Source organism: Elaeis guineensis, chromosome 14, assembly GCF_000442705.2.
Source record: "Elaeis guineensis isolate ETL-2024a chromosome 14, EG11, whole genome shotgun sequence".
Lineage (NCBI taxonomy): Eukaryota > Viridiplantae > Streptophyta > Magnoliopsida > Arecales > Arecaceae > Elaeis > Elaeis guineensis.
This window is the reverse complement of record NC_026006.2, coordinates 63,310,853-63,438,541: the sequence shown is the minus strand read 5'-3', so window position 1 is coordinate 63,438,541 and position 127,689 is coordinate 63,310,853. Positions and strand designations below refer to the sequence as shown.

The window sequence follows — 127,689 nt, the reverse complement described above, 5'->3', positions numbered from 1 at the left end:
AGAAGATTCCAAGTCATCAGTCAAACGGGAGATCTCCTGCTGAAGCTTGGCCTCCCACTCAGCTGCCGACTTAAGCTGTTTAAGGGCAGCTGCCTTCTCAGCATTGGCGACCATCACTTTATTCATCCACAATTGATGGAAGTCGTCAAATTTCTCATAGCCGACTTCCAGAGCAAACATATCATAGATCAACTGCAAACAGAAGATGAGTCAGATCATATATATATATATATATATATATATATATATATATAAAGGGAGAAGAAGTAAAACAACTTACCCTGACTATCATCGGGTAAAAAGATGAGAACATTCGACCACTGTCCTTTTTTTTTATTTTTTCGATCAGTCGAAAGAATTATGGTGTGGAGAAGCCGCTTGGCCAATGTCGAATTGACCAAGGTCGACTCATCTCCAGGCACTACAAGATTAAAATGGACCGTGTGGCCCTCTGATGCTGCATCATCCATCAAAGTCATCAGAGCTTTTCCCCGATCTCCTATCGACGATCCCACATTTGAAAGCATGGGAAAACTTGAACTGGATTGCATCAGAGAAACCCCTGCCAAAGGAGCAACTGGTACAGCTGCTGATTGCTTGGGTTCGACCGCAACTTCCACCTCACCCCAAATCTCCTCACTTGATGGAGCTACTGACTCTGCTACGGCAGTCCTTCTCTCACCACCCCATCTATGGATGGCGCAGTGAGAAGTGCTGTCAGGGCTGACAATGCCAGGACCAGCTTAGAAACAGACGGTACCTCGAGTTTCTCAGTCGGTATTGAAACAGCAGCTCGAGCTTGCATTGGAGTAGTAGCTGGAGCTTGCGTTGAAGCAGCAACTGGACCCGACGTTGAAGCAGTAGCTAGAGCTTGCATTGAAGTAGCAACTGGAGCCTGCACCGAAACTGCAACTCAACTCTTCTTCGATGGTCGGAAAGATCTAGCCTTAGACGCCACCCTCTTCCTAGCGACATGCTGACGAATGTCGATAAGCGACACTCATGCCCTCAACTGCATGGCTGCAATCAAAATAAAAGTCCACACAATCCAGAAACAAAGGAAGAATAAAGTTAAAAATTACCAACTATATTATACCTAAGTTGGCGACCGAACTAAGATCGGTGTCATAGAGAGACTGTTCGGTCATAAGCTCCCTCTATGGTGGGACCGCAATATCCTTCAGCTGATGGAAGTCCTTCCGATTGTCGACCTCCACCTGACTGTTATCGTTGGGATCGATTTTTGAATCACCCTGGCGAGAAGGAAAGCCCCAAGGAATAGAGGAAGAAGCAAAGAAGAACTGGTTCTTCCACCCATAGATGGATGATGGAAGATCGGTGATAAAAGAAAGGCCTTTTCGAGGGTTGAAGAACCACCAACCCTTGGCCTTGGGATGAGGTTGAAGAACAAAGAAAGTATGAAAAAAGAAAGGATGAGGTACGGTTGGCAGTAACCGACACAACAGAGCAAAACTAATAATTAGTCGAATCGAATTCGGTGCCAGCTGAGATGGACAGAGACCGTAGTAATCCAAAATATTTTGGACGAACTTTAGAATCGAAAATCGAAGACCCATCCAAATATCTTCGACATAGAAGGCCATCTGGCCCAAAGGAGGACCATTCACCCGACCATCGGGACCAGGGGCAAAAAGCTGATACTGCTCTGGGATGCGATATTGCTCTCGGAGCCGTTCGACGTTTGGTTTCGAAAGTGAAAAAGCCTCCACTTTCAGGCCCGATAGAGAGTCATCAGTCGGATTCTCCAACCGACCATCCCGAGAAGAGGAACCCTTAGCCATTAAAAAGAAAGAGACTAAAGGAGATGAAGGATGATTCGAAAAAGACAGAGGACTTAACCTGAAACTTAAAAGGGAAGACAAGGAAGGAAGAATCTTCAGGTGCTAAAATGGTCCTCTAGCAGAGCTTTCGCAGCAAAAGAGACAAATGAAAAGTAAAAGTTGGCTGAAAGCGACCCTATATATATAGGATTCTTCAACGGTCAGGATCAAAGCACTCAAACCAAAATCTCGTCAGATGTTAATATGTGGTGACAACTGGGCCAACCATTGATCGAACGGTTTGATGCACCTACTACAGATTGAGCCACGTCACTGTTATCCATGTGAACAGCTCCGATCCATTGACATTCCAACACATGGCAAAGATCTACTAGCCAGAATCATATCATCCGACATCAATTCACCTTTTCGAAACAACACCTGACACTGACATCCAATATTGAATCATCCTGTCAGTGTGACAGTCTAATGATGATTCTGTACTCACCAAAATGACAAAGCAGCCGATACTCATATCCCAAAAAAGTTAGCAACCAAATCGAAGTTTGATATCGTATAAAAAGACTCCCTTCGTTCAACGTGACAAATCGTGTGGTGGCACACGTCAGATCATCTTAGACTTGAGAGTGGGGGGCAACTGTTGGGACAAATCAATCGACCCCCGATTTAAGTCAACTAACCCCCGACATCCGACTCAACAACGATCGACCGACTGAATATACAATTTCGATTATGCATTAACGGACACCGACTTATGGTTGGCAAATTGATTGACTCTCGGTTACTACCAACTAACAGCAGAACAATCTCCGACTTGAGACCGTCAGCATATCAAAACTACTAGCCGATGGTCATTCGGACGTTCTATTGACGTACCAAGATAACCGATATATAGTCAGCCAATCTGCTCAACATGCTGTAACCGTTATGAACGGTTATCGACTACGTGTCATGATAATTACTAAAAATTAACAACCCACTAACTCCATAATTATGGTTCGATAATTTAGCGCCATAAAAAGCGGGACTACGTGCTCGACGGTTACATCAGATTCATCTATAAAATGAGAGTAAAGGAACAGTACTGATAAGACACTTCTGGTCAGAACTCTGTTATACTCGATATTCAAATCTACTACTGTTCATCAATTTTCACTCTGACTTAAACATCGGAGGGTCTCCATCGAATACAACTTCTATCTCTGAGAATGCTGTTTTGTAGGTGCTCATCACCGACGATAGACGATAGAGAGTTGGCTACAATATTTTGAATTTTTATAATGGAGTAATCTTTTTCTTCCTGTGTATTCTTTTGGCTTTATCTTTTGTACTTTTTTTTTTTTTTCGTCACGATGAAATTACGGGTTGGAAGCATGGTTTTGATGGGACTGCAATGTCGCCACCGTTTCTCATTGGGCTCACTTTTTTTAAAAATCTTTTTCGAGCTTTCGCACTGGCCACTTTAATTGTCCTCCTCAAGAATTAAAACTAGCCCTAAATAATCTTTGAAATTCCAATGCAGCCATTTAAATTTCTATTGCACTGTTTGGTCCGATACGAGTCTGATGCATGGTCCTGTTATCTAGGCACAAGTGGATGGTAGACTTAGAGAAAGCCCTATGTAGGGTTGATACAGGGTGACTATGCCACAGGATCAGATTGCATCTCTCATGTGAAAGAATGATTTTTTTTTTTTTTTTTTGTGACATCCATTGTTGGATCATATTTTATATACTATTATTTTCAAAGCATGATGCTAGCTTTATGATCTATACTGTAGGTAGAAGAAAAATATTTATCATATTTTAAAATAAATATAAAATATGATTCAATGATTGATGTTGTAAAAGAAGATCGTTCTTTTGTGTAAAAAGTACAATACAAATCCATATGGTGCAAGGTTCGTCTCATGGAATTGACTCATGCAGCATGGGGCCTGACATTTGTTTGTTTTCCGCTGTTCTAATTGGACTATTCAACGAGGAAAGTTAGATATGCTTGAACCAGACCCGTCTTATTGACATCCAAGCAGCCAACTTTGATGGCTAACCCAAGTTGGGCCTGAGCTTGCCCGTGTTTACTCAGCGAACACTAGAAAGGATAAAAAATCCTCAGAGGGATTTAAGGCGATAATTAACCAATTAATCAATAAGGACTATGAAGGCAGAAGATTGATCAAATGGTTTTTATCTTAATTACATGACTGCTGCGTGCACACTTTAATATGGGGAACCAGTATGGGTGAAATCACTGCTAGTTCACGTAATGTTAGTCTCCATTTCTGTTGATAAACGCTTGTTTGAGATTGTGATAACCCCCAAGGCTATAAACTAAAATATTTTTGTAGAAGTGCACCGAAAGAATTTTAGGGTACTAGCTAGAGCAAGGTCATCACCACTATTATAATTTGTCATCACGATCATCAAAATCGATCTAATTATTACATTAACCCAAATGGAGAACCATGATGCATATCATATATAACAAAAACACTAGCATAAAATCATAAGAAGCATGCTTCAATAAAATTGAAAACAAATATCATTTTCAAAAGCTCCAACATCATATCTCCTGCTAAGCTTCCCCCACGTCCCTACTTGTAATTACTCATGTCCATCGCATCTTAGCGTAGTTTAAAGAATGATTGGTGTGATACAAAAGTCTAAGGAGAATGATTAGCTTATATGCTTTCACTGAAAAGGAATTTAATACGGTTAGCATCATCAAGATAGTAATTAAACAATCTTCCATGAGTCCAAACCACGAATAGCAATAAAATGAATCACAATTTGAGTTTCAACTACAAACCTAACTCCTCCATGAATGAATACTATCATCATTCACCTCACATTCACTGCCTGAGAACAAGTCCTTGCATAGCTCTCCATAAAACCTACTGACCAGTTCAACAAACACAGGAGACTTCAAACTATTCCAACAATAGAGGAGCTCCTCCACATCCATCAAATCCCTCACCTTCTTCTCCTCCACAATCATCTCCATCAAATAATTCTCGAAGCTCTGACAAGCCTCCTCTACTTCATCATCAGGTCCCTTCTCGACGGTGGCCCTCCGGAGCCTCGCCATCTTAATATAAGCTGGTGATATTGGAATCCTCTCGGTCATGCTCCTTACCTAACTTTGCAATAACTTCCGACCGACTCGATGGCCAGAGAACCCACCGAAGCAATCGAAATCTCGGTCTCCGATGGCTCTTCTTCTCGCCAACCTTGCAAAGGCACCGGGACCTAAAGGCCCTTATGGAGACCGGCCTTTTGTATGGGAGCATGCATGAGAAGCCTTAGGAGCCTTTTTGCATGGCTTTGGAGAGCTTTGCATTGAAGGAAACTAAGGTTGGCATCTTGGAATGATGGAGGAGTGGGATGGAAGCAAGCGAAAAGGGATGGTTGCTTTGAAACTTTTTGTTTCTTGTCTCTGCTTTCTTTTTGGACAGCGGCTTTGAATCGGATGCAATGGTTGGTTGGGATTTAGGTTCTTATGGAGAAATTAACAAAAGAGGGAAAAAGTATCGTTGTTGACGGTTGGTGGCCTTCACGTCCCTTCCAGAGGGAAAGTGGGTGGCCATGAATGATTAATTTTTCTTAGCAAAAGAACGATTTTTAGTTTTTAGAAAGCTAGATATGTAGGCCTAATTAAATTGGTATAAGGAAAGATAACGTGGGTGGAACGCGATTCTTGCGACGCTTTTGTCTACCGCACTTACGGAGGAAATAAAGCTTCAGCTAGCACTGTAGGCCTAATTACATTGTTCGTATTTTAGGTAGATACATGTGACAGCTGAATTGTTTGATATGAAGATACCAATGTAAGAAAACATGAGAAAATTAATTTCAACACAAAAATTATTAATTTTTTTTTCTTTTTTGACCATAAAGGAGGCATCTAGTAGATACCCCAGTTTTATTGGAAACGAAGGAAAGAATTTATAGAGTTGCATGGCAAATAACAAAAGAGAAGAGAACAAAGTATAGGATCAAAGCTTGATACAAAAATTATAAGATTTTGGATTACGACCCGTGACAAGTGGTATCAAAGTAATGTCTATTATATATTATAATCTTTATCAGTCATGTAGACTCTTCGCTAGAGGATATCAGAATTGAGGAGAATCCGATAAGATAGAGTAGGATTCAGATCATAAGTGAGCCCCTTCTCTCGAGCAGCAACCAACCGTGATAAGAGCATCATGAGATTAAGTGACGGAGATTGTCATAGTCCCACTATATTGGTGCCATATACGATTGTTTCTTCTCCTAATTAATAGTTTAAGCATTTGGTCTATGAGTCCATGTATCATATTACAATGTGGCAATCCATGAACTATTTGGGACGTAATCAAGGTTTCATAGTTGAGATGATGGATGAAGTTTATGTAACTCCAATTCATCATGTCTTTTTTTCACATCATTTACTGATCCAAACTTAAAATTTTGATGGAGCCACACTCATGAATCCCCCCATGGATTGAGTTACCATTTTCGTTGCGGTATTATTGGTCAAGATGCCCGAATGATACAAAGAGTAGATATTCAAATGTTCAGACTGACATGAGCCGCACTCAAACTCACGATGGAGCAATTATTTCCATTCTTGTGCGATATAACTTGCATTCTTTGTCAAGATACCAGATTGATATAAAACCAACTGTTTAGTTTGACACAGTCCACACTTCGTATCACAATGGAGCAACCATTTTCATTTCAGTGCTGATGTTAATTCCACCCTTGGTCAAGAACTTGAGATGCTAAATGATACAAATAGTGAGTATCAACCATTAAAACTTGCACGTGAAACTAGGTATGCAAATGGGATGGGCAAATTGGCATCCAATTTTATCCCTAGCCCCATCTTAAGTCAAATCAAGTTTTTCCAACAACAATTTGATCAATTGGTTGACATCTCTTAAAGCTTCGTCCTTGAAGACGGGTGGGAGTTCAAAATCTTACGTATTGTTTTAAAATAAAAAAAAAAAAAAGGGAGAAGAAGACTCAAACCTCGACAAAAATTAATCTAAATGTGACTAAGGATGCAAATTATGGGCCGGACAAGCTTAATAGACCGCATGGCTTTGTCTTGATTATAAATCTGTCTCAAACAAGTTATCAAGTTAGGCTTGGAAAATCAAATGATTGACCATTTAAATCTATTATTCCCATCTCAAGCCCAATGTCAAGATTTTGAACCTTGAGATGAGTTTTGAAAGTAGCTACTCCGGTCTAATTAAGTGAGATTCAAACTGAGTGGACCTCCTCATTTTTATATTTAAAAACTTTGCCAAAGTATGTTCTCAATCTCACAGTCTTGGCAACTGATCTGTATCATGTTGTCATGATAAATATGTTATCGATTGTGGTTGTTCCAATCTGAAAGAGACATTATAGATGGGATGGGGAGCGAATCCTCTGCAGTGCAAATTTGGCACCGCACCGTGCTGTACATGGGTAAATTCCAATCCATGTGGAATCCAGTAGATCCAATGGTAAACATTATAATCTGATTCATGATGCTCCTACTGTCATTCTTCTTATTAAAAAAATAAAATTATACTGTACCCCTTAAACTTAGGTTGGATCTTTTAGGTTTCTAAACCATTCCGAATCAATCCCACCATTCATATCCGTTGACAAAATGATACGATGTAACCATCACATGGTAATATAAAATTATATGTAGCATAGCTCTTAAAAATATTTAGTATATAATCTATAGTTAATGATTATCTGTTGCATTGATCTTAAAGCACTTCTAATCCCTTCATTAATCTATCTATATAGGTATTAAAGCATTTTTAATATATATATAGCCCACACTTATGTTTTGGCTAGAAGTTTGGGGAAGAAAAAAAAAATAATATATATATATATATATATATTTCTTTTTGATTGAAAATTTAAAAAAATAATAATAATATTTTTTTTGATTGAAAATAAAGAAGAAAGGAAAAAAAAATATTACAATATTTTTTTATTATTATATTTTTGAAAGGAACTCAATAAGTTTAAGAAAGAAATCAAGAAAAGATCTTTATCTTTTAATTTTTTTTATTTTTTTTTGTTTTCGTTGACTTTTACTATCCATAGGAGTTTCGGATGGGACATTTAAATGGGAGACTTGAAATAAGTCTTAAAATTGAAATGTAATATTAATTTTATCCTTCATTATTAAAAAAGTAAGATGAAAATTATAAAAGATTTAATTCTTTTCTCTTCAAATCTACTTGATTTGGAGAAAAAAAAAATTACAAATTTGAGAGAATTTATATGTCCTCTGTTCCTCTTCTTTTCTTTCCATTTTTTTTATAAAAAAAATTCTCAACCAAAAAAAATATTAACTTTCTTTCTCATTCTTTTCTTTTCTTCTCTATTCTTCTCTCCCAACCAAGGCATTAAGGATCATCCACTGTGTAAATATTTGAGCATTTTAAATATTATTTACCTACATTTTGAAAAGGCCGAGAATATTTTGGTCATATGTAATGTCAGGCAAATACTATTTTCTGATTGAAGAGCCAAAGGATCAATTTTGAAAGTTGAAGGAACCATCATGGAGTTTTCTTTAAGGGGGTGTTTGGTTCGCAATCGAAATCAGAATGGGAATGGAAATCGGAATGGTCTGAAATCGGAATCGAAATGGTCAAATCCTTCGAAGTGTTTGATTCGTGATCGAAATCGAAATCGGAATTGGAATGAAAATTTGAAATCATAGAAGAGAGTAGGAATTGAGTTCTATATATATTGAGCCATTTCTATTTCACCTTCGAATCAGAATCGAAATAGAATTTTTTCTAACCAAATATTTAGAATAAAAAATATTTATTCTAATTTCGATTTCAGACTACCATTCTTGCCGTCAAATATCTCCTAAGATGAGCTGAGAGGTGTCATATAATTTTCAAAAGCAAAGGAACGGTCCTGCGAACTTGCCCGAAAACGCTTCTTGCCTGATGTGCCTCCTAGCACAATTGGCCACACATTTGCCATTCACCATTTGTACGCATCGAGTCATCATGTGAACACGAGTTTGGAGTTGACGCTTATTCCCATCACCAGTCACCACATTGACCACAAGCGGTAGATAGCATTAAAAACAATTCAGCAAGCGTATCTACCATGTCGAATAAAAATCCAACTTGAACGAAGGAAATTGGAAGGCTGGACGAGCTTGGAGTTGACGCTTATTTCCGTCCCCAGCAACTACAAACGGCAGATAGCATTAAAAACAATTCAGAAACCGTATCTACCATGTCGAATAAAAATCCGACTTGAATAAAGAAAATTGGAAGGTTGGTCTAGTGGGTGCAGTCCAAAAGCATCCATTTACCAATTGACTAGATTCTTTTGGACTTTGAAACAAGACCCAGCTGTGGCTCGACCTAGAACAACTCATACTTTTAAAACAAGACCAGATCCAAGGGGTAGACCTGTTGACCCAGATTGCGAGGAGAGTAAACTAGGAGCTAATCCGTCCTTCGTGCCGGTATTGGGAGCCATTTGTAGAAAAAGTTCATGCCTTGTGGGGACAATAACGATCAACCCAAGTAAACGAGAGGCATGTCTACATACCCTTTATGAGATTCACTCCAGCATACTATCTTTGACCATGCTATTTATTATCTACTTACTGTTTAATTAGTGCCATTGTATATAAATAAACATGGGTATATATAGCATTCGATGCACCATGACATGATACATATTTTACCGTCCTTTCTTCCCAAATTCCTTCATTCTGGGTTAGAATTGGACTTGTCACGAGGAATGACTTGGACATGGGGCATGGCTAGAGATACTAACTTGTTACATCCGATTATGTAATATAGCTAGCTGTATGGCCTGCACTAACTTTAATCGTTGGAAAACCAACGAGCTCACTGGTTGATGATAATGATGTTAATATTTGAATAGGATGTAAACGGTGTTCTTTGTTCAAGGTTAACGTAAATCATATGAAGACTGATGTCATGCAATTATTATTAAAAGTCTAAACAAAAATTCATATAGAAAAATAATCATGAATTTTTTTAATTATTAATATAATACTGGACTCTTACTCATAAAGTAAAACTTGCTCACTAAGATATGCGTGGTGGATCCCAAACTAAGGCCAAATCCTATTCGGCTATTCCTCTCCATTGCGTGTCAAAGGGGCAAAATGGCCAACGCGTCCTTTGATTCGAGGGATCAGCGAGGCAACGACATCCCCTCCCGGCGTCATCGGGAGAGAAAAATAAACGCAAGTCGAAACAACGCTAACGCCAGCTGCAGCGTTGGATGATGGGAATTGGTTGTTTCTCGCCACCAAGTAGAAAGGAAACACTTCTTTTATTGACCAATTCCCAGGTCTCACGGACCTCGGAGTACAGAAAACGCCACTTGGAGTGTCCCCAGAAAGGCTTATGATAGACTTAGAAAACTAATATAGTTAGATCCTGCGATGTTAGTCTCAGTCTCCCACTTCTTGGACGGCCCACAGAAACTAATGAACGACCTCAGTGATGACTTGCACACCGGCCTATCATGTACTTATTTTTTTCTTTGAATGTGAGCTGTAGGATGATCTAAGTCATCCACATCACTGGTGGAACGCCACAGCGAAGCACCAAGTCAAGAGGCGAACGTTCCGCGTCTCTTCTTTTAATGATGTTTCGAAGTTTCAACGTACACCACCTCCTCTCCCACCTTATAAAAGCCACAACCATCCCTCTTCTTCTTCATCGTATTCTCTCTGTTTTCCCTTCATTCTACGTATACCCATAAACCTTCGAGCAACGTTCTCAGTTTTTGAACACCCCTCTAGATCTCCAACAATGGCTGTCCAACACCAAGTTCGCTATATGATCACCTTTGTCTTGTTCCTTCTAATTATATTCCAACAATCCGCTGCAAGGCCTATAGGTGGTTTCCAGGCTCCGAAAGAAAGCATCCTTGCTTTGCCACTGGGGAGGCCTTTTGGGTATAATCCTCCCCGAGCCCGGCCATGTGACATGGCATCAAAGGTGACGACCAAGAGCTCAGGATCGAAGCAGAAGCTTGTGGAGAGGTACGGTCCGCTGTTGTTCCATGCTCTTCCTAAAGGAAGTCCCGTACCACCCTCTGGTCCGAATAAGGGAGGCCATTAACGAGAACAAGAATTAAGTGGAGGACTATTGGCGGCTTTTGGATAGTATTTGCATACACAGTCATATACACCTCATTTTCCTTTTTCTTAATTTGTTTTCCTTTCAAAAACATGGAAATATTAGGATTACAAGAAGATTGGATGCGTTAATATATTCTCTCTCTTTTTTTCTTTTTTCTTTTTGTTTTCAGAATGTATGTTTTCGAATTATTCAAGGAGAATATAATAAAGCACTAGTTGTCATAAATTTTGAGACTTGTGGATTAATTTTCTATTGCCAATAGTTAAGTTTAACACCTTTCGCTCTCTTTTTTTTTCCCCTCGATGTTGAGTAGTATAATTAAAGTTATTAGTAGGTGAAGAAAATATTAGAGATGGTTTAGAATAATGGAGCAAACTCTAGTGCTAACTCGCAGGGTCATTCTGGGAATGATAGGCGGTAATAAGAACAGATACTTGGTTGGGAAGAAGCGATTCCGACCCAAATTCTTCCATAAAAAGCTGAGAACCCACACCTACGTGGGGTGGTTGGAATCGGCAGTCAAACCTAGCTGACTGGACTCTCGTATAGAGATTTCCATGCGGTTGCCATTTTCACGTGGAACCGTTTGATTCGTTTCAGAAAACGTGGAACCATGCATTGATCAAACACATGATCTAGACTTGATACTTCAAGTTCATACATGTTCATACTAAAGTTAGGTACGTGATGGCACTGAGATACATGAGATTGATTGGAAATACGGTAGCAACAGTGAAGTTGAATTGTTCTTCCCGACTCTTAATTATGTGATTTAATGCTCACTCCCTGCTTACGCGTTGGGCCATCAAGTTTTGGTTACTTGGTCAAGTCAAGCTAGTTCATGTGGCTCAGCTTGCCTGTTGGGGGTGAGATCTGAGCTATGCTGATAGGCTGGGTAGCATGGGTGTCGCACAACGCCAATTTGCAACTCCTAGCAGGGATTTTTATGCTAAAATTTGAAATAATTGCTGAAGTCCCCAACATGAACAGAACTCTGGACAGCTCAAGCGAGGCTGCGAGAGGAAGTAACAAATTTCTGATGTAATTTTCCCTTAGGAAAGTGAGTGGCCCGACTACAACCAAGCTTCGGCTCGCTTGCGTCCAAGTTAAGACCAATAGAAATTCTTTGTACACCATATATGGCTTAGAAAATTCAACACGCAGCATATTGCCTTGTTCGATTGATCCAAATAGTCATTATTTTTTAATATATATTTAATATCAATAAATTAATTTTTTTATTTAAAAATTTTGTATGACAAAAATATCTTTCTTAAAAATTACGATACCCCTTCTAATACTTCTTCAACAAAATTATGATACCCCTACAGAAAATACTAAACTAAAGTGAAGTGTCATAATTTTTGTAAAGGAATGTCATAATTTTTAAGAAGGAGTGTTATAATACTGCACGGAGGAAAAAATAATGAATATATACGGAAATAGTATTATGATACTCCTTAAAAATTATGACATTTCTTTACAAAAATTATAACATCTCGCTTTAGCTTAGCATTTTCTGCAGGGGGTATCATAATTTTTGTGAAGAATTGTCATAATTTTTAAGAAGAAATATCATAATTTTTAAGAAAGATATTTTCATCATACAAAATTTTTAAATAAAAAAATCGATCTGCTGGCATTAAATGTATGTTGAAAAACGGTGGCTATGTGGATTAATCGGATAAGACAGTATGCTCTACGTTGAATTTTCTACACTATATGTGGTGCACAAATAATTTCTCACCTAAGACCAAAGCCCACTCATGGACTTGACCTTCATCAACTGTGACAAGATCGTGAGTCGTTGCTGGGCCAAATAGTTTCAGAAGGCCGATACAGGGTAACAGCCCTTTTCAGCCGGCCCATTAGCTGAAGCGGCTCCGGCCCTTTCTACCCAGCCCAGTCTCAACCAAAGTTTGTCATCCGCACCCACACACGTAGGAATCTTGAAGCTTTGTTGAACCTTAGATTGGATTGGAATTATGTTATGGGTGGTCAACATACAAGCCATTGATGATCGAGTTGCAATATGTGGATCCTGATTTTATCCAGTCATTTATCTTGGCATAATCAGTTTTGGTTGACTTTATGGTTGCAATTTTTCTCTTAATATGGGATCAAGATAGTTTCACACAATTTTTGTTACTTATATATATATTGTGGAACCTTGTAACAAGCATTAGTTTTGCCATGCCTCTACTAGGTACTGACAAGCGTTTTTGATAATTTGGCCCCATCCTAGCCTTGTAAGCATTAAAACACTTTAAGATCTAAAAATCTTGATTCACTTGGCTTCCTAATGAATAGAGCGGGTCACTAACATGAAGAACAAACTATTACAATGATGACAATTAATAAACCCAATGATATAAATTAATGCAAAATATAAAATAATATTAAAAAAAAAAGAGAACAACCTCTGAGTTTCTCAAAAAATGATTGAGTTAAAAAAACTTTGTTGAATGGAGACTGACCTAAAAGGATTGATAAACAAGTGCCATGCAAATTGACATGCTCCGAGAGAGTAATTATACATACATGACATTGTTGGATTTTGCTTGAAACTTTGATCCACTCAAACTAACACCCACGACATGGTTGGTTGGGGTCAGTTAGGCTTTAGAATAGAAATTGAAATGAGCGACTCTCATTTTAGTCACTTGGTTGGGGGGGGTTACATTTTGATTCTAATTCTAAGAGAGAATAGGATGTCCTAATTCCTCCAAAATCGAATCCTGACTCATCTCCAAGGATTTAATCTCATTTCAATTCTGATTTCTATTTCATACATGAATTAAACCTATCGAAAGATATAGCTATTTCAATTCCTATTCCAATCCATTATGCTTTGGGTCGCAAACCAAATGCACTCCCAATCTTGACCATCGACTCGGAGATCGGCGATCCAACATGAATTTTATCGGATCCAATCCATACGTCCAAGGCTAACCTCGAGTTGCATGACATTTGAAAGTGTCTGCCTGCCAGACTGAGCGTGTGCTGGTTTCATCATTGGTCGCAATGCGTGGCAAAAGTGGAGCAATGAAAGAAGGCGTGTTCGTGGTCCCCTGCCAACATGCAAAGTGTTTCAGTTTTTTTTCTTTGGTCCAGCGTCGGTGGTCACAGAGTAGCGAGGGCGCAAAGGAGAGCCCGGACAGAGGTCTAATCTGCACGTTTCTGGCTGTAAAGGTGCAAGGCCTCGATAAAAAAAAAGAGTGTGTGGGGGGGGGGGGGTGCCGCGGCGTAGGGCGCGCAACAACAAGAACCCAGCTCTCTCAAAAAGAGGTACACTAGCTTCAAATTTTATTGGCAGTGGAAAGAGTACGTAGTGGAGGCCACACTATTTCAGTTGTCATATATACTCTCCCCTAGGGTCGGTGCAGGTTCTGAAAGCCTGCGAGGTTAGAAGGCCCATATATCTGCGAAAAGTACCCTACGGCTTCTCGTATTAGTAAAAGCCTTGGTGTAGGATGGGCCTTCATATTCTCATATTCAACACTTCTTCTGATCACTTGTTACGGTGTAAAGCCTAAGTGCTCTTAGAGACTGGGGACCATCAAGTTGGTTTTGGAGCTTGAAAATATTCATTCAAAATAATGTTTGCTGCACAGAATTTATAATACCGTTAGGAAGCTTGTTCTGTAGGTTTGATGCTGGTAAGAACTGAATAGGGATGCAAAGTGGGTTGGATGGACCTTGGGAAGATCAAAACCAGACCTAACTTAGATGCCACAGATACCTAAAAACCATAGGGCAAGCATCAGTTCCAATTTAGAGCGCAGCTTTCAAACGAGAATCTTATAAAATTGTACTAACTCAGCCAAACTCTATCCAATCTGATATGACCTGCAGAAGGATTGGATAAAAAATTATAGTCCAGCCTTACAGGTTTAGACTGATATAGACTCAGACCTTGTCCCCTTGCAGCCCTATATTCAAGGATTATTGGAACCTATAGTAACTTCTTGCATCATTGGACTACCATTTGAATTCAATTTGAGTTGATGAATTCATCCTTTTTTTACTCCAAACATGCGCTTCGTTTGGAGAGAGAGAGCCCCGGAGGTTGTGTATCCAGAAGGAAGAACACTCAGAATCTTTCAAGTTGTGAGAGACATTGCATGGTATCTGTCTCAAATCTTTCTTTTTTTTTTCTTCCTGATTGCAAGGGAGAAAAAGTCCACCTAGAATTTATTAAAGGAACTAAAAGACAAAGTTTACAAGATCTGTCTCAAATCTCTCTCTCTCTCTTTCTGATGTAAAACATCTGTCTCAAGTCTTAATCACTCATGCATCAAACATAAGCACGTGCATATGCTTTGGTTGGCTGGTATAAAAAATTGAAGCAACTTTTGTCATATATATCTTTTAACAGTAGCATGGGATTTGAGCTACCTTATCAAAACTCCTTGTTTTTTTAACAATAATAAAATATTTAATTACAAATATCATCAGAAGGTCCGTAGTCAAAATAAAAGTAATAGAAACATCAGAAAGCCTTATTAGATAAGTCTAGTTACTCCTCTAGATCTTACCTCAAAATTGGATCCCATTTAAGAGGCTTAAGCAGATAATTTCTCAGTACTTTCATCCTTTTTATCATTTTCCAATTTGCATATAATTTCCTGGATGTAGAAAAGTATTCCCTCTCAAGGGAAGCCAGTGTGGAAACCATTGTCTAGGGTCCATGTTGACTAAGTGATTAATTTGTGCAATAAATTACATATTTTTTGTCTATTGTATACCCAGCCATAAGACTGCTAAGAAAACAGTAGTAAGTACCTCCATGTCACATCACCAAGAAATGTGTTAGGAGAAATAGAAGTCTATCTAAGCTTTGTCTAATCTATGAGATGCAAGCATGTAGACTTACTGAGATTGGTGAGCTTGCAGAATACTTGAAATGGTCATGGGTATTGCTCATTGGAAAGCTGAAGTCCAATCGAGCATTTTTTTTTTTTCAAAAACAAACTTAATGTTAAATTATGGCACATCCTTGTGTTGAATCAAGTGTATGGTAGCATCTCAGTCAGATTTCAGACTATAGGTGGGATTATGGTATCCTTGTATCATCAGTTTAAACTTTAACGTTCTGATGCAAGTAATATAGAAACAACAATGACTCTTGGTATCCAGTTTCGAATTCGATTCAATAGTCATATTGCCACCCCCTCCATTGGACCACTCTAAAAGTACCTGTCTGCGCTTGAGCTATTCAACAGATACAATAGTTGGGTATGGAAGCAGCCTCTAATTGTCTATGGCTCACATGAATAACTAAAGGTTTCCAAGGGAAAGGGTGATTGGTCCTAGTGAAGTTAGATTTGTTAGTTAAGATTAAATATTTGCCAAGATAGAATTATGGTATTAATGTTCGGTAGCAAACAAGACTTTGGTTATTTAATTGGCAGCCCTGTCTTCGGCAGTTACACTAGAAAAATGTTACAAGTTCGATCTGAAAAGGAAGCTCTTCCACTGTTATTCTCAAAACAATTGAAGCTCAAACTTTTAGCAGATTGTGGTTCATTTCCCTCCCCAAGATCTTCCGTGGTTAAGACCAAGTGCTCCTCTTTAGTGACAATATGTCCTTAAAGTAATAAAAGGAACTGCTTTTCTTTTCTTTTTTTTTTTTTTTTAAAAAGACATTAAAGCATGTTTCTTAGTCTAAGAAACCTATAATTAATGGTTAACATAATTATACTTTCATTATGCTCATGGTATGCAGGGCTATGGAAGTGTATTACAATATCCCTCCCCCGACAGCACTTTCAATTCAATGATATATTTTGGGCTACCACCTGTCCTTTCCTTTAGCATGTCTGCAGGCCTAGGTGCTTAATAATGAAGCTCTTATATTAACAAGATACTGGCCAAGGTTTAACATTGCAGAAAAGTGGAACTGGAATTACTGAACCCTCTTTTACTGCAAAAAAAGAAATTACTGAACCTTGTGCTCCGTTTGCTCTGTGCATCTACATTTGAACCCTCCATTCTATCTTCTTTTTTTTGACACACCATCAACTTAAAGACGTAACCCCAACATCTCTTTCCCCTCACTGCATCCCTCTCTATTGTTCTACTTATCCCCCACCTTCATCCTACCCTCCTTCTACAAAGCCTTCATACACTAAACAATATAAAGTGCCTCAAAGAGAGAGAACTCTGAGAGTTTTATTCTTCATATGTGTGTCCTAGTGTACTAGAATTCACATCCTTCATGTGGCTCTGCAACTACTTTCCATACAAAAATAGGTGGGTGATGTTACAGCTTCTTTCTTATGAGTGTAGTCCCTTAGTGTGTGAGAGAGAGAGAGAAGTTGCCTTCTTCTTCTTCTTCTAGAGAAATTGGTTCTCTAAGATGGGCAAACATAGGTTTAGACTCTCTGACATGTTGCCAAACTTCTGGTTCTACAAGCTCAAGGACATGGGAAGAGCTAGTAGAAGCCAAAGGATCACACAGTCCATTAAGAGAAACCCTCCAACAACCAGCACCATACCTTCCATTACACCAAGACCACTCCCACCACCCAACCAAGCCTACCTTCCCAACAGAGCATCCTACTACTTTTCCAGCAAAGAGAGATTCCCTCTCTCCCCCATCCACCAGAAGGCCTCGGTCACCCATTTCCCCGTAGACCCTCCAAGGAAATCCAAGCGAAGAACCAGGAGAAGAAGGCCCACTGAACCTTCTTCCGAGCTGGTCGCAACCTCTGTTTCCAGGTGCAACTGCCGCGCCACCTTCCCCTCTGCTTGCAAACCCGAGACCATTCGCGAGGCCCTTCTGAATCGCCTTGACGACGACGACGATGATCTCTGTAAGCCCATCATTGCTGAGAAATTGGAATTCAACAGCCGCCAGGTCGCCGCCTCTGCCACCGATTTCATAATCGACGTCGAAACCAAGGACTGTTTCGATCCGTTCAAAAGTTTTCAAGACATGGAATCAGTTCCAGAGCTCAAATTACTCCCACCGATTGCTACAAAGCCCATGAAGAAAGAGGTCGACGAGACCGAAGAGGATGCAAGGATTGCGACCGGAAAGCAGGGGAGATACCACCATACTAGTCATACGAAGGAGACCAGCAAAAGCCCCGCAAGGCGATCAGTTCCACGGATTAAGGTGCGCGTAGGCTCTCCAAGGCTTGGTACCAAGAGACTGCAGGCTTGTCGGAGCCAGAAGACGACGATAGGTTTGAAGAAGGCAATTCAGCGGAGGAAGGGACTAATGGAGAGCTCTGTGGTGGTGAAGTCGTCGTTGGACCCCCGAAGGGACTTCAGGGAGTCTATGGTCGAAATGATCATCGAGAATAACCTCCGGGCATCGAAGGACTTGGAGGAGCTACTGGCTTGCTACCTGTCCCTGAATTCAAAGGAGCATCACGATATTATCATCCAGGTGTTCGAGCAAATCTGGTTTGAACTCTCTGACATTAGATTGTAAACAAGTGTGTACTAGAATTGAGGTTTGCAAGGATATATATATATCTTGTATTGAATTATATATAACATTGATGATATAAAGCTGTCTATGGAACTTGGTTCATCATCTCTTCAGTTCTCCTACTTTCTTTTCCAGGTTTCTTCTTCTCTTCAGTATCACCTTTGGAAGCAATTTCCAAGCACCTTGGCCTCAAGTTTATTCTTCTTTGAGGTAGACATTAAGACCCACACCCTACTCCCTTTGGTAAAAGAGCACAAACCAAAGATGGAGGGTCATTGGCGCACTCATTTCTTCAGGTTGAAGTGTGGGACTACTGTATCATTTCTGAGTTAGTTGTGCATCTCAAAATTTTGTACAGAAAAACCCCCGATGGAGTTTGCTTTCAACTTGCTGGGGTCTTAATTGCTTGCAAATAAGGGTTCATAATTAATGCTCATTGCATGCACATCCCTACAACTTGAAGTGGTCCAGTACTATGCCAAGTGGCCTTTATCCATGTGCAGAAAATTTTATAAAGTTCTGCAAGAGGACTTTTTTTCCACTCTTCATATTTAAGAACATGATGCTTCTTTTATCTTTAGAGTGCCCATACCATGATGTTGAGTCTTCTTTTGTTTTGAAATAAGTAAAAATACAGCAAAAGGAACAAGGGTGGTCTGGACTCTGGAGTTGTGAAAAATGCCCTTTGGATTAGGTTGTAATCAAAACACATCCTATATTCTCATAATAAAAAGCCTAGATTAATATTTCAAGGCATATAATACAATACTCAGTATGGTGGATACCATGCGAACACCTAACATGATTCACTCTAGAATTTTTTTGAAAAAAATGACAACTCTTGGAGGTTTCCGGCTAATCTGTATTTCTTTTGTTTAATAAGAAAAAGTTTTTGATGATACTAGAAAAAATTATTAATAAGAAAATGTTAAGAAAAGTTCTGTGCACTTCTACTGCACCAGAATTCAACAGCTGTACAAAGTTTGACAAAATGGTTCATTTGGTTCCAAAACGCCTTTGTTATAAAAATAAAAAAAGAAATAGCATCACATCTCTCAAATCAAGATTGTCAATGTTCCAAAATAGCACAACAAAGAAACAGGTAGCGGTCCATTCCAATTATTTCAAACTCGGCTCCCCAAGGTCAAAAATATCAGTAACGTACCTTTCACCTCTGCTCCCGAGATTTTTTTTGTTTTTGACGAAATTGTTTCAAGGTAATGTGGGATGCTGTTTAGTCCCACCGTTTGTAGTGCCCTAAGGATTCCAAATAAGACACCCCATCCTCGATAGATGCCATCATATTCTTGTCGTCTTTCTTACAAAAATACAAATTGAAGAAAAAAAACATCCAGATACTATTCGAGGAACATCCCTGACATACAGATGGGGGCACAGTTTCACGTACAAATCTAACAGCATTTACAAGGCGGATTGAACAATAAAAAACTGGATGCTTTCGGAAGACTTACGAGCTAAAGTCCAAAGACCAAAGGGCTTTTCCTGGAAGGCCCCGCGCGCCCGCACCGTCCCCCTTCGAAATTTATCAAGATGATCTTTGATAACTCTATCAGAAATGAGAGGGATGGTATTAGATTTATCATCCGAAGCTCGGATGTCAGGTTATTGATAGCTGAAAATTCTTGTCTCCAGGGCCGATCCTGATATTTTTTAGGCCTGGAGCCAAATAAAAAAAAAATTTATTAAAAATTAATATATTTTAAATATTAATTATTCATAGCAGATTGAAAGAGGAGGATTGAAGAGATTTACTTGACTTTTTGACGGATTTTGATCTGATTTTTGACGTCCAAAATAAGGAAGAATCACCGATGGACAGCAGAATAGGATGAAAAGATCGGAAACGGAGGAGGAGGCGGGGGAGAGGAGCTACAGGTTGTGAGAGGGAGAAGACGTTTGGTTTATCCAAAAAAAGTCGTTGGGGTGCTGGGACTCGGGAGAGGAAGAAGGTGTTTGGTTTACCCAGACAAAAAAAAAAAAAAATAGGGCCTGGGGCGGTCGCCCGCTTTGACCCGCCCCAGGGCCGGCCGTGCTTGTCTCTTCGAATCTTCAATTTTGAGAGTTGAACTTCATACTATCTAGACAGACATCATCTTTATCAAACAAAAGCTACAAGCGAAGAGAATCTTCATCGAGAGTGATTCTGTCATTGTCATCGGATGGATCTATGATAACAAGAGGTAGCTAGAAGCCCATCCTCTTCTCTTTGACATCCGAACTACACTTCGTCTCTCAATGGTGGTGGAGTATATCTATTGGAAGACGAACAATATTGGATGGATGTCTGATCAAGACACCATCTCTCAAGATCTTTTCGGTACTGCGCGATGCAGAAGGAAGAAAGAAAAAATAAACAGAAAATAATCAAAATACGTGAATCAGCCACAAAAAGACTCGTCTCCATGGGGCATGCCAACTTTACTATTAAAAAAAAAATTACAAGAGGAGATCTCACCCTCAACCCTCGTACATCCAATTTCTTCCTCACAGAAAGTTCTCCTTCACAAAAGCTCGCTCTCTAGGAAGACCCTTTGAACCCCTGAAGCGACCGTTGTCTGCTGTCCAAAAGTCTTCTGCTCCTTCTCGTTCAGCATACGGCATTCCTCTCTCTTCACGGGCTCTCGGTCTCTCATTTCCGCACGATCTCATGACCTGCGCACCGCACAAAACCACAGCCTTCTGCAAAACCGAGCCACCACCACATCCCTTTCACTATTTATGGCCTTTTAAAGGCTTAAACCCCTAATTAGATCCATATTAGGACTCCTAAACCAAGCCATAAAACCACAGATCAAGCCCCAAGCCGTTGGATCAAGATCGAAAGCTCCTTGAGCCGTCCGATCACGATCGGTCCACGAAATAGTATTGTGAACCGCACGAAATGTGTGGGAAACGGCAATGCGGTCCACATGCCTAGCCGTGGACCACCCGATCTACGATAGACCACTAAATCGGGCTCCCAGGGGAGCGCTGGGCCTGGGCTGGCCCACGCGCCCCCCACACCCGCACCTGGGCCGGGCCCACCCGCTGGACTGTTCCCTGAGCACGCCCAGCCCGCACACTGCCACCCGCTGGGCCGCGTCCCGTTGCCTGTGGCCGCGCTGCCGCCGCTCCGTCGGCCATCGATGGTCCTCCGCCGTCTTGAGTTTCATGCCGACTTCATCCGAGCTCTGTTTGGGATGATCTTGGTCTCGTTGGACTCCATTTTTTTTTGCGAACCTCGCTGTAGACTCAATATGGATCGAATCTTGAGGCATCAAATCCTAACAATCTTCACTTCGACTCGATATTCGGCCTCCTTCTAACTCCGAGAGCTTTTGAATCTCCTCGCCCCCATGCCTTGGGGCAATTGCCCACTGATCATGGATGAACAAACATGGGAGTCGAGCTAGATCGCTCGATCCCATCTCCATCATATGCTGTGCTCCTCCTGATCTGAGACCTACTCGAGGCATCATCCTGCGGCAATAAGAATTTCACCTTACGATGTCGCCTCTCATCCTCCGAGTCTTCTGTTTCGTGCCCTATCCACCTCCATCTGGAGCTTCACCTCATTCTGGACTCCATCTGGCTCCCAAAGCTCCACCTAGCACTGGGCTTCCTGTCAGATAATAATGTTTTCTCTTCCCCTTCTTTCCCTCCAGCACAATCCTATTGCCGCATAGCACCCTCAAAATTCTTCTATCAACTATAATCCTGTAGCCTCTCGAATCCAGTCTGCTCAGTGAGATAAGATTCTGCTTGAAATCAGATATGTATCGGACCTCCCCCAATCTCCTCACTGCACCATCATGTGTCCTCTAACGACCGTCCCAATGCCTCTGATCGCACAGCTTGATCCATCCGGCAGATATACAGTACCCTCACTGTTCTTCAAGAAGTCAAACTGTTCCTCTCTGCAATATACATGATGGATGTATGCAGAATCTAATATCTACTGTTGGAAAGAAGTAGATACCTCATAAGATATCTCCAGGACATCTCCATTTGAATCGCTACCGATCGTCGCTACAGCAGCCACCGTCCGATTTTTGAGTTGAGGATAATCTCTGGCTAGATGCCCCAACTCCTCACACTGGTAACATCTGATTTTGCTCAAGTCCCTCTTGAACTTGGACCGCCCTCATCACGATCTCCTGTCGCTCCATCTATCACCTCCTGCTCCTCCAGAAGCCACCAAAGCTGAACTATCGCCATCTGAGCTCGAAGCCGGGTTCTTCTTCCCGAGAACCTCATTCTGGAGTATCGTCGCGGTGACCTCGTCCATCTTGATGGTGCTCTTCCCCATTAGAAGAGCAGTCACCAAGGACTCATACGAAGGTGGAAGTGATGCCAGCAAAACCAGCATCCTGATCTTCTCCTCAATATTTTCACCAATGCTGAGGAGGTCGGTGAGGATCTTTTGAAAGTGACTGAGATGCTCTTGCACGCTCTATCCCTCGGCCATCCGTAACTGGTAGAACTGCCTCTAGAGGAAAAGAGTGTTGGTGAGAGACTTCGCCATGTATAACTCCTCGAGCTTCGACCACAGCACCATCGGAGAAGTCTCACTCAGCACATAGATCACCATCTCATCCGTAAGGTACATGCGGATGGTACTCACCGCTTGCATCTGTTGCTGTCTCCACTCCTGCACCTCCATAGTGGTCGGCTTCTCATCGCACAAGAGAGCATCGATCAATTCTTGTTGGATGAGCACGTCCTTCACCCTTGCCGGCCACAAGGAAAAATTGCTCTTACCATCAAATTTATTGATCTCTATCTTGATTGTTCCTATTTTCTCCATCCTCAATCTTGCTCACCATCACTATAATCTGCGTTCTTATACCGTCTTGCTCTGATACTACTTGTTGGATGGACGTCTGGCCAGGACACTACCTCCCAAGATCTTTTCGGTGCTGCGCGATGCAGTAGGAAGAAAGAAAAAATAAACAGAAAATAATCAAAATACGTGGATCAGCCATAAAAAAGCTCGCCTCCACGGGACATGCAAACTTCACTATGAAAAAGAATACAAGAGGAGATCTCATCCTCAACCCTCGTATACCTAATTTCTTCCTCACAGAAAGTTCTTTCTCACAAAAACTCTCTCTCTCTAGGAAAACCCCCTGAACCCCTGAAACGATCGCTATCCATTGTCCAAGAGCCTCCTGCTCCTTCTCTCTCAGCATACGGCATCCCTCTCTTTTCACGGGCTCCCGGTCTCTCATTTTCGCACGACCTCACAACCTGCGCGCCGCACAAAATCACAGCCTCCTGCAAAATCGAGCCACCACCACACCCCTTTCACTGCTCATGGCCTTTTAAAGGCTTAAACCCCTAATTAGATCCGTATTAGGACTCCTAAACCAAGCCATAAAACCCCAAATCAAACCCTAAGCCGTTGGATCAAGATCGGAAGCTCCCTGGGCCATCTGATTATGATCAGTCTATGAAATAGTATTGTGGACCACACGAAACACGTGGAAAACACCTGGTCCACGCGCCTAGCCGTGGACCACCCAGTCCACGGTAGACTGCGAAATTGGACTCCCAGCGGTGCGCTAGGCCTGGGCCGCGCGCCCGACGCACCCACACCTGGGCCAAGCCCACCCGCTGGGCCGCTCCGTGTGCACGCCCAGCCCGTGCGTTGCCGTGCACTGGGCCGCATCCCGCCGCCTGTGGTCGCACTGCCGCCGGCGGTCCTCCGCCATCTCGGATTTCATACCGACTTCAAAAGTATATATCTTCTCCGTCCGAGTTCCGTTTGGGATGATCTTGATCTCGTTGGACTCTATTTTTTTTCGCAAACATCGCTGTGGGCTCAATTTAGATCGAATCTCGAGATATCAAATCCTAACAAATAATATGGTAGATTGGATCGTATCATTTGTTGTTGAGCACTGTGGAGACTGGTTTGGTGACAGGATGATAGTTTTTTATCAATCCTACGAAAATTTTTATATTTTGACCTTCTGAGTTGCTCTCACACCAAAGTGGTGTGACCTGACTGCCCGCATGTACCAAAACAAAAAGGGGTTTTCCCCCTTCCTTCTCAACCTATAATGATCATAAACCAAAGAAGCTTTGAAGGAACCTCCCATATAAAAAAAAATATAAAGATCCGCATGAATATATATTTAATCTCATATCGATTATTAATTATAAAAAATTAAATTATTTATATAAGATTAAAAAATTTAAATAATCTCTTTTGGATAATCATTTTAAATAAAATTTTTGATTGTTACAAATTGGTTGTAAAGCCAACTCAATCCATAACTCATATAAATTAGAGGACACTATAATATGCATTTATTCGGACTGACCATGAGCCAACAATATTGTTTATGAATAGATTTGTATGGATTTAGATATTTAATCTGATGGAGATATGAGGGCTTAAATATCAAAAAGGTTTTTAGTTCGCTGAGAAGCTCTTGAGTATAAATGCAAGGTTCAAGAATTCAAACAATACCTTTTGGTTATCGAGGCCATGGTCATGCAAAGAAACCATGCACAAAATCTAATCCTTTCATAAATCTGTGTTTAGTAAAGAGATACGAGTTTTAGAACCTAAGTTGAAGACTAATTAAAAACTGTCTGAAGCTCTGAGCACCGTGGAAGTAGAAAAAATATCAATAATGGAACAAAGCTACCAACCAAAACAACATTGTTGCAAGAAGACCTGAACTTTGCCTGGAATCTGATTCAATGTACGAAGTCCTCACTTTTCATCCAGTGACACAGGCATATGTTTTGAATTCTTAATTGAAAATGTTGGCTCTAAAATTAGATATGGACCACATGTTCTTGAGCCACCAAATCATAACTCTGGATATCAAAAAAGTTATGGAATTGTTAAGTTGGATATTTGTGGCTAAAAGTTTTTATCTTCGTTACCTATAACAAGAAGTTTACATACACTTCATATAAGATTAATGTCCCTGCATCAAAGGGATTGGATGCTTTCAGAAGACTTAGGAGCTAAAGTCCAAAGACCAAAAGAGTTTTGCCCGTGTTCATATCTTGGGAGTCCTCTCCTCCGGTGTACTTAAAAATCAACTTTGATAGGAATGTCAGAGGTAGATATGGTGGAACTGATTTTGTCATTCGAGGGCTTAACTCTGTTTTTGTGGCGGCTGGGGGACACCATCTCTGGGAACCCTCAGTTCCTAAGACGAAGCTTCGTGCTGCTTGGACAGAGATCATCTATGCTAGGTGATTTTTGAGGACGACCTAGCCATGGTGGACAGTGACTCAGCCATGGTAGTTGCTTGATTGTAGAGATGTATTCCTATCGGAAGCTCCCACCTCCTTTTGCATGATGCTGCAAATTGCTAGGAGAGTGCAATGTGCTAATTATCAAATATGTCTTCCTTAAGATGATTCGATGGCTGATTGAGTGGCGGTTTTTGTAGCAGAGCACACGAAAGAAACCCTCTGGACTGCAATATCGGTTATCCCAGGATAGATTTGAGATATTTTATTTTCTGATTCTCTTGATTGTAGTCATACAAGATTTATTTGAATGAACCGTCTTACCAATAAAAAAAAAAAAAATTTCCTCCTTCCGTCTCAACCCATAATGATCATAAACCAAAGGAGCTTTGAAAGGACCTCCCATTTGAAGAATACGAGGATTCTTATGTATTTACTCCTATATCGATTATTTATTAAAAAAATCTTGGTTATTTATACAAGATCAAAAAATTTAAATAATACTTTCTAGTTAGTATTTTTGGATGAAATTCTTGATCATTACAAATGATATTAGAGTCAACTCAACCTATAGCCATATAGATTAAAGGACACTGCAACATGGGTTTATTAGAATTGACTATGGATCAACCATGGTATTTATGAATGGATTTGCATTAATTTAGACCTTTAACCTGATGAAGATATCAGGGCTTAAACATCAGGAGAGTATTTAGTTCCTTGGAAAGATCTTAAGTATATATATAAGATCAAAGAATTCAAATAATACCTTTCAACTAGTCTTGTTAGATGAGGTCATAGTCGTTACAAAAAAAATCATGCACAAAATCTAGTCATTTCATGAATATGTGTTAGTAGAGAGACATGAATTTTAGAACCTAAATAGTGATTTCAAGACAAAAAAAAAACTATCTGAAGCTCTGACCACCATAGAAGTAGAAAATATATCAATAATTGACCAAAGCTGCCAACCAAAACAACATTGGTGTAAGAAGGCCTGAACTTTGCCTGGAATCTGATTCACTGTGCAAAGTCCTCACTTTTCATCCTTTTAACACAGGCATATGTTTTGAATTCTTAATTGAAAATGTTGGCTCTAAAATTAGATATGGACCACATCTTCTTGAGTCACCAAATCATAACTCTGGGTATCAAAAAAGTTATGGAACTATCAAGGTGGATATTTGCATCTAAAAGGTTTCATCATCACTAGCTCTAACAACAAGTCTACAGACACTTGATATAAGATTAATGTCCCTGCATCAAAGGGATTAGATAAGATTTGCTTAATGAAATGATCCATATAAAAGAAATCTATATATCTATGTATAATCTTGACATGAAGCATGTGATAAAATTTGATTAAGGAATGAAATGTGTTTTGATTGCAAAATTGTCCATATCATAGTAGGGAATGTCTGCCAAATCTGGTTGGATGATTTACAGAGAGAATTAAGGAGTGATTTTTATCATAAAGGATTACATACCTGGTCATATTTGCCGAATTTAGTTTGCATGATTTGCCAAGAGAATCAAAGAGAAATTTTGATCACATGAGATTGCATAATTTTCATCGGAGATTACTGACTTGTTGTAGTATAGAACTGACATGGTACAACCAACTAGGACCTGAAAAATTAAGGAGCTGTTGGAGAATACCGACCGACCCCGCTCGGGCCAACTTATGACCGACCGACCGACCGACTGACGGAGGGACCGACCGACCGACTGGCGGAGGAACCGTCCGACTGACTGACTGGCGGAGGGACCGACCGACCGACCGCCGGAGGGACCGACCGACCGCCGGAGGGACCGACCGACCGGCCGATCGATTAACAGCCCTCTTCCGTCCGTGGATATGTCGGTCGGGTTTTCACTCTCCGGGCCGACTGAACCAGGGAGTCTGATGGCCGACTCTCGCAACATGCCCGGCTGACCGTCAAAGGGGCTCGAATCTCCACCCGACGCCACATAGATGGCCACCGACCTAGGGTCGGTCGACTCCTCCGATCGCCGTACAGCCACCAGAGCCTGTCAGTCCTGACAGCAATATGCGGCACTGCCACCTAAGGGCATTATCCCGCCTAGGACATTGTCAACCCTAGTGATTTGACAGCCCCGCGGCGATATGACGCTTTCACGGCGACTCTGACAGTCTACAGTGAGTTGACAATTCTTCAATTGTCCGCGCCATTAATGACGGTGCCATACCACGCCCCACTATAAATATCGGAGAAGGCAACAGTGCAGAGGGACTTGAAAAATCACAGGCTTGCTTCCCCTCTCTCTCTCTTTCTCTCTCTCGTTTGAGCTCTCTGTCTTCATTTCACTGTTGCCCAGTCACCTCTCTGACTTGACCGTCGGAGGGTCCCCGCCGGAGCCGCCTCCGGTCAGTGTGGACTTCCTTTTTTGCAGGCGCTCGTTCCCGGCGATCAAGCGACGAGGGGATTGGCCGCAACAGATTAGCGCGCCAGGAAGGGGGGGCACGGCACCAGGCCTTCTCAAGCAGAAGATACTGATGACAAAGACAAGAGCCCAACGATCGAGGGTCACCGGGTCGGCGAGGCGCTCTTCCCGTCGGGAAGAGGCCTCCCCGTCACCCTCAGCGGGGGAGCCCAGCTCTCCGCACCCGGCGGCGACCACGGAGGCGCAGATCGCGGCCATCGTACGACAGATGACCGTGCTGACGGACGCGGTCAAGAACCTCTAGCAACAACCGACGGCCCGTCCGATGCCCTCAAGGAGCAGCCACCGATGACCGCGCCGATCCCCGTCGCCTCCACGCGAGCGCCTGCAACAGCGCTCCCACGAAGAGGAGGAGGGACGGCCACGACGCGATGCCCGACAGTCCCAGCAGCTCTCTCCCTCTCTGCTGGAACGGGCGAGGAAGGAGAAGCGACCGCGAACGCCGTCCGCCTCCCTCTCGGAATCTTCCGAAGACTCCACTCCTGGGGTCTCCCAGCACCGACGGGCGGACGACTACGAGTGCAGGTTCGAGGAGATCGACCGTCGGCTTACGCAGTTGCAGGTCGACGGGCAGAAGTCCTCGAACGACGTCGACTTCCAAACCGCCCAACCTCTCTCCCGACTCATTCTCGACGAATCGATCCCCAGTCGGTTCAAGATGCCGCATGTGGAGCCATACGACGGCTCCACCGACCCAATCGACCACCTCGAGAGCTATAAAGCTCTCATGACGATTCAGGGGGCTACCGACGCTCTCTTTTGCATCGGCTTCCCCGCCACACTCCGCAAGGCTGCTAGGGCCTGGTACTCCGATCTCCGATCGGGAAGTATCCACTCCTTCAGGCAGCTCGAGCACTCTTTCGTGGCTCACTTCAGCACCAACCGGAAGCCGCCGCGAACGTCGAACAGCCTTTTTTCTCTCAAACAGGGAGAAAATGAGACGCTCCAACACTTCATGGCGCGATTCAATACGGCCACGCTTGAGGTCCGGGATCTCAACGAGGACATGGCTATCTCAGCCATGAAACGGGGGCTGAGGGCGTCCCGATTCACCTACTTCCTGGACAAGACCCTCCCCCGTACATATGCCGAGTTGCTGGAGCGCGCATACAAGTATATGCGCACGGACGAAGGGGCCTCCGATCAGCGCTCGATCGAGTTCAAGGGTCCGAAGGAGAAACGAAGGAAGGGTCGGGACCCCGCCGAACCCAACAGGCCCCCGACCGATGGTCGGGTCTTACCACCGCGACGGAACCAAAAGTCCCCTCGACGGCAGACTCCAAGGCCGACACGCCCCAGGTATGATTCCTACACTCCTCTCTCCGCTCCCCGTGCGCAGATTCTGATGGAGATCGAGGGGAAGGAATACCTGCGACGGCCTCCGCCCCTGAAGGCAAAAGGCCTCGACCGACGGAAGTACTGCCGATTCCACCAGGGCCACGGCCACAATACCGAGCAATGCATCCAGCTTAAGGATGAGATCAAAGCTCTCATCCATCGGGGGTATCTCGGTAAATTTTGGAGAAACCCGCCGACTCAACCTGTGGCCGACCGACGACCCCAGCCGACTGAAGAAGCGATGACTAATCAGCCGACGGTCGGGGTCATCAATATGATTTCTAAGTGACTGGGCCCGAGGACATCTGTGGGAGGGGAGTCGATGAAAAAACTGCGCCCGGACGACGTAATCACTTTTACAGAAGAGGACGTTCGGGGCATCCAAACTCCCCACGACGATGCTGTTGTTGTTTCGGCAACAATAGCAAACTATGATGTAAAAAGAATTTTTATAGATAATGGAAGTTCGACAAATATTTTGTTTTACTCGATCTTCTCCCGGATGCAACTATCAACCGATCGACTTAAGAGGGTCTCCACGCCCTTGATAAGCTTTGCCGGGGACGCCGTCGCGACGGAAGGAGAAATTACCCTGCCTCTGACGGCCGGCACCGAACCACGACAAAGCACGGTCCACTTAACTTTCGCGGTTGTCCAAGTACCTTCGGCCTACAACGCCATACTTGGACGACCCGGACTTAACGCCCTCTAGGCGATCGTGTCGACGTACCATCTTCTAGTTCGGTTTCCAACCAGGAACGGAGTCGGAGAGATGCGCGGAGACCAACAGCTCGCTCGTCGATGCTTCCAGATCTCCGCTCAAAGCGACGAGTTGAGGGGCTCCCTGACAATCGACAAACTGGACCAACGGGAGGAGGAGGAACGGGGCTCGCCGGCCGAACAGCTCGTGTCGATCCCGATAGCGGAAGACCCCGACCGAAAGGTATGGATCGGGTCTCAACTGCCCGACCCCAAACGACGATGATTGACGGAGCTGCTGACGGCCAATGCCGACATATTTGCTTGGTCGACAGCGGATATGTCGGGCATCCCCACAGAGACAATAACCCACCGATTCAACATCGATCCGACGATGAGGCCGGTGAGGCAGAAGAAAAGATCCTTCGCTCCAGAGAGACAGAGGGCCATTAACGAAGAAGTGGACAAGCTGCTCGAGGCGGGCTTCATCAGGGAATCTACGTATCCCGATTGGCTCGTCAATGTTGTCATGGTCAAAAAAGCCAACGGAAAGTGGAGGATTTGCATCGACTATACCGACCTGAACCGATCCTGCCCAAAAGATAACTTTCCACTTCCAAAGATCGACCAGCTGGTGGACGCGACGTCCGGATTTCGACTGCTCAGCTTCATGGACGCCTTCGTCGGATACAACCAGATCCGGATGGCGCCTAAAGACGAGGAGCACACTGCCTTCGTGACCCCCAAGGGCCTCTACTGTTATTGGGTGATGCCCTTCGGGCTGAAGAACGCCGGCGCCACCTACCAGCGACTTGTCAATAAGGTCTTTAAAGACCAGATCAGGCGCAACATGGAGGTATACATGGACGACATGCTGGTAAAAAGTGCACAGATCCCGGATCATGCTCGGGATCTCGAGGAGACCTTCTGCACTCTACGGCGACATCGGATGAAGCTGAATCCGACTAAGTGCGCTTTTGGGGTGACCTCGGGAAAGTTTCTCAGATTCTTCGTTTCTCAGAGAGGGATCGAGGCCAACCCTGAGAAAATAAAGGCGATCATCGACATGCATCATCCGAACACCAAGAAGGAGGTCCAACGGCTGAACGAAAAAATCGTTGCGCTCAGCTGGTTCATTTCCCGATCAGCCGAAAGGTGCCTCCCGTTTTTCAAAACTCTGAGGCAGGGGAATGATTTTTCTTGGTCGGATGAGTGCCGATGGGCCTTCGAAGATCTGAAGAAGTACTTGGCTTCCCCGCCGCTGCTCGTGAAGCCGCAGGTCGGAGAGACCTTGTATCTCTATTTGGCCACATCCTCTGAGGCGGTCAGTTCAGTGCTCGTCCGAGAAAACGAGAGCCGAACCCATCAGGCTATCTACTATACCAGTAAAGTGCTCCGCGGCGCCAAAGCCCAATATTCGGAGACGGAAAAGATGATTTTTGCCTTGACCGTCTCCGCACAACGACTCCGCCCATACTTCCAGGCTCATGCCATAGTGGTTCTCACCAACCAGCCCCTGAGGGTAATATTACGCCGACCGGACACATCGGGACGACTCGCAAAGTGGGCGATGAAGCTCAGCGAGTTCGACATACAGTACCGACCGCGGCCTGCCTTGAAAGCTCAGGTCCTGACCGACTTCATCGTCGAGTGCCCGACCACCGACCAAGGGTCGGGAGCTGCAGACCCTAGACGAGATGCGGTCTCCGAGCCAGACCCGGTCTCCACCTGGGTATTGCACATCGACGGAGCTTCAAACGCTCAAGGGAGCGGGGCTGGGTTCCTGCTCACGAATTCGGATGGGGTAGTCACCGAGTACGCCCTCCGATTCGACTTCAAGGCCTCCAATAACCAAGCCGAGTACGAAGCGCTCCTCGCCGGCTTGAGGATGGCAAGGGAACTAGACGTCGATAGTCTCCGGGCCTTCTCCGATTCTCAGCTGATCGTGGGACAGGTCAAGGGTGAATTCGAGGCACGAGATCCGACCATGGCTAAATACCTTCAGAAAGTGAAGGACCTCGTAGCGTGCCTCAGGTATTTTGAAATTTCCCACATCCTTAGGTCGGATAACGCCCGTGCCGATGCACTCTCCAGACTGACGACTTCGGCTTTCGACTCTTTGGGTCGGACGTTCGTGGAGAACCTCGAGCAGTTGAGTATTGACCGGGTCGAAGAAATACTACAACTGACTGCTGAACCAAGCTGGATGGATCCGATTGTTCGGTTCCTGACTGACGAAATCAGTCCTGAAGATCCCACGGAGGCCAAGCGGCTCCGATGGTCGGCCTCCCAATATGTGATCATGGATGGCCGACTATACAAAAGGTCGTTCTCCCTTCCCTTGCTTAGGTGCTTGGGACCGACCGATGCAGACTATGCTCTCCGAGAAGTGCACGAAGGGATCTGCAGGAATCACTTGGGAGGCAAGTTTCTAGCCTATAAGGTCCTGCGACAGGGTTACTACTGGCCCACCATGAGGAAGGACGCGGCTGATTTGGTCCGGAGGTGCGAACCCTGCCAGAAGTACGCTAATGTGCAGCACCGACCAGCCAGCCAAATCGCTCCTATTGTCGCTCCATGGCCCTTCACTCAGTGGGGGGTCGACATTCTCGGTCCTTTCCCTCCAGCGTCGGGTCAGAGAAAGTTCATAGTTGTCGCCATCGACTACTTCACCAAGTGGGTGGAGGCCGAACCCTTGGCGCAGATTACCGAGCGAAAGATGGAGGACTTTGTCCAAAAATCCATCATCTTCAGTTTCGGGTTGCCGCATACTATCATCACCGACAATGGACGGCAATTCGACAACCAAGACTTCAGAGATTTCTGCGCAAGATTTCACATCACGCACCGACTGACTTCGGTCGGGCATCCACAGTCCAACGGCGAAGTCGAGGTGACCAACCGGACCTTACTCCATGGACTCAAAACCCGACTAAATGAAGCCAAAGGCCTCTGGGTCGACGAGCTAGGCTCCGTTCTGTGGGCTTACCGAACGACCCCCCGCATTCCGATCGGAGAGTCGCCTTTCAGTTTGGCCTATGGAATGGAGGCAATGATTCCACTCGAGATTGGACTGCCGTCTACAAGGGTCGAGCGGTATCAAGAGCCGGACAACTCTGATTGTCGGAGGGCCGACCTAGACCTCCTCCCTGAACTGCGAAATGAGGCTCAACTTCGCATGGCTTCATACCGACAGAAGGTGGCCCGGTATTACAACGCCAGAGTCAGACCAAAGCTCTTCAGGCCTGGTGACTTGGTCCTGAGAAAGGCAGAGGTCTCGAAGCCCCTGGACCAAGGGAAGCTGGCTCCGAACTGGGAAGGGCCCTACACGATAGCAGACACCTATGGTCCGAGAGCCTACCGACTGGAGACTCTGGAAGAGAAACCCATTCCCCGAACATGAAACGCCGACAACCTGAAGTTGTATTATCAATGAACTCTGTACTTGTCCAGTCGGAATATAAATTCAGTTTGAAATCTCGGAGTTTAACTCTTCGACTGACGATCGGCGCTCACCAAGGTCGAGCCCCGACGTGCCAACTCGGACTTGGTATCTGTGCGAAACCGACGGCTCCATAGTCGACGACATACCGGACTCTGACAAGGACCGATATACCTATATGGGCGGGAGCCACACTCTTTCGACCTTCGACGACATATCGGACTCTTACGAGGACCAATATATTTGTATTAGCGGGAGTTGACACTCCTTCTACGGTCAGACTTTCGGGTCAGTCTATCGGCTAACATACCGATTGAGCCCCGACTAGAGAAAGGCGGAATGCCTACGCAACCGCCATCGCGACTTCCGACCGAGCTACGGCCGGTCGAAGGAAATTCGGCTTGCCACTGTCTATCGAACGATGCGACCTCAGTCGCATTCATGATTCACCGATCGAGCTACGGTCGGTCGGAAGATATTCGACTTACCACCGTATATCATGAGGTGAAGTATGGATACCCGACACGAGGGTATCGGGATCCGACTTATCGACGTTCCGCCGACTAAATGCGCCGGACGACATTCGACTGAACGCGTCGGAAGAGACCCGACAGCCGAACCTTTATCCAGCGGTCTATCGGCTTCCGACTCGACGAACGCGCCGACTCACGGCCGGAGGAAGGACTCCCGACTTACTACTTCGACCGTCAAAGGCCGATCCTAAGTCGGGACTTGGTCTACTTTCGTGGCGGCGTGAGTTGCCGAACGTCCTAACCGACCTATATAAGTTAACAACTCATGTGTTCGGATGCATTCTACAACTCATGAAAGAAAGAAAAACAGACAGAGGGAAAAAGTTTAAGCCTAAGACTGATTTCATTCAAGGTCAAAAGGAGCTTACAAAATCGGGCCGAAGCCCCAGTTACAATTGTTCTAAGAAGAAAAACGAAAAAGATAAAAGCCAACGAGGCCGCGGTCATCCCTCCGAGTCGATCTCCTCGACCGACGGAAGATCGAGGATGACCGGCGTATCCACCATGATCGACGTTGGGTCGACAGCCGAAGCAAGATCGTCGGTCGATGAGGGGCTGACAGTCGGCATCGGGACAGGAGTCGCAGCCGTCTCTTTTTCGGCCACTTGTCCCTGGATGGCCTCCCCCGCCACAGCGATGCCACCCGATGACGGGTCGGCCATCTCTTCAGTGACTTGGTCGCCGGCCCCCGACGGGACGATACTGCTGAAGTCCAGCTCCGGGTACAAGGCTTGGACCGCGTCCCGATCATCCTCGTACCCCACCCGGTACGACGTGAAGCCAGACTCCAACATCTCCTCCCGGTACTGGTCGATGGCGCGGAAGTCGTCCACCGCCCGACTTACCGACTCCTTCGCCGACCTTACTTCCTCTTCCGCCCGGCCGAGAGAGTCCCTTGCTGACTCTGCCTCTGCCTTCGATATGTCGGCGTCGGCCTGGGCGATTGACAGATCCTCCTCAGCCTTGGTAAGTTTTTTCAGGCTGACTCGGAGCTGCTCGCGCTCACCCTCGAGTTCGACGGCAACACCGTCACGCTCGTGCCGCAGACGGTGCACGGTTCGATCCTTGCGTTTGGCTTCTTTCCTGACCGACCTTAGCTCGGACCCGAGGCGGGAGACTTCGTCCACCAACTTTGCCTCCCAGTCGGTCGACTGCTTCAGGTGGTCGACAAGCATTGCCCGGTCGGCTTCGGCCGCCGCCGCCCTTTCTTTCCAAGCCGCCCGGACGTTCCCGAACCTCCGGTATCCGGCTTCGAATTCCGACATGGTATAGATCAGCTGCCGACGCAAGCGTTTCGTCAGAAAAATAAAGTAACTAAAATATTAAGAAAAAAAGAGGCGAAACGGAACTTACCTCGACCATGGTCGGGTAGAATGAAGATAACATCTCGGTTACCTGCCGAGACCTTAGCGCCTCCACGTCGGCTGGAAGGAGGATCCCCTGGCACAACCTCCTGGCCAGGTTGTGGTCGGCCAACGCCGACGCCCCTTCGGGGAACTGTGCGTTGGGCGGCACGGTGCGACTCCACGACCTCGTGTCGTCCGCGGGGTCCATCGGGGCTTTCCCCCGATCGGCCGCCCCGACCGACGGAACTGGCAGGGAGGGGATGCTCGAGTTTGAACCGGCGCCCCCCGTTGCGGCCGCAGACGCCGTCGGATGGTGTTTGGTTTCCCGAACGTCATCCGGCACCACAACTGCCGGCGAGGCCGCCGATGTCCCTTCGGCCGCTTCCTCCGCCGGCCTCTCCTCCGGTTGCGCTGCCGGAGCCGTGAGCGCTATTACCGGCTCCGACTGGTCGGTCGCCGACGCTTCGACGGTCGGCGCCGCTGGGGTGGGCTTCTTCGGTGGACGCGAAGGTCCTGCCCCCGATGCCGGCCTCTTCCTCGCTGCGTACTGCCGGATCTCGACGTCGGTCGGCCGCATCCTCGGAGGTATCCCTGCGATACCGACAGAAATGTTAATCTAAGAACCGGAATAAGGGCCAAATGAAAAGAGGACCGGGGGATCGGGCGATACCTAGTCGGGGGACCAAGCTCAGGCCAGCGTCATAGAGAGCTTGTTCGGTAACAAGCTCCCTCTGCTTCGGAACCGACATGTCTTTGAGTCGGTGGAAGTCCTCCCGATCGTCCGCCTCCACCCGGCTGTTGTCGTTTGCTTCGGTTCGGGGCACGCCCCAGTGGGAAGGGAAGCCCCAGGGAGAAGAAGATGAGACGAAGAAAAACTGGTTCTTCCACCCGTGGATGGACGAGGGAAGACCAGTAATGAAGGAAAGACCCTTCCGGGGGTTGAAGAGCCACCACCCTCGGGCCTTAGGGTGGGGTCGGAGCACGAAAAATGTCCGGAAGAGCGAGATGCGAGGGTTGGTCGGCAGAAGCTGACACAACAGAGCGAAGCTGATTATTAGTCGGACGGAGTTCGGCGCCAGTTGCGCCGGACAAAGTCCGTAATAATCCAGCAGATTTCGGACGAACTCCAGAATCGGAAGCCGAAGACCCGCGCGGAGATCTTCGACGTACAGCGCCAATTGGCCCGGCGGAGGGTTGTTAACCCGACTGCCGACCCCTGGGGCGGAAAGTTGAAACTGCTCCGGGATGCAATACTGATCTCGAAGCCGATCAACGTTCGGCCCCGAAAGCGAGGAAACCTCAACTTTCGGAGTCGACCGAAGGTCATCGGTCGGATTTCCCGATCGAGCCCCCCGAGATGGATTTCCGGCCATCGCACCAGAACCGAAGGAGAGGCGAGGCCGAGGAAAAAGAAGAGGAAAAAGAAGAAGGAGAAGGAGAAGAAGAAGAGGAAGAAGAAGAAGGAAGGAGAGAAATATCACGAACCCGAAACTGACCCTTTAGAAAGTGAAAGGGGAGACGACTGCCGGCGACGATGGAGGGAGTACTCGGGCAGAGTCTCTGCAGCAAATTGATTCAGGGTGGGGCTCCGAGCGCAGATGGTCCTATATATATATAGGGCCGTTCGACGGCCAAGATGCCCCCGCGCCAACCAACGTCTCCCGGATGTGCGACACGTGGCGGCCTCCGGGCCCTCCCTTTGGCCCTACGATTCAGCGCGCGCATCCCGGGGACAGTCGCACCGCCTTCATTTAATGCGAGAGGTGCCGGCCCAACCACCTCCGACACGTGGCGGAAGGGGCCACGGTCCTGAATTAAATCGCCCCCGACGATTCGCGTTCCTGATGGGACGCCTGACAGCGCCCCGCGCTCCCAGAATCGGCGTTGGGCGGCGATTTGCGTTCCCCAAGAGGCGCCGGACACCCGATCGCCTGATACCAAATCGTTCGGGACGTCTGACACAGACATAACATCTAACGACGACAAGACGGGACGTCTGACACCAATATAACATCTGATGTCAGTGAATCACTCGGCATTCATGAGACGCCTGACATCGTATCAACTCGCGGTACGATCGGAATGTGGCATACGACAAATCCACTCCTTTTCGCCCGACGTTGCTGCCCAAACTGAGGCATCGGTCAGCGCACCGTCCGATTCAGGAGTGGAGGGGGGCAACTGTTGGGGAATACCGATCGACCCCGCTCGGGCAAACTTATGACCAACCGACCGACCGACCGACTGGCGGAGGGACCGACCGACCGACTGGCGGAGGGACCGTCCGACCGACCGACTGGCGGAGGGACCGACCGACCGACCGACTGCCGGAGGGACCGACCGACCGGCCGATCGATTAACGGCCCTCTTCCGTCCGTGGATATGTCGGTCGGGTTTCCACTCTCCGGGCCGACTGAACCAGAGAGTCTGATGGCCGACTCTCGCAACATGCCCGGCTGACCGTCAAAGGGGCCCGAATCTCCACCCGATGCCACACAGATGGCCACCGACCTAGGATCGGTCGACTCCTCCGATCGCCGTACAGCCACCAGAGCCTGTCAGTCCTGACAGCAATATGCGGCACTGCCACCTAAGGGCATTATCCCGCCTGGGGCATTATCAACCCTAGTGATTTGACAGCCCCGCGACGATATGACGCTTTCACGGCGACTCTGACAGTCTACAATGAGTTGACAATTTCTCAATTGTCCGCGCCATTAATGACGGCGCCATACCGTGCCCCACTATAAATATCGGGGAAGGCAACAGTGCAGAGGGACTTGAAAAATCACAGATTTGCTCCCCCTCTCTCTCTCTTTCTCTCTCTCGTTTGAGCTCTCTGTCTTCATTTCGCTGTTGCCCAGTCACCTCTCTGACTTGACCGTCGGAGGGTCCCCGTCGGAGCCGCCTCCAGTCAGTGTGGACTTCCTTTTTTGCAGACGCTCGTTCCCGATGATCAGGCGACGAGGGGATTGGCCGCAACAGGAGCCACAATCCCATTTCTCAAGAGAATCCTTCCAAAGAATTACTAGTGGATCTGCAGTTCCAGCACCTTCCTTTCTTTCTTTTGTTGAAGTTTGCATTTCCAGACTCATAAGTTTGCTGCCATACGATCTGTAAATATTACAACCGACCATTGACAAATCACAACCGCATAACAAAGATTCCGGACTCACTAAATCATGCACTACTTAACATGCACGGAACACCCTGTTTTGAACTGATTGTCTCCAAGAAGCACAGAAAAAACACTATAAGATAACATTGCTTGGCTCCTAGCCATTGGATGGTTGGCTCACCTTTGTGTGGTACAACACTGTAGGAGGGCAATAAGTTTACTTTCTTAGAGCATGAAGCCCCAGCAACTCGTTACTATTGGAAGGTGCAGCTCGGATAATCCAAAAGAAGGCAGCAGACTGCCCTTCCGACAAAGCAAGACCAGCCGTACACTACTAAGTTATCCTCAGGGCCTGCCTGCCTCGCTTGAACATCCATTGTAACTTCCAAATTTTTTCAAAAGCTTTGATCTTATCTATGAATCTTTCATTCGTCCAATGCTTTTCTAAACTGTGGCTAAATAGTCCAGCCAATTAAAACTTGTCCCAAGATTCTTAGTTTTTTGAATAGCACATAGAATAACTCCTGTTTGTTTCTAAATAGTGCTTGTCACTTTTTTTTTTTTTTTATGTTATAATTTTTTGCCATGTTTTTCATTTTTCTGGACTTAATTTTTTAGGCAATTGTTGAGCTTCTAATTATTTATCATTTCTCCACCTCCAAACTCTTCCTCGAGTATTTTTTTTTCCCTCTTTAAATCCTCATATAACCATGGGCTAAATTTAATTATGTGTCGTCAAATTCAAGGCCTCCCTGTTTGCGTGGTTGCGTTTCAATCAAGCAACAGTTTGTTTGTTTCATCCAATAAAATGGATGCCATCAAGCATAATTATGATGGTATGTATCAGCCAACGGCCGGTGGTTGCAATTCCCTGAACGAGAACAGGAATGAATTGGAATAATATTTCCAAACAAAACAGTATGATGCCATAGTATCCATCATCTACCGTTATAAATGACATACAGTGACATATGACAATGATAGAACAGAAGCCAAAACTTGAATATTTTGTACGGTATGTGTTTCTACAGGAATAAGATTAACTAAATAAGACATCAAGCTAGTGCGGTAATCTTTTCCACAAGGTAGCAATACCAGTCATGAAGAAAAACAATACATTAGGATGACATTGATTCATGATTGGAATCATAATTGTTGGGTATAAAATACCCCCCAGTCGAAGTTTATGTCGGAAGTGATCCTCCCGGGATTCTACCGACGTTTGACCTTCGACGACATCTTTTCGAACCTCTCCGACGGCCGAGCCTCCGCAGCGTTCCCAAGTCCTGCCGACGGATAAACCCCCACTAGTGTCGACCGGATTCTCCACGATGGATGGACTCCATCTAAGTTTCTACGGTGGTCGACCACCTTCTAGACTTCGTCCGAGCTCCTACGGGTGCCGGACTTCTTCTCCGAACTCCGACTGCAGGTAGACTTCGTCCGAGCTCCTACGGGAGCCGGACTTCTTCCCCGAACTCCGACTGCAGGTAGACTTCGTCCGAGCTCCTACGGGAGTCGGACTTCTTCCCCGAACTCCGACTGCAGGTAGACTTCGTCCGAGCTCCTACGGGAGCCGAACTTCCGCCCCAAGCTCCTATCGCAGGTGGGCCTCATCCGAATTCTGGCAAGGGCCGGACTCCGGACCCCCCCACCACAAGCGGTCTACTCTGAATTTCTACCACAAGCGGTCTGCTCCGAGCTACCACTACAAGCGGTCTGCTCCGAATTTCTACTACGAACGGTCTACGTCGGATTTCTACTGTAACCTCCACCTGAGCTTCTATTGTGAATGAATTCCTTCCGAACTTCTATTGCAGGCAGGCTTCGACCGAGCTTCCTCGACAAATGATCCCCATCCGGACTTCTACGGAGACCGGACTCCGATCGAACTTCTGTAGCGGACAGATTCCGGACGAACTCCTACGACACACGGACTCCAGCAGCCGGACCCCTCCAGCGGATGAACCTCTCCAGCGCCATCCGACATCCACTGCCGGTCGACCTTCTACCGAATTCTGCGTGAAACCAAACTTCGTCTACGGAAAGCCTCTGACCGAGCTTCTACAGCAAATGACCCTCGCCTGTAGTACTAACGCCCAAGGTATCCAACGGTGGAGGGCTCACCAGCAACATCCGAGCTCCTCTCAGATGGAGAGCTACCTCTCTTTGCCGGACACCTCAACCGAGCTTCGGCCGACAGGCCTGGACTCCCTGGCAGGCCACAGTAATGGCCACAACTCTGCTCCACTTTCTGTGATGGATTCCGCACGGCTCCACCACTCTCTGGCAAGTTGCGACAACATATACTACTCCACTCCCCGCGACAAGCTCCACGTGGCTCTGAACAGCCCCTGACGCCACTACTCTCCGCAACAAACTCCTTATGGCCTGGAACGATCCACTACTAAGCGGTTACAAACGTCGCTATCAGTCTGTTGCATCCTCCGCCTATAAAAAGGAGACCCCAGATACGTTATTCTCTAAGCTCTAATCTCTATCTAAAAACTCTGCAAAAATTTTCGTTCGAGCACTCCATTCTTGTTGAAGCAGAGAACTGACTTGAGCGTCGGAAGATCTTGCCGGAGTACCCCCAACTCCGATTTAGACTTTCTTTGCAGGTCCCGGCGGCGACCGCGACTCCTTCGACTCCAGCTTCTCCGACGCCGGTGGATTTTTGTACCAACAATAATTAAAATTAGAATATGAATGTTATAACTCTCGATGCTTTTAGTTCGTGAATGAAATTGGAATCGGATTAAATTTTGAATATTTAGAGAGAGTATTAGATTTCAAAAGATTGTGATATTCTCATTTTCTTCAAAAATTGAAATAAGAATGAAATCCCTCCCATTAAAAACATGAAAGTTACTAATATTTATCACACCTAACTCCCTCTAATCAAACATGTCCAAATAAAAAATTGACTGATGACCTTATAATTTGACATGCCTTAATGAATCAAACAATTTAAAAAAAAAAATTATATAATTAATTTTTTCTCTGTTATGTCTAAAATACCTTTATTTTGCTATTAGAGCAATTGCATTTATTATAAATTAATAAGATATTTTTTTCAATCACACATTAAATTTTCCAACCAAATCATAGTATACAAAATGGTCCCATCTTGTAACCGACCCCCAACGGTTTCACAATCCCAGGGTCTTCCAAGTAGTATCCCAGTGCCATGCGTCCAAATGCTGTCCCATGTGTCATGAAACATCCACAGACATGCTTCATCGATGACAGACAACACCCCAGAAGCCCATCTTTTCCAGACCTCGAGCTGCTCATGGTCGTTTTTATTCTAACACGTTACATGAAATGCCTGAAGCCCAAAGCTGCAATGTTGGGCCATCAACGAGCAATCCTTCTACGTAGGTACTGAAGCGAACACCAAAAGCCTGCACATCTAGCGCTAGCATACATAGTAGCATTCTGATAGGATAGACTGGTGGTCCCCATCATAACATGTCGCCATCTGATAGGTGGGCCAATTTTGGAAAGGTGATTGATGTCTTGCTATTTCACATGGAATTCCCTTGATTTGTGGCACAGGACTTCCAAGAACCAGCTAATCCGGTGCAAATCTTCTTGCCATGCAATTCTACATGTCATTTGCCACATGGCCCCTTGAGACTTGCTTGCTTCCATCGAAGCGCATGTGTCGATGATCGAGCGACCTCAATCACCGATGTTTCTAATTGAAGTGACATTTGTACATGTAATTGCACCAAATATGTCCAAATTAGTCTGCTTTACTTGATAAGTGTCTTCATGGCTATAATGAGAATTCCATCGCCATCCATACCACGACACCGAAGGATGGAGGAAGAATACTATGCCTATCTTTGCAATTGCAAGCCCTGGGAGCAAGAGAGAGTAACAATCACTTGGCCTACTTATTTTACCATTTTTTAGCCAAATTCCTCATTGGAGCACCTGGACCGATTCATTTTTAAGAAAAGCACTACAGGTATTTTTGAAAAGTTGATGCACAATTCTTGGCTTCGAAACATTTTTACTCCACCTAACTCAGAAGTTAATTGCTTGACTATATAAAGTGAAGTAGTTTATTATAAAATAATTAAGAGGAGGAATGGCTATGTGTACATCTCTACGTCGGCGCCATTTTAGGTACGGGACAAAATAGTTGGTTGTCCTGTATCGATCATGGCGTCCTGGTTTAGTATGTCCAAACATTTGAAAGCTTGGGCCTCAACCAATGTCGAAGGCTCTTAAAAAAAAAAAAACAAAGTAGAAGACAAAACGTTTTATCAATACAGTGGGGCCTTTTGGTTGTCCTCAACATGGTGGGTCGTTTGTGGGAAGAGGAGGGAAAATAGGGCCTTATATTTAGTTGAGACTTAAAAAAAAATAATAATAATAAAAAATAATTTTTTTATGAAGATAAAATTTTTATATTTTAAAAAAATATATATATGTGGCATGAGGAAGTTCAATTTTTACCATCTGAGATAAATATTTTCAAAAACGCTCTTAAATTTTTTTAAAAAATAAAATAAATTTTTTTATCAAAAATATAATAAATATTTTATATAATTTTTTTTGAAAATAAATATTTAATTAAATATAGATTATGTTGAGATGTATTATTTTTTTATGATCAATTAAATATATAAAAATTATTTTTTTATATTATATATCTAAATATTTGTTTTTGAAAAAAATATTTTAATAACAAAAATATCTTGGATCGAGGATGAATGCCGCCTTATAGGTCTTAAATATATCTCACGGCTCATATACTTCCAAGTTCTCAAAAACCATATCGAGTCCACTTCGTCATCTTCCGCGACTCTTCTCTTGTCAAGTCTAGCTCGCTCTCCACCAACCCAACACTACTTTTCCCACGTTCCATCACAACAAACTTGGTGGCGGAATTTTCTGCCACAAGAATCTCTCTGCCTAGAACACTGGTACCAGCTAGCTAGTTTGTGTTCCAGACCTTTCTCATCATGGCCATCATCAAAACTGCTTCAATCTTTTCGGTATATGAGTACATGCCAATGAAAGGCGTGGGAAGAGGATGGGTGTTTGCATTGGGATACCAAAAAATATATATTATTATAGGATTAGAAAAAGAAGAATAAGAAGATCCCTGTGGGACCTCGCCTTCATTTAAAACCGAGTATTGTCTTTTGAACCGACTCTTCCCGATCCAAACACTGTAGACGGATGGACGTGCCATCAGATAAGGAGAGGAGAAAGGAGAATTGAGAAAGAGAATAATACTACAGTGTCCATAACCAGGGCCAAGAAGAATGAAGCCCATAACATGCTCATTCTAATTTTTCTTATCATTAATATTAATATAGTTTAATGGGTAGCAGGATCGATTGGTATTTGCACAAGTGTCCCTTTAAAAGTTGGGATGCTGTAAGTTTTTATTATAAATATTAGACCGTTAATTGGTAATTATCATAGATATTTTGAGACTTGCACATTGTTTCATGGGGTCATTTCGTGTATGTCACCAACCCACGCAACGAGAGACAGCCTATTTTGAGTTGAATCTAATTTTATCTTGAGAAGAAAGTACTTCTTTCTTACTCTTTCCTCTGTGGGTATCTTTCTTAATGATACTTTGTGTTGCCTTCTTTTGTCCAGTATCAAAAATACTATTTATCATGTGGGTACTAAAAGATGAGAAAGAGCTATTTGGCATGGGGTTTTGGAAAAAAAAAAAAAACAGAGCAAATTCATCTTTTTAGGATTTTGAGGGCATAATGAGAGTTGTGGAATCCAAGATTTATAATGCCGCGGCAATTTTTTTTTTTTTTTGGAATTTTTTTTGAGGTTAAAATTAAAGACTCACACCACAGCAGATTTAAGCTCAAAGAGAACTAGCAAAAAAACTTGTACATGAGTATCACAGTCGACCGATCATAACTTCAATGATATAAATTTAAAACAAAATGTTTCAGAACAATTCAATTTGAATTTTAGCAATCAAAATATTATGGTGGTGTTCATTGGCTACACTCATCCTTTCACTACCACAAAACAACATAATACCTACCCTTAAATTCCATTAACGCCAATCTAGTGTTTTTTTTTTTCTTTTTAGCAAAATGGTGGGGCAAGGCCACCTCACATTTCATGAAAGCATGAATTGAGTAAGGAAGGCTCGAAGACCGAAGAGGGATCGGAAGATCCTAATCCATCAGGAATATTTTTCCAATGATGACTTACATAGACCTTTCTGGATTGGATCTAGTGTATAATGTTCGGTGATCAAAAAGGTAGAGCACTGACGTAATCTTACTTCTTTCACCAGGAAGAACTTGGGTCCTCTCCCTCCAATTTGTGCGGTTCAAAAACTCACTCCTTGGGTGCGACAATTCTTGTTAGATTTAAAGAGGCCCAGCAATCCAGCATTTGATGTGAGTCCTACCAGAATAATAATGGCTAATTGGACTGGAGAGTATTAACCGGAGGGAATTCGAAATCCTAAAGGATCCCGGCTGGAAAAGTAAGACTTATGGACTGTTGCACGCCTACATACCACATAGCTATGTTTTTTTGAATCAAGTTTAAATGCAATAAGCGTTGACGGTCACTTACGGAAGAAACCATTTGAAATCCGTTACTTATTTACCATGATATTTAATTGCGGATCTTCCGCAGTAAACACGTACCTTTGTCACCGTGCTTGATGGTAGACTGTGATGACTAGTGAAGAAAAATACTTTGTGCACCATATGTGGTGAAATAAAAATGACATGGAGTGCACTGTGCCATCTCATTGGATCACATAGTTTCAGCTTTCTATGTTTTTTAAATATTTATAGTTTTATTTTTTGATTTAAAATTTTGAATGATAAAAATATTTTTCTATTTTAAAAAAATTATGACATTTCATGATCTGTTACGACATCCTGAAGATATATTATGACTTCCTCCCTTATAACTTTTTATTTTTAAAAAGTCATAATATATCTTTCGGATGTTATAATAGGTCACGGGATGTCATAATTTTTTCAAAACAGAAGAATATTTTTATCATTTAAAATTTTAAATCAAAAAATAAAACTAATATATTTAATTTGCATAGCTGACGTATTTAATTTGTATTAAAAAATATGATTATTTGATCCAATGAGATACTGTACTATTATTGCACCGCATGTGGTGCATAAAGAATTACTTGACTAGTGAAATAAATAGGCCTTGAGTCACACCGTTATAACTATTCCACTAGCTAAAGTAATGAAATGGGCCGGTCCAATCTGCAGGATGTCCAAGCTGGGAGTCTTGTGGCAAGCCTTAATACATGTAACGGCCTATGGGCTGAGGTCGTATCCTTTGTCCGATGTGAGAAGTAGACACAGATTCTTGTGGATCGAATCCAAATGTGGTTTATGTCGCTAAAGAGTGGGTTGTAAAGCCTGGACATGTAGCAAAACCTGAAAACCAACTTGCCGTAAGTTTTCTCTCTCTCTCTCTCCTCTTTTTTTTTTTTGGTACAAATTTGGAGGCATTGCTTCAAATCATATAAAATGGAACAATTCTTAAGTTCTATAATGCAATACACCTATGGCATCAGCATATAGAATAGAATATAGCACAAAATTTTGTGGCAAAACAGAGTGAGCATTCAGCACGCAACCTTCCTTGATCGCTTGCCCAGCTGCCAACAATGTGTACACCAACAAATCAAAAGCATGTTATAGTCATTATAGCAAACGATGCAAAAACAAAAATGCCGTCCTCAACCTCAACCAATCCATGACGTACAACAAATGATGAGGGTAAGAGCTGAGCCGATCCATATAATCACCTCAGAACCGGAAGTACTTTGCTTGACAAGCCAATTGCATGGTTGCTTTTATAATGTGCTTGACAGTAAATCAAAAGCATGTCATAGCCATAATGATGAAGGATCAAAGAAGTTTTCGAATCATGAATCAGGGATGCCTTGGTTATAATTTTGAATCCCGCTGTTACATGTTATCTTTTGTTTTTGTTGTTTTTCATATTGAAAGAGTCATCTTATCCATGGGCAATGAATTTCGATATATTGGATGTATCCATATTTATAAAAACTTTTGTTTTCACGCTTATCTGAATTATTGATTTAGTTAATGCATTACAAAGAGGAGTATTCGAATGGATTTAACTGAATATGAGACAATTAAAATGAAAGGAAAACAAAAGATCACAAGAAGACAGTTATAGCAATGCAAGAGTTAAGATGTCAACCTCTATCTAAATTTTAAATTCATCCATCTAGATCGATCTATGATACAAATTGAGACATGGTCAATTAAAGAATTACAACCGGGTATGCTAACGAATATCCAAAGCATAATTCGTTCCAAAATCTCAAGTTCTTAACATGATTTACATCCCAGCGCTTTTGAAAGACACCTCCAATATTCAAGAGATGCCTGTCCGTCTGATCTATGAAATATTTTATGTTTTCATCATTTGGGCTCCTCTCACATTAAAATAATATGATTATTTATCTATTAAATAAATAAATAAATAAATAAAACCCTCCAATTTTACCTTTCAAAGCACGTGGCTCTATACCGGATCCGAACTAACCTAATCCCGAGAAGGGTTGGCCCCTTCTGCCACGTGGTATCGCGAACAAACACTCCGAAGTCTGAACTCTAAACTCTGCCATCGGTGACGAGTGCTAAATCACCAATCAGAGACCACAATAAATCGTCCAGTAGATAACAACCGCTTCCACACCAGAAAAAGAGGGCCGCGGTCAGCGCACCGCCTCTTCTTCCTATTCGATCACTCCCACAGACCCTCCTCCCCTCTCTTCTCTCTCTCTTTCCAACGGTACCAAGAACAAATAGGGGAGAAAGAGAAGAGATGTCGATGGCCTCCGTTCCCCTCTTTCTCCTCCTTTCCCTCTGCGCCCTCTATATCGCCATGGCGACGAGGATATCGCCTCCGTTCCTAGACATCGAGAGGCCGGCCTCGAGTTTTCGCACCCCCTTCGACACATCCAACTACGGGAAGCTTCAGCTCAACAATGGACTGGCCCTCACTCCTCAGATGGGGTCCATTCTCTTCTCTTTCAATAGTTGATACCGAGTCTTGGTTCATTTTTCGATCTTTTTTCGTCGTCATTTTAGTCTTCCTTTTATTGTTGTTCTGTTTTTCTCCAAAAGAGTGTAATGGAGCAAATTAGTGAATTTCTAAAGATCACTGGGATTATATAAGAGTCAGCAATGGGTGTTCGTGAAATAAATTTAGAGTTTTTTTGTAAATTCATACCGTTTTGTTTCTAATATTGTTGGGTTTTTATGTCTTTTGATGGAGTTCTTGATTTGGTCCTTGTTTTGATCCTTTAAATATTTCCTTTTGGTGGGTATTCTTTCTTTTTGATTGGTGTTCTCTTTATGGGTACTTGTAGTTGAGATTTAGGCGTCGGTTGATTAATATTTAATTTATCGATGAAAAGAATTGTGGTCGCAGATGGAATAGCTGGAATTTCTTTGGCTGTAATATTAATGAAGAAGTGATCAGGGAAACAGGTTTGGTACTATCTGTGTAGTCTCATTTATATAATCACCATTATTTGTTTGCCTTGGTTCTTGGTTCTTTCTGGTGCAAGTTAGTTGTTAATTCACTTCTTTTTATGCACATGTATAGCTGAAACATGGACTTAACTATAGGAATTTGTATCTGTTTGTAGCGTGTAATCTAAAATAAACTGTACAGAATTCTTAGCGTTTCAGTACAAGCAAGAAAGGATGCACACAGATGCAAAAGTATGAATTCTAATACCCTTTGTTTGTGATCTTTGTTCGTGAGTTCCCAGAAACAGTGCAATGATATGTTTATTTTTTTTCCCATTTAATATATATTGTTTTGTGAATTTTTAGTATTTATTGGTAGCATTAGAAAAAGGATCGAGTTTGAATTGGTTGGAAATTTAAGGTATCATATTGTGCCTAAAGTTGGGGCCTCTGATAGTGCCGTGTTGCTGTTTTAGTCTTTAGTAAAATCAGGTTAGCATGAGTTACTTCTGTCCCATGTATGCTTGGGGTTGGGTACATCTTTGTTTAAGGACTTAAAAAGGGGGGTTGGCTACCACATGTCCCTAGTACATAGTCTTTTGTGCATGCATTAAAGAATTAAATAAAGAAGTAGAAGATACCTTTTTTCCTCCTTCGTATGTCCATCTTGAAAATGCATCTACATAAATGTATTTATGTATATGTGTTAAATGTTTGTAAATATATATGCTGTAGACACCTTTCCAAAGATTAAGCACAATGCTGAGTAGGCTATAACCTAAGCTGCATCTAACTTCTTTTGAATAGGCAGCTGTTAACCTGCATATAGTTTTTCTTCTTCCTCTTTTCAACTGTGTGGAAACTTGTGAATACTATGTCACTGTAGGATATGTAGTATTCAACTTTTTTCCAAAATAATGTGTGTGGTGGTATGTATATATTCACAGAAATATATATATATATATATATATATATATATATATATATATATATATATATATATCTTCTTGTTGTGGCTATTTTTCTGCTAGTGAATTCATGTAAATCTGATATAAATGATGGGCTTAGCTCTAAATTGTAACATTTGTCCTTGTTGTTGTCAGCTGATGCACTTATCTCAACTGGGCTGGCTGATTTGGGATACAATTATGTTAATATAGGTAAAACCCGAATTAGGCTTTTTCTATCATTGACTATGGTGGATGCACATTTGCACATTCATTTGTTGCTTATTTGTCTCTTCCTCATCTATTATGCAGATGATTGTTGGTCTTCTTTGAGACGAAATCAGAAGGTGTGTTGGTTTTCAGTCAGTCTTGATTACTAGTTTTGCTGTTGTTGATAACCATCAAGCCTTGTCCTGTTTATGTGGAGCTAGCTTTATGAGGGAAAAGATGAAAATAAATACTAGTTTGATCATGCTGGTATTGAAGAAACTGGAACTTTTCATTTGCTTGATGTTTGCAATATCATCTCTCTCGATGCCTTTTGGTCATGATTACCTCATTTTCTTGCTAAACATCGTTAGTCCTAAATCAGTCATATCATTCATTACTGTTGAAATGATGAAGTGTGCTCAAAATCATGTCTCTTTGATCAGATAATGGAGATCAATACAAGAACATACCAGAAACACTTAACATGTATATGACAAAATACAAATAACTCAAGTACTTCTGTGGTCTGACCATGTCCAACTATAAAAATAGATCATTTGAATTCTCGTGGCATGTCCATCAATTGGAGGATGTGATTTTGCAAATCTGACCATGTCCAACTATAAAAATAGATCATTTGAATTCTCGTGGCATGTCCATCAATTGGAGGATGTGAATTTGCAAATCCTAACCAGGAATTTGATCTCACATCTAGTTATTGTTGTGGTTGAATATATGATAAAAAGTTGATGTGGTTCTGCTTTCTAACTCCTAAATTGGTGAAGCTTCACAGACAGATTTACCATTAACTCTTATGTCGATATCAAATTAACAAACACCTATATGCTAACTAGAAAAATCTAGTCCCAACAATCAAAACCTTATTTTATTCTGGAAAGAAGGAATCAGCATCTGTATGTATTGAGGTTTCTAATTGAAGGCATGCTTTTAAAGTCATTCCTTTTTTATTAATTTTTTCAATTATATTGTTTATATCCTCTGCAGCTCATATGGACTCATAAGAATATATGATAATAGCTCTCTTTGGTGGATAGGGTGAATTGGAACCTGATCCGAAGACCTTTCCTTCAGGCATTAAAGCACTTGCAGACTACGTACATGAAAAAAGCCTTAAGCTTGGTATCTACTCCGATGCAGGGTAGGATATCTCTTGTAATCTTGACCTCAAGTGAACAAGTTGTTGCCTTTTTTTTCTTGAGTCAATAGAGTTAATAACATAAATAACCTTGAATTGATGCTTCTTGAATGTGATTCTGCTACTAGCTTTCTGCCCCCCTCTAATCTTTAAACAAAATGAAATTTCAGGGTTTTTACATGTCAAGTCCGACCTGGATCTCTCTACCATGAAAATGATGATGCAGAACTTTTCGCATCATGGGTGAGGATTACAAATTAGAAATTCTTAATTTACAAGTACCGGCCTCACCCTTTAATTTAATTCACATTGGTTAATGAGGAGCACCTGCACATTATGGTTGAATACTCTATTTGCTTTATACTGATCATTGAATACATTTATAGTTATAGCCAATTTTTTTAATATATGCTTTTGCCTGATTTTATTCAGGGTGTTGACTACTTAAAGTATGACAATTGTTTCAACTTGGGTATAAAACCGGAGGAACGGTGTGACCTCATCTTCATTTACACAGTCATGCCATATGTTTTATAGCTTTTTGTATCAACTTTGGTTGTTACCTTCATTTTCAGTTATCCTCCAATGCGTGATGCACTCAATTCAACCGGGCACACCATTTTCTATTCTTTATGTGAATGGTAATTTTTTGCTCTTAGTTGCTTACATCTAGATATGCTAACAAGTCATGAAAGCTTACTTTTGAATTCTTTTACAGGGGTGTAGATGATCCAGCCTTATGGGCTGGCAAAGTTGGAAATAGTTGGCGGACAACAGATGATATCACTGATTCATGGGAAAGGTAAGTTTACCTCCACATTTATCCATCAAGAAAATAGAACTTAGCAATTTTTATTTGCACTACTGATTTTCCTCTCTATTAATTTAAGCATGACTGCTATTGCTGATCTCAATGATAAGTGGGCATCATATGCTGGGCCTGGTGGATGGAATGGTAATGTGATCAAATCAAAAGCTCTTTTTCTTGTGTCAGAGATCCCTAACTAACCTATTTGTTTAATTTATGATAGTATTAAGTTTTTTCACATATAACTGACTGGTTTTTATATAACTGATTCTCTTGGTAGACCCGGATATGTTAGAGGTTGGCAATGGGGGAATGACTCACATGGAGTATCGTGGTCATTTTAGTATATGGGCTCTGATGAAGGTCCCCTTTTAACTTAATCCTGAATATTTATTTTCTTTTTTTAGCATCAGTTGGTTACCCTGTTAGACACCGGTACATATTTGTGCCTTCTGCTGAGTATAGATATTACTGCTGCATTCTTGAACCTTCACTAACATGATATTACATGTTTAAAAGTGATTTCTTTGTTGGCAGTATTGTGATTGCTCTAAATTTTGTACTGCTGCAGGTTATCTTACTAAAACATATGCTATGCGGTGAAGTACTTCAATTTCTTCCTTTCTTCTTTACTGACCAGGAAATATGATTGCTGAATAATGGCATCAATAATATCAAGATGGGCTTGTTGCCTTTAGGTGGGCCTGTGTCTTTTGGGCCAAAAGGGCAACCTCACCATAATGAAGTTTTCAGAAAAATTGAGCCTTTGTACTGAATTCTTATCAATTTCATTTTTATAGTTAGATAGATTGAAACAATCTTTTGGATTGGGTAGTAAAGATAAAATGAGAATAAACAAGTTGTGGGTATGAGATATTGCAGACTTAGATTTTGAAGTTTCACCACGATCAGACTGTTCACATTGAGCATCTTGTGGATGCCTTTCAGAATCCTTTTCAAGTTTTTATTACATTTGAATTTTGAAATACTAATTGACTTGCTTCCCTCTAAGGGAAGTTAATTGACAACAATGCCCTTGTTTGAAGGGTTGTCATCTGTGCTTTAGGCTTGCCATCTATGTTACAAAAGTACGTTGGTCTCTAATTTTAAAATCACTTAGAATTCTATGGTAATTTCTGTCTTGACATAGGTAGATCGAGTGAAAGAGCAGTTTGACATGATTTCGAAGAGGCTGTGAAGAAAGACATAATTTAAGTTTGTAGAATGATCGAAGTTTATTTGTGAAGGGGCTCTGAAGTCATATTTCAGATTAAAAAGGAAACAGCCCCTAGTTTGTTAGAAGTCTAGTTCTTGAACAATTTGGAGACTCATCTTTTAATTTGAAAGGTTATCTTTTATGGTGTCTATCTATTAGTATTATGGATAGTGCATTCTATTGAGCAGAAGTGGATGCAGATTTGGTTTTTATTTGTGTTCTATAAATATAGTTAGAGCTGACTGTAATAAAGTATGCTACCCTGCAATCACAGCAGCTACATAGGCTGAAGAAAGAGTGAATATTCTTCAGATAGTGCATGTGTAGCTGCACTTTCTGTTTATGCTTTCCCATGAAACATGGATAATCCTTGCTCCAAGTCAGTGATGCATCTTTGAGATATTCATCATTTATTCGGTAGTTTACATGGATGGAAGTCTGCATGCAAAAATATGTGTCCTGCATTCATGTTCAGGAAAATGGTTTATTGGATGAATGCGATGATATTGGCAACGATACAAAATTTTCATACTACACCCTTGTCAGGATTGTAGTCATCATATAAACATAGACAATTATATGTATTCATCATGTCATATATTTTGAAGTCTTGACATTTTACGTATGTTTACAGGCTCCTCTTTTGATAGGTTGTGATGTGAGAAATATGACTGCTGAAACATTTGAAATCTTAAGCAATGAAGAAGTCATTGCTGTAAACCAAGGTGACAAATTTTTAATCTTGCTCCTGGTTCACAGTGATCTTTCTGTTTGATCATGTTACCTTTCGCAATTGATGTCCTCTGTTTTTGTTTTTGCTGTACATGAGAGCGATTAGACTCATGGTTCCCTTTCATGTGGGCCTAGGTTTTGAGAAGGTCCATGCAGCATGGGGCTGAATTCTGTATAGGCTCTTCTTGAATGGGACTTAGACCAATCTAGAGCTGAAGTTTCTTTTTGACTGACAATCTGATTGTCTGGATTGGGTCTCTCCATGCTCTACCCGTTCATTAATACAATAGCTATATAAATGCAATGGGGCTTAAACAGCCCACTTAAAATTAATTTTTGTAATTAAAAGCTTGGATGTCAATACTAGTCAGGAACCTACATAATTAATATTATATGTTAGCCTGGCCTTGCCTGATCTAGAAATGTTAAGCTACGATATGCTTTTTGCTTGGATCAAGACAATGAAAAATCCATATTAGGCAGAAAACTGTTGTGCTGCCCCTTTAGGTAGATATGCACCAGGTGAACCTGAGATTTGATCTTGATGATGTGTGTCCCATTTGTGAAGAACTTGGCCTGGCTGGGCATGTTTCTAGTTACACATAATAAAATTGAAAGCTTCAGTACAGCATTACGGTAGATGCTCTGTAGGTTTGAAGACTGGACATGTTCTTCGAAAGCCAAAGATCACCTTTTTGGATATCAATCTGTCAGTTCTGTGCAAATATGATTCCAAGTAGAGCATGTTGCTGGGTCTTGCATGTCAGTTTAATGACTCAAGTAGAATAATGATTTTGTTAACAAGAATTCTGCAATATGCATAACAGTTTTATGTGTATTAAAATGACAATAACTATAAATAAAAACTTTCATATATTTTGTATGCAGCACAGTGTTTTTTAATATTCATGATCCTAATTTCCTTGTCTCCATTGTTAAATTTGCCGATGAGTTTGTTTTATTAGTTCTATGAAGAACATAATGGAACATAATGTCTTGATGCTTAACTGTGATGAATTTTGCTTTCCATGCAGATCCTCTCGGTGTTCAAGGAAGGAAGGTTTCTGTTGGAGGGAAAAATGGTTGCAGCCAGGTTTCTGATCATGCATTTCATTAATTGTCATGCAGTTTATATGGCTTTTGCATTTCCTTGTAGTACTTGCATTTTCATTTCTCATTTTGTTTACTGGATACTGAAGAAATTATAATTCATGTATTACTAGTGAAATTATAATTCATGTACCATTAGTGTGCACCCAAAATTATGCTTACCCCTGAGAAAACCAAATTCTTTGAGACAATTGTTGAATAATATGTTATTGAATTTGTTTTCATATGCATATAATTGGCCATTATAATAGGTATCTTTAGGGTAATTTCATACTTATCATGCACATGATGACAGAAATTCATTTTGTCAATGATTGTTAACATACATCTGCATATAAGTATGATTGACAGTCTTGTGGTTTCACTATGAATCCATCTATTTGACATTGAAGTGGAGGGGTGTATTACTATATTTACTAAAAGAAGAGTAGTCATATTAGGATTCAAGGATTGTTGGTTCACTGGGGTTCATAATGTCCTGGACAATGGCACAAAGTGGTTTGCATTATGATATTTGGCTATATGTTGAACTTTTGTGATTGGGTTTCCGGTCCCCCATGTGGGTGACATTTAACATTTAGGGGGTGTTTGGTTGGGGGGAGTTAGGGTTTGGAATCAGAATGGGAACGGATGACTCCCATTCCAGCCATTTGGTTGGAAGGAGTCCTATTCTGATTCTGATTCCGATTCTGGAGTGGTATGGGAATGATCCAATCCTCCTTAAACTCAATCCTTACTCTCCCCTAAGGATTTGAACTTCTATTCCGATTCTGATTTCGGTCCCGAACCAAACCCTTCGGAGGATTTGGCCATTTTGATTCCGACTCCGATTTCAATCGGGAACCAAACACCCCTTAAGGCTCATCCATGTCTTATTCTAGCTCTTGGTTTGATTTTGCAGATAGTTGTGCCTTGTTTTACATGTACTTATTCCTATTTTATACATGTTCTTCTCTTGAGACAGAGGCCAAGGATTAAAAGTTAAGCTGACATTAACAACCAGGTTCTAGATAAATTCTTGGTCACTAGACCTTGATTGTTAAGTTTCTAGCAAAATGAGCATCTACAGGTGTAAATGAGCTGAGCATTTGTAAGCCTGGGTCTGCTTAAGCTTGGCTCATAATTAATTATGCCTTGCTTGAGCTTGAGTCAAGCTAGAACAGAACTCTTGCTCAAACTTGACTTGCTAAATATTGAGCCAGCTATCGCTTGGCTCGACCAAATTTAGAAAAGGGAAAAAGAATAGAACAATAGGCAGGCTTTGAAATTGTATGGGACACATAGAACATAGGCAGTGAAGATGGAGAGGAGGTGGTGGTGAAGGGCCGGAGGTGGTGAGATCAGCTCGCCACTTGGGAGGTGATGAGATTGATGACCCAAACAGAGATGGCCATGGAAAACTAATGTGAGAATGCTGGTTGCATGCGTGCAAGAAAGAGAGAGAGAGAGAGAGATGTCTAACTTGGACTAGACGAGATTGAGAGGTTTAGGGCCAGCTGTTGCTTTCATCACTTTTCCTCTTAAAATATTGGTCTTGGATCTTTGATCCAACTGCTGAGACATTTCAAGCTTCAAGTCTTACCCTCTTAAATTTTTTTCCCCAAAAATCCCAGATTTGAGATGAGGAAATCTAATGATATTATCCAAGGAAGGAGGACAAGGTCAAAATGATAAAATTTGCTAATCCAACATATATTTTAAGTTTTAACACAGCTAGTTCATATCAACTTGTTTATTGTTCAAGACCAAAACCTCAGTTCATTTTCAGCTTGTTTGCTAATTGAATGAACTAACTTTGAGCTGAATATCTAGTCGAACATGAGCTATTCTTAAAGAGCTGGTTCATTTGATAGCCCTACAGGTGCCGGAAATTAAGCTACCATGTGCCTCTTAGGATTTCTTTTCAAAGTTCTGTTAAAAACTTAAATCTTTTACAATTCTGATCACCTAAAACTGCTACAATCTGCGAAAAACATGCAGCAAGGGGCCTTTTGGATATTAATAGTGTGATCACTTGGATGGTAATACCAATTAATTATTGACAGATATAGATAGGCTAGAGGTTAAAGATGTTTCCCAAGGAAGGCTTTCTAAGTTTTTTTAAAAAAATTATAATCTCTCCGTAAGTAATTTGTACACTGACAGTTATCCTGCTTACGTGTTTTTGTAATATTAATATACCTATTCTGTGTGCCTTTCTTTCTATTTGGCCTTCATAAAAGTTTTCTTGGTAGCTTTTGTTCTTTTGAAATCAGTTAAATCTGTGCATATTTCTTCCTGTTGGCACTGGAGCTGTGCATTATGTAGGAAAGAAATCATTTCAAAGTGAAATTCGTATCTTGAAATTAGCATTCCTGGCATAGAGCAAATTTGGTATTTTGAATACCTTGTTGCTTTTCTTCTGTTAATTAATTTTGATTTTATGGTAATTTGTGTGATTCTGTATAGTACTTACCATTTTCATAGATTTGTATCATGGTGCTTTCCTGAGTATTCCTCAAAATATTTAGGAAGTTATAAAATCAATTGGCCATCAGAGCTACCAATCCATTCCACTATTTTCCTAAAACCATAAATAAGTCATATACTCCTTAAAGCCTTCTCCATGTTGCCTATAGCTACCTTTATTAACTTAAAATGCTAGAAATTTCTCGATTACTATCACCTTATGCATGAAATTCCTTAGAACACAATGCTTCTATGTGTTATCTCTCAGAAGAACTTCACTATATTCATATTTTATTCTTTCTTTTGTTGTCCTGTAGTTATGGTTCTCACCCATTCTGACAATAAAGCTTGAAGTTCTTAAAATCACTCTGCCTTTATGCCTTCTGAAGGCTTCCTTGTGTCTATTACAGTACTATTTTGCCTTTCGAAGACTTCGTAATGTCTATTATAGTATTCTTTTTCCAGTATGAGGGCATTCTCCCCCTTGCTTCCTCTCATTGATAGCCTCCTTGGCCTCTGTTTTTCATTGCAAAATTTCCTGATGGATGCACACCAATATGCAGCCAGAGATCCTCTCTAGCTGATGCATTCAGCCATTTGTTTGTAAGTTGTATGGGTGATGCTGTTTTGCTCTCTTCTAGTTTCAAGCACTGGAATATTGATGCATAATTACACTGTGGGGGCATAATTGAGATTCGGTACATGGACGCATTCATGCATGCTTAAGTAGAATCTTGCTTGAACATGTGGATGCATGTGATGTAAGCACGTGCTTACATACTAGATTAAACTAGGTTTTTGAGTCAATACATATTAAACAACCATTTGATCTACTGGCATGAAATTATGAATGCGAACTTGCATTCGAAGTCACTTTTGTCTCATTACCCAATTGGGCATACCTTTTTGTTATTATATGATGCTGATCTCACATTCTGATAATTATTAATTAGACTATGCCTCTTGGTTTATGACTTCAATTTTTGTACTTGGTCTATTTCATTTGGTATTTCTACTTACTACATATCATTCAAACTAGATATTGGGTCAGAATACATTTGATTGAAGCATATAATATTCCTCCTAAAATGCACCCTGTTTCATATGCTTGGAAATTTCAGGTTTGGGCTGGTCCTCTGTCTGGGAACCGTCTTGTTGTTGCTTTATGGAACCGTTGTTCTGAAGCTGTCACAATTACAGCCAAATGGGAAACACTAGGCCTTGACTCAACCACTTGTGTTTCTATAAGAGACCTGTGGAAGGTGAGGATGGTCGGTGAACTTACAAACGTATGGTTTTATGGATGTGCCAAGCATACTCGAATGACATGAATGATCACAAATAGTCATTTGTAAGAGGAGAAACTCCTGGAAACTGGACTCCTTAAGGGAAATAATTATGGCTGTAGCCTCGGCAACAGCAGGAGCATATTGGAATCTTGATCTGATAGGTGGCAATAAATTGTAGAGCTTCCATTTGCACAACATGCTTTCATATGAGTGGGGTGATTTCTATTTTTCTGCCATTCAAGGATAGCATGCTGGAGGGTCCAATACCCCCTCCATGGTTCTGATTGTCTGAACTGGGCAGTCATGCATCCGTATATAATTCTTAACTCTTCACTCTTTGGTGCCGTTCTAAAGTATCACATGGAAGTTGAATATGTAGGATCAAATAAAATTTCGTGGTACAAGAGTGTAATATGAAAGTGAAGAATCTTGATAGTTTGCTTAGTGTGGATTCTTCACTTTCAAAGCAAGCAACAAGCCAAAGGCCCTGGTGGCATAATATCAATCATTTGACAAATGAATTATTTATAGCCTGCTGCTCAAGACAAAAGAAACTGGAGATTTTGCGGGCATTGCAAATGCTTAAAGCTTCCTTTTTTTGTTTTTCATCCTGAAGATCCATACATCCAGCATAAGCATGTATAAATGAATTTTTGTTAAATTCTATGTTTTTATACTTTCAGTATCTTTCAATTGGCTTTACTATGCAATGATATAATTCTGGCATCCGATTTTCAGCATGAAACTCTACAAGAGAATGTAGCTGGTACTTATGGAGCTCAGGTCGATGCTCATGACTGCAAAATATACATCTTTTCTCCTACAAGTTCTCTTTCTGTAAGTTAATTATTACAATATGTATTTTCATTGTCCTTGTATATTTCTATTTATTGAAAATACTTAAGAGTTCATGTGTGTTACTGTATGATGTTCTTAGTATACTTGATGACTTTCAAATTCTTTTACAAACAATCGGATGGAGACTAAATTTATTGCACCTTAATTTGCTTTCGCTTATCCTTTGTGGATCCAAGTCCAAGTTCCATGTTTTAATTTATTTTCAATTTATTTGATTTTTTTTAATATAAAAATGTCTTGTGGAAAACTTCCTGATAATAGGAGGGCTGAAATTGCAAGGTATAACATGTGATGTCAGGACACATTTTCCTTGTTGACACCTTCAATTGCATCCTTAATAGTTTACAATTCTTCGATGAACCTTTCTGCATAAATGGTGGATTAAAACTGTCTCCCAACATGCTGAGTCCCCTACCCCTTCTAATGCAACTTACAAAGACTATTGTAAAACATCTGAAGTCCAGTACCATAATAATTTGTATGTGATGAGAAGGCCCACAAATAGAGCATGGTATTAAATTAAATATTTAACCTACTCCAGTTAGGTTTGGGAGTGTCAATTCTTCTACTCCTTGCAAAGTTTCACTGGATTAAGTTGCTCTCGACATGCATGTCTTTTCTGGTTTTCTTTTTGGATGAAAAAAACTTTTTCTGGTTTTCAGTTTGTCAATAAATCACTTTTTAACCAAATCTAGTCTAGTTTCCAAAAATTTTCCTCTCATCACAAGTCTGCCATCTGTGATTTGGTTGGAAAGCAAGCCCCCCACAAGAAGAGGGTCATCTGCAATATTGCTTGTCTTCTTGATTTTGTCATTTACCTGAGAGAGTGTAGTTCCCTTTTTTAATGTCAAAATTTGTTCATATCTAATGCTTTATACCAGAGAACCTTTAGTTCCTCTTTCCAAAAAATCACAAACGATAAATTCATGTCAAAATATTCATGAGGTTCTGGCAAGCTTGAACAACTAGGGGTTGTTCTGGTTGGTAAACATTAACTGACCCTATTCTAAATTCAACATTTTCAGGCTAAGTACTGGTTGATAGCTGATTGTTGAGGATTGTGTTCTGTCATCTTCTGATTTCTTGGTTCTTTTATTCCCAGTAGTTTCATGAAACTTTGCCTGATACTTCACCTGTAGGCCTGTTTGGAAATGTCACAGATATCCATCCACGTTATACCTCTCGTGCAAGAAAAAGGTACAAACAAGTTGGAAGTAAAATGAGGGTGAAAAAGTTTCTAGAATTCATGGATCTTACGATCCCAGGATATTTGAGATATCAAAAATCTCCTTGGACATGGATACTATTAAATTTATGATGAGCAATGCAATGATTCAATCTCCCACTTCTCTCATCCTTCTCTGAAAGCTGTTGCCTGCCAGTACTGGTCACAGTGAACTATGGGTTAGAGAATGGGACAGGCATCATTGCTCAACAGAATAGGTCAACAAATCCATGAACTTACTGTTCAACGTGCACTGTTGAGCAGTAACGGAGCACAAGAAAGATCAGAGGCCACTGTCCTTTCAAAAAATTTTAAAATATTTATTATTTATATATATATATATATTATATATATATATAGTGATCTTCTTGATATTTTAATCTTACGTACATTACAAGTCCATCAATTTAAAAAAAAATCATATAATTAATTTATATATTAATTTTTTTATTAAAAATAATATTTTTTTAAAAAAATAATTAATTATTTATTTTTTAATTTTTTATTATTTTTCAATCTTTGAGATTTTTACACAATCAAAATTATTTTACAAATAGTATAAGATAATATTTTTTTATTTATTTTTATTTTTATATAAAATTAAATATTTATTGATATTTTTTAATGTATATATATTTTATTTTATTATTTTTTATAAAATATTTTTATTTAAAAAATATTAATAAATTATTATTTTATTTTTTTAATATTTGATGTCAGGCTCTGCCACTGCTGTTGAGCTAGTGGAGGATTGGGGAATGAAGACGGTATTTACAATCTACAAGTGCTTTGGTTGGTTTCAGTGTACTTGCAAACGCCAGACTCGAACCTGCCAGCAGATCACTGCCGTTTCAGGGAACATGCATCGGGCAACAACTCGAAAGCAAGATTTCTGTTGATTTATGCTGTGCATGAAATAAAAAATGAAGCCGTAAAGACTTCACTCGTTTATGCTCAGACTATCTCCGGTCCTCCAGGATAATTCTCGCCAAAAGAAATGCCAAAATGGGGACGGAGGATGAGCAATCATATATGCAAGAACATAAGGATGGTTTCATGCTAATATAGGCCTGCTCTTGCGGTTCAGCAAGTATCGGCTGTCCTCAAGAACCAAGAGAACTGGTCCTTCAGACATGGCTTCACAGAACTCTGATGAGTGATGATAGGAAACTGATATATCATCTCGTCCCCCATGATCAGCGAGGCATAGACAAACAAAGGATTACTCGGGAGCCCACTTTCAGAAACGATCACCCTCTCTCTCTCTCTCTGACTCATCAGCATTTTTTTTTTTTTTGATAAAATAGATGCTTTATTATTAAATTAAATATGAGTAAATATTTCTTGACAATCAAAAATAAAATATTTAAAAATTGAATAGATAAAACAGCCGTAGAATCTCATAGTATTAATCCGGAATGCTCAACTACGAAAGAAGCCAACAAGTTTTCCATTCCCATCTAAATACATCAAAAAGTAACTCCAACGTTATTGGATCAACGACCTGCTAGGGGGAAGCAGGCTGGGAGAGGACGGCTGCATCCAACTCCAACCTTACCGCATCGAACAGTCCACCTAATGGGGTTTACGCGATGAGATGTAACCGGGATGTTACTCTATCCGCCTGACCCGTTTTTACTCCGAGCCAGTTATCGTGGCTTCCACGAGGAGCTTCCCTCCCCCTCACATTACGTGGCACCATGAGCATGGAGCCTTGCTTTAGGGGTCGCGTTTAATGTGTACGTGTTCTTACTATTGGTCACCGTAACCTCTAGTCTTGTGAACTAGAGTTTGGAGCGCCGTTCGGTTTCTTCTCGTTCGCTCTTTTTCACGTCGCCTACGAAGCTTGTGTCTGGGTCTCGGCCATGGCGGGAGATCACAGAGGTTTTCCCGTTCTCTGCCTCTTCTTTTTCTGGATCTTGACTCTACCCTCGATTTCGTTTGCTTACAGGCCAGGCGACATCGTTCCGATGAGCAAGGCAGGCCAGTACCACGGGGTAAGAACTCGAACCAAAAGAAACCCTAGTTTTATCTGAATCCGTTCTTGATCCGCTTCGATATGATGTACTTTGTGAAATCTCAGTCAAGAACCGTCTGGCACGATGTCATTGGCCGCCACTGCCCTATTTTTGCTGTCAATCGGGAGGTAGGGTCTTTGGTTTTGTATTAGGGTTTTCTCCCTCCTTATTTTTTCTTTATTTGTTTTATTTTTCCTTTTCTTTGTGCATAGGTGTTGATTCCAATACCAAAACCTGCTGATTTCACTGGTGCCGATCCTTACAAGATGTAAGTTTCATTTAATTTTCGTGCTTTTCTTATTGATCATAGAGTCATTTTCTCTTTGTTAGTAATTTTAGGATTTATGTGCAAGAATTGATTGGCCAATTAAATTTATATATGATTTGTTGAACTTAATGCTGTACGCATTAAACATGAAAGAGGTAAAAGCTTCTGAGTAGGATTGAATCAAAAACGAGCATGTGAATGCATTCCCTTTTCCCCATGCTCAGACTTTCTCAAGTTTGGACTGCCCTTAGTTTTGATTGCAACGTTACTCTTAAGACGCTGGAAATCTTCCCCTAGCAAATGAGAGGGTAAATTTGCCCATTTTATTCAGATGGGATGAATTAGAGGATCCCAGGTGGTTTTCCTTTAAAGATACATGCACCCCCCCCCCCCCCCCCCCCAACTATTTCTTAGTTTTGAATAGTTGGAAACTTCTGGTTCGCAGCTATAAATTTTTGTGCAAACATCAAAAATGTCATATCCCAAAACCCAATGGCCCATTAGATTGCCTGAACAAGCTCGCAGCTATAAATTTTTGTGCAAACATAAAAAATGTCATATCACAAAACCTAACGGGCCATTAGATTGCCTGAACAAGACAAAGCATTTAACAGTCTTCTTGTTTAAGAATGGCCAAATGTATGAGCAACAGAGAACTGTGTTTTGAAGAAAGATATCTTTTTGAATCGAGCCTTCTTTTCATGATAATATGCTTTCATTTGTTAATGCCTTGCCTTATTATAGGACAACATTTTGGCCTTGAATGATCTATATTCAAACTTGGCCTTGTTGCACTCTCAAGTGAGAAATAGGCAATAGATTATTGCATTAAAATTATACAGCCATGCAATATTGTTGCCATTTCATGAATCAATAGAAATGTCTAGATTTCACAGTTTTAAGCCTGCAAAGCATGCCCTTTTGTGTGAATCTCTTAGGGTAGATTTGCAACTCACCCCCTCCCCCCTTGCCTAGTACCCTTGAACACATTCAAGACTATATTCTCGTTTTCTTTTTTCTGTATCCTAGTACAATCACCACACAGATGATAATAGCTGTCAACTCCATTTAGTGCTTCAACAAACCACCTATGGCTTGACAAATTATCATGATTCATGTGTTCTACTGATTGGATCTCCAATATGGTGAATTAGTCTAGCAATTCTACATGATGCAATATCCAGATTTTTTATTTTATTCCCTTCAAATCATAATTCTATTACTGGCCTTCTTACTAATTTTTAAAACTAGTACAATCACCACACAGATGATAATAGCTGTCGACTCCATTTAGTGCTTCAACAAACCACCCATGGCTTGACAAATTATCATGATCCACGTGTTCTACCGATCGGATCTCCAATATGGTGAATTAGTCTAGCAATTCTACATGATGCAATATCCAGATTTTTTATTTTATTCCCTTCAAATCATAATTCTAATACTGGCCTTCTTACTAATTTTTAAAACTAGTACAATCACCACACAGATGATAATAGCTGTCGACTCCATTTAGTGCTTCAACAAACCACCCATGGCTTGACAAATTATCATGATCCACGTGTTCTACTGATCGGATCTCCAATATGGTGAATTAGTCTAGCAATTCTACATGATGCAATATCCAGATTTTTTATTTTATTCCCTTCAAATCATAATTCTAATACTGGCCTTCTTACTAATTTTTAAAATTATATGATTATATATGATTTTTGATGTTTGTTGTAATATAGTGTAATATCACTGACATCATATAACTTCTTATCTTAGGAATTTGTAGCTATCTTACTTCAACTCAACCAATTGTGGCTTATTTACCATAGCGCATAGGCAATGTGAATATGTTCTTCCAATTAAGGAATAGTTGCAATTAGCTTCCCTTGCCCATGAACTTTCTTTCATCTAAATTTACAATGGCAAAGCTAGTTTACTTATTGGATCTTACACTTGGATTTACTTGGAAATATGTAGTCTCATATGCATAACTTTTATCCAAAAGTTTAGCATGATTTCATCATCTAGAGATATGGAATTACGTGTCATCAATTGCATTCTGCAAGCATTTTCTAGCAACTTCCTTTGAACCATGGATGGTGGATGGGATAAGGTTTGTTGGTGACAATGATTATTGATTTGATTCGATGATATTATCTTGTCATTTTTTTTGGCATTTTTTAGCGATTGCATACACCCATTAGTTCCCTTATTTATCATATATTTAATTATTTTTCCATCCAGTCCTGAGCTTATATTAGAAAAAGAATTTAAGGCGGTTGCTATACTTTCTTAATCTCTCTTCCCTCTCTTTGACTAGATTACAAGGGAAAAGTAATGACAAATTGATAGAGTTATTCAATTATGTCGGTGACTCAATAAAACGAAGCTCTGTGAACTAGCATATGAAAATTTAAATTTTAAGAAGGAAATCTATTTGGATTACCAGCGCAAGGATCAAGTGATGTGTTTTATATTATTTTGCAAGAAGGTCACTTAAATCAACCTGTCCTCTTCCTCACTTAGACTGGTCAATCTCACATTTGTCAGTATTAAAATTTATTTATTCTGTCATTTTTCAACATGTCTTTGTTTGCGAAGTATTTATCGTTTTTGTTTGTTTTCTTTAGTGTAGTATAATGCATAGTGTGTCACACTTTTCCAATCATCTTTTTTTATGCTTTTGATGGGGAAAACATGTTGCCTTTAATGACCTGTTGTTGTGGCACCTTTTTTTTCCTCCTCCAAAAGCACAAACTAGCACACTTATTTACCTGTTATTCCTAGTGAAGTGTTTGAGCTCTGATTGATCTTTTCTGATTTACTTCTTAATCTTAAGATCCATTTGGATCAGAGTTTTTCACATGAGATGATCAATCTGCAGATCTTTTCAAGTTGGTCATGAGAAATTTTATGTTCCATGGCTTTTTGTTATAAACCGAAAAAGCTCTGAAGTTCCAATGATTGATTTCCATTTGGTAAGAGTGTGACTTGCACTAAGCATTTGTTTTTTCAGCTATAAATTGACCGACCCTTCATATTTCTTTCTAATTTTTTGCTTGATTTTTTCCATTAGGGTTAAGAAGTCAATACATATAGACATCAGAGTTGAATTATTTTATGTGGAATGAAAGGATTAACTTTTGCAATCTGATATACTACAGAGGTACTCTGGGAACGATTTGCATGGTGTCACGGCTAAAGTTGTAGATATGCCTCATCATTGTATGCAATACCATCTCCTTCTCTTATTTTTCTCTTGGCATTTCATGCTTTTAACATTTGGGATTAAGGGCCTTCTAATGCTTGATTTCTTAATAAGTTTGAAATACTATTGGGACTTAAAAATACTGACCACTTATTATATGTCTCTGTAATTTTGCAAAATTGTTGACTCAAAGGATAAGCATGCAGTAATGTCAAGATTTGCAAACAAGAATGGTTAAAGAGCTCCTTTCTTACTATATGTGAGAGCTGATTAAATAATTCCTTTACAGCTAACCCAAAAAAAAATAGTTTCTTTACATGAAACTATTCTTACCCATAAAATTTACATCCGTCAAACCTTGATCTAATCATTTGGTCTTGGTGTGGCGAGTCCTTTGCCAATTTTCAGTTCCTAGAATCATCTATTGAAAGTGTCAATTTAGGAATCTTGTGCCGAGTTCCACAGCTGCTTCCTGACACTTTTGGAGAACTTAGATGAAGTACATATTCTTTGCTGCAACTATTTTATCAGAATCAACCTTTAATATTATGGACATTGACAATCTTTTTGAATTTTTTTTTTCCAGTTTTTCTAAAGCATTATGCCATGCTCTTGAAAGAAAAATATAGTATTCAAATGTGCAGATTTCTGTTCTGCTTGTGCATGAACTTCTTAGGCACTTGCGCTAATTTTTTCTAGAGCTCCACCTTCCCAGTGCTGTCCTTGCTCTTGATTTAGCAAACAAGGCACCATGCTACTTGTGGTGTCACTATGTAGTGTTTGTCATTAACCTTTTCATTGTCATTGTGATCCATACTTGTAGTTTATTCATAATTATTGCTTTGACTTTGGGAATGGAGGGATGGTGAAGAATGGTTGACTAGGATGTTGCTGATGCAGAATATGACTGAATATGATCTTAATATTTGTAAATACTTTCATTTCATAGGTTGAATATCATGTCTCAGTTGTTCTCATCATCTCACTGCCCTCCTTATGTCAGATTCATAGTTGATCTATTGAAAATGCCTAGAGTTTGTTGGCTGAGTTTGGTTTGTTAGGGCCTAGGCCTGACTATTAACATGCAAATTAATATGTGATGTGCACTTGTTATGCTATCTTTGTGGCATATGTAATTAATCTCTGATAGTTTATGTTGTTTCTTCTAGCATCAGGATACATTTGATTTATACTGCTGATCCATAGAGTATGACAGCATATAATATTAAATTCTTAATATTTGTATATACTTTCATTCAGCAAATTGAATGTCATATCTCAGTTGTTCTCATCATCTTAATGCTGCTCTGCTTATGTCAAATTCATAGCTGATCTATTGCAAATGCCAAGAGTTTGTTGGCTGAGTTAGGTTAACTAGGGCTTAGGCCTGCCTGTTGCTGTCGGCATGCAAATTAATATGTGATATTCACTTGGCATGCTATCCTGATGGCATACATAATTAATCTCTGGTAGGTTAAGTGGACAACTGGAAATACATACGTGTTGGATTTTATGTTACACACATGTTGAGCGGGGAGGGGGCGATGTGATTGCCAGAGAGAAGATGGTTTCATAACACTATGTAGTATCAAATCTGGCTGATGAACCATCTGAAAATGGATGTGTCCATGTTCATGATTGCAGATGTTAATGCATATCAGAAAGGCCTGTTTGAGTACCAGCAATGAAGATTAAGAAACATGGAAGTTGCAAAAGTAAATTTGTTTGTTTTGGTTAGTGTCTGGCTGAAGAATTACATGTTATATCTCTGCTCATCAAAGACCTGATTGGTTTGGTGGATGGTTGAATCTGTTGTGGAATATTATACCTCCTAATTGTTTCTTGTTAAGAAATTGGGATCTTGAAGTAGTGCCCTGGGGTGATTGTTGTACCTCTTAATGGCTTTTGTGAAGGATTTTGGATTGTCAAGTGGCAGATTGCGGCGTTATGGTGATAGATTTTCATTAGATAGGAGTTTTTGGAGAAGATTTTGATATTGGAAATTGAAAATCTAACATAGGCCTTTGTAGAAGAAAAAAATAAACAGGTTTATCCACACAATAAGTTGCATGTAATAGAACATTTATTCTTTTACAAGTCTTTTGCCAATAGCATTTAGGTGCAATTGAAAACTGAATTTGATGGATTCACTTCTTCTAGTTAAAAGCTTGCACCTAATTTTTTTAAGGTGATTGAGCTCCTTCGGTTGTTGTCCTTTAGGTTTTTTCTTTCATGTATCTAGCTTGAGAAACGAAGCATAATTCAGTTTTATGAACTTATAAACCGAATGCAAATGATGAATAATTCATTTTATTTAATAATCTAATTCTTTCAGCTGAACCCTCTGAAGACTAAAATGTGTTTTAAAAAGCTGTTTGTATTGTCTGCTTTTTTCAATTTGGTTAAGATTGCCCTTTGGATTTCAAAACATTCCTTTGTTGCCTGATCAGATGTTGAGGTTCATCAAGACATTCGCAAGAACTTCTGGGATCCAAATCATTGGCCAAAGCTTGTACTTGTCAGATATACACGGTCAGTATGATGAGCTTGTCAATGGAGATAGATCATTATTATGCTGTTTGCATTGTCAACATAATTATTGATATAGTATCACAAAATATTTGTGAATTGGGGTTATTTCAGAGTTACATTGATGCCATATAGTAGGTGTTTGGTAAGTCGATCTAATATCATTAACTATTTATATAACAGGATATATGTGATTCACTGTGTTTTGCCTCCTTTCATTATGAGTTTGTATGCAATCATAATACATGGAGTTTATACAAGTTCTATCATTGCTCCCCATTGTTTGGTTACATTATGTATGAATCTGTCATAATCATTATATATTTGCCTCGAAGTTCCAAATGCTGTTACTCATTCCAAAAATGTATTAATGCCAGAGCTGGAAGAGTTAATCTTTGACTTTGACCTCAAAGACAAGCAGAATTAATGTAACTTCACTTGTGTGACAGAATTCAGAGCCATCATTACATGTAGAACTCTGTTATGCCTTCAAATCTGTTCGCTGTTATCAGCTGTCTCAAATCTGGCATGAACAATTGTCCAGCCAGAATAATCTTGTTGAAGTTTGACTGGACTATTAGTATTCTTTTTGAAGCTTCAGTCGAGGACAATCCATCGGAACATATTATTGATCACAACTGGAATCTGCCAGTTTGAACAGTTTTCTACCTGCTCACAACAGTAATGAGAAATTATGATCTTAATGATGTTGCTTTATCTTGGGAAGACTGTATGCCTTCATTTGGAGATATCCATTGCCTCAAAATGGTTGTGAACATGGAACCTTTCTTTTTTCGTCCCCCTTCCCCCTCCTCCCTTAGTTGGAGGTTGTTCCATTTTAGCTTTTACTTCCATCCTCAAAATTTGATGTGATTTAATAGTTGTTTGAATGATATATAGGTTGGTTTTTTATTTTAGCTTTAACTTTCATTTTTGTTTGGTCGATTATCCAGTGTAATCCTCCCAATTGTGATGTATTTGGATTCAAGTTGGTCTTTTAGTTGGAAAAGGATCTGTTTGTACCCTGTTCAGGCACTTTTTCACCTCTAGTTTAATTTTTAGATATTGAGAACGCTTAAAATTTTTCACTTGAGTTTGCTTTAATATTTGACCAAACGTAATTATTTTTCATAAATAATGATATTTGTAACCGATGATATTGAGCAACACTTGTTAATTAGTTTTAGGCCTTTTTGGCTTGTTGTGTCATTTCTCATGCATGGGGCTGCTTCTAGGGGTCAATTTGCTTAAAAGTTTCTGGGTCATATTTCAAAACCTAATTTTTTTAAAAGAGTGGAACCTTCTGGCCCTTTGCAATCTTTGTTTATTTTATTTTATTTTTGCATCTTTTATTTATCTTTGATTAGCTGCTATACTTATAATGAAACTCAATTCAAATTTCCTGACACAACTTTTCTGGACTCATTCTATATGCATATTTCCTGTTTTATATCTCATAGGTTTTTGCATGCTTTTGTTTTTGTTCTTTTTCTCTATCTAGTAATGTCATACTCTTGTTTCTTGATACCAGTAGTTTTTGTTTGCTTGCCTCTCATGTTTCTTGTCTTATTTCCTTGACTCACGTCTTAACAAGAATTGTTTGCCGATTCAGTTTGTGGATGCTAATAATTTTTATCTGTTCTTGGACCTCCATGAATTTCTTGTAAGTTTTTTTTTTCCTTCAAGTTTTCCTGTTCCATAATTGCCTTGGTGCATCGTTTTTTTTTTTCTTTCTTTCTTGGTTGCCCTTACTCTGCCTCTTGGGTGGATTTATATGGGTTCTCGTTGCTAAACATATCTTCTTCATTATCGATCATCTTCGTAGTTTTATTATTTGGGGACTTTATAACAATGAATTTCTCCTACCTCAGTATAGAGTTATGGAAGCACTAGAGCATTGCAATGTATTTATTTGTCATACGTCAGTTTGATCTTCGGTATCCTACATTTGCAGTCTCTGGCTCTAAGAATGACACAACTATATGACCAGTGAGTTATGTTTCTTGCAGAATTATCTTCTACTGCTTCATCTCCAGAATTCACCTATCATCATCTTGAGATCATTCCAGCTAACCACAGTCACCACTTTCGTGGTTCATGGCCTACATAGATGGTCTATTTCCCATTTGTATTGCACGCTTGCATGTCCATGGTGTCATTTGTTTTACTGCTCAATCTTGTCCTGTTTTGGGCTATCTCGCTGGCTCTGTTGGCTTGTATTCCAATGCTTCCTTTGTCAGAAATAAATGTGTTACTTGTTTGTCAGTGGTCAGCACTAGTAAGTAATATCACAAGTAACTTTCATGAGTATTGTGATGTATCTTAAATTTACTACAAGCGCACGGTGTGCAATGTAGCACATCCAGCGAGTACAGGTTGATCCTATGAGGAATTGGATTTTTAAAGTGTGTTCAAATATTTGCTCAGGAGAGTTTTAAAGAAAAAGAAGAGAGATTGTTTGTTGGATTACTAACTATCAAAGCAGTAAATTAATTAATTATAAAGATAAATAATCTAAAAGATCTAGGATTTTTGAATCCACTAGACCAATGAATTAGAGAGCCTTCTTATGGTTTCTCTTATAATGTCCCTTGATTAAGGTGTAAAACATGAACAAGCATGGATCATGAAGAGATTTAACTTAAATATGATCCATCAAGTATTTTGTTTTTATCTTAATTAAGAAATTTTTTCTGTCAATCACTTCTCTTGTGTTACCCAAGTATGGGTTATGAAGGGGTTCAAACCTAATTATAACCCATCAAAGTTTTCACAAGGAAGGAGAAGAAATGATTAGAGATTTGTGAGTCTTCTACCAATCATCCCCTCTTGCATCGAATCAAGCATGGACTATGAAGGGATTCTGATACAACGATAGCCCATCAAGTCTCTTGACAAGAGAGATGAAGGGAGGACTCTAAAAATCAAAAGTTCTAAAAGAAAAATTCAAAGGAGAAAGCTTCTATTCATGGTCTAGCTTCATCGCAAACCCCAGAGGGATTGCTTAGCCAGACTTAGTTTGATTTGAAGTTCCAAAAAAAAAAAAATCTTATGCTATTTGCTGGAATTTAACTTGTGAAAATTAAAAATTGCAGAATTAAAAGATGCAGAAATTTAAACTACTTTATTGCAAAAATTAAAATTACAGAAATTAAATAGAAAAAAAATTAATTTATTGATGAATAAAAATTTTGATACAAAAGTTTTTAACTCCTAAGCTATTAACGAGGCTTGGAGTTGAAACAGAAAATAAAATAAAATAAACTCTCTAACAGAACCTGACTTCTCTCCCTCACTTGGCTTAGGGCCAACCTCCTCCTGGCTGACTCTCCTCGTGTGTTGGAAAGGTGGAAGAAAGTGGGAACAAGGTGGCTAAAAGATTTAAAAGGTGGGTATGTCTGCCTGTCATACGAGCCTTCTACAAGAATTATGGTGTGGAGAGAGAGATATCTAAGAGTGGAGGCATTAGGCTTTATTTATAGGTATAGACAGGGAGAAAGTTTTATATTTTTTCGATGTGGGACTAAAGAAAAATGGTTGATATTTATTATTATTTTTTTAAACTCTCCGTTCCATCGTGGGGTGAGAACCACGCTCGTGTCGCATCTATGTCGTGTCCCATCCACATGTATCCTTTTCTGCCGCTTGCCGCGTCGCCCAGCCGCATCCCACGTACAACCTTAGACCAGCTCCCACATCCAATTGATTTGAATTCCAAGCACCCCCACCAATAACTCCCTATGAGCCGCGCTCCTTGTTTTGAATTAAAAAGCTTCTGGGTCTCATTTGAAACCTGCCATCTCCTGTGTTCGTGCTTCATTCTCATGCGGTCCAAGCCACCAAGAGCTCTTCCTGGGCCATGTGAAGATTTTTAAGATATCACCGTAGCTTTTCACATGGCTCACTAACCTTCTTATGGACCAAGTGGTCCATGGTGGACCACCAGCTTGTGGATGGGATCGGGTTGGCTTTTGGCCTTGAATTTAAATCCATTTTAACTTTATTTTTGGTCCCGTTTGATCCTTTTAAGCCTGCGGATTGGACTCTTCATGTTGGTGGACTTCTTTTCTGCAAAATACACGAAGCATCAATTTTAAAAGAATAAAAATAATTTGATCCATAAATTAATGTTTTTATAGGCAAATTTACGCACTTATCACACCCCCAACTTATTTATTGCTAGTCCCTTAGTAATGCAATATATATAATTTTTTTTAAGAAAAACTATTTCATTAAGATCATTTTTTACAAAAATAGATCTAGGATTGAAAGTCAAAGAGTTTAGCAAGTATCACTAACTAAATATTGAGTTTTAGAAGTAAATTTCGTAGTTAGTATAATTAGAAACTTCCTTAGAATACATCTAAAGATTTAAAGCACTTGTGTTTGTAATGACTTAGTATTTGAGTGCTGGCTTGTAAAGGACAAATGTATTTTCTCTTATCACCTTACTTTGGTTAATTTTCTATACATCTCCAAATAAAATTCATGAACTAAGGTAGCTTTCACACTGCTTTCTTTTTTTTTTAGTACTGAGCATCTTGGCCTTCCTTTTACCGTTTGACACGAACTTTCATACTTGATTTAGGTGCAGAGATCCGATTACTAAGTTTAGGACAATCCATATATACTCTGTGTTTTGTACTTTTATTTTAGGCAGATAGCTTTTTCTTCAAATTCAAATTTTTGATTGGAGTGTACATCAATCACCAATTTTAAGTGATAATTGAATCTTCAGCTGGTCTTATAATCAGTACCTATTTTGCTTTGTCAGTGTGCATGTGTAGTTAGAAATGCTAATAGCCTTTAGGTGATCTAAGTAAGATCCTAAAAGTCTGCCCAACTAATCTATTCTTTGATCTGTTACAGTCACTAGCAAATACTCTTTAATTTTTATTATTCTTTTCCTAGTCTAATTTGCTTAAGATTCTATTTCTTGACACGGTTTATTCAAAGTTTTTCTTTTAAAAGATTTTTTTTTTAATTTCAAAGATTTTTATGGGATATATTTTTAAAAAAATTTTCAAAAATATTTTTAGAAGATTTTTTTTACCTCCCAACTTAAATATCATTATCTCTAATGAAGAAGGAAAGAAAATGTAATGCAAAGAAAAAAAAGAAAGATGTCACCTGATGAATATGTGTTCTATTTTGAAGGTGATCTGATGTGATGTTGGCTTGAAAGTCTGAAGTTCGAATATGGGTATCTCTGTTTATTCAATAGAAAAGATATTAGTTTAAAAAAATTGGGTTGCCTCCCAGAAGTGCTAAGTTTAATGTCTTCAGCTAGATAAAATATTGCAAGCAAATTAATCAAGATAAGTTGGTTCATAGAGAACTATGGCTTCGTCAAAAGATTCTTTGGATAGTTTCAAGAATGGTTTTAATTTTTGACCATTAACTTTAAACACAATATCATTGTTTAAATTTTCAATTTCTACAGCTCCATATGAGAAGATTTCTTTAACTAAGAATGGTCCTGTCCATCTAAACCTAAGCTTTTCAAGAAATAGGTATAATCTAGAATTGTACAAGAGAACTTTTTGTTCATGAGTAAAAATTTTTTTTATAATTGCTTGATCATGAAAAACTTTGATTCGTTCCTTGTACACCCTAGTATTCTCGTAAGCTTCATTTCTAAGTTTTTCTAATTCATTAATTTGAAGTTTTTTGTGGTTTTCGTCTATGTCCAAGTCCATGTTTAAATTTTTAATGGCCCACATGGTTGTGTTCTAGCTCAACAGACAAGTGGCAAGATTTTCCAAACACGATCCTATCGAGAGACATTCCTAGGTTGGTCTTGGAGGCGGTTCGGTATGTCCATAGTGCATCAACTAGATTGAAAGATCAGTCCTTTTTATTGGCATTAACAGTCTTCTCCAGGATTTGTTTGATCTATCTGTTTGACACTTCTATTTGCCCATTAGTTTGAGAAGGATAAGGTGTGGCCAACTTATGGATGATATTATATTTTTTCATTAATGTTGCAGAGGGTCGGTTGCAAAAGTATATCCTCTGATCACTAATAATTGCTCTAGGAGTGTCAAAATGGGAGAGAATATTTTTTTCAGAAATTTTATAACCACTTTACTATATATGGATCTACAAGGAATAGCTTCTACCCACTTTGAGACATAGTCGATAGCTACTAAAATGTATTTATTTCCAAATAAGTTTAGAAATGGATCCATAAAATCGATTCCTCACACATCAAAAATTTCAACCATCAAGATTGGGTTGAGAGGCATAATGTTTTTCTTGGTGATTCGTCCCGTTTGTTGATATCGAGCACAACTTCTATAGTACTCATGTGCATTCTTAAATAAATTGGGCCAATAAAATCCACATTGGAGAACTTTGGCAGCTGTTTTGTTGGACGCAAAGTGACCATCACATGCTTGGTCTTGACAAAAAGATAAAATACTTCTAACCTCATTGTCTGGGACATACCTAATGATTTGGTCAGGACACTGCTTAAAAAGGTATGGATCATCCCAAATGAAATATTTCATTTGGACAAAGAATTTGTGTCTGTCCTGAGTGGTCCAGTGAAAAGAGATTTTATCAATGACTAAATAGTTGATAATATCGGCATACCATGGTTCAGTAGACACGGACATAAGCTGTTCATCAGGAAAAAATTCATTGATGGGTGGTTCACTAGATGGTGCGACTATGATTCGGGATAAATGATCAGCTACTGCATCTCTGTTTTTTTTTGTCCCTGATTTCTAAGTCAAATTCTTGAAGGAGCAAAATTCATCGTATCAAGTGTGTCTTAGTGTCTTTCTTTGCTAGGAGGTGTCTAATGGCTGAGTGGTCAGTATAGACAATGGTGTGTGACCCAACCAAATAGGACCTAAATTTTTTTAGGACAAAGATAACGGTCAGAAACTTCTTTTCAGTGGTAGGTAATTAAGCTGCGCATTATTTAAGATTTTGCTCGCATAGTAAATAACTCTAGGCAGCTTATTAATTCTTTGACCTAAAACTGCACCCACAGTATGATCCGACGTATCACACATGAGTTTAAAAGCTTTAGACTAAACAGGAGGATGAATGATGGGAGCTGAAACGAGTGTCTTTTTAAGAAATTCAAAAGACTCTAAGCACTCAGGAGTGAACTCAAATTTAGTTTCTTTTATCAATAGGTTTGTTAATGGATGAGTCATTTTGCTGAAATTGACAATTAATCTTCTATAGAATCCAGCATGTCCTAAAAATGAACGGATTTCTTTGACAGACTTGGATGGTGGAAGACTTACAATCAGATCTATTTTAGCTTTGTCTACTTCAATTTCTTTTTTCGAAACTATATGATCAAGAACTATCCATTCTCTAATCATGAATTGACATTTTTTTCACTTGAGAACTAAGTGCTTCTTCTTACATCTTTCTATGACTAATCTCAGATGATCTAAGCATTCGGAGAAGGTAGGGCCAAAGACAGAAAAGTCATCCATAAAAGTTTTTAAAAATCGTTCAAACATATCAGAAAAAATGCTGATCATGCATCTCTGTAAGGTTGTCATTGCATTACATAATCCAAAGGGCATACGCCTATAAGTGAAAGTTCTAAATGGATAAATGAATGTAGTTTTTTCCTGATCCTCGGGAGCTATGGGAATCTGATTATAGCCGGAGTATCCATCAAGAAAATAGTAGAACTCTTGTCTGACTAATTTTTCTAAAATTTGATCAATAAACAGCAATAGAAAGTGATTTTTTCTTGTCGCAGCATTCAGTTTTCTGTAGTCTATACAGATTCTCCACCCCATTTGAGTCTTAGTTGGGATAAGTTCGTTTGCTTCATTCTGGACCATCGTTATCTCAGACTTTTTGGGTACCACTTGTCTATAAAAATTTCATTGATATCCTCAGATTCATGGGTTGGTCAGAAACTAGACTCGAAGTCGACTTCCTCATTGCTAATGTCAATGGATTCATAAATTTTTTTTTGAATTATATTTACATCAGCATGCTAGGTGGATTCCTGTTCTAGATTGAATATATTCAGTTCAATGGTCATGTTTTCAAAAGATAGCTTTATAAGTCCATTCCAGCAGTTGATTTCAGCATTTGCAGTAGCTAAGAATGGTCTTCCTAAAATAATTGAGATATCACCCTTGGGATTCGCAACTGATTCAGTCTCTAAGATGATGAAATCAACAGGAAAGATAAAATTGTCAATCGTGATTAAAACATCTTCTACCATTCCCTTAGAGATCTTAAGAGATCTATCTGCTAATTGTAATGTGATCCCTATCGGTTGAAGTTTTTCCAACCCTACTTATAAACTGAAAAAGAAAGAATATTTACACTAGCCCTTAAATCTAGCAAGGCTTTCTCAATGTGGATCTCTCCAATATCACATGAAATTATCGGAGATCTTGACTCCTTATATTTTATTGGCACATGACTAGACAAGTATGAGTTCACACTTGCTGCTAAAAATGTCTCTTGGGTACATTGGTGGTTGGGTACAAAGATTTTTTAAGAATTTAGCATAGGTTAGAACTTGTTTAATCATGTCTAGAAGAGGAATATTCACTTGGACTTGCTTAAACAGTTCTAATATTTTATCCAAATATTTCGATTTTTTATTGAATTTTAGTCGATTTGAAAAATAAGCTCTAAGAATTGTGGGTTCTAGATATGGTGTACTATCAGTTTCAGGAGCTTGAGTTTGTAAGATGGGTTGTTCATAAGGTGACTCAGCAGGTGAGTTCTCTCTATCATCAGATGTACCTATCTTATTGTTCACTTGTTTTTCAAATCTTAAGGTGTGAATAGCATTCATATGGTTGACTTGGTTTCCTTATTGGGATCGTGAACCATTTTGATCTCGGGTTGGGCTCAGATTGGCTAGGTAGTCTATCTTGTTCTCACTCACTCATGGCAGAGGCTAGTTGACCCATCTGTATTTTCAAACAGGCTATGGCCTGGATGTTAGTATTTATGAGTTGGCCCATGGTTTGCATGAAATTACTAAGTATGGCAGTGGTGTCAGCATTGGATTTAGTCAGGATTTTTAAGTTTTTCTTTAGAGAACTAAGTTTCTTCTCATTATTATTGAAGCCTGGTGGGTTATTTATCACAGGGTTAGACCTTGGATTTTGCTAGTTGAAGCTAGAACCACCTATATTTGGATTCTCTGATCATGAGAAGTTAGGATGATTCCTCCATCCTGGGTTATATGTGGGTGCATGGGGGTTGTTCACTGCTCTCTGGTATATGGCATTTACTTGTGCACGTCTATTCTCTATTGGGTTCATCAAGAAGGAGCATTCCTCAAGGACATGGTCTGGTGCACTACATGCGTTGCACATAGGTGTAGAAACTTAGTTCACACTAGCTGGTCTCTATAGCTCTAAGGTCTCTAACCTACGTGCTAAGGTTGTGATTTTGGCCTTTGCAGCTAGGAAAGTCTGAATTTGGTGCATTCCATTTTTTGAAGGTGTCGGTCTCTTAGGTTTCCTAGTTATTTTTCATTGTAAATTCTTTTCAGCTAGGTCTTTTAGAAATTGCCAGGCTTCAGTGGGTTCTTTGTACATGAATTGAGCCTGGCACATGGACTTTAGCATGGTTTTGGAATTTGAATCTAGCCCTTTATAAATTATCTGGCATAGCCTCTAGGTCTCTATTTCGTGGTATGGGCATTGGGTCAAAAAGTTCTTAAAGCAGTCGAAGTATTTTTAGAATGATTCACCAGTTGGTAAAATTGGTTTATCTCAATCTTAATTCTAGCTATTTTGTGGTGGGATAAAACTTCTTTAGGAATGCTCTTACAAAGCCCTCTCTAGTTGTGACAGATTGGTTTGAAAGACTATAGAGTCATTTTTTTGCATTTGTCCTTGAGGGCAAAATTAATCAGTCTTAGTTTAACCTTGTCCTTTGATAGTTGTTGTAGCCTCGTGGTCGCACAAACCTCTTCAAATTCTCTAATGAAAACGTATGCATCTTCTATTCTCGTGAATTTTGGAAGCATATTGATAATTTGAGGTTTAGTTTCGAAGTTATTTGTAATGGGTTGAGGCAACCTGATGCAAGAGGGTTGGACGGAACCGACTGGATAACATAAATCCTTAAGGGTTTGGGGCTGATTGGGTTCTTCTATTGTAGAAATTGTTGAGTTTGAAATAGGAATCAAATCTATTCTTACTGTCGATCCGACACCCTTCTCTACGAAGAAAGTGGAGAATTCACTGTCTTCTATTTTTTTGGATTTTTTTTTATTTTTTTATATTGTTTTCAATCAAGTTTTCAATCAAAGAAGAGAAGAGAAAAGAAGAGGAATCCTAATTAAGATTCTCCTAACTCTAGACAGCTCCTAACTGTCGAGGTTGCCTTCGAGCACTTCAAGTACGAAATCAGCTAATCGAATCAGTTAGATAAGTGTAAGATTGGTGGGAGGCTCTCCGTGCTTTCGCAACGGACCTAATTAGATAACCATCTTTCTTCGGAACAATTTTTGAACCACTTTCCTAGACACCGACAGGTTAACCAACTTGAACTCGATTCAACTCTTGGGTTCTCTTGTCCTAATGAGCTCGGATGTTCCTAGGGTTGGTGTCTAATCAATTTTATTGAAGGATTAGATTATGTAGATGTAAGGAAGTGATTTGTGGGCTAAGGAAGGGTGATCAAATCCCCACCTTATGTTAATGGATTTTGCCCTTAAAGTGTTTTATTGATATGCAATGCAACAAAGCAATAAAAACAGACAAGTTTTAATTAACAAAAAATCAATAGTAAATAAAATCTAGTAAGTATGCAAAGGAAAAAAGTTAAAACACGTACCTGACTTCCAGCACTCACCAACTTAATGTAAAGCAAGATAAAGGAGACAGATAATGTAAGACTACAGCTAAACTAAAAGCATGAAGAACAAGAATTTAAAACATAATTTAAAGATGTCAACTCTCCGGCAATGGCGCCAAAAACTCGATGTATCTTAAATTTACCGCAAGTGCACGGTGTGCAATGTAGCACGTCCGACGAGTATGGATCGATCTCATGAGGAATTAGATTTTTAAAATGTGTTCAAATATTTGCTCAGGCGAGCTTTAAAGAAAAAAAAGAGAGATTGTTTGTTGGATTACTATCAAAATAGTAAATTAATTAATTATAAAGATAAATAATCTAAAAGATTTAGAGTTTTTGAATCTACTAGACCAATGAATTAGAGAGCCTTCTTATGGTTTCTCTTATAATGTCCTTTGATTAAGGAGTAAAACATGAACAAGCATGGATTATGAAAAGATTTAATTTAATTATGACCCATCAAGCATTTTGCTTTCATGTTAATTAAGAAACTTTTTCTGTCAACCACTTCTCTTATGTTATCCAAGTATGAGCTATAAAGGGGTTCAAACTCAATTATAACCTATCAAAATTTTCACAAGGAGAAGAAAAGATTTAGAGATTTGTGAGCCTTCTACCAATTATCTCCTCTTGCATCGAATCAAACATGGACTATGATGGGATTCTGACCCAATGATAGCCCATCAAGTCTCTTGACAAGAGAGATGAAGGACTCTAAAAATCAAAAGCTCGAAAAAAAATTCAAAGGAGAAGGCTTCTATTTATGGTCTAGCTTCATCGTACATTCTAGAGAGATTGTTTAGTCAGATATAATTTGATTTGAAGTTCGAAAAAAATAAAATAAAATAAAATCTTATGCTACTTGTTAGAATTTAAGGACCTCTTGATCCAATGCCCACACCACGGAATAGAGATCTGGAGGTTATGTCCGATAATTTATGAAGGGCTAGATTCAAATTTCAGAATCATGCTAGAATCCATATGCCAGGGTCAATTCATGTATAAGGAACCCACTGAAGTCTGATAATTTTTAGAAGATCTAGTTGAGAAGAATTTACAATGGGAAACAACTAGAAAACTTGAGAGACTGACATCTTCAAGAGGTGGAATGCACCAAATTCAGATTTTTCTAGCTGCATAGGCCGAAATCGCAACCTTAGCACGTAGGTTAGAGGCCTTAGAGCTACAGAGACCAGTGTGAACAAAGTTTCTACATCTATGTGCAACGCATGTAGTGCACCAAACCATGTCTTTGAGGAATGCTCCTTGATGAACCCAATAGACAATGGATGTGCACAGATAAATGCCACATATCAGAGATCAGTGAACAATCCCTATGCACCCATATATAACTCAGGATGGAGGAATCATCTAAATTTTTCATGATCACAGAATCCAAATATAGGCCGTCCTAGCTTCAACCAGTAAAATCCAAGGTCTAATTCTGTGATAAACAATTCATCAGGCTTCAATAATAATGAGAAGAGACTTAGTTCTCTAAAAAAAAGTCTAAAAGTCCTAGCCAAATCCAATGCTGACACCAATGCCACACTAAGCAATTTCATGCAAATCACGGGTCAACTCATAAATACTAACACCCAAGCCATAGTCCGTTTGAAAATGCAGGTGGGTCAGCTAGCCTCTGCCATGAGTGAGCGAGAATGAGGTAGGCTATTTAGCTAACCTGAGCTCAATCCAAGATCAAAATGGTCTACGATCCTAACAAGAAAACCAAATCAACCATGCGAATGCTATTCACACTTTAAGATCTGAAAAATAAGTGGACAATAAGGTAGGTACATCTGATGATAGAGAAAACTCACCTGTTTAGTCACCTTATGAACAACCCACCTTACAAACAAGCTTCTGAAACTGATTGTACACCAATCTCAGAACCCACAATTTTTAGAGCTTCTTTTTCAAATCGACTAAGGTCCAATAAAAAATCAGAACATTTGGATAAAATATTAGAAGTGTTTAAGCAAGTCTAGGTGAATATCCCTCTTCTAGACATGATTAAATAAGTTCTAATCTATGCTAAATTCTTAAAAGATCTTTGTACCAAGAAAAGGATCACCAATGTACCCAAGAGAGCATTTTTTGCAGTAAGTGTGAGCTCGTACTTGTCTAGTCATGTGCCAATAAAATATAAGAATTCAGGATCTCCGACAATTTCATATGATATTGGAGAGACCCACATTGAGAAAGTCTCGCTAGATTTAGGGGCTAGTGTAAAATTCTTCTTCTTTTAGTTGATAAGCAAGTAGGGTTGGAAAAACTTCAGCCGACAGGGATCACATTACAATTAGCAGATAGATCTCATAAGATCCCTAAGGAAATGGTAGAGGATGTTTTAATCAAGATTGGCAATTTATCTTTCCTGTTGATTTCATCATCTTAGAGATCGAATTAGTTGCGAATTTCAAGGGTGATATCCCAATTATTTTAGGAAGACCATTCTTAGCTACTGCAAATACTGAAATCAACTGTCGGAATGGATTTATAAAGTTATCTTTTAGGAACATGATCATAGAACTGAATATATTCAATCTAGAATAGGAATCCACCCAGCATGCTGATGTAAATGTAATTCAAGAAGAAATTTATGAACCCATTAACATTAGCAATGAGGAAGTCAACTTCGACTCTAGTTTTTGGCCAATCCATGAACCTGAGGACATCAATGAAATTCCTATAAGCAATAGGACTAGCTAGAGACAAAAGCCTCTCACTAAACCAATCATAGAAATGGTTAAACCATCACTCAAGCCATCAATAGAAGAGGCACACAAATTAGAATTGAAATCCCTCTCCGAGCATCTTAAGTATGCGTATTTAGGTCCAGCGGAAATCCTGTCTGTAATTATTGCATCTGACCTAAATCCTAAACAAGAGTTGTTAGCAACCTTAGAGAGAATCGTGAAGTAATAGGCTGGACTATGGCTGATGTTAAGAGAATAAGTCCTTCCATAGTTCAACACAGGATACACCTAGAGGAAGAGATCAAACTAACTAGAGATGCTTAGAGAAGACTTAACCCAGCCACGAAGGATGTAGTCAAAAAGAAAATCCTAAAGTTACTTGATAATGAAATTATCTATCCCATCTTTGATAGCTCGTGGGTAAGTCCTGTATAAGTGGTATCTAAAAAGTCGGATAACGATGATCCAGAATGAAGCAAATGAACTTATCCCAATTAGGATCCAAATGGGGTGGAGAGTCTGTATAGACTATAGAAAACTGAATACTGCTACAAGAAAAAATCACTTTCCATTGCTGTTTATTGATCTAATGTTAGAGAAATTAGCCGGACAAGAGTTCTACTGTTTTCTTGATGGATACTCTGGCTATAATCAGATCTCCATAGCTTTCGAGGATCAGAAAAAGACTATATTCATTTGTCCATTTGGAACCTTTACTTATAGGAGTATGCCCTTTGGATTATGTAATGCACCGGCAACCTTTCAGAGATGCATGATCAGCACTTTCTCTGATATGATTGAATGATTTTTGAAAATTTTTATGGATGACTTTTCTGTGGCCCTATCTTCTCCGAATGCTTAGATCATCTGAGATTAGTCCTAGAAAGATGTAAGGAGAAGCACTTAGTTCTCAACTGAAAAAATGTCAATTCATGGTTAGAGAAGGGATAGTTCTTGGCTATGTAGTTTCGAAAAAAATTTGAAGTGGACAGTCAAAGTAGACCTGATTGCAAGTCTTCCACTATCCAAGTCTGTCAAAGAAATTCATTCATTTTTAAGACATGCTAGATTCTATAGAAGATTCATTGTCGATTTTAGCAAAATGGTTCATCCATTAACAAATCTGTTAGTAAAAGAAACTAAGTTTGAGTTCACTCCTGAGTATCTAGAGTCTTTTGAATTCCCTAAAGGCACTCGTTTCAGCTTCCATCATTCATCCTCCTGTCTGATCTAAACCTTTCAAACCCATATGTGATGCGTCGGATCATGCTGTGGGTGCAGTTTTAGGTCAAAGATTTAATAAAATGCCTAGAGTTATTTACTATGCGAGCAAAATCTTAAATGATACGCAGCTTAATTACGCTACCACAGAAAAGGAGTTTTTGGCCGTTGTCTGTCCTAAAAAAATTTAGGTCCTATTTGGTTGGGTCACACATCATTGTCTATACTAATCACTCAGCTATTAGACATCTCCTAGCAAAGAAAGACGCCAAGACGCGCTTGATACGATAGATCTTGCTCCTTTAAGAATTTGATCTAGAAATCAGGGACAAAAAAAAAACAAAGAATGCAGTAGCTGATCATTTATCTCGAATCATAGTTGCACCATTTAATGAACTAATCATCAATGATTTTTTTCTGATGAATAGCTCATGTCCGTGTTCACTGAACCATGATATGCCGATATTGTCAACTATTTAGCCATTGGTAAAGTTTTTTCTCACTGGATCACTCAGGACAGTCACAAATTCTTTGCCCAAGTGAAGTATTTCATTTGGGATGATCCATATCTTTTTAAGCAGTATTCTGACCAAATTATTAGGAGGTATGTCCCAGACAATGAGGTTAGAAGCATTTTATCTTTCTGTCATGACCAAGCATATGGTGATCACTTTGCATCCAAAAAAACAGCTGTCAAAGTTCTTCAATGTAGATTCTATTGGCTCAATTTATTTAAGGATGCATACGAGTACTTTAGAAGTTGTGCTCGATGTCAACAAATGGGACGAATCTTCAAAAGAAACATGTTGCCTCTGAAGCCAATCTTAGTGGTTGAAATTTTTGATGTGTGGGGGATGATTTTATGGGTCTATTTTCAAACTCATTTGGAAATGAATACATTTTAGTAGTTGTCGACTATGTCTCAAAGTAGGTAGAAGCTATTCTCTGTAGATTCACAGATAGCAAAGTGGTTATAAAATTTCTAAAAGAAAATATTTTTTTCTATTTTGACGCTCCTAGAGTAATCATTAGTGATCGAGGGACACACTTTTGCAACTGACCATAATGAAAAAATATAATATCACCCACAAGTTGGCCACATCTTATCATCCTCAAATTAGTGGACGAGTAGATGTGTCGAACAGATAGATCAAACAAATTCTGAAAAAGACTGTTAATGCCAATAGAAAGGACTGATCTTCCAAACTAGTTGATGCACTATGAGCATACCGAACCGCCTTCAAGACTAACCTAGGAATGTCTTCTTATAGGATTGTGTTTGGAAAACTTTGCCACTTGCCTGTTGAGCTAGAGCACAAAGCCATGTGGGCTATTAAAAATTTAAATATGGACTTGGACGTAGTCGGAAATCACAGAAAGCTTCAAATTAATGAATTTAAAAGAATTTAGAAATGAAGCTTACGAGAATGTTGGGGTGTACAAGGAACGAACCAAAGTTTTTCATGATCAAGCAATTATGAGAAAATCTTTTACTTTTGGACAAAAAGTTTTCTTGTACAATTCTAGATTACATCCATTTTCTGGAAAGCTTAGGTCTATATGGACAGGACCATTCTTAGTTAAAGAAATCTTTCCACATGGAGCTGTAGAAATTGAAAATCCAAGCAATGGTGCTGTGTTTAAAGTTAATGGTCAAAAATTAAAATCATTCTTGAAACTATCCAAAATTTTTTTTGACGAAATCATGGTTTTCTATGAACCAACTTATCTCGATTAATTTGCTTGCAATATTTTGTCTAACTAAAGACATTAAACTTAGCGCTTCTGGGAGACAACTCAATTTCTTTAAACTAATATCTTTTTTATCGAATAAACAGAGATACCCATCTTCGGGCTTCGAACTTTCAAGCCAACATTACAATAGATCACCTTCAAAATAGAACACATTCATCAGATGACATCTTTCTTTTTATTTCTTGCATTACGTTTTCTTTCCTTCTTCATTAGAGATAATGATATTTAAGTTGGGGGTAGAAAAAATCTTTTAAAAATATTTTTGAAAAATTTTTGAAAAATATATCCCATAAAAATTTTTGAAATTTAAAAAAAAAAATTTAAAAAATTTTGAATAAGCCATGTGTCAAGAAATAAAATCTTGAGCAAAATAGACTAGGAAAAGAATAATAAGAGTTAGAGAGTATTTGCTAATAACTGTAGCGGGTTAAGTAGATTAGTTGGGCAGACTTTTAGGATTTTACTTAAATCACCTAAAGGCTATTAGTATTTCTAACTACACATGCACACTGAGAAGACAAAATAGATATTGATTGTAAGGTCAACTAAGGATTCAATTATCACTTAAAATTGATGATTGATATATACTCTAATCAAAAATTTGAATTTGAGGAAAGAGCTACCTGTCTAAAATAAAAATACAAAACACAGAGTATATGTGGATTGCCCTAAGCTTAGAATCGGATCTATGCACCTAAGTCAAGTGTGGAAGTTCGCGTCAAACGGTGAGGGGAAGGTCATGATGCTCCGCATTAAAAAAAAAAGAAAAAGAAGGCAATGTGAAAGCTACCTTAGTTCGTGAACTTTATTTGGGGGTGTATAGAAAATTAACCAAAGTAAGGTGATAAGAGAAGATACATTTGTCCTTTACAAGCTAGCACTCAAATTTTAAGTTAGTTATCACAAACACACGTGCTTTAGATCTTTAGATGTATTCTAAGAAAGTTTCTGATTGTACTAACTACGAAATTTACTTTTAAAGCTCAATATTTAGTTAGCGATACTTGCTAAACTCTTTGACTTTCAATTCTAGGTCTATTTTTGTAAAGGATGATCTTAATGAAATATTTTTTTTTTTTAAATTATATATATTGTATTGCTAAGGAACTAGCAATAAATAAGTTAAGGGGTGTGATAAGTGCGTAAATTTGCCCATAGAAGCATTAATTATGGATCAAATTATTTTTATTCTTTTAAAATTGATGCTTCTTTGTGTATTTTGCAGAAAAGAGGTGCACCAACATGAAGAGTCCGATCTGCTGGCTTAAAAAGATTAAATGGGATAAAAAATAGAGTTAAAATGGATTTAAATTCAAAGTCGAAAGCCAATCCGATCCAATCTGCAAGCTGGTGGTCCACCATGGACCACTTGGTCCATAAGAAGGTTAGTGAGTCATGTGAAAAGCTACAGTAATATCTTAAAAATCTTCACATGGCTCAGGGAGAGTTCTTGGTGGCTTGGGCCGCATAGGAATGAAGCACGAACACAGGAGATGGCAGATTTCTAGTGGGATCCAGAAGCTTTTTAATTCAAAACAAGGAGCACGGCTCATGGGGAGTTATTGGTGGGGGCGTTTGGAATTCAAATCAATTGGATGTGGGAGCTGGTCCAAGGCTGTATGCAGGATGCGGCTGGGTGACGCGGCAAGCGGCAGAAAAGGATACACGCACATGGGACACGGCGTCGATGTGATGCGGGTGTGGTTCTTACCTCACGATGGAACAGAGAGTTTAAAAAAAATAATAAATATCAACCATTTTTCTTTAGTCTCACATCGGAAAAACATAAAACTTTCTTCCTGCTTACACCTATAAATAAAGCCTAATGCCTCCACTCTTAGATATCTCTCTCTCTACACCATAATTTTTGTAGGGGTCCGTGTGACAAGCAGGCATATTCATCTTTTAAATCTTTTAGCCATCTTGTTTTTACTTTCTTCCACCCTTCCAACATATGAGAAGGAGAGTCAATCAGGAGGAGGTTGGCCCCAAGCCAAGAGAGGAATAGAAGCCAGATTTTATAAGAGAGTTTATTTTATTTTATTTTCTGTTCCAACTTCAAGCCTCGTTAATAACTTAGGAGTTAAAAATTTTTGTATCAGAATTTTTATTTAGCAATAAATTAATTTTTTTTAAATTTAATTTCTACAATTTTAATTTCTGCAATAGAATAGTTTAAATTTCTGCATCTTTTAATTCTGCAATTTTTAATTTTCGCAAGTTAAATTCCAGCAAGTAGTATAAGATTTTTTTTTTTCGAACTTCAAATCAAACTATGTCTGGCTAAGCAATCACTCTGGGGTTTGCGATGAAGCTAGACCATGAATAGAAGCTTTTTTTTTTTTAATTTTTCTTTTCGAGCTTTTGATTTTTAGAGTCCTTTCATCTCTCTTGCCAAGAGATTTGATGGGCTATCGTTGGGTAAGAATTCCTTCGTAGTCCATGTTTGATTTGGTGCAAGAGGGGATGATTGGTAGAAGGCTCACAAATCTCTAAATTTTTTCTTCTCCTTGTGAAAATTTTGATGGGTTATAGTTGCGTTTGAGCCCCTTCATAGCCCATACTTGGGTAACATAAGAGAAGTGGTTGACAAAAAAAGTTTCTTAATTAAGATGAAAGCAAAATGCTTGATGGGTCATAGTTAAGTTAAATCTCTTCATGATCCATGCTTGTTCATGTTTTACTCTTTAATCGAGGGACATTATAAGATAAACCATAGGAAGGTTCTCTAATTCATTGGTCTAGTAGATTCAAAAGCCTTAGGTCTTTTAGATTATTTGTCTTTATAATTAATTAATTTACTGCTTTGATAGTTAGTAATCCAACAAACAATCTTTCCTCTTTTTCTTTAAAGCTCACCTGAGTAAATATTTGAACACACTTTTAAAAATCCAATTCTTCGTGGGATCGATTCGTATTCGCCGGACGTGCTACATTGCACATCGTGCGCTTGCAGTAAATTTAAGACACCTCAGTATTGTGCTGATACCTTTGCTGCTTTTTTTCAATTTCTGTGGTTAAAAAAGCTTCTCACCTATGCTTTGTCCTAATTCCCTCTATGACTAACGTTATTAAAAAGTCTCACTTCTGTTGAGCCTCTCGATGCTCATGGCCTGGGTATCAAAAAGCAGATGGCGGGCACATAGTGACTAGGATGTTTCATGGCGGATAGCGAATAGTGGGTGCTATAGCAGATGTCATGAACCCAAGGCGAGCTGCTAAAACATATCAATATTTTTTCTTACTAAGTATCAAAGATCAATACTTTTTATCAACTTCATGCAAGAAATAGTTAAAAAATATCCATGGCTGAGCTTTAAAACATCATCCGCCAAAGACTATGACTCATGTCAATATCCATATAATTTTAAGGTCCATATTGTAATGACATTATCATCATCTACCAAAAATAAAAACATGATCATATGTAGATGTCCACAATAACATGACATCAACCGTAAGATAAAAGTTCTGGTGCACTGTCTGTGGAATGTTTTGGGAGGGGGAGGGGGGTTGAGACTGGCTTTGTTTCAAACAAACCAGTGGACTGGCTGATTTGATATACAATTGCTGGAGTGATCTATCTGGAAACTGGTCTAATCCACAAAGTGCTCACCTTGAGCCTGTAGCACAGCGGCCCCTCTATTGTTCTTGCATAGCTGTTTTGTTGCTGTGAACTATTTTTATCATGCATGTGTGAAATTCATTAGGTTATGTTCAAAGTATGGTGTGCATGCAATCTTGGAAAATGTATCAACCGATTTTGTCTGGATGTTGGTTAATATCAAGCTAATACATTTGATGACAGGGAGGAGCAGTCAGAGATAGATGTCTCAGGGGGATTTTATGTAATGTTTGGATCAGGTAATATGTATTCTAATATCTTCTCAATTTTACCTCCTAGCGAGTGATTTTCCATGTTTGTGTGCGGCATATGTATCTATGTACTTTTTTCTTTTGTTTTGAGGGTGGGGGGGTTGCTTGTGTGGTGGGGGGTTGGGGGTAAGGCTTTTACCAGTAGGATTGAACCCTTAATCCCCTATCAATGAAAAATCAATGATGATAGATCTATGTTTAAAATTCACACTGCTGAAAGATATATGTTTTTGAAATTCATACTGCTTAGACATGATTTACATCGCCTAAAATGCTTAGAGACCAAAAGGAAAGGTTTTATTTTATTTTATTTTTTTATGTATCAAGTGGCCTCAGAATGATCAATTCAATGGTGTCTACAATGTTTCGATTTAATTTATGGTTTAGAAACATCCAAATGTCTGGAGACATGTTTTTCATATGCTTTAAGATGTGTGGATTATGATCAATGCTGTGGATTCAGAAGTTATATGACATGCAGTATGTTTAGCACTAATTTTGTTGGCACTACCCATTTTTTGTCCACCTCAAACATAGGTAAAAGACCCCCAAAACATATAATTTTGGTTCAGTCATGTGGTTGAATTAATATCCATCATTGATTTTACATTGATAGAATCGGCATATGTATGATTATATATTTTCGTTGTTATGGAGGATCTTGGATCAACATTGATTTCTGGTAATTCTCCACAAGTGATGTCAAAGTGAAAACATTGATTTCAGTTGTTCTTAACTAAAGGATAGCTTTGTTAGAGATGCATCATGCTCCAAGCATGCTATTTTGGTGCAGATTTTGCAAATCCAGCTTTCAACATTATCTAGTATTTGATTTACACCTGCAGAGTTGATGTCAGTTTAGGAAAATCAAGGCTATTATGAAACTGAAAGCGTGCTGCACATGACTACTTACAGATGAAAGTTCTTTTTCAAATTTTAAAGCACATCAGCTTCTTTGTTCATTCAAATTTCTATCCAAATAGCATCTCAAAAGCTACAGTCCAAATTATGAGGTGAAATAGTTGGGTGACTTGGATCGTATTAGGCCTATTTGAAGATATGGCTTGCCATTTTTTGGAGAAGCCGATCCAATGCTTTGATGTCCTTCAGCATATATTTGGGTTATGTGAAAATTCTCCAACTGTATTTAAATATTTTACCTTTCCTAAAGCATTTATATTGTGCCGATATATTGGGAGTGGGAAAACATGGGAGAATGAATCATGAATTATATTTCAGTATCATTAAATTGCACAGAAAGATTTATAAATACATTGTTATATCATATAAGTTGTGGTTTAACCTCTTTTCTTTTGGATTTCTTTGTGCATTTTGGAAGTAGGTCTCCTTCTTTCCTTCATTCTTGCAATTTATGTCCTGCAATCATCTCAAGACAAGCTTGCAAGGTATTGTCTTTTGCCTGTTATTTGTTACAAGTTTGTGGATGTTTTAGCTAATGACATAAACATGCTCTCCTCGTATATCTTTGGAGAACCAAGTAATAGCTGAATTTCATGAGTACTCACTTAACTGCAGATTATCCAGGGCTTGCTAACATCAAATTGAATTATTTGTTTTCCAGCAAAAGTATATATCTGAAACTTCAAACCATCTTTCCAGGTTTGTGAGGGAGACTGTTGCAGAAAGCAGTATCCCTGGAGGAGTGGCAAAGGTTGAATGATCTTCTGTTTCTGAGAAAAACTGAGGAAAACTGTGGAGGTTGATCAATCTTTTCTGCAAATCTCGAATACTTTTTGATTGTCGAATGCCTGGAATCACGTTGCAGAACTTAGAAGACAGGACAATCAGAATAGCAGCACAGGCATTATCAGACAACTCACTGATCGCATCAATTATAGTGACATATTCAAACACCCGCTTTGTACCAGACTATTTTCTGAACAACAATGTGATGTTGTACCATAGGTCAACACAAATGTTGAGCTGCTAACAAAGTCTGAAGCATGTGGATTGCAGGGTCAAAAAAAAATTCTGATTTTCTTTTCATCAACCATTGATATTTTCTTTAAATAAAAATGCAGCCAAGAGAAGAACTATGAGGTCAAAACATATTAAATACGATGTATTGCTTTTGTATTTTTTGGTAAAAAATGTATTGCTTAACATGACCAACCTAAAATAGTGTTTAGCTGAAGCGACGGAAGCCAAAAGAAGGGGTTTTGAAATAACACAGCTTCTCCATTAATTACAAGATATCTGTCACTTTTTACTTCAACTTCCGGTTTTCCGATCAACCATCTGGACTGTCCATTTCATAATCAAGCAGCAGAGGTTAGGCACATCCAAACATGGTAAAATGCATCATATAATTTACCAGATTTTAATCATCCTTGAGATGTAAGGAAGACAAGGGAACGACCTCAAGATAACAGTGCTTACAAATTTTAAAAAGGGGTAGGGTATAGAGGCAAATTACCTAATAAGAAGTTTGATTTCAAATGAAATCTGGTGGTCAAAGTGCCATTTGTTCACAGATCGCACCATCACCCTTTCGGTTTATGCATCTGGCCCGGCATATAAGCCTGCTTTCCAAATAAGATTGCGAGGTTATAACCACATGTGATGTTCTAAAATTAATTTGGCTTAAAAGTAAGGCAGGGTGGTCCCAGACCAGCTGCGAGACTGTTCTTAGAGTCTCAATCCGACGTGGCACTCTTCATGATGCTTTATAAATGATCCGGGGGATCATACCGATCGCTGAATCACACATTCCCGTGTCACGCAGCGCTCAATTTTACAGGGCATCTCTTGTGATGCGATTGAAATGGCGCTTTTTTTTCTTTAAATCATCATAATGGCATTATGAGGCAGGGCGTGGTAACTCGCTTGTTTCACTTAAGTACGGAAGCTGTTCGCCGTCGTCATACTACAAAACCCGTGCGTAAAAGTAGTCCTCAAATCCTTAACGCTCTGCTGTCCCCGCTCCCTCCCGCCATGACCGCCCTCTTAATCCCTCAAACCCTGTTCCCTCTCCCTTTCTTCCCCCATCCGCGAAACCCTAGCGCTAGAAGCAGGACCGGACCCCGGCGAAAGCCCCTGACCCTAACCGGCTCCAAGGAGGTGGAGCGGGGCGTCGAGTTCGAGACAGGCGACTCCTTCTTCCGCCGCGAGAGCGCCGTCGGCCGCGACCTCGGCGTCCTCGCCGCCGCCCTCCACCGGATGTCCCTTGGCCGCGGCCTCCGCGTCCTCGATGCCATGTGCGGGTGCGGCATCCGCTCCCTCCGCTACCTCTCCCAGGCCGGCGCGGCCTTCGTGTGGGCCAACGACGCCTTCGAGGGCTACCGGGGCCTCATCCTCTCCAACCTCTCTGGAGAGGCTAGGGTTTCTCCTGAAGGGGATAGGAGGTGGGTGGTCACGCATCTGGTTGCGAATAAGGTACTAGCGGAGTGTTATCTCCAACGGGACTTTTTTGATTTGGTGGATATCGATTCCTTTGGGAGTGATTCGTCGTTCATGAGTTTGGCCATTGCTGCAGTCAAGATCGGAGGCTTGTTGTACATCACGTCGACTGATGGGTACTCATCGGGCGGGCATCGGCCTTATCAGTAAGTACAGGACGTTTTGATATATGTGCATTAATTCTGAACCTGGATTTTTGAAAGATATTATCTGAAATTGTGTGAGATTTTGGTGCCCCTTATGAATTTTCTTTTTGGATCTATTCTTGTTTTCACGAGTTTGTCGTGTCCATAATCGTTCCATTGGTTATCATGTTTGATTACGTCAAATGCCATGGATTGGGATAATATGTAATCATGGATGCAAAAATATTTAGTTGATTTTGGCATTACCTTGAAACACATACTAAGCCTTTGAATGTGTAATAACATGTACCGTACTCTATTTGGTAACATGGTTTCATGGTTTGAGTTTGCTGAAAATGGTAATGGTTTCGATTTGTTGCTGTGTGATGAGAGGTCACTTTGTGTACCTTATGCTGCTTGTGATAGATAGATATTGCTTTTTATTGCCGGAACAGACAATGCTATTCTTCTTTTGTCATCCGATACTTTTAATTGATAGATTGTATATGTTCGGGTTAATTCTTTTGAAGATTATGGGACTGGAGTAGTAAAATTAGATGATTTATTTGGCATACGTGGGCTTTGCCAAGGGAGAAAAGCAAGGAGGACTAGGAAGCAATTATCAAATAAATAAATACATAAAAGATAGGTGAGTCTGCACCAAGCAAGAGAGAGGAAGTTACTTGATGGAGAAGATGGAAATAGATATCAAGTTTGTAAGACAAATAGATGATAAGAAAGTGAAAAGAGATACTTTGAAATGAAAAACAGTTTAGCTTTCAGATCATAAATTAAGAATTTGAAGCAACATAGAAATTGAATCTTAATGACAAATTTCTGTAATCCAACCTACAGCCAAACTCTAGACGTTGTAAATGTTAAAACTTATATTAAGGCTTCTAGAGACATCAGTGGTCTAAGCCACTCCAGGAAGTACTTTACTACTTATTAAAAGAAAAAAAAAAAAAAGATGGACTTCTCATTTTTGTAGATTTTCGCTAATCGAGTATTTGAGTTAATAACTTTGTAACCATTGAAATGCATTATGATTGGGGCATGGAAGTATGGAACATGCACTGCTCTTAAATCAAATGTGCACCAATCCTAGTGGACATTGAAAACCCAAAAGTTGTTAAGATCATTAACATAAGATCAATGAAAAGTATGGTGTCTGAATGAAAGAGAAGGTAGGATCATATGTTAGTATATCAAGAACTTTTCTGATATGTTTCATTCATTGCATACCAACTAAAACAAAAATCATCTTCCATTTCTTTGCAAATCATTCATAACTCTTATCTTGTTTTTTTTTCCTCTGGTAGTGTAGGATTGTTTGTCTACCATCCTTGTATATGCTTTACAGTGTGCAAGTTTGATGTGTAACTGATGGCCTTCTTGATCTGATTCTTTTGTAGCTGCCATTGTTTTTGTAACCTTCTCTTCCTTTGTAGTTCTTTGGCTTCATATGGAGCATATGTTCGCCCGATGCCATCTTCAAATGAGATTGGTTTACGAATGCTTATAGGTGGTGCCTATCGAGAAGCAGTGGCTTTAGGGTTTCATTTATCCCCGCTTTTCTCATACTATTCATACCATGGACCCGTATTCAGAGTCATGCTGCAAGTGGCTCGTGGAAAGCCACATAAGAACAGGTGAGACAACATACATGATTTTTCTTTAACCATGAGTTATCCAGTTCTCCAAAGTAACATTATGTCATATGCATTTTTCTTTGCAGCTGGTATAGTTTCATTAGCTACTGCAATCGATGTGGAAATTCTCAAACTTTTCCTTGGGAAGAGCTTGGGCAGATTTCTTGCCCTTGCAGAAATGGAGGGGTACTTTTTCTGAAAACCAAGCAACAACTTAAAGCCTCAAGGGGATTGGAAATTGAAACACTATATGCGATCATGAATGATAAAATCCATATATGCCAATATATTACAAAAAAAAAAGGGTCATATCTCATTCTTGTAATTTTGGTGAATTTCCTACTACAATTCATCTTCCATGTCTTTATAAACTATGAAATAAAATGAAATGAATGTTTCATGGTTGATGCAGCAAATGAATGCAGCACATTGTGTCAGCTTTATGTACTGTATTCTCTCTTGCTGGAAAAAAGTAAAAAAAAAAAAAAAAAGAAAGAAAATGAAAACTTAATGCATTCACCTAGGGGTGAAAGTGGAATGGATATTATCCGTGTGGATCCATTTTTGTATCTGAATCAATTCAGATATGGATAAAAATTTTAGGATTCGACTAATATCCGTATCTGTATCTATATCCGTCAAAGAAAAATGATATGCATAGACAACTATCCGATTCACATCCGAATATCCAAATCTATATGTTGTGATCCCGTATGATTTTATATAGTACTTATTAACTTTTAAGAGAAATATATAACTATATAAATATATTATTAACTTGATTTATCATCTATTTAATAATATCTTTAATTATGTAGTCATAAAGTTTAATTATCTAAGTAATATCTGTAATTATATCTATACTTCCAGTATTCGAATTTTATCCGTATCCATTTAAAACAAATATGGATATGAATTTTTGCATCCGAATAATATCCGTATCCGTATTTGTATTCGTCAGACAAAACAAATATGGATATGGATATGGTGATATCCGATCTGTATCCGATCCGGTCTCAGTCCTACATTCACCTCAAGTAATGACCAAATTCACAGTGATATGTGGGACCCACTTGGGCCTGCAGCTGTCTGAGAAATGCGTGTGTCAAGTATACATCATTATAGAATTGACAATTAACAATTATTTAATGTCCTTATTTGGCATAACTCTACACTCATGAAAATCTGTTAGATGAGATTTACATGAATTGAAATTCATTCTATGATCTCATCAAATGAAATCATCAGATGTTAATTGTCAGTTTTGGAAAAAACATCAGCACAGATGCTTCCTCTTATGTGTTAGTTAAGCTACCTTGAGAATTTCCTCTCAATATGCATGTCTGTATGTTTTCTTTTCATTGATTGGTCTTGGAGAATTGCAAACTTATGATGTGTCTTAGCGGGCTTTTCCAGTTTTACAAAGCTGATGCTGTTTTGCCAGATAGCTTTGACTGGTTGTTACTTGTTTTCTTTACCAGGTTTCCAGTTCGGTGGTTGTCTCTGGCCCCCTCTGGACTGGTCCTCTTCATGATGCTGCTTATTTAACTGAAATGTTAAAATTAGCTAGAGAGTGGGGATGGGCATCTACTAAACAGAACGATGTTGATTTAGAGAAGCTTCTAAATCAAATGATTGATGAAAGTGATCCTCAACTTCCTCCTGGATACATCAAACTTGATGAGGTTCACAACACTATACCTTTAATTCCCTTCTCTGGCTGTTGATTTCTTCTACGAGATGCACAGTTTTCATTTCCTTTGATGCCCTGATTCTTAAATATCTTCAAATGATACATTTCTCTCCTTATTTACAGATTGCTCGCCGAGCAAAAATAAATTCTCCTCCCATCAGTACCCTGATCAGTACTTTAGAGAAGGTACCTTTTTTCTCTGTTTGTTTAGTTCGGTGCCTATATATGACTTAATGAACTGTCATTTGGGGACATATTGTGGAGATTCATTTCTTTCCACGGCATAGATGTATTGCTTCATGTATCGCGTACCAGCCTTGCCCTTCTCTGATTATGTTACTTACAGTTTTAAGTATGTCTTGGGCTGACCCGTTTTACTGCTATGTAACATCCTCGCTGTCCTAATACTGGCTTCTTGCGAACTGGGAGATAACCCAGTATTGTCAATTAAGTTGTTCATTTTACTGATGGTGTTTTGCATCTTCCTTTTATAAATTGCTTGCAGGAAGGATTTGTGGCGTGCAGGTCCCATATTGCTCCCAATGCGGTCAAGACAAATTGTCCAATGGCCGCGTGCATTCATATTGCTAGGGAACTTGGACATGTAAGATGACTGATGAGAGGTCAAATCATTGACATGGAATCAGCTTCTGGCTTTGCTGCTTAAACCACCGACGGAGGTAAAAATTCTATGTTCTGACAGCACCAAAAGCACAGGTGAGAGGTCAATAGGTTGAACTTTGCATCCCACCCTTTCTGTTCCAATTCCAAGGTCAGCATAACACAAAGATGTTTGAAAAAGGCGTCCTGTGCATTTTTACCTTTGTTGCCATCATCAGTTTAGACTTTTTTGTACTTTGTAGGTTGCATCTAACCGTGTATGTGAACTGTAGAAAGGGAAGTTATCGCGTGAACTTCAATTTTGTTGTAACATGCCCAATAGAGGTCTTCGAAAAAAGAGAGTAGCTGAAGTTTGGGGTGCCAAAGTTCCAAGCCTGAGTTTCGATCAAGAACTGCATTGAGAATTTGATGTCATTCCAAGAAACAGGGCACAATCCCGACCTCAAGATGAGGCTTATACCATTCCAGTGTAGATTGGTTTTCTTATATCGTGGGTTGTGCTCAAGATTGCTAAATCTGCTTATTCCAATAGGTCAGGCCAAGCTGTAATATGTTTTTCAAGCATAATAGTTTATTAACAGGTAAAGATGGTGAGTATCAGTCAGCACCCCTTAGGTCTTATGCTGCAATGATGTGAACTCCCGAATTTGGCTTTATGAACGGGAGCAAAGCTGCGTATAATTTTTAGAGAAGGAATTACCTGCCTATGTCTAATTAGTGATGCCAACCTTTACAGGCAGTAGAATATTTTTTCTCATCAATGGGTAACAATCCTATGTGGCATCCGAAAATTATCAGCTGCCCATGTCGCCCATTGTTCTTTTGTTGTCTATGCTTATAGGTTCATTCAAGAAACACGCTTATTGCTTAAAAAGATAAAAATTCTTAATATGTACAGGCATGACAGTTGCAAACTTAACATATAAATAGCTGTTCGAGCTAGAAAGAGAGCGCGCAGGCCAACGGCGTTGGCAGTCGATGCTGCTTCCTCCAAGGGATATAAAAGTAAACAAGCATCCATTCAGGGAAAGGTCCATCTTGTTCAATACATGAACAAAAGTGTACTCATGGTAAACACCAAAGATAGGAACTTCACATGAAAGCTCACATTACAGTACAAAAAGCTCACATTAAGCAACCTCTTTCTCGTAGACTTCACTGGCATATTTCCAGTTCATGACCTTCCACACGTTCTTTAAATAGTCTGGTCTCACATTTTTGTACTGCACCAAATGAAGAGATAATAAGTTCAGCACATCATACAGAGCGTGGGAGAACCATGCTGGCACTAAACTTTTAAGATTTATCAAACTATTGCAAGGAACTTCATATGTCGTAATTTGTTGATAATCACGCCAACAGGTGATGACTCAAATCGTGGACATCCATCATGCAAGTGCATGGCATCCCATCAAGGCAAGCAAGATATGAACACAGTCATCAAGCAAATGCAAATGACAATCATGGGAATCCCTGAGAATATTGTAGCCTTGATCCACCCATACCAGGGCTTGGTGTTTGTTACAGGTTTTGGCCAAAAACAGGAATAAAAATTGCCAAGTTCCAGCCTAGTGCAGGCATTCCGGATTATTGTAGCTTTGCTACAAACTGAACTAGCTCACAAGATATAAAATAAAGAATGTAGGAAGAATATTTCTCTCTTTTTTTTTAAGCACCTAGGAGAAATATTTCACAATGTGGGATACAGATCATATTAATTGCTAGTGCATGTTAAAGCATGACAATATTGTGTTTCAAGGTACATTAATGTTTTAAATTCATACTACTAAGATCCAGTAAACCTTGCTTCGATTCCATTAAGAGTCAGCAAATAACTGAACCATAGAAAATAGGATATATTTAAGGCTTGCTAGATGTATTCACACATGTCGGAGAGGGAAGTGCACATGCGTGCACTTCTTGGACCGCCCAAACCTGTCAATGATGATCAAATAAACAGTTTTCTCATTCCAAGCATGCTAATGAACGGATGGTGAAGATCTCTCCCTGGCCACAAGCTGCTATGCTCGCTATTCCATCCACCTTCATGCCCGTTCACAGCTGCTTCGCCATCAATTCCCCTACCACCTGTCCCAGATGCTTCTCAGGTGACATTGTGTAGCCCCTTCATCGCCTCCGTTGACTGCCTCTCCTGTCGCAGCAGTGGTCATTAACCTAAGCATGTACCAATCAACTAGCAATTAGGCATCCACTACCTCCAGCTACCCTTGAACTTTCCACAAACGAGAAGGCTTCCCATCATCAGCAACCCCTACAGCCTTCTCCTCTGCAACTCAAAACAGGCTCCTCTGCCACTGCTGACTGATTAGCGGTTCCCCTTTTCTAATCATAATGCTGATGCCATTCCATGCAACCCACTCTCGAGGCTCCTACTCCCTCATCCAGTTTCACCAATGACTTGAAGTAGGTTGGGTTGGTGATGCCATCGTGGTAGAAGCAGCACTTGGAGGCAATTAAGGGGCAATGCCACATCAGCAGTAAGCAGTACAAATGCGGTGGTTGGGGCATCATGATTGGACTTAGGGGTGGCAATCGGATCAGGTCGGATCATACACGGATCGGGTCAGATGCAGATCAGATCAAAAAACATCGAACATAAACCCGACCTGTTTATTAAACAAGTCAGATTTTCAAACCTGAACCTGATCCATTTAATAAACAGATCACCCGACCCAACCCATTTAACCTATTTATTAAACAGTTAACCTATTTAACCGATCCGACCCAATCCGTTTAATCTGTTTATCGTTTAATCTGTTTATTAGATGAACAACCTGTTTAACCGACCCGACCCAACCCGTTTAACAGTTAGAACATCAAAGAAGGAAAGAGAAAGAGGAGGCTCAGATTCAGTATTTCATCTATAATTAAATCAAAACAACAATAATCGATTGCCAGTAGAAGAAGGCCGTCCAAAATTATTGCTGTTAGAAAAAGTTGAATCAACAAAAAGATATTCCAAAATCATCATAGCCTCCCTACACAAACCTTAAAACAAATCTCTGCACATTTTGATATTCAGCATAAAAAACAGAAATCAAAACTCAAAAAGAGAAAAAAAATTCAAGATCTCGAGCGGCCAACCCCCCTCAGCGACGGCCATTGGAGAAGAAAGGACACCGACTGATGAAAGAAGGGAGAAAAATCTTAGATCTCGAGCGGCCAAGGCACCAGCGGCACAACCGTACAAGCCCCCTCGGCGACGGTCATTGGAGAAGAAGGCACTGGCCATCGAAAGAGGAAAAGAGAGAAAACAAAAATCCTAGATCTCGAACATGTACTCAACCTCCATGGCTCCACCTCCACCTCCGCCACAGAAACCTGGAGGTCAAGGAGGGGGACGTACGTCTCCTCCACGTTAGCCGCTAGGGAAAGGCACGCCACAGCCACCAGCCCACGTCATCCACGGCCGATCCCCCTGCAGCCCGAGCCCGTCCGACGGGCGAGGAGAATGACGAGATCTTCATCTCCGACAGACCCATCCTTCCAGAGTCGGAGCACATGCGGGAGGGGTTTGCTCTGCGGGAGTGGCAACGAGAACCGAACTGGGTGAGGTGGAGGGAGTGGGTGAGGCGACGGAGGGAGTGGGTGAGGCGATGACGGATCATGGCAGGGGCAAGGGCACTAGGGCTTTTTAGGAGGAGAAAAGGAAAAGATGGAGCGAGGGGGCATGGTCCACGTGGATCGAAACAGCAGTGGGGGATCCTCAGCGATGGGGAAGATGATGGGGGATCCTCGCCAATGCCGCTGCTTGGTCGATCAAGAGCAAGAGAAAGATCAAGAGAGCAAGCGGAAGAGGAGGAGGAAATGGGGGCACCGCCTGTAGTCCCTGGTTGCCCATTAGGGTTAGAGGAAAATAGGAAATGAACTAAATATGCAGTGGATTCTTTTCGTCCGTGAATCGCGAATGTTTTAAACGAACCATCCTCTCCGACCCAAATTTATTAGCCCAGATTATATAATCTAACCCGACCCGATCCATAACTTAAACGGGTTAAACGGGTCCGACATCTGAAACCTGAATCCGACCCATTTATTAAACAGGTTAAATGGGTCGATCCGTTTACGATCCAAACTCATTTAAGCCAAATCCAAATCTGTTTAAAACGGACCGAGTTAGTGGGTTGGGTCATATTTTGCCACCCCTAATTGGACTAGCTGTGAATGAGAAGGTGAAGGTATATGGGCTAGCAAGCATACCTGCCGATGGCCGAGGTGAGATCTTCAACATCCATTCATTTAGCCAGTTATAATTAACTGGTTTGGGCAATCATAGAACTTTAGCAAATTTTACAGACTAGGTGACCTCCTGTGCATGTGCATAGGCTTTTCTTGCCTACATGTGCAAGTATACATAGCAATTCTTAGATTATTTTTGCAAAATGTACTAAAACTTCTGTTGTTTTTGCAATATTTTACATTCTTTTCAAAGTTCTATATGTTTAATAGTTTTTAACAGTATTTAAAAAGTATCAATCACTTGAACTGTACATGATGCCCAAAAGTTACAAATAATGCAATACCAAACCCTATAGCATTTTTTCAACTCCTTTTTTTAACTTCCTTTTCTTTGGGCATTGGGGGGTTGAATAAAGGAGGGGGAGGGGGAGGGGGAGGTGGAGGGCGAAAGCTCTGAAAGTCAGGAGAAACTGCTAAAACTACCAACATCAACACTCATATGGCTTGACCAAAACTAAAATAGAGTTTTCAAAACATCAACTCAGACATATCATTGTTTATATTGTTAGGTGCATAGGTCCATCAAGAAGAAGAATAGAAATTGTCACATACAGAATAAGACATAATTATCAAGGCAAAAGTATGGACTCATACCCAATCTGTTCTGTTAATAGGACAGTATGAGATTTATGATGAGGTACATGGTAGAGCCAAAATTCTAAACTATTTTAACTCAGGTCTGATCAAGTCTTCCGGTCGGGTTCAGCTTCAAGCCCACAGCTAACTCAGTCTGAAGATCAGGATTAGCTTTAGGAAACTGGACTGAAAGTTTAGTAGTTCTGTTCTAACCAACACAAAATCAGGGGCATGACTACAAACTGACTTGTTGTGCAGCAAATTATATTCCATAATCCCAATTTTGATCAAATGTCGATTCAAGATACTAGTTTCATAAGCTAGTATTTTGTTAAAATAATATGGTCCATCCAGTAACTAAGTTCTACTGCCATTTCCTTCCACCAACAATTAGTTATTAGAGTATTGTATTCTTATGATACAGATTACTTTCCAACTCCTCGTAGGCTTTTTTTTTAATTATTATTTTAATTGTTTTGAAAGTTCTCCAGTTTGTAACATAGTAATGAGTGTGCACATGGCACATGTGCCCATTCACCACATGCACATTCATAAAAAATCCAAACACTAATGCCATTTACAAGCAAAGATTCAGAAGGCACATCATTTACCTGCAGGTAGTATGCATGTTCCCACACATCTATACCAAGCAAAGGAACCAAATTTGCTCCCTTAGTCACAAGTGGATCCTGTGCAAAGCATTAGTTAGCCACTCAATTTTGCATATAGTGATGAAATAACAGGACATGAACAGACTAGATAGAAAAGAATGTCAAGTGACTTAAAATTAGGACAAAAGCAAGAGTTCAACAAACATGCATGCTTGTGCATCTTAATGATAAATACATTTCATATGAGCAAGCAATTATAAAGCAAATGAATAGGTGTTTCTAGATATATAAACCAAAAGGTTTAACTAGTTGTAACAATCAGCCAAAAAAGCTATTGATTTTGGGATCTCAATGAGATAAACCACATCACAAAAAAATTATTTCACGTGAATTTTTAATTAGAACAGACAAAAGTAAGCACACCACATCCAGATCTGGTCGCAAATCAGAAATTAAATGGCACACTTTCAGTGAAACAATATTTACAAGTCAGAGAGAACTTTTCTCCCAATAAAAAGAGGAAAAATCAACATAGAACTGATTATATGTATCACTCTTGGGATATCCCAAGAAAACTTTTGCCAAAATCAGTGGCCCAGGAACTCAAGTTCACTTTGTTCTCATGGCTGTGTGCCCGGTGGTGGGTTGGGGGAGTTGTCACAGCATCCATCCAGGCATTATAAAATAGCAAAAGCAAAAGTCTTGGCACAAAAAGGTCAAAATGATGGAATAGTGTTGGCACAATAAAAAATATGAATATATATCCATTCTATTCATTGCCGTTATTTGGGATCTACTTCAACACATCCTTAGTCTATCCTCTCTACTCATTTTCATTCTAACAATCATCTCACACTATACATTTTTGGCATATATTCAAAAACAATTTCCTCTAATCAGTGTGAAACAAATTTAGAAGTACATATAAAATTCTATGGTCATAATTAACAATAAACTCTGCACTACAATTAATTTCAGTACAGAAAAATCTTGAGTTAATAAACCTCATAATGTTTACCTGATTTGCAGTAGTTTCAACCTTAAGTTTTTTCATTTCCTTATCCAGAGCAAGCCACTGTTGAGACAGCAAAGGAAAAAACAGTAACGCATCCACTATGCATACAAAGGTGGACCTGGTATGTCCATGAAGTAAAACAAGTAGTACTCTCATAAGCTAGACAAACTCACCACCCATCCAGATCCCTGCAATGCGGCACCTTCTGCGTTCATCTTTTGCACCAATGCCTCCACTGAACCATAGTCCGTATCAATTGCCCAACCAAGTGACCCATGTGGAGGCTCACCACCACCCTCCTGTAAGGCTTTTTTTTGTGAGAATGCAGCAAGATGACAGAGGCCAGATGCAAGATGCTCCACTAAATGAGAAAATTGCAGAACCAGTGGAAGGTGGAGAAACCACATACATTAGCAGGCTTAAGATTTTGCCAGAAGATTGAGTGGTTGATATGACCTGAAAAATATAAATTTGTTGAATAGCTCAGACTTCTAATTCTCGGTAACACGACACCGCAGGCGCTCAAACTGTGAATCTTTAAACAGATTTCCAACAAGTAAAAGGTAATAAAGTAAACCATGTCAATTGGCCACTTCCTGATCAAAATGGTGGTCTAATATTACAACTAGAGATTCGTCCTTAGTGATAAACACACATTCTTTTCTATACAGAACCGCATAAGCAGTCAAGACATTGGAAGCATTAATTAGAATGGTATAACAAATATAGTAAATAAAGGAGTTCTTTTACAGGAAAAGAAGATAGAAAACCTCAAATCGCGGAAGAATCCCAATCGCGGTAGAATCCCTAAGAATCTTAAAAAACTGAGCAACGAGTTCTCAATTTGTAACTAATCAAGCGAATCTGAGCTAGAAACCCTGAACAACCGAATCAAGAAACCCTAAACCCGATAAAATATGATACAAAGATTTCGGATTCAACCCATATTCCCATCCAAAAAGACGAAACTAGGAGAGATTGATGAGAACACGGGAAGACTACAGACCTCCGCCATTGAACTTGATGGCGCTCTGGAGGTGGACGACCTTGGAGGAGTCTCCCTTGGCCATGGCCTCCTCGAGCTGCTCGAGGGCCTTGTTGTAGTTTGTGATGTACGTCTGGTGGTGCTTCTGGTGGTGGAGCTGCATGATCTCGCCGCTGATGGCGGGCTCGAGGGCGCCGTAGTCGTAGGGGAGGTCCGGCAGCGAGAAGGTCACGAGGCCCCGAACGTGGCGGAGCCGCAAACCCAGCCCTGGGCAGGAGGCGGCGACGGCTCCACGGGGCCCAAACCCTAGCCCTAGTGTTAGGGTTTTCTTGCCGGCGATGGCGCGGAGAGCCATAGCAATAGTTCGATTGGAATGTCTGAAGGAGAGAGAGCAGTGTACGACGGTGGGAGATGAGACCGGCCCGGCCGTTTTATGGTGCCGGGTAACATTCGCTAGGTTGGGTTGAGTTAGGTGGAATTGATTTTAAATTTTTAATTTTTGGCAGATTAATTAAAATTTTCCGCCTTGGTTGGGTGCATGAATGGAAGAAAAAAGAAAAGGGTGATAGAAAAAGTTATTAATTATTTTTTTTATAAAAAATAAAATATATATATAAAAAGAGAAATAGAGAAAATAATTTTTTTTTAATTTATATTTTTTTCTCTAAATCTAGTGAATTTGAAAAGAAAGAAACTGAAAATTAATAATTTTTTTATAATTCACATCCTATCCTTTTAATAATAAAAAATAAAATTAATATTATATTTCAATTTTATGGTTTATTTGAAGCTTTTCATGAATTAAGACTTATGTGGATGAAAAAAATTAATGAAAATAAAAAGAAGATAGAAAAAATTAAATGATAAAATTTTTTCTTGATTTTTTGGATTTTTTTGAAAAATATAATAATAAAAGAAGATTATAATTTTTTTTACTTTTTTTGTTTCCAACCAATAAAAAAATATTTTTTTTTCTCTTTAAACTTCCAAGAGGAAAAAAATACACATTTTTTTTTATTTTTTTTCTTATTAATTTTTTTTTCTTTCCCAAAGTATTTGAGATACAACTGGGTTTCACTGGACTTAGAACAATTGGAAGGAAGACTAAGTGTAGAGTTTTGCATATAAATCATCGGCATCGAGAAAAAAAAAAACTACAAATCTAGATTCTTTGCTAAAATAATTGGATATATTGTGAAAATAGTAAATTATTATTTAACAAAATTTTAATTTTTTTAAATTAGAAATGTCCTATTTTTTTTATATGGAACGAAATGCATTCTTATCCCATCCATCATTGAGCCAGATAAATATCCTTCATTTCATTTTTTTTCTTTATTTTATATTTTTTCTTTTCTTCTTTCTCTGCTTTTATTTTTCACCTTTTTTTTTAATTATTTTATTTTTCTATCCGTTTTCTCCTACTCTTGCTTTCTTTTTTTTCTTTTTTAAATTCATTTATTCTTTATTTTTCCACCTTGCTTTCTTTTCTTTTCTTGTTTTCTTTATTTTTTCTCGCCTCTTCCTTTTTTTTCCCCCCCCCTTTTTCTGTTCTCTCTTCCTTTCTTTCCTTATTCTTCTTCTTTTCTTTCATTTTCCTTCCCATCGTCTTTCCCAACCCGTCATATGTTTTATTTTTTTTCCTCTGTCTCTTTGCTTCCATGTTGCAACACAAGGTTTCCAAACCTAGCATCTGCCATTCCTTGTTGAGCCTTTGGGCTCGCAGCATTTTTGTTTGCGGTGGCCGTCAGAAGGGTGTGGGATGAGCCCAGCATTGACGGCGGTGGCGATGCCGATCGATGGGTTCTGCGATCTCGGAACTTGCCCGCAGACGGCCGGCTGCGGGGTCCTGAGAGGAAGTGGCCGGCCCATGGTGGGCCGTGACATTTAGCTTTAGCTCAGTTTATGGTGTCGGAGGGGGGAGAAGGATGACTTGTGAAGATATACCACCGATGTAAGTGGTGTTAGGAGACAACAATTTCTCTATGGCAAATTAGCAGATGGATTGTGCAAGTCCTTCAGAACTGATGTGCCCAGAGATTGGAGCATATTGTCGTACGTGGCTCCTCAAATAAGAGAAGATATCAAAATTTAGAGTTTTACAGAGTAAAAAAATATATTATTTTTTCTGCAGCAGGAACTTTCAGGCATGAATAGTTTTATTTGATTTGTTGTAAAACATAATTCTCAGAATTCGTCAATTAGAAGAATGTTTACCTCTACAGATTTTAAGTGAGCAATAAACAGGACCAATGTTAAGAAATAAGAAAATTTCACTTGACCTTATTATAGAAAATGAAAAGGTAAAGAGACCAAGAGCCGTGGCTATTGTAATTTAGGACAAAAGTCTCATGATTTAGGGCAATTCCGAAGGAACGAGAATAGAAGGCATTTGCTGCTATTTACAAGAGCATCGCAAAAAACGTATTAAGTTCTCTTAGCTCTCAGGTACTGGATTCGTAAAAATGATCTAGTTGTAGATGAGCAGCAGTAAGAAGAGCTTTTGCTTTTATTAAGTGCAATGACTGGATTTAAAATCATAATTTGGGGCAGTACCCCATGAACAAGAATTAAATTCCTCACCGTGGACTTACGAACGTAGCAAAAACTGCATAGGAAAACACATTTGGTTCTTCCAGCTCTCTGAGTACTGGATTTGTGAGAATGATATGATTGTACAAAGTTGGGGGGTCACCTCTTTTTTAACCCCTATGATATAACAGCGTCCGAGTGAATTTAGATCAATGTATGATGGTGTAGATCTAGGCATATTTTCATGCATGCAAATCTTTATTTGAGCTCCATACTGGTGCTTTTGGAGCAGCATCATCAGTTGCTACAGCAGGTCCACTTTCAACATTGAGTAAAGGATCAGATTCACTTTCTTTTACCTGAAATATTTATGTAAATTGGCAAAGGAAAAGAGAGCACATAAGAATTCAACAAAGGTGATGAAGTATCAAAAAAGGTTAAGAGAAATAGACAAATCAGTTAAAGACTCTGTTCAAATCATCGAGCATGAAGTAATATTCTGACAATATGACTTCAACTCAATGAACACTCTTCATACACCTAAAGCATTAAAGGACAATGGGAGAGAAAAAAAATAAAACAGAATTCATGCAACTATCTCAACTTAGAAAGCTAACCAAGAAGATATAGATCAAAACCCTGAACTCCAAGAACCACCTTTAGAAGCATCACCCACCTTGTAAGCCATACTATAAATAGAAAATAATGAGTAATTACATGCTAGAGGCATTAGCTGAAGACAATCATAGAAGTTACCTTCAGGTGAAAGTGGGTGATGAATTAATCAAATGAGCAAATAGCAAGTTTAGTTTCATATTTAGTAAGAAAATCAAGTCTACAGATATTGTCTGAATCATCAATTACTGGTTGTGCTTGATATGGCAACAAAATGCAGCTATTGATAAAGCTAGACCATCACGACATATGTCTGTATAGCCACTAATGATGGAGGTGAAGTTAACATTCAAAAATGTCTGACTCTGTTGATAGATATTACACCATTACAATTGGCCGGTCATGTTTCTCTATATTAGTGCTGATTGATATAGCATCCTTATTGCGTCCTGCCATGTTTTTATCTGCTCCAAATTAACACTACAGCACATGCAGATATCCAAGGTCCCTGTTCTCCATACATGCATGTCTTATCAGGATATTTATGCCTGTAAAGATTTATATTTGTAAAGATCTTTCAGCAGCACAAGAAAATGTGGCTTATTTTACTTTCCAACCCCACAAAATTGAGAAAACAGTCCTGATTGCAGAAACAATATACCTAAATATCAGCTAGCTGCTTAGTAAGCATTAGTGATTATGTAATGTATGCATGAAGTATACTATACTACCAAGAAACAAAGCCAGATTCTAAAATGTCCCCTCATGATCAAGGACAGATTCAAGGGCTCAAAATCTGAAAAGCCAACATACAGGATCGATAAAACCTGTGGTACCTGTGATAACTGAGCAGATGCTTCACTAGCTTTTTGCTGGCTCTCAATTGTGCAGAAATAAGAATACAAGATCATCCCAACTAATGCAACTAGAATTCCAAATATGTTTCTCCAGCTAAATGGATCATTAAGTAAAACATAGCCAAAAGTCAAGACAAGGCAAGTTTTCAGATGACCCAAGACTTGATAGGTGACAGGTGATGTTTTTCCAATTACAAGAAATGTACTGAAGTTGACGGAGACTGATATTAGGCACGATAGCACAATGAAAATCTGCAACAGAAAAGAAATAAAAAGGTAGAAAACAATATCATGCAAAAAGGACATACTTCAGCACATGTTTTTATAATTACTTACCAGAACTTGAGCTGTGTACTTGAAAGCAAAAACATTTTGGTTTGTCAAAAACCCATCAAGAAATGGACCGATGATGAATAGGGTCAGTGCTTGATAAGGACAAGATTGATACAAAAGTTGGGTGGAAGACACCTTAAACTTCTTCTGAATAGTGTTGGTCATCTGAGAAGAATGGGTTAAGGTCTATTACAAAAATCAAGACCATGATTCACCAGTCATACTATAACATCAAGATTTCAGTTTAAGATGATCAAATTGGAACTGTTGATAATATTGCAAAGAATCTTGTCAATGTTGGTACTTAAGGATACAATCTGAGCAATGCAAGTAGTAACAACTGCAAGCAGCGATAATATAGATCCCAGCATATTGAGCTGCAGATCTGTCACGGTTGCAATTCCAACACCCAAAAGAAGGATGACAAGTGAGAGCTGGATACTCCTACTGCAATAACGAAGATAATATATTAATCAAATAAAACCCCAACATTTCATAAGATTCAAGATTCATATAAGTATCAGACAACATAAATGGTATGTTAAAAGGTGCCAGCAAGTACATATCGTGGGGCTGGTTATAGTTAGACAAACAGCAGGGCAAAAATTATGTGGTCCATTTAAATGAAATCCCAGAACAATCTGGCAAAGCTTTTACTCGCTCATACATATTTGGCACAGTTAGATCTACGTTTGTTTCAAATGATCCATAACTAACAGCTCGAGTGTATCATCTAGTCATTCCCATATATACAACAAAGACTAGAGTTTTTTAGTGCTCAGTGACTGCATATGCTCTTTCAGGTTTTTTCCCTACTTGTATAGCCAAATACAAATCAGCATGTAGGTTTGTTTTGTTTACAGATTTGAAAGAGGATAATCCATTAGCTTGAAATAGACACATGATTCTGTTAATTTATTAGGTTCAGTTTAATAGTATTTACTATCTGATCCTATACCACTTTGGTATAAGAAAAGTGTTTGTAATAATGTGGAATGAAATAAATACTGATTATCAGTGAAAAAAATATTTTGTTTTCGATAGGTATGGAATACAGACCTGAAGTTCTTTTTGAAAAAAAGAGTCTCCAATAAAACAGTGCACGGAATGATTGCCAGCTTAGTCATCTGAAATGAAAAGGATATGTAAGAAAGCCATCCAACAATATATAAATTCAGTAGTATAATTTTGCAGACATAACAAGGGTTATAGCCAGAAGTAGCACACATGATTCACATTAGATTAAGAAAGAGAGAAAGAAAAATAGTAGTTACAGCATCAGCCAAGAGGTCAGCATGAAATTTTATACTTTACATCAAGAGCAAATATATTAAGGCTCCATTTCCCTTGCCAAGCAGTGACATCGCATGAATAAATTAAGTAGTTCTACTAGCATATCCAAAGTTAACAAGGGAACATAAATTGTTTCATCATGGCATCTTCTTTATATGGAACATAAATATTACGCCCTCAATAACATTTGTAAAATCAAATATCCAACATAATAGATGAATCAAGAAGTAGCAAGGTTAATACTGTGTTTTTGTTAAAATAAATTGCATGAAATCCAGATATTGCTGCTGACATATCATGTCATCCAACAAGTGTTGATCCATGGGATATTCAAAGCAAGATTATTTGGAAATATATTATTCAGTAAAAGAAGAATAAGAAGATAACATCTACCTGATAAAAACCGACAGAGTTGAAACCCAGGCTTAAGTTCAAAAGCCCAATAGAGATTCCATTAAGTACTCCAAAGCCCATTACCAACCTTGCATCAAAAGGCTTATGTTCAAATAGTTTCATCCACAGTGCCACATGAAGAGAACAGAACGTGACCAGGAGATGCCAACTTGTCAGAGTGGTGGCTGCAAAACAAAGATAAAAATAATAAAAACGCAACCCTTCCCATCTGTAGAACCTTTGATGTTGTAACCATACACATAAAAAAAAAAAAAAGCCAAATTCATGTCCCCAAAACTAAAAGGAAAAGTATTACAAAAAAGAACACCCGCATGAGGCAAAACCAATTTAATCAAACTATATTGTGCTGACTTTAATTCTTCTGGTCACTCTCCAAGTGCTACTACAAGTTAACAGAGCAGGTGAGCGGAGTTGGTTTTATACATCAAACCAAAATTACCATCATCTTGTTAAAGTTTAAGAAATTAAATACTACATTCAAGCAAGAACAGGAAACATTTCCTTGCATTGCCCCTCAAGAGCAAACATGGTTAGATTGTCTGTGCATGCGAACAAACACCGACATCTTGAAACTAGGTTGAACAATTCAGCCTTCTGTACAAGTGCCATTTATTTTTCACAAATATATGCCTTCAACTTGTAAATATATATGAGTTCTATTCAAACTTCAAATAAATACAAGTGACCAATGAACTAACACAATGTTATCCACATATGCATATCTCTTTTGTCCATAATTTTATGCTTGTTTAAGATGACATTGAAATCTTTTTTGTTCTTGCAGTATGGGAATTTGCAACTTGAAATCAATCAAGTATTTATGTGCTTGTGTACCCCATTGTATCCATTTCTGTGATTTCATGTTCTAGCTTCATGCTTGTTCTCATTAGAGGGAGAGCAAACATTTAACCCATTGCTTACCACTTGTTCTTGTGTTTGAAAGTAACACATACAAGTACAAATGTACTCATTTCTGCATATTTTTTTAATGGATATGGAAGATCTAAGCACCATGTGCCAGTATCTTTACTGCAATTTTCCTTCCAAAACAGACCTATGGTGTATGGCTTCCTTAGGCCCCATAAGATCCATCTTATGAAATATCGAAACAAGATCTTTAAAACTCTCAATTGTCAAGGGATAATATGTGGTTCCATACATAACAAAAGACAGCGTTAAGAAATAACCCTGGTTTTCCATGATTCATCTCTCGTTTGATCCCACTTTTCAGTCCAATGAAGAAGTCAGCTTCTTTTCTTCATCTCCTTCTGTATTTGCATTCAAGACCTCCTGTACTTCCTCTTTGTCATCCTATGTTTCCTTCCACACAGCCATAATAGTAGTTACTTGACAAGTAGGATGAGTAGTGACAGTGTCCCAGGCTCCCACCCATCCATGTAGAAAATATCTCATCTTCAAACATCCTACATTCTCTTTTGATGTTAGACATTGTTGTCTTCAGCATTTTGATAAAATTATGGTTTCTCAAGATATTGAATGGTTATTAACAAACATTTGAAGCTTTTCAACCTTCAGTGTGACATGGGATGTTTCATCTGTTGTTCAGAACCTAAAGCCAGCCATCTCAGTTCATATGGAGTATTTTTATCATCTTTTTTTTTTTTTTCGCAGCTGATAGTTTTTCAACTTCATAAACTTAGCTAAAAACATTTGATCCCAGAACTATCTCTGGTTGACTTGACCACCGACAAATGGCTGGAACTTTCCAACTTTGTATATGTTCAGATCCATCAAGTTCCCTAAATTTTAAATCAAATAATGACCCTCAATAGATGTCGAGCGTTGGAAAAGCATCCTTCTAGTGAATCCAAAAAACCCCTTTTCGACTAAAACAGATCTTTCAGGAGACAACTAGAACTACAATGCGTTCGCCAAAAAAAAAAAAAAAAAAAAAAAAAAAAAACTAGAACTACAATGCAACAAACGAACACAAGTAGCCCCCAAAAGGTCTCTACAAATGTCCACATATCATCGGACAGAAAGTACAAGAAACAATTAGAACCCAATCCATTCCGCCGAACTACCAAAAAGCTATACTAATCAATGCACAAGTGTACAAACCCACGTTCTTTACAAACAAAAGCCACGGTCAAACCGAACTAAAAGCCATCAAATTTCTCTCAGAGACAGCAAGAATTGCAAAACTAAACTACAAATCATGAGATCTCTCACCGAATGTGAAGCCGAGGGAGCTGATGAGCGCTTTGTTACAGATCACAATCGACACCGACGAGACCACCGACAGGCTCAGCGCGCCAACGGTCCCCAACTGGAACCGCTCTCCCTCTCCCATCTCCACTCCGACGAATTCCCTCTCAGTTTCAGGATCTGGACGACCCCACCATCAGATCAAACTCCCTACCATAAAATCTAATCCAGAAAAAGAAACAAAAATCGATCACAGCTAATAACAGAATTCACCTCATGCAGCTCACTCGCGACGATTCGAAGGGGAATTCAAGTAAGAATTAACTGAATTAACCACAAATAAATCTCAGGAATCTCGAAACTTGAGATCTAATTGGAGGTAGGTATGGAGAAAGGGAGAGAACGAGGAGGACCAGAATTGCCCTTTTTCTTCTTCGGATTGGAGAAATGGCTTCTATTTATACTCCCCCCCTCTCTCTCTCTCCGCGTGCGTGTTTGCGCGCTTCGAAGAAGCCTGGGCGAGTCGCAAGCACTTCGAATGATCTGTGGATCGAAGGGATCTTCGTCCTTTTTCTTTGTCCGTTTTTTAGTAATATTTTCCAGTTCTCGGTATTTTCTATGAGGTGAGAAGGAAAAAAAAAAAAAAAGGGAATTTAAAAATAACGAAAGGAAATTAGGTAAAGACGTGACCATTTTTTAAGTAATATATGATACATTCACGCACACAAAAGAGCCCACAACGTTACTACTCCTAGGATGGAGGTGAGTCCGTCATGATTGGGGGGTCATTTTATGGTGTGATGTTCAATGGTGCGAAAGGGGAAACTAGGTCACCAACGGTGGGGAAGGGGACGCACCAATTTGGTGAACCCACCGCGGGCATCAAACGTTTGGTAGGAGGTTGATGATTGGAGTTGCTTTTGATTAGTGGTATTCGCGGGTGCAGTTGGTTCACTATTCTTTTTTAATTTTAATTCCTTTTCTGCCAATGCTGAGATAGAGGGATTACTATATTTTAATTTCCACGTGCCGTAATTGCCCCTGGCAACTGGCGAATTGACGGACCTCGATCCCAAGGTGGTACCAACCGCCCTTTTTTTTTTTTTTTTTTTTGGTAAGAGTGACACCACTTGCCTCTGACCATTATAATGTCATCGCTTGAGCATGGTTTAGACTTCCAGTGGTTTACGTTTCTTGCTGGCATGCAATGACGTGTTAGATCTTCTTATAGCCATTGGGCCTTACAAGATTTTCATTTTATGTATGTTGAAATTCGTGTACAATCCATGGATTACACACATGATCTACGATAGAAAACGACTTTTAAGGAATATTAGAGAACATGGCCTTAGACTTCCCGTTGGAGTTGGCAAACATTGTGCAATTGGGTCAGCTGTCGTTTTTGATACCTCATGCAGGTCCAATTGGACTCAAACAACGTTAAGATAGCTTTAGAAGCTGGATTTGACAGCTTGACAGAGCAAGGTCTTGATTGATATCCAGCATGACCTGGACTCGACGTCCTTGAGATAGCTTTGGAATTTTGATTTGATACACAAAAGCTAGACTTCAATCATCGAGATGAGCTAAAACTAATAGCATTTACAGCTACGATCTATATGTGAATTGCATGCAATTGAATGGCACACGGAGAAATAACCCTACAAAGAGGATCAAAATATGTCATATCGGATTTGTTCGTCTTTTGAGGCACAAGCCTGCAACTTCAGCTGGCGCGGATTGGGTGTGCGCGGGGGTTTGGAGGATTGAGCTTGAAGGTTAATCCACACTTCATCTCTAATGGAGAACCAAGCCAATTTTTGTCATCATAGAAGGATTCAGACAAATCACTTCTTTAATTTCCTCCCGCTGATACATGCACCAATGAAGCAGGAATCCTGGAAGAGTTCCATATATCTTGCAATAGAGAACGGAACCGTATTTCTAAATGCCATGGGAGAAACTTGTATTTTGGATACTTTTCCAGTGACCGGACTGCCTCCTGCTGTCTTGTATGTTCTTCAGCTCACCATCTGGTCATGTTTGGCAAACATCCAAACAAATTGACTCCAAAATTTAAAATGGCATCTTTCACTACAGGAAAAATGATCATTAACGACGCTATTAATATTATTTTACGACGCTTTAAAGCGTCGCTATTTAGCTTTACGACGCTTCGAAAAGCGTCAGCAAAGCGTCGACTATGTAAGAGTGGAGATGAAAAGTGCCGACGCTTTTTAAAAGCGTCGTTATTTTTTAACGACGCTTTAAAGCGTCGTTAAATTTAACATTAACGGTGCTTATAAGCGTCGTTAAGACAAGTTTAACGACGCTTATAAGCGTCGTTAAATATATTTTTAACAACGCTTTAAAGCGTCGCAAAATACAATTTTAACGGCGCTTTTTAGCGTCGTTAATGACTCCGCGTCATCCACTCTACCAAGACGCTTTTCGAAGCGTCGGCTTTTTTTTCTTTAACGACGCTTATAAGCGTCGTTAAAATTATTTTAACGACGCTTATAAGCGTCGTTAAAGATTTTAAGAGAAAAAAAAAATACAGGTATTATCTACAAAAAAAAAAGAATACATACATTCCTGTACGAAATTATATCAATTATTCGAACATAAACCTGTACAATCATCACATTCACACCTGTACAATCACCACCATTCATACCAAAAGCAAACTTAAATAGAAAATTTACCAAAACCAAAAGATAATATTTTATATAAATAAAAAAAAGTACTAATCGTCCATTACAATCAAGAGTAATATAAATAAATATAAAAATACAATAAAAATAAAATAATATCAATCTGCAGGCGGATGGTCGTCGTTGTCTCCACGTGACGTGCCGCTATCTCGACGGGTGCCTGATGTGCCAGGAGCCTACAAGAAACATATCAAAAGCATGATTTGCATATCTATAAATAAAAATATATAAATCATTAAATTAATACAAAAATATATATTTAATATTATGTGTTTACCTGAGATGAACCATACATCTCTAATAAAGATGTAAGGCAATCAATCTGTCTCCTCATGGCCTGCATCTCGGTACGGCTCTGTCGCATCTCCTCCATCTCAGCAGCACGACTCTGTCTAATCTCCTGTATCTCCACCTCGAGTCTGCGAACGCGTGAATCCTGAGCATCTGCTGCAGCATGCTGCGTATATCTACTAACCTCAGATAACTGAGTGGAGGTGACTCCTACTCCATAACCCCTCACTCGGCCGTAGCGCTCTGGTCCCATCAACTCTGTGAACACCTCGGCCTCGATACGGCTCTGCTGCGTAGATGCTGCGGACTCGTCGTCACGCTCCGCAATGAGAGATGTAGCCCTCTCCTGTATTTTTTTTGAAAACAAGAGTTATACATTAATAGCTAACAAAATTAAATTTAAATCATTGCAAAAAATATAATATTAATAATGCCGTACATATAAATCTCTCGACTCATCTCGAACAAAAGTACCATCCTGATGAGTATGAGTCATCCGGTAAAACTCCACTTGTCCGGATTCCCTCCCATGCTCATCCTCCTACACAAATAATTTCAATTTTAAGCAAACAGTTATAATAATTTAAAAAAAATATATGAGTATCATGATACAGACATGGTCCACGATACATAATGATATTAGTTATATAAATATTTCAACATAAAAATTAAAAGTTAATTATGAAAGTTTAAGGAACATACAAACTCCTGTCGGAGTCGTGCATAACTCTTCGACCCCGATGTATGAGGAACAGACTGAGCTGCTCGTGCAGCTCTACCAATAGCAGAATAAGTCTGTAAAATAAAGTAAAGAACTTGTTATATATATAATATATAATAAAAATCAATATTTTTATAAAATATTTAGAAAAAAAAAGATAATAAACAGATAATATACCTGTGCCCTCTCGGAGAACCAATAATGAACCAACTCCATCCACTGATGAGGGGGTACATCAGGAGGACAATTCCTAGCAACCTCCTCCTCTGTCATACCCTGTCTCATATAGTCCTTCTTCAATTGTGCTCTATATTCTTTCCATTTGCGGTTGAGAGACTTCATTACAAAATCATGAGTGGATGGAGGGAGAACAAACTTGCTCTATAAAAAAAAAAAGTTAAATGAAATAAATTATATAAATGATTAACAATTAATATACAGTATGAACATCAATTCATTACCTCTATAACTCGGAGGAGCTCAATTTTGTACGTTGGAAGCATGTCATTCCATTTTGCATAGCCCAACGGACATAGCTGAGGCCTCCGAGCAACGGTCCCCAAAAATGAAGTCAATAAGCAGGCAGCTTTCTTAATTGGCTGACCTAGCTGATTGCACTCCACAACAATCCTCTCGCCCTCACGCATCTGCCACACATCTCGCACTACTGTGGGTCCGCGTCTGGGGCGTACTCTCCCGGATCCGTCTGCAAAAAATACATAAAAGTAACTATATCATAAATATATATAAAATGAAATAAAAAAAATTACATGAAAGATAATATATATCCTGCACGTGTATCTCATCATCTGGCTGATGAATAGGAGGATCGTGCTGTGCTGATGATGAAGGACAGGGCTCAGAATGCTGTGCAGCTGAACTGGCCTCAGGCTGCTGTGCTGAAGAAGACGTACCGGCCTCTGTCTGTGAAAACTGGAACTGCACACCAGCATATCGTCCCCTGCGACGCATGATGTCACTTAGCATTTATATAAATAAAAGGTAGAATCAGTTAATATATGGAGTAAAATAACACAATAATTAATGCAAAATATATACATCATAAATAATTATTACCAGTAACAATCAAGCAGTAGTATTTTTTTCGAATTCTGTTCTAACCAACGTCGTCGTAGCATTTAAATCATCAGCTGGCACAAAATTGTAGGGCATACATTGTGTATAAGTGTCATCGTCATCATCCTCCACTTGGTTTCCCATATCATATAAGTCTCTAGGTTTTGTTTTGATGACAGTAAACCAATCTTTATCTTTTGCGTCTTGTACATAAAATACTTGACGAGCTTGAGATGAAAAAATGAATGGGTCATCCTTCAATAACACACCAGTGTGTATCAACCTTGAAAAATTTACAAGTGTAAATCCATTTGCATCTTGTTTCAAACCCCTTGGTGAGTTTATGTCTATCCAATCACATCTAAACAGTACTACTTTAAATTTTTCATAATAATCCAACTCATAGATATCTTTAAGTGCACCATAATAGGATTTTTCATCCGCTTCCACCATAACACCGCTATTCTGTGTTTTTCTAAATTTCTCCCGTTCTCTAGTATGAAATTTAAAGCTATTAATTATGAAACCGTTATATTTATTCACAATCTTGTTAGGTCCTCGAGCAAGAGCTATTAGTTCATCTGAATTATTTGTCTCCATCATCTTTGATACCTAACAAAAAATGATATGACGAAGTGCAGTTGAGTTATCTGATATTAAATATGTATCAAAAATTAATATATCCCATAATTAAATATAAATCACACCTGATTCGAAAGCCACATAGGGAATAACTCGACCAACCATCGCTGTTCAATCCTTGCATTAGGACGAATGTTATGATTGGCTCGTCTCTGATAAATTAAAAATTTACTGCATAAAATATAAATATATCATTTAGAACATTATATCTAATATAAAATTTAAATTTTGATGTCATTCCTTAAATATACTAACCTGCGATGGTCAGATATTATGTCACTATGAAGTAACACATAACGATGTGCTTGTGCTAAGGATTTTTGATCAAGTACAATACTTTCAGCTCTTCCCAAGAATTTTCCAGCAGTTAAGAACTTATACAGTTCTGCATTCTCCACAAAGTCATTATGCCGTTGAGGTCGACTAAAAATAGTCTCTACACCTTGAAAATATCTTGAACAAAATGTCAAACATTCATCCGCAATATATGCTTCAGCAATCGAGCCTTCGGGATAAGCTCTATTTCGCACATAATCTTTAAGACGCACAAGATACCTTCAAGAATTAAATATTTATTAAAATATCAGTATGCTGTTGTTTCTAATAAAATTATCAAAAGATTTAAGGTTTGTAATAATACCTCTCAATAGGATACATCCATCTATAATGTACCGGTCCACCAACTTTAACTTCTGAAGCTAGGTGAATGAGCAGATGTACCATAATAGTGAAAAATCCAGGAGGAAAAATCTTTTCCATCTGGCAAAGTGTAATTGCAATATCGGATTCTAACTGATCAAGTTCCCGAGGATCAATAACTTTGGAACATAATGCCTTAAAGAATGACGATAATCGAAGTACAATTGTAACAACTTGTTTCGGCAATGACGATCTTAAAGCTATTGGAAAAATATCTTGCATCAATATGTGACCATCATGACTTTTAAGATTTGAAAGTTTTCGATCCTTTAGATGCACACATCGTGAAATATTTGATGCATATCCATCGGGTACTTTGATACTTTTCAAAACTCCCAAAAAATTATCCTTTTCTCGAGCAGACATTGTGTAACATGCAGGAGGCACATAAATTCTATCATTAGCAAGCATTTTAGGATGAAGTTCCTGTCGGATATCCATTTCTTTTAAATCAAGACGTGCCTTCATGTTATCTTTGCTCTTTCCATCAAGGTTTAAAAATGTTTCAAGTAAATTATCGTAAACATTCTTCTCTATATGCATGACATCAAGATTGTGCCGAATAAGATTATGTTTCCAATAAGGTAAGTCAAAAAAGATACTTCGTTTTTTCCATAAATGTTTACTTGGCTGTTGTGTAGATGCTATATGTGTGTCTTCCTCATTTTCATCCTCGAAATAATTGTCTGGATCTTGAAACACCTCTGCATCTATAGTACTGATACTGACTTCCTCTGGTAACCCTTCGTGCACTGAGCTTTCAACATCATCCCTTCCTCTTTTTTTAGAAGACTTTGAGTGCTTACCATAGCTGTAATTCATGCCATCCATTTGTCTATGAACATCAGTTTCAGAAGGTAGAATAGGGGCACATCCCAATTCTATAGTACCATCAAACAAATCTTTCTGAAATCGAAACGGATGATTTGCTTCCAACCATCGACGATGTCCCATGTAACAAAATTTACCTCCATATTTTAACCAAATTGAATGTGTTGAATCTCCACAACAAGGACATGCGACCCGTCCCTTTGTACTCCAGCCAGATAAATTGGCATATGCTGGAAAATCATTAATAGTCCATAACAAAGCTGCCCGTAGTTTAAATGTTTGGCCGTTGGAAGCATCAAATGCATCAACACCCTCCCACAACTGTTTCAATTCCTCTATCAAAGGCTATAGAAAAATATCAATATCATTGCCTGGATCCTTATCTCCTGGAATAACCATTGACAAGATAAGTGATGATTGTTTCATGCACATCCACGGTGGCAAATTGTAAGGTATCAAAACGACTGGCCAAGTGCTGTAGGTAGAACTCAGGGTCCGAAATGGATTGAAGCCATCAGAAGCTAAGCCAAACCTAACACTGTGAACATCAGAGGCAAAATCAGGATGCCTATCATCAAATGCTTTCCATTGAAGACTATCTGCTGGATGTCTCAACATTCCATCCTTTGTACATCCTTCATGATGCCATCTCATTGATGAAGCTGTTTTTGATGATGCATAAATCCTTTTCAATCTAGGTATAAGAGGAAAGTAACGCAATACCTTGGCCGATTTCTTTTTACTCCGCGTTGCATCCAATTCATTCAGTACATCATCTCGATCTTCTTTTTGTGTTATCCATCTTGAAGATCCACATACATTGCATGACTCTTGATTAGCGTTTTCACCCCGATATAACATACAATCTTTCGGACAACTATGAATCTTTTCGTATCCAAGATCCAATTCCTTTACTACTTTCTTGGCTTCATAATACGATGGTGGTAAACGAGTGCTTTCTGGAAATGCATCCTTTAATAACTTGAGCAGTATGGTAAAACTCTTTCCAGACCATCCATTCAAATATTTTATATGAAATAAATGTACAAGAAAAGAAATCTTAGAAAATTTTGTACAACCCGGATATAATTCTTCGTCTGCATCTTTCATTAAGGTGTGATAACGAGCTGTCTCATCATTAGATGTATGTATGGGCTCCTCAACATGCATACGTTCTGTATGCGTACATCCATCAAACATCCCAACTGTTTCTTGTATACTACTGGATTCTCCTAAATTTTGAACATCAAATCCAAAAGCATCTGTGATCAAACCTCTTATATCATCATCTCTTGCAGAATTGTCTTCTAAGCTAGTGGATCCAAAATGAGTCAGGGGTTGGTTACATGATGATGGCAACATAGATTCTCCATGAAAAATTCAGTTGGTATAACCTCTTAAAAAACCATTCCATACCAAATGTTCTTCAACATTTTATGGATCTAAAGAAGAACTATTTACACATTTCCGACATGGACATAAAATCTTTCCATTCAAACTACTTTTCTCCATACCAAATTTAATGAAGTCATGAACTCCATCTAAATATTCTTTACTATTCCTTGGTTTATTTATCCAACTTTTGTACATTGTAGGATAAAAATGACCGAACTTGTAATTTATCTAAAAATAAAAAAAATTATACAATCTATATTAATGCAATGAGTAAAAAATATCAGTCATTTCATAAAATTCAAAAAAATAACAGCTAGATAAAGTTTACATAGTAAATGCTTGCTATCATCAACTAATAGGTAAAGAAGGTCCTATCCCATTCAGAAAATGCATTAATTCTATAGGTCAATTACAGAAATCAAATGATATACAACAAGAGTCAAAAAAAATTTCGACAGCATTTCCCCTTAGTTCTTCCGTATAGGAAGAACAAAAGAAAAATACCATCCGAAATTTTTTCCGAACCCTCAGCATACCATTTGATTATGGTAATGACCTATAGAATTACTCACATTTTCCAAACTGTCGATACTGGATAATCAATTGATCAATGTACATAATTCTTTTATCCGTACAAAAATAAATAAATGTACGGATACAATAGAATATGTACATTAATCAAAAGACGGGTCTATATTTCTATGCAATGTAATTTTTTTTAAAATTAATACAATAGAATATGCCTGGCATTAAATTCACAACCATCACAAAAACACTCATGAAAATCTACTTAGCATGCATTTTAAAATTAAAATCCATGCTAAGTAGTTTTTTTTTTTTTCAAAATGAACAGCGTGGAACAGCTGCCTACCTAGCAGAAGAGTATTGTAGCATAGCAACCATCAGAATATCACCATAAAGACGTGCAAGATTTCATCTAAACAAATCGAGATTTCTAGCAACTCCCATCAATTCGGGATTTTGGTTAAGCTGATTTTTAATGGCAACAAAACCATTTTGCTATCATGTATAAAAAATAAACAAATATGTGTGATAACAGAAACAAAGATTGATGTCTAAGGTTTTTCTTTGATCAATAAGATGTCTAAGTTATTTGAAAAGCAAGACAGATCTGTAACATGTCTGTTAAAAGAATAAACAGCTTAAATTATGTAGCTAGCTCATTGTACTTATTATCGATTTTTGGATAGGTTGTCCCTCGTGGTTGGGAACTCCTTGCTTTCAATTGCTATGAAAATTTTCAATGCATGCCTGTAGGAATAAATTGGTGGACCTTATGTTCCTCTTTGGATGATGTGGTATTATCTATTTGGACATGATATACAGGAGAGGATTAGACAGCCAACACCTACATGTGATTCCAAATGCTCCATTCTTTTGGTTAAGATTCTTAAATTTTCAACTGGTGATGACATAAATGAGTTGCGATGCTCTTATTTGTTCTTAGGAATATCTACTATGTTTTATATTGATACATTCTTTCTTTGATGCAAATGTTTGTCATTGCAATGACTCATTTCGGGCTTTTTTTGTATTCTAATTTTCATGACTTCTGCCACAACATAGTTTTTGATTCATTGATATTTGTTAAAGAATAGACACATAACAGATGACCATATTAAAACATACTCATTTCTTTGGTTCATGTCGGGTATATGTGAGGCACTTCCTCACGGGCATCAGATCCTCCTTTCCTACCATAATGTTGGTGCATCCTATTGCATTAAATATTTGAACAAACTCTTAGAATTTATCTCGGTTGTCATCTATTCAAAAAACTATCATGCAATTAGATTCCTTACACAGATCATGAAGGTGTCTACCAGAAGAATGTGTCTGGTAACTTCATAAAAATCCAAACATCAAAGAATAATGACTAATGGAACATGAGACACCCCATGAGCAGAGATTAAGGGGACCAAGCCAACCAAGATCTGGTCTCCTATCCTTCAAATACATGGGGATAGAAACAAAGCAATATTTAGCCCCAAGTACTCAAAGGTAGTCTATCCTTGCATTATTTGGTAGCCATTAATTTGACCAGAAGTTATACATTGACTGATCAGAGTTAACCTATAAAACATTTATAGAACACCTAAAGACAGAAGCCATGGTGAATTGCTAAGTATTAAATGAGGCAATTGCAGACTTCTCCTCCTACCGGCAACTTGGGTGTGGAAGGAAGTTGCTACCCCACGAGTTCAAGTATTTTGGTGGAAAATAAATTGGGGAAGACTTTCTTGTAAGGATCGATTGGTGTACAGGCGCCTTCCACCAATCCGAAACTGCTGCTGTTACTTTGTCCTCAAGCCACTGAAGATATTCAACATATTTTGGTTTAACACAAATTGAGGAAGATGACCTAAGCAGAACTAAATAGTACATTTCCAGCAATTCTTTGATGGATCAAAGGACAAGAGAAGATCAAATCACAATGATAAGCCATGTCGGCTGGGTACTATGGTTGAAGAGGAATGAATGGCTATAAGGTCAGCAGAGCAATCCCAAGTAAATATCCAATTTAATTCACAGACTTACTGCTCAAGTTTTAGATGCCAGAAAAGAAAAAAAAAAAAAAAATCAATGACAATAAAAATACGAGAAGTCTAATTCTATCTTGAGATGAATCCATAAAGATATATTTTTTAAAAAAATTTATAAGATAATAAATTTTTTTTAAAAAAAATAAAATATTTCTGCATCCTCTCGCCTTAGAATCACAATAATTTCCGCAGAAAAAATCGAGAAAACTGCGTCCGATAGAACAGAATCACAGTGAGAAGAATGCCAGAATCAAAATAAAATTGGAATTTTTATCTTTTCAGGCCCGACGACTACCGGCGACGAAGAACTGAAACAAATGTCTGAAGCTAAATCCTGGGCGATTCACAATGCAAATCGATGCTACGAAGGATATGAGAGATTATAATATATTTTTGGGAGGAGAGGCGAAAGCAAAATGGGACATCGGGAGGACGAAAATAAATGTCTCGACCCGGGAGGACGAAAGAATAGGTGCGGCGTGGACGGCGGGTGCGCTGCCGGCGGTGGAGATGGGGTCGGCGGAGGAATGGGTGGAAAGGGGCGGCGGTAGATAGATTAGGGCACGGGAGGCTGGTGGGGTATTAAACAAACCTAACGACGCTTTTTAGCGTCGTTAAATAATGGCGTAACAAAGCGTCGGTAATTTCTTTATTTAACGACGCTTTTGCTAAAAACGTCGGCGTTGACAGTGCTCAAATTTTACGACGCTTTTAAGCGTCGTTAAAAAACGACGCTTTTTAAAAACGTCGGCAGGTCAGCGCAACCTACCGACGCTTTCCAAAAGCGTCGGCAAAAAAAAATTATTAATTTACTATTTTTTTATAGTGTTTGAAGGTCAATTAAAATATTAAACCACAGAATACCGAGTTACTGGGTTAATGAAAAAAATCCTTCCACCGCTCAGCCTTCAGCACACAACTATGGGAACCTTTTGCTCAATAATCCAAGACTCAAGCAGCTGGTGAAAGGCAAGCTTGCTCCGAGCACGGATATATAAAACATAACTGTTCCGAATTCTATCTGCTGCTCGGGAGCTTTTATTTCATTACGTACAGGACTGAGTATTCTGTAGAGTTAAATTGAAAGATAACAATTTTGTGGGGGGAAAAAGGAAGACAGATTTACAGATCATATTGGCAGCCATGGCTTAACCTCAAGATACTGTTGCTTTATATCTTATGTCTTGAGGTAGTGTGTGGTTATGTAATTTCGGATGAAAGAAGACCTTATTCCACCTTATTCTCCCAAACACCATAAAATCCGATGGTGGGCCATCCTGGTTTACTAATTATGATCGTTGTTGCCTAACCATCGAATATGAATTTCATATCGGACGATGGAATTGGGTATTTCATGATTTTTTGTTCCCAGGGTAGCTGTGTTATTTATGAAAAATAAAAAGGGGGCGAGAGGGGGGGGGGGGGGTTGGGGGGGAGGATGAAGCCCTATCTATCTGACTGCTTTTACTTTTTCATCTTCACACTGCAGCTGCTGCTCGCACCCTTTCTCTTTCTCGGTTGGTCGAAATCATCCACAGCCCTCCTCCCCTCCATCGCTTCAGTATCATCCTTTGTTCAATTTGGATTCCATGACCGCTGATCACTGCTACACTCGCCTCACACCCTCTCGATCTCTCTACAAGTAGATCTCCTTCTACCTCCTGTGTACGATTGGCAGCCCTCCTACTGACTCGTTCAGTGTGCGTTGCTGTGTCCCTTACTATCTCTATCCTTCTCTCATTCTACTCCACTTCGATGATCCTTCTATTCTACTGCTACTATCTTTGATATAGCATTGAAATTTCTTGCTTGATTGTGCTTTTTTGTAATGAGTAGATACTACCTTATGTCTGTTAATAAGACCTATAAATGTTGCCTTTTGTTTAGTTTTTGATTTTTTTGGAATGTTGTTGTCTTATGATTTTTTTTTTGTACTATCCTCTTCATGCATGATGTCCATTCTTTCTTTAACATGTTCTATAATAAGTTATGTTTTAGTTTTCCAAGCCATCTTTTCTCCTATGAGGGCTAATGTGACATTTTCCCGTGAGGGCTCCTGTGGTAGCATCATGTTCTCCTTTTGCTTTTATTTTCTTCTTGAGAGATGTCTTGTGTTATATACCTATTTTTTCATCTATATTAACTTTTATATTATTTTTCTTTTATTTTGTTTTGGATTAGAATTTGTATCTTATAGCCGCGATGCTCTATTGACTTTAACTTCGCATATCCTGAGCTACCTTTTAATATTTTTTTGATGCTTATAAATAGTTATTATTTATTTTATACAATCAAATTGCAAATGCTAAGCAATGCAGCCCATTTTATGCTAGCAATTTATTGAGGCATGTTTTTTGATATTTTTGTATTTCTCTTATTCTTTATATAATGAGTTATGATTTATTTTTTTATACCCTTTTATTCTTGCTATTAGGCAGTCCTAAATTGCAATCAATTGTGCCTTAATTTTATATTTGCAAAGTTTGGGTTCAGTGTAGTTAACATGAAGAAAGCCCATACATACGACAATTTTGAACATGGGAGGGTAGGATCATCACGTAGAAAGGCTTCTAATTGGACTGATGCCCTTGATCTGCTCATGCTTGCCTTGATGAGGCAAGAAGATGACTAAAGCAATTGTCAAAATGGTACTTTCTTATAAGAAACATAGAAGAAGATGACAAATATATTTAACGAACAAACGAAGAAGACCTTTACCTATAGAAACCTCAAAAATCAGTTGAAGGTCATGAAGAAGAACTTCAACCTGCATTATAACTTAGCAAATCCTATCCGAACGGGGATGGGATCCTGACATGTGTTTGCATTTTTTTCCTATCTATATCATTCATTATTTTTTTACTACTGGAATTAATTTACTTAGGCAGATTGTAGATCCATTGAGTTGATTGCATAGGTGTAATCATAAATTACTGTACTTTTTTTTAGATGGATACCTTGCGTAAGCTGATGGAATTTTTGATTGAGGAGGATAATTATATGCAAGATGTGATAACTACACTCTTAAGTAGTGGAATCATTCATGTCGAGGATTGTAGTATGCTTATGAAGATGCTTTGTCGGACCCATCCTTTCTCTGATCACAACCTTACAACAAACATGTTGAGTGGCCATCCAGATAGGGGTTATGATCACTTTAGAATAACAAACACAATGTTCCTATAGCTAGAGCAATTGCTTATGTCATGTGGTCTAATAGTTAGCACCCGCAATGTGACGGTGTAGGAGTAATTAGCCTATATCCTGTACTGCATAGGTCATGATATCACGAATAGGATTTTGGCCGAAACTTTCCAGCACTCAGGAGAGGCGATTTCATTGCACTTTAACAATGTACTTAAAGCCGTGTATTCATTGAAGCAAGAGTTTATAGTTCAACCCGATGAAGATGTAGATGTGCACCCACGCATCCATGAAAATAGCCTTTTCCATCCTTACTTTATGGTACCCCTGAACTTTTCTAAGCTTGTTCATTATTTTTCATCTCGTAGTTGATGTCTCTAACATAGCTAATTCGCAATACAGAATACTATCGATGTGGTTGATGGTACGCACGTAGCTGTACTAATCAATAAGAGCAAATAACCCCACTTTCGTAATCGAAAGGGTATCATTTTCCAAAATGTTATGGCTGCAACTTCATTTGATCACTCATTCCTTTTCATTTGTATTGGACGAGAGGGATCGGCAGCCGACATGAGGATTTTCCATTGATCTATCGAGTCAAGGAGGTTTAAAGTGCCGAAAGGTATCCATATTCTCTCAATTTTAGAATTTCAAATATTTTATTCATTTTTAAGTCATTTTACATTGCATGGTGGGGTACAAAAAAATATTATCTTGTTGACTCAGAATATGCCCACACGAACAAGTTTCTTGCCCTTTATCGGGATAACAGGTACCACTTAAGTAGTTTTAATAATCCTCAAGCACGACGATATTCCAATGCTCAAGATCTATACAATCATCGATATATGTAATTATGAAATTGTGTAGAGAAGATCTTTGGTATTCTAAAGTAGCAGTTTAAGATTTTGAGAAGTTCCATCTCATACCGCTTCAAGGTGCAGAAGTGTATTGTTATGACTTATTGCATCATTCACAATTTCATAAAATGCAACCAAGCAATGATAAATATTTTAACATATTATTGAAACTCTTGCTTATGGATCCAGATGGGGACGACGTCGACCCTTTTTTATTATAGGAGACGATGAAGCCCGTAGAGATGAAGAACTGCATGGTTCGATAGCTAATAGGTTATAGGTTGCTCATAATCAGCGAAGTACGTTTCATAATTAAGGCCATATAATCAAGTTCATATGTATATTAATATGCAGCTTCATTTATGTTATTATGTATAATGTGTTTGATACTTGATTGCACAATATATGCAGAAAATCAAGGACATGTTCACTGAGTTATAGTGATATACTCGAAAAGATTCTATATGATTTTTGAGAGGCGTACACAAGGAATTTATGACTCCTGAGCTGAGCATCAGCAGAAAGTCTCCAAGTATAAGCATATCGTATACAAAAAGTATCTAACTAAAAACGAGACCATTGCTGCACTGAATAGCTATCTACGATCTCCCAATAATCCCTCTTGCGAACACATGCATGCCAATAAGTTTAAAGAGGACAAAAATCTTCTTGACAGCCCCATAAAACTGTGTGCACGAGATGGTATCCTACTTCTGATTGTAGTTATCTTTATTGTAGACTTTCTTCTTGAACATGTGGTTGGACATCTTTAATTTGTGTTGTGTTGGACATCTTTAATATTCAATACCCTCTCTGCGAGCTTTTACTCAAAGTATTCTATACTTAATGATATTTCTGGATTGTTTTTCTGAGGCAAACTAATGATGTATTTATACTTTAACTTGTTGGCAGTGGGATGTAGTATTTTGATTTAACTTGTTGGCAGTTACATTATCTTCGCAGTTCAGATTCTTAACCGTTTTGGATTTTTATTCTCTACTCTTACTAATTGGACACGCTTTTATTCTGTGCAAGTTGTTTTAGGTTTAATTCTTTCTTAACTTGTTGGCAGCCCATTCTTTGCTATGCTTAAATGGTTGGC

At 39.3% G+C, this 127,689-nt stretch overlaps 6 protein-coding genes and 1 long non-coding RNA gene across 17 annotated transcripts; 4 read left to right on the top strand and 3 right to left on the bottom strand.

The window, feature by feature from the left end:
- The first annotated feature begins 17,048 nt into the window (after positions 1-17,048).
- Positions 17,049-18,828, top strand: LOC105057193 (transcription repressor OFP3-like). The gene has a single exon (XM_010939692.4). The coding sequence runs from the start codon at positions 17,324-17,326 to the stop codon at positions 18,404-18,406; it is 1,083 nt and encodes a 360-aa protein (XP_010937994.1). The 5' UTR covers positions 17,049-17,323; the 3' UTR covers positions 18,407-18,828.
- Positions 18,829-47,290: 28,462 nt separating this feature from the next.
- On the top strand, positions 47,291-61,140 carry LOC105057194 (alpha-galactosidase 3). 4 transcript variants are annotated; one of them, XM_073248563.1, is made up of 16 exons: positions 47,291-47,619; positions 48,038-48,096; positions 49,185-49,241; positions 49,341-49,375; positions 50,294-50,397; positions 50,565-50,637; positions 50,827-50,885; positions 50,970-51,035; positions 51,113-51,196; positions 51,285-51,349; positions 51,483-51,565; positions 53,053-53,143; positions 54,185-54,243; positions 57,830-57,970; positions 58,736-58,834; positions 60,884-61,140. In XM_073248563.1, the coding sequence occupies exons 1-16, from the start codon at positions 47,429-47,431 to the stop codon at positions 60,977-60,979; spliced, it is 1,362 nt and encodes a 453-aa protein (XP_073104664.1). In that variant the 5' UTR covers positions 47,291-47,428; the 3' UTR covers positions 60,980-61,140. The 4 variants fall into 4 exon arrangements, with proteins under 4 accessions (XP_073104664.1, XP_073104665.1, XP_029123975.1 ...); XM_029268142.2 differs by lacking the exon at positions 60,884-61,140 and adding an exon at positions 60,801-60,839 and having other exon boundaries at positions 47,292-47,619; XM_010939694.4 differs by lacking the exon at positions 60,884-61,140 and adding an exon at positions 59,881-60,205 and having other exon boundaries at positions 47,292-47,619.
- Positions 61,141-61,491: 351 nt separating this feature from the next.
- LOC105057195 (uncharacterized) lies at positions 61,492-90,486 on the top strand. 7 transcript variants are annotated; one of them, XM_073248567.1, is made up of 10 exons: positions 61,492-61,819; positions 62,032-62,077; positions 62,164-62,226; positions 62,311-62,366; positions 65,245-65,338; positions 65,525-65,585; positions 68,019-68,100; positions 88,408-88,463; positions 89,818-89,881; positions 90,096-90,486. In XM_073248567.1, the coding sequence occupies exons 2-10, from the start codon at positions 62,051-62,053 to the stop codon at positions 90,154-90,156; spliced, it is 564 nt and encodes a 187-aa protein (XP_073104668.1). In that variant the 5' UTR covers positions 61,492-61,819; positions 62,032-62,050; the 3' UTR covers positions 90,157-90,486. The 7 variants fall into 7 exon arrangements, with proteins under 7 accessions (XP_073104668.1, XP_010938000.1, XP_010938001.1 ...); XM_010939700.4 differs by lacking the exon at positions 61,492-61,819 and adding an exon at positions 61,829-61,964; XM_010939698.4 differs by lacking the exon at positions 61,492-61,819 and having other exon boundaries at positions 61,826-62,077.
- Positions 90,487-90,530: 44 nt separating this feature from the next.
- On the bottom strand, positions 90,531-91,215 carry LOC140853709 (uncharacterized). The gene is made up of 2 exons (XR_012136797.1): positions 90,913-91,215; positions 90,531-90,739 (listed from the first exon to the last, which is right to left on the bottom strand). It is a non-coding gene; the product is annotated as an uncharacterized lncRNA (long non-coding RNA).
- Positions 91,216-91,298: 83 nt separating this feature from the next.
- On the top strand, positions 91,299-96,593 carry LOC105057196 (uncharacterized). Its single transcript, XM_010939702.4, has 6 exons — positions 91,299-92,041; positions 93,472-93,672; positions 93,759-93,858; positions 95,154-95,357; positions 95,489-95,551; positions 95,871-96,593. The coding sequence occupies exons 1-6, from the start codon at positions 91,299-91,301 to the stop codon at positions 95,976-95,978; spliced, it is 1,419 nt and encodes a 472-aa protein (XP_010938004.2). The 3' UTR covers positions 95,979-96,593.
- A 393-nt stretch (positions 96,594-96,986) lies between these two features.
- On the bottom strand, positions 96,987-103,877 carry LOC105057198 (superoxide dismutase [Mn], mitochondrial). Of its 2 annotated transcripts, none has more exons than XM_010939703.4 (6): positions 103,455-103,873; positions 102,858-102,904; positions 102,622-102,747; positions 102,452-102,508; positions 101,434-101,511; positions 96,987-97,209 (listed from the first exon to the last, which is right to left on the bottom strand). In XM_010939703.4, exons 1-6 carry the CDS (start codon positions 103,786-103,788, stop codon positions 97,117-97,119), a joined length of 735 nt encoding a protein of 244 aa, XP_010938005.1. In that variant the 5' UTR covers positions 103,789-103,873; the 3' UTR covers positions 96,987-97,116. The 2 variants fall into 2 exon arrangements, with proteins under 2 accessions (XP_010938005.1, XP_073104666.1); XM_073248565.1 differs by lacking the exon at positions 96,987-97,209 and adding an exon at positions 97,629-100,976 and having other exon boundaries at positions 103,455-103,877.
- Positions 103,878-105,922: 2,045 nt separating this feature from the next.
- LOC105057199 (UDP-xylose transporter 3) lies at positions 105,923-112,202 on the bottom strand. The gene is made up of 8 exons (XM_010939704.4): positions 111,920-112,202; positions 111,671-111,826; positions 109,457-109,641; positions 108,830-108,897; positions 108,085-108,217; positions 107,774-107,935; positions 107,417-107,689; positions 105,923-106,324 (listed from the first exon to the last, which is right to left on the bottom strand). The coding sequence occupies exons 2-8, from the start codon at positions 111,789-111,791 to the stop codon at positions 106,208-106,210; spliced, it is 1,059 nt and encodes a 352-aa protein (XP_010938006.1). The 5' UTR covers positions 111,792-111,826; positions 111,920-112,202; the 3' UTR covers positions 105,923-106,207.
- Between the last annotated feature and the right edge of the window lie 15,487 nt (positions 112,203-127,689).

What these genes read in the sequence shown, in the direction of transcription:
- LOC105057193 (XM_010939692.4), top strand. Translation starts at nt 17,324, where the DNA reads ATGGGCAAACATAGGTTTAGACTCTCTGACATGTTGCCAAACTTCTGG.
- LOC105057194 (XM_073248563.1), top strand. Translation starts at nt 47,429, where the DNA reads ATGTCGATGGCCTCCGTTCCCCTCTTTCTCCTCCTTTCCCTCTGCGCC. An exon ending in CTTTGAGACGAAATCAGAAG is followed by an intron (nt 49,376 to 50,293) that starts GTGTGTTGGTTT and finishes TTTGGTGGATAG; the next exon opens with GGTGAATTGGAACCTGATCC. An exon ending in GGTATAAAACCGGAGGAACG is followed by an intron (nt 50,886 to 50,969) that starts GTGTGACCTCAT and finishes CTTCATTTTCAG; the next exon opens with TTATCCTCCAATGCGTGATG.
- LOC105057195 (XM_010939698.4), top strand. Translation starts at nt 61,946, where the DNA reads ATGGCGGGAGATCACAGAGGTTTTCCCGTTCTCTGCCTCTTCTTTTTC. An exon ending in AGGCAGGCCAGTACCACGGG is followed by an intron (nt 62,078 to 62,163) that starts GTAAGAACTCGA and finishes GTGAAATCTCAG; the next exon opens with TCAAGAACCGTCTGGCACGA. An exon ending in TGTAGATATGCCTCATCATT is followed by an intron (nt 65,586 to 68,018) that starts GTATGCAATACC and finishes TTGCCTGATCAG; the next exon opens with ATGTTGAGGTTCATCAAGAC.
- LOC105057196 (XM_010939702.4), top strand. Translation starts at nt 91,299, where the DNA reads ATGAGGCAGGGCGTGGTAACTCGCTTGTTTCACTTAAGTACGGAAGCT. An exon ending in GGAAAGCCACATAAGAACAG is followed by an intron (nt 93,673 to 93,758) that starts GTGAGACAACAT and finishes TTTTCTTTGCAG; the next exon opens with CTGGTATAGTTTCATTAGCT. An exon ending in TGATCAGTACTTTAGAGAAG is followed by an intron (nt 95,552 to 95,870) that starts GTACCTTTTTTC and finishes AATTGCTTGCAG; the next exon opens with GAAGGATTTGTGGCGTGCAG.
- LOC105057198 (XM_010939703.4), bottom strand. Translation starts at nt 103,788, where the DNA reads ATGGCTCTCCGCGCCATCGCCGGCAAGAAAACCCTAACACTAGGGCTA. An exon ending in CATCAAGTTCAATGGCGGAG is followed by an intron (nt 102,905 to 103,454) that starts GTCTGTAGTCTT and finishes TATATTTTTCAG; the next exon opens with GTCATATCAACCACTCAATC. An exon ending in TTGAAACTACTGCAAATCAG is followed by an intron (nt 101,512 to 102,451) that starts GTAAACATTATG and finishes TGCTTTGCACAG; the next exon opens with GATCCACTTGTGACTAAGGG.
- LOC105057199 (XM_010939704.4), bottom strand. Translation starts at nt 111,791, where the DNA reads ATGGGAGAGGGAGAGCGGTTCCAGTTGGGGACCGTTGGCGCGCTGAGC. An exon ending in TTTTTCAAAAAGAACTTCAG is followed by an intron (nt 108,218 to 108,829) that starts GTCTGTATTCCA and finishes TCGTTATTGCAG; the next exon opens with TAGGAGTATCCAGCTCTCAC. An exon ending in AGTACACAGCTCAAGTTCTG is followed by an intron (nt 107,690 to 107,773) that starts GTAAGTAATTAT and finishes TTTCTGTTGCAG; the next exon opens with ATTTTCATTGTGCTATCGTG.